Source organism: Dermacentor silvarum, chromosome 1 (genome assembly GCF_013339745.2).
Source record: "Dermacentor silvarum isolate Dsil-2018 chromosome 1, BIME_Dsil_1.4, whole genome shotgun sequence".
NCBI lineage: Eukaryota > Metazoa > Arthropoda > Arachnida > Ixodida > Ixodidae > Dermacentor > Dermacentor silvarum.
The window spans coordinates 123,367,223-123,506,374 of NC_051154.1; the positions used below are offsets into that span (position 1 = coordinate 123,367,223).

The following is a 139,152-nucleotide window of genomic DNA, read 5'->3' on the forward strand; positions in this document are numbered from 1 at the left end:
CACCATGGCGCAGAATTATAGCTTGAAGGACGAAGTCGGCAACCTCCGAAGCTGAGCCAGTGATCACTGATGTTGTCTCAGCGTAGCGCGTCAGGTGGTCGACGGCGGTCACTATCCACCGACTGCCAGCTGCAGTAACAGGAAAGGGCCCGTAAAGGTCGATCCCAACAACCTCAAATGGTGCGGTGGGACACGGAATAGGCAGTAATTCGCCGGCAGGAGCAGAGGTTGGGAGTTTGCGACGCTGACACGGAGAACAGGAACCGACGTATCTCCCCACACTAGTAGAAAGGCCAGGCCAATAGTAACGGCTTCGTATGCGATCGTAGGTCTTGTGGAAACCGAGATGGCCAGTAGTCATGTCATCGTGGAATGCTTCGAGGACATGGACTCGAAGAGAGCGCGGTAGAACGGGCACCCAGCGTTGACCGTCAAGGTGGTAAATGCGCCGATACAGCACGCCATTGTCCAGCTTGAATTGTGCGAGTTGGCGTCGAAGCCGCGCGTTAGGTGGGCGAGAAGCGTCAGAGAGGTGGTCTATCATACGCCGACAATATGGGTCAGCCCGTTGGCGAGATGCAAATGTTTCATCGTCGTCCTGAGAAAGGTGGTCTATTGAGGTAAGAGAGGAAACCGGCGTAGCAGTGACATCCGAAGAGCTGCTTTGCGACGCAGTTGCCGAGGTGTCGAGTGGGTGCGCAGGAAGTGGGCAACGAGAAAGAGCGTCAGCGTCTTTGTGTTTTTTGCCTGACTTATGAATAATGTAAAAGTCATATTCTTGCAGGAGGAGAATTAATCCAACGACCCAGGCGTCCAGTCAAGTTCTTGAGAGTGGAGAGCCAGCATAATGCGTGGTGGTCCGTAACAATTGTGAAATTACGCCCGTGCAAATAGGGACGAAACTTCTGTACGGACCAAACAACAGCCAGGCACTCCTGCTCAGTTATCGTATAGTTCTTCTCGGCATCGGTGAGTACGCGGCTGGCGTATGCAACGACTCTCTCACGCTAAGAGTTGTCGCGTTGCAGAAGAATTGCGCCGATGCCGTGGCCGCTAGCGTCTGTGTGCAAGAGAGTCGGGGCAGTCTCATCAAGATGGCAAAGCACAGGTTCAGACGTGAGAGCGCCCTTCAGCATGTCAAAGGCTGCTTCACATTCTTGAGACCAGAGAAGGGGTACGCTGGAAGCAAGTAGCTTGTAGCGATGGAGGCAAAGTTCCGTATAAAGCGACGGAAATAAGAAGCGAGGCCAAGGAAGCTTCGCAAGTCTTTAGGCCTTTCTGGGCGAGGGAAGCGAAGGACCGCAGCAATCTGTCAGGGTCAGGACGTATGCCCTCCTTGCTCACGACATGCGCCAGGACTGAGCGGGTAGAGGACTGAGGATCGAAGGAGCTGCCTCCACCACTTAAGACGTCTCTGTTGGCACGACGTTTATTCGGCCCGAGTACTCGGGAGCGAACCAGCAAAGGCACACACCCGATGATGATGATCACACATAACTGAAGATGAGGATCGAGCAACGTAAAATGATGATGATAATATACAGATGAAGAAGACGTGCGTAATAAACGCCCACACTATATATACATATATATATATATAAAGCTTACTCTCTTTCTCGCTCTCCTTGCCGGTCAGGATGCCCTCTTCTGCGTCTGGCCGTTTACCTTGCTGAACGCCTTGTATCGTCTTCAATTTTTCTTTTGAAGCGTGCTCACGACCTTCCTTTATATTTATTATTTATCTTAGGAGGACAATGATGAACCCTTTATTTATATTTTTATTTACTTCTATTATATTGTGTCTGCAAACGTCATCCGTCGAAGAGGGTAGCGCCATTATACTACCAAAACCAAGAATAAGAAGTACAAACAGCACAAATCTGTCTTCTTCTATTCCTGCTCTTTCCTGGAACGCTAACCTTACTTTTCTTACTTATGCATCTCGATTTACTTAATTTTTCGTTAGTCTCCAGTTTTTTTCCAGAGTAATCTCGTACGCATTTTGCGGTTGCCGCCCGCTTGGCGAATCCGTCGTAGTGTAGTGTGTGTGTGCGCCATGATTTTGAGGGAAACAAAAAAAAGACGACGACGGCAGTGTGAAAGCCACAGGGTCGAACTCTTGTATTGCTATTTTATGATTTTATCCGCGACGCAATAAATGCTACCATGATATATTTTATAAAGCAGTTCTTGCTTATTTATTTTGCAAAATTAGTATTCCTCGAATTTATTTTATTACGGTAACGTTCTTCTAATGTCCACTTTTGTTTCTCTATCTATAGAAAATATGCACACCCATACTTTAATATTCTAATTTTGTTTGGGATATTGTTCCCTTAAAACTAATTTGAAAACCACCTCGATCATCTTGGCCAATCCCCAGCAGTGGGTAAGCGCCATTGTTGGGGAACAATAACAAGATCTGCGGGTGAGTTGAGAGCCACACATCATCGGAACTCTTAAAAATTTCTAGTATATTATTGATTTTCCACTTCATTTTCTCAACATTCTTTATTTTCTTGAACCCTCGTACCGCCAGATTCCTGGCTCATCACCCAGCGTGTGTGAGGAACACCAACCAACCAACTTGACTCAGCCGCAAATAGCATGGAACCGGTGAAATACTTGGAATGCACGTATAACCGATGGCTGTTTGTTAGTACACGATAGGTCCAGCAATCAGCTGACGGCGGTAGCTGTCTTGCATCGTTCACTAGCAACTTGAACCGTGTATTTGTATTCACCTATGCTACAGTTGATTACGGTTTGGTAGCAGACCATACAAAGCGCCGCCAGGGAATGATAAGAAATCTTCAGCGAAGTGATTTATCTGTACGGGCTAACTATCCAAGCTCTCTGGAACGAGACCACAACTGGTGCTGGGAAGCGCACGCCAACAGGGCGCTCGACCGTATAAAGGTCGCGATGAAGATTGCAGATGCGTATAACGAATTTAGTATTTTTTTCAATGTCACGTGCTACATAAAGTCTGCGTCTCCAGTAGTACTTGAAGAGGCTGACATGTATATATAGTTGATCATCATTTTATCTCAGTTCTCTCTCTCTTTCTGTCTCTGTTTAATTCATCAGCTTAGATTCAAGTCTTGTTTTGTATTTCGTGTCATCTGCACTCCTGTTTTAACGTCTGGGTATACCGCAAAACAGAATGGCACTTTTATAACCGCAAAAGAAAGTTCCTTGTAGCCTCACGGAATGTATAGACGGTTTCAGTGTTTACAAACAAACCTCGCTTGCCGCTGATTGGTTGCCCCATCGGAACTTCCGGCAGGATCGAGAGCTAGAAGCACTTCCGGCTATGTTGTTTGAAGGCATGCGCGACGCGAGGCCGGCGTGTCGATGTTTGCACTGCTTGGTGGAATCTGTGATGAGCTGATTCTACATCGTGAATATTGTCGAGATGACGAGCGACTACTTTAAGACGCTTAGCACCGAAGCAAAAGATCGGTATCGCCAAAAGCTGATGTTTAGAGGCAGAGAGCTGCCCGATCCGCTGGACGATGATGTGCGATTTTCGTTTTCGCCGAGCTCCAAACACCTTCCCTCAGTTACAACCCCGGCGCAACAAGCGGAGCATCTTAGTGAGGACATGTAATGAACGCAGACTGTTGTCTTCAAGGCAGGTAATGGGACTGCCGAAAACTAGAAAAACTTTAATGGCACATTTTTTTCTTCTTTCCGGGGTTTTACGTGCCTAAACCAGTTCTGATTATGAGGCTCGCCGTAGTGGAGGGTTTCGGATTAATATTGACCACCTGGGGTTCTTTAACGTGCCCTACAACACAAGCACACGGGCGTTTTTGCATTTCGCAATGGCACTTTTATTGCTGCAAGATGGAGGATGAAGTGGTAAGCTGTGCATGTGTACATGCACATGTTTTCTGCGTCATATGCCTTGTTTCTGCTTTTCAATATGCATTCACAAATAACTGCACATTCTCAAAAGTCATTTAGTGCAAGAAGCCTAGGTCGACTGAAATGGGACTAACTTAAATGCTCACGAATTTACCACACTTCTAACAAAATGAAGCCTGTAGTGTTGGGCACGAGATTGCAATTCATAATTGGCCTCCGTTAATTCGTAAATGCTTTTAGAATGTGGCCGAAACTTCCTACATGCATGCGCGGAAATCGCTAACTTTACTGCGATTCTGCTCTGCGATACCGATACGAATGCCCACATGCCGCCGCGGTGGCTCAGCGGTTACGGTGCCCGGTTGCTGGCCCGAAAGACGCCGTTTGGACCCCGGCTGTCGCATTTCGATCGAGGCGAAATGCTAGAGGTCCGCGTACTGTGCGTTGTCAGTGCACGTTAAAGAACCACAGGTGGTCGAAATTATTCGGAGCCCTCCATTGCGGCGTCCGTCATAGCCTGAGTCGCTTTGGGACGTTAAACATGATAAACCAATGCGCACATGTACCTAGGTAGTAAAGCTGCAGAAGTGCACTTGTGCCCCAGATACGAAAAACATTAAAATAAAACGGTGGCAGCATGGCACCCGCTAAACAATAATTTTAACTCATGTTCGTAGCATGGCGATCCACGCCGAGGCAAAAACTGGACGAGTGGGCAAACTCGGGGCGAGAGTCGAGCTGCTCTCGCGTAAGTTACCCGACATACGGCCAGAACAATCGTGCAGTAGCAATTTTATTATTCAGCATTACAGCAGTCCGGCTACTCCACATAGTAACGTACCTTAGATGAAGTGAGCAGAGCAAATCTGGGAGCTCTTAGTAGGCTCCGAGATTTGAAAAAAACACCGCATATCCACGGGGTGAATGATGATGAGTGGGCGAAGCTCCGGAGGGAATCATCGGTAAACCGTGTAATTCGCCCAGTCTCGCCGCACTAAATCGAACGATTTACTTCCACCAATGACACGCGCCATATGTGACGTCATTCCTATTTTATAACAGCGCCCTTCATTATAATTGCACCATCTCCCGCTTAAGGGGACGCTAGCACAAACGCGTTAGAAACGTGCAGTACTCTCTAGTAAGGGGGAGAGGCCACAGCGTCTTACGCAGCCGTTTACACATGCCGGAACGTGCACCGCGTTTGCCGACGCCATCACATGACTGCTGAGAGAGTATAACCCCCGTATTCATAAACGCTCCTCGACTTGAACTTGACTTGCCACCGCCTTCAACGCGTTTCGAACGCGCTGCCCAAGGCGGTGGCAAGTCAAGTTCAAGTAGAGGAGCGTTTATGATTACGGGGGTAAGGCGGAGAGGCCACAGCGTCTTACACCAGCTTCTTACACGGGCCGTAACGCGCTAGCACAACTTTCGGATTTTTTTTTCATAAAAGTAGACGTGGCTACCTACTACGACGACGACGACTATTCTACTATTACTACTACTACTACATACTACAGAGAAGGGACAGACCCAAACCCTAAGGAGCTTCGCCTCTAAAACACCGTTGATGAGTAAACGTAATGAAAACAGTCGGTGCTCCAAGAGCTACTCGCCGTCACGCAACGCACTGAATGCCGCAAGTCGCACTTCTATCGATATACTCGAAAAATAACACCAAATATGCGCAAGACGAGCGCGCGAGCGAACAAATACCAGCAAAAACGAGCAAAAGCAACGGCTACCGGAAGTTTCCTGGGGGCGCCGGAAGCCGGCGCACAGCGTTGCCAGAGCGCGGTGGCGCTGGATGAAACCGTCTATATAGTCATTGCTACCGGGATATGTGGTGTTGGGTATAAGCAGAGAGGTGAAAACATTGCTAATGTGCTGACATACAATATTAACTTCATATCTAATTAATTATTAAGCATCTAGATAAAGCCACGCCATTATCGAAGTGGCATATGTAATGGTCGAAGTGAGGCCTCCGGAAACAGGACGGAGAGAGAATGAGAAATAAGGATGCGTGGGAAATTGGGGTACTGTCGCAGGACGCGAGCGCTGCACGTACACTTACTCCATTTTGAGGCCGCCATCACCACAATTACGAGAAAGACTGCGTCGGAAAGAGACGCGGTAACACACTCTGTTAAAATCAACCGGAAGTTGATAACGCTCGTACATTGTGTCAAGATGGCGGTACACAGGCTGCACCGAGTTGAGGGGGAACGCCACGGCTTAAGAGGACGGCTTAACCACTCGTAGTCCTTTTCGCTGACATCAAGTTTTGGTGAGAAAACATTCCGCGAGAGATACTTTTCATTCCTAAGTGGTTTTCTATGGCACGATAATAATCGTATCATGGACAGAACATCATGTGGTCGAAAATAAACGGTATAACCCCCCTCCCCCATAGCGATGTCTCCCGTAGGCAGCGCGTTGCTTTGATTCGTTATGTGTATCCCAAGTTTTAAGCTTACCGCTGTTTACTGTTTAAGTATTCTTGTGAAACAGGAACTCGCTCCAGATATAAGTACAACCAGTGATTAATTAAGAACTATTATTACTTTGATTTTCAGACTTTGGATTCGCTATCTGGGTTCTGGATTCTGGATTCGCTATCGATTTTTTCCCTCCGCAAGTTATGGAACTACCGCCAAAGCGGTAAGAAGTTGGACGTGTACAAAAATAATATTTTGCGATTTGAATGAAATAGCAGAGGTGAGTAGAATATACACGGATACTTCGTACCCACCACCTGATTATTATATTCTTTAGTTCAGACTGATTTTTTTAAATTAACGCCAGTCACCATATGCAGTCTAAATGCAATCGATGTCATCAAAGAATTTAAGTCAGAAAACCCCGGTGCTTTTCTGCAGCTTTTGAGCAACATAGCGAAGTGATTCGCGGCCCACTGAATATGTTTGTCTGGCCTTCTCTATAACAGTACAACAGTACATGTTGTTCAAGCCAGTCTTGATACGCAAAGCTGCAGCCCATGCTCGGCCTGTTCATTCTCCTCTAACTGATGCATAGCTCATTTACTGCACAGTATGCGAAGTTAGTAAACTCTGGTCCGAGACTAGGCTGGCGTACAAGCATTTTGTTTTTCGCGAGCACTCTGGCAAACGCACTACGGATATTGGAAGAGGCCCGTACAGCGAGGTGTACGGATGAGAAATTCTTGTCGGCACCACTTAAACCACCTATCTGACGAGGCGTCATTTACTCTATAAATTACAGTGCCTCCGTGTACCCTGCTCATCAAAACCATGCTTCTACCTTCCCGCATACCTCGACGGCATGAGCTTTCTGGCAGCTATATATATTAATGAGTCGGCTTTCTCCGCTGGAAATGGCGTGCCACTCCTCGTGTCACGCCTAAAGATAACGCGTCCCTGCAACTTGAACTTCTGCTTCCGTCCTTCTCCTCCTAGGTATACCACTCCTCCCCCGCCTCTTATCTCCGGGCAGCCGTGTCACCGGCTAAACTCCCTTCCGCAACAGACCTCTCCCATTCTCCAGTGGCACTATGACAACGCGTAATCTTTATTTGTGCAGGATGCCAGAAAACAAAAGACGGAGAGAGAGAATAAAAAAAGCATGGCGAGAGAAAATGATGACGGGCGGCGTTCCTGCCCGCAGCCAGGACGAGCAGTGGCGGGGAGCAGAGCGTGGCCTTGGGCGGCGCGCATTATTTACAAACAGCCTGCCCCAGAGCAGTCGCTGACGGATCGTCCCCCTGCGGCGGCCAAGGTGGCATCCAGCCAGCCTGGAGCCCGAGATCAACTGCCCGCGACAGTGTTACGGCGAGACCCGCACTACTTGCGCCATCTTAACACCGAGCTGGCCGGTGCCTGCGACCGCGCGGTGCGCCCTCGTGTGCGTAGAGTTGCTAGCGCATAGCTTTTTTTTTTTTTTTTTGTCTCGCCCTGCATCTTCCCTCCCATTTCAGCCGACTTCGGGTACCCAGCCGGGATCAATCCTAGTTCAATGCCTTCGCTTTGTGTATCCTTATGCCTATGCAGAGCGTTAAGGTTCACCGAGAGAGCCTCCGGTATTAGGGTTGCTCGCAGCTGCTGAAGAGCGTTCGCTATATCTGTAGTCTTCCAAACGTTCAGTCAAAACCTGACAACCAGCTTTTGATGTTTACCGAAGGAAAGAAAAAGAGTTATCTAAGCGGACCCCGCGCTGGAAATTTCACGCACATGTGGATGGCTGCGTACAACAGCGTGGAATAAACAAGCATAAAGACGACCGCTCTCTGGCATGCACTCCGAACGCTTAGAGTTCAGCCTTTTTGCCCAAGTGGTTCAGGCATTTGTAACTCAAATGAGATGTGTATAATTTTGCGTAAGTGTGCATCCCTGCGCACGCCTATGCATACACTATAGCCATGACCATTGCTTTTTCTTTGCCCCTAAGTGATAAAAAAATGAAAAATAAAATGGGGCAAGCCCGCACCACCAGAGAGGTATGGCAGGCGTAAAGCCATGACCACCATTTATCTAGCGCGGCGGCTGTCGTGGTGGCGTCAGCGCGGTTTCATGGCGAGCTCAAGCGGGGCCGGACCCGATGCAGTTGAACGCTTCATCTCATGTATGACACAATGCCCTTGCGCAACGTTCGTAAGGCCTTCAGGACCGAACCATGCTCCGTTGTTAGTGTTACTTGTTTGCATAGTTGGTGAAATAAAACTACATACAACAGGCGCAAGCAGGCACACATACAGAAATGAAGACAGACAAGGATAAGGTCCGCTCATTTTGTCTGTCCTTATTCCTGCATGAGTCTGTTCGTGTCTGCCGTTCACGTACCATGTTCAGTGCGTTCGCATGGCTCGCAAAAAAGAAAATCATCGAGAGCTAACAGCCGGCTTGAAGACATATTGAAGACAAGCCACGGAAGGCATGCACCCGTTCGTTCAGCATGTATAGAGTACTGGAAGGTTGACTTTTAATATCGTTATATTCTTTATGTTGTGCAGGCTTTATTGCGCTGTAGACAAATAGTTTTCACACCAGATTGTATGGAGAACAGCCATTTTGCTCCCAGATGTATCGGGGACTGCGGTGTACATAATATATGTTTAAGCTGCAATGAGAACATATTTCGGAATGTATATTACCGAAGCGGGGAAAAAACAGAGAAAGAAGCACTAGCCAGTTTTGCGGTAATCAGACCCGTATAACACATTGCTTTTTTTCTCTACGTTTAGAGCACGTCACGTACGTTCTTCGCGCGCATAATTTGCCTGCACGTTATCGATTTTATGTCGTCGAAGAGGGGGAGGAGGGCCGAATGGGACGATTATATGAACACGAAAGAAATGTGGGCGTGCAAGTAGTGTTCGTTCAAACCAAATCGAATTCAACTCGAATAGAGATTTCCACGGGCATTGCAAGTGGTTGGCGAGAGGGGTGCTTTCCCCCAACCTCACTTAAACGTCACTGGCACTGATGAGTAGCAGGAAGCTATTCAAGAAATGCTCGGACTTTTGGACATCAGCTATTTGTCTCGACGACCGAAACGAGTACATATATAGCAGGGGTGCCCGTGAATATTCTAAACTATCGTTACTCTAAGGTTTAGAATGTTCGCAATCCCCCGAATAGAGAAATTTCATAACCGTCGCATTCAATCTGCTTCAATTCGCCCAGTCAATTAAGGCAACCAAAGATGCAACGGATGTACGTGTAATCAACCGTTATCGCGAGGTGTAAAAATAATCTCTGTGCTATCCTGATTACTCCAATTATCCCTTCACATTAAGGCTGTGCGAATATTTGGAACTTTCGAATAACGAATCGAATAGTATCATATTCCATTCACTCTTCGAGTCGAATAGTCACTATTCGTAAATGCGAATACTTTTCGAATATTTCGAAATGTCAACTGTGCCCAAGTAAATATAAAATTGGAGCAAAAGAACGGCAAATTTTCACCCCCGCAGGCATCATCATCATCAGCATCAGCCTATTTTTTATGTCCACTGCAGGACGAAGGCCTCTCCCTGTGTTCTCCAATTACCCCTCTCTTGCGCTAGCCAATTCCAACTTGCGCCTGCAAATCTCTTAGCTTCATCACCCCACCTAGTTTTCTGCCGTCCTCGACTGCGCTTCCCTTCCCTTGGTACCCATTCTGTAACTCTAATGGTCCACCGGTTATCTACCCTACTCATTAGATGGCCTGCCTAGTTCCATTTCTTTCTCCTAATGTCAACTTGAATGTCAATTATGCCCGCGGGCCTAGTATAGACATAAAACATGAGAACTTCCGTAGTGGAGCAGGCTACCATACTTTCCAGGCTTTCCTGTGCATGCGAAAAAAACTATACTTGTTTGCTCCTAAGGCTCCCATTTGCGCTTTTAATAAACAACGCTTCATAACGTAATATGTAATCACAGAAACTCGCTAACTTTAAGAATACTGCGATGTAAGCATCGTTTTATATTTATTGTGATAACAGCTATTCATTATTCCAAAACGATTCGAAAACTATTCGATATGGCTTGTGGCACAATTCTATTCGTATTCGATTCGGTCTCAAAAATCACTATTCGCACACCCCTATTCGCACGCCTCGCATGTTGTGGAGAAACATGCGCACGCGCGTGCGTGCGTGCCGCGTTCCTGGCACCATTTTCATCTTGTTCTGTGTTGTAGAGTCACAAACTTCGTTTTATTGTAAATTTTCCCAGTAGCACTTACGTCATATCCCCCCCCCCCTTTTTTTTTTTTCGTCTACCCTGCAGTATACGTGCACTTCACACTCCTTTTCCAAACACCACGCACTAACTCGCGCTTTCGCCACTGGCAGAAGTGAAAACATGACGCAACGTCCGGGATGTTTTGCTGCATCTACTCTAGCAAACAGACCATATGTGCGAGCGCCCGTTTAAAGAACGGTGTGGGAGTTGAAAAATATAATGAGGACTTTTGAGGCGCCCTTGCTGACAGAACGCAATTTCCAAAAGGCATGTAGATAACGCACAATACCTGCGGTAATACTGACGTTATCAACGGTTCATTGTAGCTAAAAGCTTCAAACTTGAATACAGCAAGAAACAAAGCTACCGATTTACCATGACTATTTTTCATAGAAGCGAAAAAAAAAAAAAGACAATAAATAAAGTAAGGAGGAGAGGAGTTCGGGGTTGCGCGCCTCCATATCTCAAAACGTAGCACGGCCGAAGATATATAGCGGCGAATGTATATCGACCTAAAGGTGCGTCTCGATTATCCGGCACGAATAAATGAGCGTTACGATCGATCGGTCAACTATAGGCGAGGGTGGCGTAACGGGAAACCTCTCGATACTCGCTACCGACGCCGCCCTTGGGAAGTTCATTGTGCTTTCCCCTCGGAAGCATATTAACACCCTTTCCAACTTGAGCTCTATTTGTCAACATAAGCATTCATTCATGCCTCGGAGCTGATCGAAACACTCGTATACGCCGCGGTTTCACCATAGATAAAGGAATTCAACGGTCAAGTTAGGAGTTATTGCGCAGTACAGGCTGCGGCGCTCGCAGTAATCGCCGGCAGAGCGCTATTTCTCGAACCGGTGCACTCGCCGCAGGTTTATCTCTGCCGTCGCATGTGCAGCACGACAATTCAAAAGTCACCTGAAAGGAAATAAAGCCTGAAACCAGCGCGATAGGTACGAGCCCACTGCAGCCATGCACTGCGCGAGAGGAGTGCGCGTGCACGTCTTTGCACCTCCGTAACTGCATGACCCCAGCTTCGTCTTTTATGTACGTCGTGATCTCGAAGGCTACCAAGGCAACCATCGCTATTATATAGGGAAGGTCGCCTTCGTCAGCCACTTGCCGGATAACGCCGTTTTTTAACTTGTCACTGCTTTGCGCGGCGCCGACAAGCACAGAAAGTGAGCCTCTGTGACAGGCTTGGAATTATCCTCGCCGATAACAATGTCGGCACAAATTTCGCTCTCCAAGCATTATCAAGCCCACTCCAAACACGTACGTGAAGACCACCGGACGTGGCCTTTGTGCTCAAGCTCCGAGAGAAGACGCCAGTTCCAGTCGTCTCTTTCTGTCGACCCGATTGGGAGAGAAAGGAACCTTGAGGAGGGGGGGGGGGGGGGGGGGGCTTGCACGAATAATTTTACCCGTAGGTGAATTAACCAAGGGTTAAAATGGTTCGTGCAAGTGGCCCTTTGAGTAGTCGGTGTTATCCTCTTAACATTGTGGCTCTCACCAATAAGAGGATTGGCGAAGACTACGGTGGATAAGGTTTAATGAATATAGAAATTAAACTTCACTTGCAAATTTGCGAAAACGGATAAATTCAACGTGATAAACGCAAGAAAATGAATTAAGTAGCCTGAATTGAAATGTACTAAAAATAATAATGATAGCCTGCCGTACACAAGAACACTCCTCTTTATCAACTTTCCCTTGTCATCCGTTTATACACACACACACATTACTCAACAGAAAACAAAAGCGGCGCTAGCACTTCGAGTTCTGACGTAACAGACGAGAATCAGTTCCGAAGCTGTCAGCGCTTAGGTTTCAAGAATAAACTGCAAAGCACCTTTGGCACCGACCTTCGCCGTCGGAAGAAATGGAAATACATTTATGACGCAATGCCGTGGAGCTTTTGCTATGTCGTCACCACGGTACAGCGTTCGGCACTGAAACATGGACGGCAGGGGCGAGCGCCCGTTGAAACAAGAGTGCAGGTAAGGAAGTAGCGAAACAAAGACGATAAGAATGTTCATTGTCATGGCATGTTCGTTCAGTTATTCTCACGAGGTGTCTTGTTATCCTGTTTTTGCACCGAAAAGAAGAAAAATTTCTAGCCGATACAACAGTAAAACTGACTGAGCTGTACGTTAAACAGGGTGTTTCACTTCACTTGGGCCAAACTTTAAAAATATGCAAATGCTACGTGGCTGGGCAGCACCAATGTAATGTTGGAGATGCTCAGATAATTTTGTACATTCCGCCTAATTAGATAGTCTTAATCAACTTCTCAATTATTATAGTATAGATGAAAAGTATGAGAAAATTGTAGAGCAACATGAAAAACTCGCGATACATCTTTCGGTTGCTCAATACGTGCTACGTAAAGATGTTTTTCCGAGCGTGAAAGAAGGCCACGCAAAGTGCCTCGAGCGTCCAGTCGCGCGGCAATTTTGCGTGTATTCGCGGGCTTCTTTCACGATCAGAAACAATTTTTAAAGTTTGGGCCAAGTTAAGTGACACACCCTGCATAGTGATGTAGCGGGTTTGCTTCACGGATGACCGCATTAAGCGAATAACTAAAACATAGCTAACGTGTTTATTGGACTTATTTCTTTCACACTCTCATGGATAACGCTGATAAAGTGCGACCGCTTTCGGTAGATTTGAGCGTTGCGATATCGGTGAAACCGTAGCCCACAGCCTCTCGAACCAATATTAACAGACACGGCACGTTAAAATTGCCTCGACAGGACTGTCATTACGTGGACTCCTTTCAGCATTAGCGATTTAAGTGAGCACTTATTTAAATATTGAATAAAATGACCAGGCATCGCATACTTGACCACGCACACTGAAGTATCGTCACCGTGCGTCGCAAGTGGAAAGCGTCACCAACAGAGCTGTTAGTCGAGATACATATATATGTAACATATTTTTGAATAGAGCGTATACGCAACGATTTCTGCTCAAGGAAGGTTAACGTGGACTTAATGATGTGCCTTGTGCGTAGACACGCCTCCTTGATAACATCTATATATAGGTTGAATAAATATTAAAAACCACGTTCCACTGGGTGTACACATGGGTCACTCATCGACACTCGGCGAGACGTATACCCACGATATAGGCGTCCTGCAGCCAAAAACACGCAAGCACTCGCCTGCGTGGTTCTGGCCGCGACGCTCAGGTGCACTCACCTGCAATGCGCGAACGACTCGCACAGGTAACCGATTGAAGCGCTAAACATGCGAGGACAAACAACGGGAAGCACGCAAGCGCTTACATGTGCGTTCCTTGTCATCTGATTTTTAGCGCTTATTTTTTTATGTAGCTCTTATCAATAGCAAACGCAAACCTGCAAGCTTCACGAAACGTTTACGCCTTGCTTTCGTCCCATACACTGGAAAAATTGTGACGCGCGAGGCAAGGGAATGAAGATCGCGCACCATCACTTCTTTATATATATGTAGTAGTACTCTTCACGTGCGACTGTTCTGCTTTCCGGAAACATTTATTGTTTTTTTTTTTTTTTTCTTTGACGTTAACACCCACAACACACACACTGTTCAAAATTCGGTGGAATAATTTTTAAGGCAGTTGTCGACCCAAATTTTTGAAAAATATACCTTCCATGCTGAAAAATGCAGACGGGCTACTCTGAAAGACGACCACGACATCGTTGCTCCTCACTGGCGTGTGCGCTCCCCCCACACAGAATAAATAAATAAATAGGAAGGAGCGACCCGCGTGGCACCAGCGCGGACACATCGGCCACAGTCCTCGCACATCCAGTCGCGAGCCGCGTCGGCAAGCAGATCCTGCGCTCGTCTGACATGTCCATTTATTATTGCTAACCTATGGCGGCTTCGAGCTGGAGACGCACAGCGCGAACGGATTCCACCTCAGCCCCGGCCGCACACACTCGTTCCTGTACAGCTACGCGCGCGCACGAATAAATACTAGGGTCCTCCGGGGGGCCTCCGCTCGGGTCAGAGGTAGTTCATCAGGGGCGTCACCTCGGGCTCGTCTTTAGGGGAGTCCCGGAACTCGAAGCAGTAGTTGGCGCCCTCGTTGTTGTCCCAGTACTCCTGGTCTCCGACCACGTAGCGCACGCACATCTGGAGCTGCGCGTCGCCTTGGGGTGTGATGTAGACGTCGACACCGAAGCGGTCCGAGATACCGTCCGACGAGCCCGGCAGGTAGACAGCACGCAGGTCGCAGAAGGACCGCCAGTTGTCCTGCGAGTAACGCAGCACCACCAGCTTCTCGAAGGCCACGTTCAGCACCCGGATGACGGCGTGCAGGGCGCAGCCTGCCGACACGACTGACTCGAGGCAGACGCGTTGAGTGGTCAGCCGGGTCATGAAGTTTGGGCTGGCGCCGGGCTGCGAAAACAGTGGCTTCAGCTCCAGCGTGCACGGCGGTGGCGACCGCACCAGCGGCGCCAGCTGGAGGTGTGTGAAGGCAGAAGCCGGTACCAAGGGCAGCTCCTCGGACACGATGGTCCGCACGGCAGCCAGGTCGAGACCCAGCGCGTCGGCGAAGCGCACGATCTTCTTCTTGAACGGCGTACCCGGTGGACTCTTGCCGCTCTTGAGCGACGTGCTGCGTACCAGGACGGCGCGACCACCCTCGTCGTCGTCGCTGTCTGCGGAGTCTCGTTTGGGGGGAGTGGCCGGCGGCATCTTGGTGTCTACGACGGGTGACAACGTCTCGGACGAGGACGAGGATGACTCGTCGGGCGGATGCTCCGGCAGTTCGGGCGCCGTGTGCGTCACCTTACGCGAGGGAGCCTCGGTGAATCGGTGCTTCGCGAAACGCGACGACCGAGGCCGGCTTGGAGACGCCCCCTGTGTTGAACTGCCGCTCGCCGGCAAGGAGCCCGCGTCGGGTGAAGCGTCCGTTGACGACATGGCGGGAGGCGAGGAAACAGCAACTGGAGAAGCGACAGTGGCCGCGGCGTCAGTGGTCACAGCGGCGACGGTAGTTGCGGCGGCCGCTGTATCGTCAGCGGCCGTAGGGTTGGCCGGAGCAGCAATTTTGCCAGACGAATTCTGCGCCGCCAGTGCCTTTTCCTCGTTGCTGGTCTCCGAGGAACCGCTGCCGTCACGAAATTCCTCGGCGAGCCCGTCAGCGGCGTCGTGAAAGGCGTCGTCCGAGAGGTCGCACGAGGAGTCGCTCTCGTTGTGCACCAGCACGCCAGGCCGCACCAGCTCCTGCACGATGGGGAAGGGAAAGCCGTCGTCCGGGGCGCGATGTGCCAGCGCGGCGCGCACCACGTCTCGCTCGGCTGGGTAGCGGCGCGGCTCCTCTTCCGCACTGCCCTTGACATTCACGGCGCTCTTGACCTCCAGCTCGCGAGGGACCACCGCGTCGGTAGCTACGGCGGGAGGCAGGAGCTCAGGTGGAGCCACGCTTCGGGGTTCCTCTACGACAACGTCTCGCCCGTCGGCAGCTGGCGGAGCTGTTTGCTCAGACGCCTGTGCATCGGCACCTTCATCGACGGAAGACGACGGGTCGTCAGCGTTGGAGCCCTGCTCGCAGTATTGAACGACGCAGTCGGTGGCCTGATCTTGGAGCAGGGAATAAAGCCGGTCGTAGAGAGCGCGGCCGGTACGTACCAGGAAGTTGGACGCGTCTTGCGGCGCCGGGGTGCTCGGCCAGGAACCCGTCGAGCCGTTGACAGAAGTGGACGACTGCGACTGTTGACGGCACGGCGGACAGCGCACCACCGCGGCGGGCCGGTCATCCATGGAAGTGAAAGGTTTGCAGTAAAGCTGCCTTGCCAGATACTCGGCGCGGAGCCGGCAGCTAGCGAGCCCAATCGCGCACGAGGACTGCCATTCGCTCGGGGTCATAGTCTCCCACGCGAAGAGACTGACGACTAAATATAGCGCGCGGACGACGCCATCGCACCGACCTCTGGGCGACCTTCCCGGACGAGGCGCTGCCGTCGACGACGCCGCCGGGCGGGACCGAGCCCGCACCGGCGGCGGCACGGCTCCACGGTGACCGCCATGGACTGGAACGAGCTGCGCCTACCGTCCTCAGCTTCGTCGTCCTCGTCAGCGCCGCCGCCGGCTGCCAGCAGGCCCCGGGGGCAACGCCAGAGCAGCTCGCGCGCCGCCTCAGGCTGCCTCGCCGCAGCTGGCCACTACGCCGCCGCCCGGCCGCCTCCGCCGCCGACGGGGCCAGCTGCTCACTGAGGCGGCGCTGCACTCGCGCGGGTGCCTCGCGGCGGCCATCTTGAGCGGGAGTTTCCCCTTCCCCCAGTCGGTTGGAGTCTGTCGCGAAAGGAAGCACCGGGCGTCTGGCATTCCTAATCAAAGTTCCACCGTCGAACAGTTGCGAAGCGTTGATAAGAAACCTCATCTTGGGCAATAGTTCTTGCGCATGTGTCTGTGACAGCTGCCAGCGCCTCTTTCTGACAATTTTGTCGCACCAATCGGTAAATTTTGTCACCTCGAACGCCGATGATTTATGCATATTAAGTGTTCTTTTTTGTTTTTTTTTCTTCTTTCTTTAAATTCAGGCACCAGGGTATGCTGTTGTTGTGCCATTGTCGAAATGGCACTTACCTACAGGGAGATGGCCACTAGAATGACAAGGCTAAATATTCACGCTATGGTTACAAAAAAAAAAAAAAAAAGAAGAAGAAGAAATAGAAATATAACAGGCAATTAGTGCGGAAGCAGTAGGGCTAGAAAAAAAACCTGGAGGTAACCGTTGACGAAAAAAAAATACAGAAAAAAAAAAAATAGCTGCCAAAAGGCACCCATAATATTCGTACAGCATAGACGGAAATTCTAGCAGGGTTATCTACCAGAAGCTTCACTAGCCGGCGAAAACCGCTTTGTGGCTAATGCCGAACTGACAAGCGCCAAGAGATATCTCTCAACGAAAATGCTGAATATCGGTTGAAAAAATACAATGATTATCTGACAGAGGGAATTGAAACAGCGGCATCAAAGAAGAAGATGTTTTTGCGGAGACGCCTGCTTCCTTTTCCTTTTCATTTTAAGTTTCATGAGGAGGAGGAAGAAACTTTATTCGAAAAAAAGAAAGAAAACGACATGTCGTCTGCTGGCGCGCTCGTTTGGCGTCTTGCTTTATAGCTCTCGATCATTAAAGCTTCTTGAACTGCAGTGTAAGAATTCACTGCAGGTAAGTCGAAAAAGAAATCAACAAGGTGCAGGTACACCCAAGTAAGTATAACAAGCGCAGACTCAAAAATGCTCATCCCATAGCTGAAGAAAAGCGTAAAATATACGTTAAGACGTAATAAGCACAGTCTTACAGTTGTTGTTTAAGCAGACGAAAAAGCTTTTTTTTGTTTTTGTTTTTCATTTGCAATAATTCAAAGTTTGAAGTACAAATATTCGCACACATTGTATGGCTATATAGCCAGTGGCTAGTAGCCATTTGTACTTACAAAAAAAAAAAAAAAAAAAAAAAAAAACGAATGGTAGTAATCTAAGTTCATAAAGAAAAATTGCGTATATGCTCAAGTAGCAGCAAAAAGAGACACTCAAGGACATGCGCATACTTGAACTGCAATGCAAGATCTTGCAATGTAGCTTTTTTTTTTTAATAATTTAACTGCGGGTGGCACATCTTCATTGGAACGAAATGTGATAACACCGATGCTATTGAAATGGGCGATGACCGGTACGTGTGTACCGTAATCAAATCCGGAGTCTTTCATTGTGGCATATCTATCAAGGCTCATGCGTTGCCCGTTTATTACTCTATTTTGACGTAGAAGACGGGGTCATTTCGGGATTAAAAGTAAGCGGTACACCTATGCAAGTCTCACGTTGTATTTACAAACATCTACGTTAGCGGGGTCATCGAGAACTCGGTTCACTCGTGCTGTCGCTTGAAACTGAGTCCCATAGCCGCTAAATGCGCTACGTATTATACTGTCGGTGTCATTCATAGCGAAGTGCGTTCTGCTCCACCGAGCTAGACGGGCTAGAACACGCGGACGGCGATCAATATAAATGATGGGCTGACCGAATAGAGCAATTTTAAACAAAAGCTAATACGCCGAGTAGGGAGGAAAAAAGTAAGCGCAAGCTGAGCGATAATTAGACGGTGAAGCGGAAAGCCGATAACAGTAGACAGCTGCTAACTCGCCATCGCGCTACCTGACGCAACTTTAATCTGACCGCGTTTAACTGCCCCTGCAGCACCATGAGGTCTATTTCACACGCGTGGTAAACACTTGTTTCAATCCGATTGTGGGTTCATTCGAACCATTTCAGCATTCTCCGTCGAGGTCGAATTAACGGAAAACTACTGTATATAGACAGGCTTGCGGGGTCGCATCATTTTTTTTTTTTTTCGGGGGGGGGGGGGGGGGGGGGGGGGAGGTGGCGTCGACAAAAGGGACTCGCGTTGTCTCCGTTGGTCAGTGCAGCGGTGCCTGCTACCGCGTGCCTCCGTCGCCCCGGTGTAGATCGATCGACTCCGCGGCGCGGCACACGGCTCAGTGGCCTCGTTGTTGCAGCACCGAGAGGACGCTGTTGCACCGCTCCGCGACGCCTCTGCCGCGGCGCGCGGGGCCAGCGGAGCGGCGAACACTTGCGGCGCCGGCCGCGCTCCTAGCGGGCGGTCCAGCTGGCCTGTTTCCGCCGCCGGTAGTAGAAAAAGTGGAATTTATGTTTATTTTTCATGCAGGGACATACGAAGGATGATGGAGAAAAGGTTGCACCGAAGCAGCTTGACTAGCTTCCACCATCTGTTACAAGGGCAATAACAACAAAGTAATATATCGGCAATGGATCTAGACGAAGGAAAAGTACACACAGGAATACAGTAGCAGTAAGCGAAAAGAGTCGCAGTAACAGTAAACTTAAGCACTGCCGAATACATCACAATAATCACAAGGAATAAAAAAAAGCGTACTCATCAACTAAACTTTATTTCTTGAAAACACAGTTTCAATCATTAATAAATCATTTGATGGTGCATGGCGCACCCCGAATGCTTCAATGATTATCGATACGTGTGTGTAAGTGTATATACTTCCTGGTACTTTTCAAGAAATTAAAAAGAAATTGTTGGAAGCCAGCGCTTAAGTTCTTCTCGTCTCGTTTTCGCGCTGTCGATGCGCATCGCAGAACACCAGCTAGCCCATTTACTTCTCTATCGTAACACTGGCGCGATGAGATCGACCGACGCGCAGTGTTCGAGGACTCAGCAGTGCGGGTAGCGAAGCGGGGACCATTCCTAGTTTTTAAATATGCATAAATAAATAATTAACGACAAGGATACGCTGCCACCTCAATACCGGTCGAAACTTGCTTGCTTAGTGATTCGGCACTGAAAAAAGCGCATGTATATAACTGCAAAATGAAAATAGTAAAAAACAAAGTTCAGTGTAAGAGTGGATAAAGTGAAATCGAGGGATCAACGATGTAATTTGTAGAATGTTGTGCATTTAACGACATAAGAAGGGAAAAAAAAAAAAAAACCCTAGCGCTACTATATTAGAACATCACAAATTGGAAACTAAGAGCAAGCGCTGACACTAGGCAAAATGCATAGCAAGAAAACGCTTATCGCAGCGCTGATGAAATGTTCTAACTTTGAATAAGAGTGTTTACAACGTAAATCTCTGCGATGATGTAAACATTTAATTACAGGGTTTGAGCTCCCGAAGCAACTCATGGGCTTGGGAGACGCCGCAGTGGAGTTGGGCTCCCGATTAATTCTGGCCACGTGGGTTCTCTATCGCGCATACTGTAAGCACGGTGCACGGGCGCTTGTGCATTCGGTCGGAACATGTGGCCGAGAATCGAGCCCGCGACCTTCTGTTTTGTAGCAGCACTCCACAGCGACTGATCCACAGCGGCGGATTTTCCGCGAAGAAAGGCACAATGGTGATCTCGTCAGCTTCCAAGCGACGCATGCACGACAAAACCAGTGCAGACACCAGAAACCTAAAAACATCACCTTGCTGCAGCCTATCGGTGTATATATTACAGCATATAGCCACATTACGCAGGACCGCAAAGCGTGAAATACTTCGCAGCAGCTTTGTAGTCGTAAAGACAATTTTGAATGCGGTAATATTCTATAAATGTAGAAGAAGCACAATAGCTTGAGAAAGCGATGAGTGGAAATTTGGGAGGCTTGGATTTTTGAAGATATCGGGTGACAACGGCTCAGGTTGGTTGCACGCGATACATTTAAGCCTCGCAAATGTTGAAATGTTAGTTTATTTCGTGCATCATTTCCTCAGTGCTTTCGCTAAGAACTGTCACACAAAGTTTGGGATGCTAATCGGTGGGAAGAGCCGTCAAGTATAAAGCGTAACTGTTGCACAGCTAGCAGCATTAATTAAGACTGCGAATTTTCCATACACAGCAACAACTACAGGAGTTTCCAAGATGAGAAAAGCACCGTGCAATACTTCAACTGCACACTTAATTCTGCCGGTAAACCGCGCATTCGAGTGCGTGCAAACGAAAAGCACCGTTACAAAGTGCCAAGTTTATTGGGCCTGCCGGAGACATCGGCTAAAGTAGCGAGGCCATTAGCAGTCTAAAGTTTCAACTGACAGACACTGGCTGTACAATTAAGAACGAGGACTTATTACAGAAACAAGTAGTGCGAAATGCTCAGCACGAGGATAGAAGAAAATTTATGCGAAGAGCGCGTAACTATATATGACTGGTTTGCTCTTTCGTGACGGCCCGGCATACGTAAGCAATGGTAGTTTTAGTAAATCGCCAAACAAACGGAAAGAGAAAAGCACGGCGAAATGAAAAGCGAGCCCATGATTGGCGTCGATAACCGTTTCTACGAAAACCATACCATCTATATTTGTAGTCAGAAAACAAGTATTTTTTTTTTTTTTTTCGCAGGGAACAAAAGACCGATTGCTGACACCTGTGTGTTTCAGTCTTGCAGGACTTTCTGCTTCTACGCTTTCTAATCTGTCGCTCGAGTACAGTTCGCAAGCGTGGGAGAGCAATAACCAAACAAGAGATATAGGAGTGGAAGCGCTTGAAAGTGTGAAGCACACGTGTGTCAACATCCCGTCTTTTGTTCCTTGCGATAAGGAACATCTATTTATGAGTTCGATTAGAATCTTGCCAAGCGCATTCTCTTTGAAGTACACGAACGTGCTTCACGCCACCTTAACGCTCTGAGGGTGACGTTGAAAATACGTGATTCCCCACTTAGCGGAGAACACGCTGTCAAACGCCAAGTTCTAAAAAAAGATGTTTTCGCCTTACCCATATCTGCAGCTATATTTTGTAACGTGGGCCACCAAATTTTCACTTGTTAGAAGATGTTCTCCATATTTTTTTTTCGCCCGTGAAGTAAAGGGGAAAGTCGAAAGTGAAACACGAAAGAAGATCACAGATTCAAGTTTGTCATTTTCCGAAATTAAGGGGGGAAAAAACAATTTAAAGAACAAGTCGAACTCCAGTTCAGTTAACGCTGAAGTCCATTCTGGTTACCGAAAGCCGTAAGGCGAGGTCCATGAACTCTCTTGGTCAGCCGCATCTTGAACACGCCATCAAGTAAAATACCCGGTGAGATGGCACGGGGTTATATTCATATGTGCACAGGACAGGGGAGGTAGCATATCATCCGACGTTCATTTGTGCAGTCCTCGGCGGGGCTCGTTCGTGATGCAAGCGTCAGTGTTCGCACCGCGCGCGCTCCTCCACTGATAGCAATATGAGAGAGCTTAGAGCGCACTCTGCGGCCGCGCCTGTAATTCGTTCTGCCTTTTGTCTTTCCAAACGGGGTGAACGGACGGTCGCATATTCGCCTGATGCAATCCCGGGGCGGCCTAAGCCGCGGAATCAACGGTGGCCGTGGAAGGCCGCCCGTGGAGCTACAGCCGCGACACTGTATGAAGTTTATGGCCCATCAAACGAACGCTGACCGGTTCAGCACTCCTGGCTGCGCAACAAGACACGTCCAATTTTTTATCCCCTCGCCGCTTCGTTGGGCCTCGTTTGCGTCTGCTTGCTTTCTCTTCATGCACCCTGCGTTTGTGCGAGCTATACGGTCGACTAGTCGACACCCCCCATCCCTCTCCCACTTTCTTCGCCTTGGCTGTAATACACGGTCTGTTCAAGCAGCGACGTGCCCGGCCTGCCCCATACATTATATACGAACTACACACGCCTGTAGAGTCTGGTGTGGCCAACAAGGGAGCAAGACACGAGCAACAGCCGGCGAAGTGCGTCGGCGTTTGTGAGACGTTTTTCTTCTCTTGTGCATATTTAGTAACAGCGTGAGCTGTTGTGCGCTGAGTTAGCGAATCCATACCTGTGCGTCGATGACCAAAAGAAGCAAAGTAAACAGCATTGCGCTGCAGCTCAGACCGCAAGCCGCACCTCCCTGTTACGCGGCAAATGCTCAGTTGCACTGACCAGCAAGGGCACCAATAGCAGCAATGAGAGCTCAGAGGAAAGAGAGAGAGAGAGAGAGAATTAACTTTATTAAAGGTCCTGAAGGGGCCTGGGCACCCCTTACGGGGGCCGGCCCGGTGGCTCCGCCCATGTGGGGAATGGGAGTCGGAGCTCGCCAGCCACCTGTTGGGCCTTCTGGACGGCCTGGTGTTGAAGGGCCCTGTCGGGGCTCCTGAGGTGCTTGATCCAGTCGTCCTCGGTGGCAGGAGACCCGAAGCAAGCGTTTAGCGCGGGACACTGCCACAGCATGTGATCTAAGTCGCACTTTGGATTTTGGCATTTAGGGCAATCTGGCCTAATATCTGGGAGGTATTTGCTGCATATATAGGGGTTGGGGTTAGAGGAGTTGAGAACGCGTGCGTGCTAGTCGGCGATGGTGATGCTGTTAGCTTGCCGCGTTGCGCACCTATACCTCCTGCGTTTAGAGGAACCCAGAGGGTTCGCGAGCAACGCGCTCAAAAAAAAAAAAAAAAAAAAGACGAAGAATAAAGGAAGAAGTTGAAAAAAAAATGGTTCTGTACGCACAGTGGCTAATATGAACAAAAGCAAAAGTGAGAGAGAGAGAGTCCATCTGCTGTATTATCTTGCTAAACTGCAGCATAAGCACGGTGTGGCGATAATGCAGACGAAATACTACGCGTCTTTATTTAAGGATGTATGCATGATCAACGATATCAGAGCAACATGGGTTACGTGCGCTATGCGTTGCTCGAGTGCGAATAAAAGTTATCGTTTTATTTCGTCTGCAAGGAATAGCGGGGACAGGCAATTTTTTTATCCTGTTTTTCTTTTTTTTTCGATTTTTATGTATCCACATTTTTTAACCACTATGGCGTTATAGCTAAGTGTTGGTATGAGCTTAAGTTGGTTTCCTTCTTCACGCGAATAAAACAGACTAAAACGAAGCGCAGCCCTGACCTCCGGTTTAGGCCGTCAGGCCAACAACAAGCGTCCTCCCCCGCCCATTTCTCTCTGCGGTGGTGCAAGACAGACTGTTCAAAAGAGGGCACTGCCCAAACTTTCGTACTCTTTTTCCTTAGGTCGGCACGTGTGTCCCACGGGGAATTATCCGTGGCTTGGTGCCAGATCGCTTTTTTTTTTTCTGAAAGCTGTGTTTCTTTCTCGCATGTATACACAAAAAGAAACAGCACTGTTGCTTACCGCAGCTTCTGCTGCAATCGCTGGTGGTGATGACGATTATCTACACTATCCGGGGCTCTAGAGAGCGTGTTGACGATGTGCAAAATCAAAATAAAAGAAAGAATGAAGACGAAAGTGAAGACAAAGCGAAGTACATATGAATGAAAAGGACAGAAACACACACCAGAACAAAAAAATGACGAAGCAAGGCAAATTCACCCAGAAGGGCATGCAAGATGCATGCTAGAGGTCACGGCGCTAAAACCGTGTTACGTAATGCTTCCTCTTGCGCAAGGACGACGCTTGCTGCTGTACGGTAACTATCGATCCTGAGCGGCTCCTGCTGCCTGCACTTTTATGCCGTGCCAGCGTAGTTTTGGGACTTGAACCCCACCAATCTTTATCAACTTTTCTTTCACAACGCAAGGTTAGGCGTGCTTCTCTGCAGACGGTAGCGGCAAAATTAAGTGGCATATACGCGATTGTACGCGTTGTAAAAACGGTGGTCGCCACTGTCTGTCGTTCTCATTGCACAACATTTTTCCGATGCGGTGTCCTTTCTCACGGTCCAGTACAGGTCTGTAAATAGAGACACTCGCCCAATAAAGGTTCAGTTATAGCTGACCCTTTCTTTCTGTAGTAAGACATAGCAGGTGGTTACGATGCTGCACGGAGTAGTACGAAAGCGGAGTATATAGTGCGTCTTTGTACCCGTTAGTACGCCAGCGCAGCATCTTGGAATACTGTAAAACTATTAGGCGATGGTGTGACCACCTGTAAAATCCTGCTGTCAAATTGTTGAGGCGAGACCCTTTTAATGCACCAAGGCATTTAAGGTAAGGCTCAGTTCAATGGCTTGATCACGCCTTTATAGACTGAACGTTCTCTGAGTGAGTAGGTAAAGAAAACTTTGCTTTAAAGAAAAAAAAACACATAAACAAGATGCGAGGTCCCTGGCGCTAATCGTAGAACAGACAAGAAGCGGCAGACGACAACCTGTCTTCGACAACTATTCCATGAACCTCGGAGGCCTCACTCGCCTTCTTAGCCGATGACGCACAGAGGTTGTGGGTGATAATTTCCGAGATCAAAAGTTCAGGTCATCTATCCTGAGGTGGAGTGCAGAGCCCACTGACACCCAAGCCTTACTGCGATTCGCTGTCGTTGCACAGCGACCGAGGGCGGTGTCCAGTTCTGTCTTTTCCTTTTTCGTCTTTGTTTTGCAGCGTCCTTCTCCGTTTTGTCGCCTTCGCATCACATATTGTTGGTACGTTTACTCGTGCTATAAGCATGAGGTCACGGGATCGCGTCCCCGCCACGGTGGCTGTATTCATATGAGGCGGGATATGCAAAGATCGATTGATTGATTGATCGATTGATTGATTTCGGCAGAAATGATTCATTTAGACTTAGATGAATGATAAAGAACCACAGGTGGCCAGAATTAAAACGGAGGCCCAACTACGACTTCGCAGCGGCTAGCATTATGTCCTGTTTGTTTTTCGTTCTCGTCTTACGTCTTTAAGTGCCAGTTAAATATGTATCAGCCTATGCGTATATGCCTCGTTTGCGAACTTCTCAGATAAGCTTGCACTCTTGGGTGCCGTGACATACCAAGAGTAGCCTATTCTACTTCCCAGAACTTCGTCCCTTCTTGTTACCTACAAAGCCGGTCAAAGCTACAAAATGTGGTCGAAACGGGCGCGAGAGCCTTGTAAAAGAAAATAAACAAATGGAACAAGAAGAATGGAGGAAGAAAAACGTACAAGTGAGCAAGGCACCGTGGCATCAGGAAAGTTATTAGAGCTCGAAAAGAGATTGGGATAAACGGTTCCTGAAAACAACAAGTTTTCTTATTGGGACGTCTTTTTTTTTTTTTGTCTTTTTTTAGCTTTCAGTAGAAGCTCTCTATTTTTCTTTCCTTCCGACAGCCGACTTACTGTGGCATGTATCAGTGATTTCCCTATACACCCCCTTGTTTTTCTGCAGACACCCCCTTAATTCGTAACAATATTTTTTTTCCGCTCTACGGGGAATTTTGATTAATAGTGCCGGAAGAAGGGCATGTACGCGAAGGGATACATTGTCCATAGTTGGCCTGCGGGAGAAGGAACCACGAATTCCACGCGAAAGAAACTGCGGCGAATACGAGGACCGCTCGGGCTTCAAAGGGCGGGGGCGCAAGCATGGGAAGCGTGCAGCAAGACGGGAGGAATTTAGATGCGGAGCGGAACATCTTCCGACGACTGAGGGAGAATTGGGCATCCACAGCATTTCGATCTTCGCTCGTCGTTGTTCCCCAGGTCGCTGTATGTTTTCCAAGTTGCAAGATGTCGCCGGTCTTCTTTTGCTGCTATACCGATCACCACAGCCACAGTCGAGCGCTCCTGTTCGGCCCTTTACTGGGTTTTGTCGTCGGAGGGAAGCCGCCTTCTTCCTTACAAAGCGTGAATGAGCTGCTGAGCATAACCATTGAAGGTCCGGAGCTGCCAGACACCCGGAATGCCTTTGACAATGACCGACGTGTTTTTTGTCGATTTTTATCGAGAACGTGGTGGGAAACACAGGAGGATGTAACTGTTCGGAATGTGGTTGAGAATGCGCACATATATCTGTGGTGTTTTAGTTTTTCATTAGTAGTAAGTACATAGATGTCCTGGTTACTAGTTTGATTAGTTATTGAGTGAATGGTCGCGGGATGTGCAAATTGTCTGTGCTCGTACATATTCAACCAATTGTTGTGTGCAGCAGCCGTAAATTATCTATATGGCCAATGTCATGCAAATTGTCGTGGCTGATATCAAAACTCCGGTATACTGCTAAAATTACTACTACCCCCCCCCCCCTCCCTTGAAGATTTAGATACACCCCTGATTTGAATTTCTGGGGAAACACCCGTGTACTTAGATTTAGGTGCACGTTAAAGAACCCCAGGTGGTCAAAAATTTCCGGAGTCCCCCACTACGGCGTGCCTCATAATCAGAACTGGTTTTGGCACGTAAAACCCCATAATTTAATTTAATGGGGAAACACCGGGCCCAGTTTCGACTTCTTTCTGTCCCCATTTATATGCGCTCTTTGGCCAATTCCCCATTGTGAGCATTTTTCGTAAGCCGTAATGCCAACAACACTAGCAACAGTGTGCAGTTAGGGGAAGAAGAAGAAGAGGAGGAGGAAGAGCGCGAGGCGTGCAAGCCGCCGGAGCCGACCATGGAGGCCAGCCGTTGCGCCAGCGGCTCGGACCTGGCCTGCGCGTCGAGGTAAGATATACGCTGCACGGCCGGCGTTCGCGGCTCGAGAGCAGGCGCTCGATGTACGCCCACAACGCGGCTGATTCACTCGCCGGATCCTAGATGTGGCGTACTCGGGCGCGCTGCCTCCTACAGCATTTGTCAAAGTTCAGGGGCCGTTTCCAGAGTGATCACAAGATATGTCGTCAGGCGCCCCGTGGCAGGGTTTCTTAAGCAGGCATGGCGCTTTCAAGCTCATTAAGTTTAAGAGCACTGGTCCTCTCAATCACTGGGGCTTTGGAGCAATGAAAGTTTGACCGCCCCAAACATGCGGACTGACGACAGTCCTGACCTCACACGGAGTCGCATCGATGCTTTTGGCGCAGACTGTACGCGACTTCAACGACCGATACTCGCACATAGCGGCACACACACACACACACACACACACACACACACACACACACACACACACACACACACACACACACACACACACACACACACACACACACACACACACACACACACACACACACACACACACACACACACACACACACGCGCGCGCACACACACACACACACACACGCACGCACGCACGCGCGCACACACACACGCACATACACAGCCCACGCATCTGTATTGGCTGCAGAAGTTCGGGTGGCCTACACACCTGCGGATGTCAACATACATCCCGCAAGCCATTCACACTGTTCCAGTGAAGAAAGGGAAAAAAGGAAAAAGAGTTATATACGATATTAATGCATGAAAAGTTTTTGTCGTTGATAGTCTTAATGGTCTAGCGTTGTGAGGCGCATTAAGAGGTTAGGTAATAAGACATGGTCAACCTCGTCACAGGAATTTAAGACGCAATATCGTGCACGTACGTATATACACACAATTTTGTATCCGTATCCCTTCAATAAAAGAGGGGGGGGGGGGGGCGGAATCCTCTCTTCGAAGGAGCTTCGATGATCGCTTACGCAACGCACTGCACTTTGTTGCAACAGTCGCATAACGACGCGTAAAAGCGCGCGCCGTGTCTGAATTGGCGCTCGTTGAAAACATCTGAGCCGTGTCACGCGGTTCGCTCGGCAACGCCTATTTCATTCCGCGCTGCGCCAAATCCTTTCCATCCGCTAAAGGCGCGCGGAAACTCCCAAAAAGCGCGCGCTCAGAGGTGCTTCACCTCGGGAGACGCGCGGTTGCTCTTTTTTTCCCACCAACACATACCTTATATAGATTCTGCGTTTGGCACGCTCCCAGTCGCGTGGCCACTTCGCTGCACGGTGCCATTTGCGACCGCCAGCATGAGGAAAACAGCACGTGTCGCTTGTATTTGGGGGAGGAGTGGTGTTGCGGGTCGCGTTTAGGCCGTCTTACTTTTATTTCTGCTTGTGTGTGTGCGCGCGCGGTAAGCCGAGAAAAGTAACACCACTATACCTGATCGGACTGTGCCATTTAGTTTAGGACAATTTAGGAAGTTTTAGGACAATTAGAAATTCGTGCTCCATTAGCGATGTCGGCATCATACAATGCGAGCTGAAAACTAAATGGCGAGTTAAAGCACGTATATGATATGCTGCTACATTACCGACGTGATGCCGCGTCAAAAACGAAAAAAAGAATGCGGTCACGCGCGATGCCGAAGTTGATGCATAACGCGAAACAGTTATGATATAAAGCTTCTAATATGACTGGTTTCAATGGTATCACACTTCAAATCATTAACTCGTGTATTTCGTACGATTCAGGCAATTCAACGTGCATAGATGCAACAGTGTCCGTAGTCGTCCCCTTATATAAATGCAACTCTAGCCAAAGCAAGTTGCCGGCAGCACGCTGTCAAGCTTGTTCTGTCAAAATAGAAACGTTTACACAGTCACATACAAGTCGATACTAACAGTCCATGTTAAAAAAAATCCAAGGACACCAAAGCACTTCTTACGAGTTGTGAGTGCAGAACAGTAATGTCCAATTGAACGCCGCTGACTTGGAGTTTTGCGCTGCGAGTAATGTACCATAGTGCGACGCGCTGCCCGAGCGAGCAAGCGGCAGCAGCAGCCTGCGGTGCCAACGGCGCATGCCACCGACGTCCTGCGTGACGAGAGACCGAGGAAACAGCAGCGGCCACCAAGGCCGGCAGGCGAGAGCAGCAGCTAAGCCCAGCGGGGGTGATTGAGAGAGATACGGACAGCGCGCCGGCTTCCGAGAGCGAGACGGCGGCACCCGCGCGCGCGCGTCACGCGACTGCCTCGCCGACGACAACCCGACAACCAGATAGGGCGACGCGTCGCCGTATCTGGTTTGTGAAGGCGCGCTGGTGACGTGGCGATGCCCTCTCCCCTCACGCAACACCGTTTTGCCCGTTCTGCTCCGTCGAAGCGCGCTCCTGGCGTGGCGTCGCAGCCAACGGGAATTTAGGTGCCGTTTCGCTGCTACAGACGCCGGCTTGTTCGCTCAATGGGCCATTTTCGCATCAAAAATAGCAATATGAAAACTGAAGCGGCGCTACACACGCTGCCGAATGCGCAGTGAGAGCATAAGGCGGACGATAGTGATAGCGAGTCTGTTATACACGGTGTTTCTTGCGTTAGTTACCGCTGTTCTCATACCTCCGTATCGCAGTCTGTTACAGGGAGTAGCTTGCTAAAAGGCGCTGAATGGCTGCACTGTCTCCAGATTCCTTTCTCAATAAAGCTTCCCTCTTAAATAGCCGAAATGGAGGCGTAGTATTTATTCCGCATGAACCTCCGCAATTCTGTGCACAACTAACACGTTTGATAACAAACAGAAGCGGACATTATAACTTTGACAAAGTGTGCGATTCGGCCGAGGTTCGTATTGATAATGATTTGTCTTTTCTAACTCTTGCTTTCCGGAATTGTCTTAAATATAATCGGTACTTTTTTCCTCTTAGACAAATTATAGCGATGATCGACGGTGCATCGTCGCTGTAACTTGGCTTCACTTTCCCGCGGGTAAGGCGAAGGCGAGAGACGACATGTAGCCTAAGAAAGGTAGTGAAGGCAGGTCAAGACAGCGAGAGTGAACGCGGCGCACCGCCGTTACGATCTCATTGGCTCCGTACGCTTCCGTGACCTTTCAAACATGTCTTCTTTCTTTCTTTCTTTCTTTCTTTCTTTCTTTCTCTCTCTCTCTCTCTCTCTCTCTATTTCTTTTTAATTTGACACTGTTTCCTTCTGCATCGTAGCTGCCGTACTGAGTTACTATTAAGCGAGCGGCCTCGTAAGAGTGATTGAAAAGCTACTTTATTTGCAAACCGCTTCAGTCAACACTGCACACCTCAGCTCTGCTGACGAGGATAGAAGGCAGACGGAAAGTTGAAAAAATAAATACTGAGAAAGTAGGTTAAGCTAACAGAATGAGACAAGAAAAGTGTGCAAAGGTAGCATGAAGCGAAGAATAGGACATATGGTTCGCTCAATGGGTCAGCAGCCTGAATGACATAATGGTTCTCAGACTGCAATATATTTACGCGTTAATGGGAGTGCTTCCGACCAGTCACTATTAACCGATGTTTTATTACAACGCCCCTAATAGCTCCTCTGTTGCTTTGGGACGTTAAACCTCATGAATCAATCTAGTAGCTTATTACACGCAGATAAATAAACATTTCAGCGAAGAAATTGCATGTTCTCAGGCGTTGCTCTAGAAGTATAACTGAGTAGGGTACTAGTTTGGGGCGAGTTGGTAATCCAGGACTGTGGGTATTTGCACACAAACTGTGGGTCTAAAACACGTGAAACGACAGACACAAGCGCAAAAGCGCAACGCTTGTGTTTCTCTCTTCACGTGTTTTCGTCCCCTATAGTTTGTGCGCGAAAACCCGCCGTCATGTACTCTGGAAATACACTTATTTGTTGCATAATCGTATATATTAAAACTAATGACAATTCTCAATAACAACAACTGTGTGGCCTTCAACGACCCCTCGCAAACAAGCAGGGAAAGTAAGACAAAGCTGCAAAAGTCAATATAGCGTATGGAACTATTGGCTTCACTGTTAAGCACAGTTGCTCTGCGACAAAGCCAGAATTCGTATTGTGCGGAGAAGTACAGTGACGCTGGCTCATGTTAGCCGTTGATTCGCGAAAATATCTTGTTATTATTTGTCGCCTACATACAGGAAAGATAACCATTTGTCTTGTAGGCGAGATATCGGAGCTTTTTAACGCAAGTGACGGTAGATAAACGCGGAAACGCGGGATCGTTGCTTGTTCGAATGCGAGAGAAGACGCGAACGACAACGAAAAACAACACAGATACATACATACATACATACATACATACATACATACATACATACATACATACATACATATATATATATATATATATATATATATATATATATATATATATTCTGCCCAATTACATAATTAGTCTTATTTATTAACTAACTTCTTAAATATTATAATTAGATGAAAAGTGTCAATGATAAAATTGTAGAGCAACATGAAAAACTCCCGATACAGCTTTCTGTTGTTCAATACGTGTTACATAATAGTGTTTTTCCGAGCGTGAAAGAAGCCCGCGAATACACGCAAGGTGCGTCGAGCGGCCAGTCGCGCGACAATATTACGTGTATTCGCGGGCTTCTTTCACGCTCGGAAAAACACTATTATGTAACACGTATTGAACAACAGAAAGCTGTATCGGGAGTTTTTCATGTTGCTCTACAATTTTATCATTGACACTTTTCACCTAATTATAATATTTGAGTGTATTAATTAATTAAGACTAATTATGTAATTGGGCAGAATGAAAAAAATAATCTGAGCATGTCCAAGCGACGGCGAAGATTACCTTGGTTCTGTCCAACTATGTGGCATTCACATATATTTAAATTTTGGTGCATGATAGTTGGGACACCCTGTATATATATATATATATATATATATATATATATATATATATATATATATATATATATATATAGCACATAATTAGCAGCGGTGGAAGTCAGCGATTACGTATAACTTGCATGTTAGCAAATCTGTTAACTAAATTTGTAATTAATAGCATTAGGGAACATGCAAATACGGAAGAGAAGCCAGACAATGTTCAAGACATCGTGCCCATTTATTTCGAACTAACGCTAGTTTTGAGATGTACTTCCCAAAAATGTGTGGCGAAACACATGGGTGCTCCCCGCATATTATCTTTCCTAAAACTCCTCCTCACAAACAAGGGGTTAATACATACATGAAATACCATGTTATTTCACGTCACATTTCAGGCACGGATACATAGAATCTATTGCTAGTATTCCTCGTAAATGGACGCGTCCTGAGTACCTTTAACACCGTCTTGCTTCACATATGCAGCATGAGATCCAAAGCAACTAATCGAAACTTGTGATTGTTTCGTTATTCGGAAGGTGATCCACCGCCGTTAACAATCTGTTGCTGGAAAAGCTACATTCTTTAATCTCTAATTACTCGCTCAAAAATATTTGAGACGATGCTTGTCAACGGCAAAAAATATATATATATAATATTAATCTTTGCTGAAACAGTCGGTAAGTCGGGCCCGAGCAGTACGTCGTGCCAAAACACGCGTAAGGGAGGGTGAGTGTACAGACGCGTTTCTTTCTCTCTTTTTCGGTCTCTTCTGTTTGCTCCGCTTGGTGCTTGGTCCCATAGCATGGACAAGAGATTGCTTGAGAAGCGGTCCAACAATATGTAACACTATGGCGCATGCAAGGCTGCTCCCACCCAGGCTGTTATCTGAGAGAAATTATACCGCAGCACTCTGCGACAGTGAACCCCATCAATCAAGTCGGCGTCACCCATGTCTCTGATTCACGTGCAACCGTTTGAACGAAATGGAGTCACGCTTCAGACGAATTGTGACTGATGATCGTCGCAACAAAAGAGCGGCGATATTTCGGTAACTAAAACTGAAGTAATTTCTAAGGCCTGAGCGGTACGCGCCACTGAAAAGAGTTATATAGTTCAAGGTACAGCCGCCCTCAGAATATTTCGGAGCTCGGAAAATGAGAATAAGTTAAACTTTCTCGCGACTTCGCGACAGAGTGGGAAATGTATGTCAGGAATGTGATGATTGCACGGAGAAGTATCAACTCTACCTTTCGGTTGAAGGATCTGTGCCTGGACTGCGATGAAATTGATTTTACTTGGATCCCGCGTTCCGAAAACTTTTGAGGCAGGGGGTACATTTAAAAAAAGAAAGAAAAAAACGGAGAAGACTGCGGCGCCAGTGACGTGTGGGCGCCAAAACGAGCATCGGTTGCTCCAGTGCTGCATTTGCCACGACCGCAGTCAGTCCCTTCGTTCGCTTACGGAGGTTCCCTCACAGCAAACGACTGTTGCTGGCCCGTATATTGTGTAGTGGTGCGCATTGAATGGAGCCGGCTGGATCGGCGACATCTGATGAATGCCGCGCAGCCGCGCGCGCCGATGTGGCGTCACACATGCAAAGGTCGGCGAGCAATGGTGGAGACGGCTACACGAAAATAGCCGCGGCCGTTGGTTTTTCAGTCGTCCGCGTGCACGTGCGCGCAGGCGGTCCCCGCCGTGCGCTTTACGAGCGCGGGCGGCCGGCTCGGGTTTCCTGCCCGCGCGTGCCTACGTGACGACCGCACGGCTTTTGGCCGCCCCGAATATCGGCCGCCCCGGTTTGCGCAACTGCACCAGCCGCGCGGACATTTCGCCACCACCGCTATTACCGCGTCTGGAGCCCTCTCGCACGATGATCATGTGCAGTGCAACCCGAGATACGCGTGCGCGTCTGCGTGGATCCACCCCGTCGCTATATATACGGACGTCGAGCTTTTTCTCTCTCTGGGGTCGAGACTCACTGTCATTGCTCGGCCTCTTTACCATAAATTTGGACCATCAAAATATTTCGGTAGCCCTATATATATATCATATCATGAGAAGCCAACAAACACTGACACCAAGGACAACATAGGGAAATAACTTGTGCTTACTAATTCAATTAAAGAAAATTATAAATTAACAGAAATTAAAGTGGATGAAAAAACAACTGTCCGCAGGTGGGGAACGAACCCACGTCTTCGCATTACGCGTGCGATGCTCTCACCATTGAGCTACCGCGGAGCCGTTTTCCCATCCGCGGTTGTCCTTGGTGTCAGTGTTTGTTGGCTTCTCATGATATGATTAATAAATATCGGGTCCCTCGGTTCCCTTTCTTCTCGTTCAATATATATATATATATATATATATATATATATATATATATATATAGTGGCTATGGCGTCGCGCTGCTGAGCTCGAAGTCGCGGGATCGAATCCCGCGACTTCGACGAGCCGCATTTCGACGGCGGCGAAATGCAGAAACGCCCGTGCACTTATTAGATTTAGGTGCACGTTAGAAGAAACCCAAATGGTCAAAATTAACCCGGAGTCCCCCACTACGGCGTGGCTCATAATCAGATTGCGGTTTTGGCACGCGAAACGTACCCTTGAATAATTTTTTTTAACCAAAAGATGGCGAGAATGTAATCAACGCGAACGAAACTTGGACCAGCTCTCTCTGCTTGGTGTAATTACCGGAGCTACTCAAAATAGTTAAATTACACCATAAAATAATGCATGTGTCAAACAGGTAAAGCATTTTTGATGATATCGCATCTGCCATATGTGGCTATGCGATCCAGCACCCCGGATCGCCGCACCACCAGCCGTGTTATGCATAAAACGGCTAGTGGTGTAGCGATCCGGGGTGCTGGAATGACCGATGGTGGAAGAGACTACGCTTTGTACAAAGTGTCATCATTTATAAGGTTCACGGTCGGCAAACGACTGCGTGAAAATTGTTTTTTAAAAAGCCGACTTGCAAACGAGAGCCAGCTCTGCGTTCCCTGGTTTAGGCATCCTCTGTATGCACAGAATGACACTCACGTATATGTGCTGCAACCATTTCTAGTACACCGTTTTCACCTTGTATAGGCTACACTGTCAGTAGATAGCCTGCGTTCGATAACTGCGTTCGTTGCTTTTTATATAGGATTCCTCTCACTCGATTCTATTCCTTTCTTATCATCCACCGCTCCCGGCCGGTCGATACCGGTCATAACGTGGGTGGAGAGCGCGCCGCTCGGATCGCTGACGAAGAGCGAGAAGGAATAGCATTGGAATAGAATCGCTGCATGATATAACGCAGCACTCGTTTAGGATGAGCTGAAATATATATTTGTCGCTCCGAGAACTTCATGCAGAATATTCTTGTCTCGTAGCACCATATATTGAGCCATTAACCAAACCGCCTGTACTGTTGGTTTTTTTTTTTTTTTCTTTCTGTTTTTCCCCTTTTCCTTTTTCTTTTCATTTTTAAGCGAAATGTACAAATAAATTACATTTTCGATGGTTGGTTTCGAATCCGGTTCGCACAGCCCAGAAGCCCAACGATCTAACATGAAACTCTGACGAATTTCCCTCATGCAAGACAGCGCTTTGACACGCTTGGCGAGTTAGGGCCCATTCACACTTGCGACTAGACGAGGTCGCGCGACCAAAGCGACCAGTCGCAAGTAGTCGCAAATGGTCGCTTTTCTCGAAATGCGACCGTTTCGGGCCAGTCGCTCACTGCTCGATTGTTCAGTCGCGCGACCGCAGTCGCAGAACAGCTGAACCAATCAGATGCGAAGGAACAGGACGTCCATATACGCTGACGCTCATCTTACGCGGCTATGACATTGCAAGCAGACGTGAAGGGCATATCGCGAGATATTTCGGTTTAGCGACTCGTCGGTGGCATTTGTAAGTGTGAACATCGTTCGTCTTGAGTAGTTGTCTGGTCGCCAGTCGCAATCGGTCGCGCGACCTCGCCTAGTCGCAAGTGTGAATGGGCCCTTAGTCGCGTCGCATAGTAACGATACGAATATTTAAAAAAAGTCTGCGACGATTTAGCGGTAAGTGCGAGAGAAACGCGTTAGCATTACGTCGCACCTCTCTGAGGCCCCAGATCCATGATTTAAACCGCGTCCACCCAGTAGCGCACCCAGGATCTCTGCCAGGGGGGGGTTGACAGTTTGCCAATACCATCTAAACAGCACTAATTTCGATTTCTGCACGGGAAACTGTCAAAAAAATGCGCTTTTTGCGAGTGTGCAGACGATGCGCGTCTTACATCTTAGTTGAAGTACTCAAATGCGTAAGGATAGAAAAGGGGTTAAACAAATAGGGGGGTTTAGTCGGCCTCGGGGGGGGGGGTTCCAACCCCCGAATCCCCCCCGTCGGTGCGCCACTGCGTCCACCACATTACCGAGTGTTGTTCAGGAGCTCACTCGACACACGTCCCGCCTCTTCGATGACCGAAGTGCAACTGACGGTGGTATATACATATATTTATACATAATTCGTGCTATACACATACACACATACACGCTCTTCTAAGCTCTCCCATCCCTTCTCTACCAGTACCACATGACTGCCCCCCCCCCCCCCCCCCACACACACACACACACTTTTTTTTTCTACTAATGACACTCCTAACGCTAACGCATTAGAAGTGAGCGCACGCATCTTAGCTGACGATGAAGAGAGAAGTTAAGGGACGCGTTCGTCGCCGAAATGCGCTGCGAGTCTCTCATCGTACTGGGCCCTACAGTACTGCAATGTGTAAATAAGAGACCTGCAAATTGTTCATGTAAGTTTCGCTTACATGAACAGACATCATGAATGTGTTCTGCATAACTTCTTTTTTTTTTCTTTTTTTTTTTTTTGTACGAGAAGCCGGGCGTAAGTTCCCTGTCCTCAAAAAAAAAAAAAAAAAAAAAAGTGCTCGCTGAAACAAAGACAGCGCACGTGAACAGGACGATAATGGGAGTTCGTGAGCGCTCTTTCGTTCTAATGACTATATATTTCGTTCGTGCAGACATAATTCTCTTACATAGTTGTCCATTCGATGGTTCTGGCGTTTGACGGCGGTCAGGCCAAGGTCAGGCTTTCAACTGCCTTTTTGCTTTTTGCAGTCATTGTACATGGTTTCAATATCTATGACTGCGCGCGTTGAACTGCGACGTTCCATAAATGTAATACCAATATGACTGCACTCGTTGAACCACGACGTCACGCGTGCGTGATGTCGCGGTTCAACGCTTGCAGTCATAGATATTGAAATCATATATAATGACAGCAAATAGGCAGTCAAGGCGGGTCATGCGCACGCACGCTGCCCCTTCGGTTCTGTTACGTCGATGCGTTCGTCGATTCGCTCTATCCTCCCATTCATCGAAGCCGGCCAAACTGTGATTTGCATCTCCACTGACGTAAGGATGCATCCTATCGCAACAGAAGCGACAAAAGATCGCAAGCGATTGGAACACACGAAAAATGGCCGCCAGACGTGCTCTTGGGACTCCTTTAAACCATTCTTCACGATTCCTCAACGATGTCAAGTTGGCTTCAATTTTCACACTTCTATAAACGGCTTACGGAGAGGATTCGGAGGAGAGCAATTCCACGCACGTTCCAGCCTGAAATGCAGCATCGAACTTGTTATTGTCTCCTTAGAAAGGATGTGGCGGCGGTCGAGATGCGACGCACGCGATCGAAATGGGCGCTGTGAGTGACGTGCACGTCGCCGACTGTGTATCCATGACCGCGTTCGAGGGCGGAGACAAAAATAGAAGTCGCGTCGTTTACGCTGCGCATTGCCTGACTGACGGCAGCACAGAGAGAGAGAGAGAGAGAGAGAGGGAAAAAAACACAAAAACACACACACACACACACACACACACACACACACACACACACACACACACACACACACACACACACACACACACACACGGATGTGCTTCATCGCCTCCACTCTTCCGGCCAAGCCGCTCACGAAGACGCCCACGCGGCTACCTTGCACCGATTGCGTAATCACGGCTGCGCGAAGAGATTTATTTATAGTATAGCTGCCAGATCACAAATTCTTTGTTGCGCTAAAAGTATAGGCAAAAGAGTCTGCACTACATAAGCAATAACGTGCGAGACAGACCGGATCGATGGAACACGCAGCTTGTTCCGCGTAAAGCGAAACAAGGCAACGGACAGGTGCCCGCGACACTGTCCCCGTCCAACGGCAGTGACTCGCGAAGCATACTGTCTCGCGCAGTGCTTTCCCACGGCGACAGTGCGCTGTGAAGAAGAAAAATATATATCGGAAGGTCCGTTTCTTATCCCGCGCTTGCAGTGAATGCCGCGCCTTCGGCGGTATACCGTAAGGAACCTTTCCGCATAAACAGCTCGTTGCACGCGCTGGTGAGGTGCTGAAGAAACCAGTATCCCGTCAGCTATAGGGTCACGTGAATAGGTTATTGTGGTCATATAACTGCGCTGTTATCGAGTGGTGGGTGAGGTAGACTGCAGAGATGCGTACCGAGCATAGCGGCATATAGTGTACAGGCAGGACTTGTAGGCCCGTGTTTGAGACATACCTTAGGTTTAATCAATTAAGACGCTACGCAACGGTACGACCCCTTTTGACGGTGACGTCAACTCAACCTCGCACAGTCGCCGCATGGATGAGAGGCTGAAAGCAGAGGATTACACGAGAGCATATACGGCAGGAGAATTTCCGCTTCCATTACGTAATTTCGCCATGCAATCCTGAACAAAAACATGTCGCAGCACGTGCAGCCTCGTCGTTATTTATTAATTTCTTCCTATTAATTAATTTGCTTGCTTATTTTTTGTTTGTTCGTCCGTTTATACATATTGCAGCCCCTTTGGGTTGTTGCACCTGTCGGGTAAGACCGTATAAGTGCCAATTATAACCTCAATATAACAATCAAAATAAAGCAAATTTCATCATTAAAGCACTTATGTACATCCTATAGAATCCAATAACGTAGTGATAATGAACGAGCTGCACCAGGGGATGCGTCATTGTTATCAATGCAGCGAGGAAAAAAAAAAAAAAAAAAAACGATGAAAATGTCAGCGCGCGGATATAAAGGCAACATTGTTCAAGGCATATGGTAATTTCTAGTTGATATTTGGTAACCCAATAAAACATGCTTGGACCAGGACATATCTTATGCAATGCTAAAATCCAAAAATTTGCGTGGCCATCGTAAGTGAAACAATATTGCAACGGTAGCGTAGCTAATATGTAAAGGAGACTGCACATTAATAAAATATATTTTATCATACAATACTGTTGTCTACACACAGGCACATTTCGGATGATGCACAGTGCGTTATTTTGGAATCTTTGCTTCACATTGCTTACACATTGGAATCTTTGCTTCTAATTAATAAAAGCAGAAAATAACAGTGGGGCCAGCGCTGAACCCTGCAAGGCCCCCCGAGATGACGCTAACTACAGACGATTCCGCAAGGATAGACAGGCTATGAACGGGGAAAAGAAATCATGTGCGCAGGGCGGCCGGTCAGGGCTCGAAGCCTCCGTGCGCGGCATGCGGCCGTCCAGCGAGCCGACCACTGGGCCAGGACCTTTACTGCGCCGCATGCTACAGCGAGGTACTGCTGCTGTCGCCGGGCCTGGCACCCTCAAGGTAAGCCCTGCCTATGCACCGTACCGGGCGGTTGGTCACGTTTCATACTCGCGCGGAGAAAAGCAGGCCACACGAAATGCAGGCACGATCACGTGCATTAAAAAAAAAAATATGGGGTTTTACGCGCCAAAACCACGATATGATTGAGGCACGCCGTAGTGGGGGACTCCGTAATAATTTGGACCACCTGGGGTTCTTTACCGTGCACCTAAATCAAAGTACACGGGTGTTTTCGCATTTCGCCCACATCGAAATGCGGCCTCCGTGGCCGGGATTTGATCCCGCGACCTCGTGAGCAACACAATAGCCACTGAGCAACCACGGCGGGTCACGTGCATTTCCTTTAAATATACAGAAGGAATCGACGAAAACATGAAAACATAATCATTGCGTAACCTGTTATCATGACGAACTTCAACTGACAGCTATGTGTGCGCGTGCCGTGTGTTCTTCCATGTATATGTCCCGCACTTTGCGCACAACAGTCACCCCATTTGCGGCGCCCTCCGGGAGTGCCGTGCGCAGGTGCTCCCCGGCGCCCAGCACGTGCTCGTCGGGTTCCTGGAGCCTAGTCACGGCGTGCACGCCCAGCCAAGCTGGCCCCAGCCCGCGCAGCTCCAGCCTCGGATACGGCGGCGGAGAGGTCTGCGCACGCTGCCGCGACGTCGTCTACTTCGCCGAGAGGCAGGTGGGCAGTCTAGCAGCCAGCCACACGCGTTTAAGTGGCCGCGTTCACTCCCAACCGGTCATGAGCTGGCACAGTTACTCGAGTGACAAGCGTAAATAATTTCTCCAGGTAAAGTCAAGTAATGAACATATATCACCTAGGAGGGTGAAGGAACACCGGACTTGGCAGTTCTCTTTCCCTTATTTGTTTCCGACCTGTTACTTTTACAATACCCGCTTAAGCCAAACTCCGACCTTCGCCGCAGCCCCCAGTGACTTTCGACGATAACTTTACAGATACTGCACAGTGTTCTCTCTTCTGATATGTATGCTTGAACTTCGCTCATTTGGTACGAGAGCGACAGGAGATAAGCCGTTTTTGATGATGACGCAGACCTCAGTTCACCTTTTCTTTTCAAACTGAAGGAATCGGGGAGTGTTCGAATTGAAGATACCATGACCCTTGTCTTAGCCACGTTGTCTTCGCTCTTGTCTAAAAATGGCACGCAAGACTTTGCGTCATCGTCCACAGAGGTATCTGTAACACATTTGCATCTGGTTGACACATGCGTGTACCAATCCACTGCGAACGCTGGCTGCATGTTGAATCATGTCTTGCTTATCTTTTCTTTCGAGAGAACCACGATCCTCTTCCTTTTCACCGAAGCCAGCGTACCTGTTACCGAAAGCTCGTAACGCGCAAAGGAATCATCATAGACATGACAAACGTACGTGCTTGTCCTGTGTCATTCGATGTGGTATAAACGCCCTAGCCTTATACCACTATGCTCGCGAACCCGACAACTCTTTCGGCATGCCTCATTCTGTGTGCAGAACTGTCCGGGACAATATGCAATGTTTTTATCAAAAAAAAAAAAAAAAAAGTGTGTAGAGGTTATGCTCCTCGCCATGTCGTGCAGTAGGCCTCCCACATCGCTGACTCGAGGCACTCGAGAGCGCTCGAGACTGAGGAGGACTATGCTCAAACTTCGTGGCTTTAGGCCGCAAGTATTGCAGGAGCTTCAGTGCAAAGCCTTGCGACAGTTTCGGTCAATGCTGCATGGTGGCAGGCACACCTTTAGCAAGGGCCGCATGTTCACGGTGGCTCCAGAATAAATAAGTAAAATAGCTTTATACTAATTGGGATTCCTGTGCGTCTGGTCGCACGTCTCCACCGGATGACAGCGACGGCCCTTTACGTGCAGCCGTCAAGGATTGTATACCGCGACCCCGCGTAAATGCTGTTCGGTCACGTACCACGTCATGCATTCGATTCGAAGACCGGTACTTGCAACTTAATGGCACGGCCGCCGAGTTTCTCTACTGTTCCGCGGCCACACGTTCACCCGCAGTGTTTTCGAAAACACACTGCCTCCTACAACGTTCCCCGCCTCGGGAACGCGTGTAGGTGGGCACCGCCGGGCGCGTGTACCACGTGCGCTGCTTCCGGTGCCGGGCGTGCGAGCAGCGGCTGGCCTCAGGCTCCTACCGATCGGACGGCGGAGAGCTCTACTGCGAGCCCTGCCACCGACGGCACCTGGGACCCAGGGGCTACGGCTACGGGCTCGGCTCAGCGCTGCGATGCTTCCCGGGACGCCTCTGAAGGCGCCGTGCAGGTAGGCCTCGTGTGCATCCTGTATAGAGGTGCAGTCATTGAAAGCAGTAGCAAAGATGAAATGGCAGTCGAGGCAAGCGACTCAATCGAGGTGTGAAGTTTTTGGCCCTTTAGGCGAGAGATATCGATGCATTTTGCGTGCGCCGGCTCGTGCATCGTGGTACTGGTAATATCTCCTGCGTAACTGTCTTCCTTCTCTACTGTTTCCTCCCGTGGACCGATGTACGGAAGATGTGCCGCACAGCGCGCGCTTATGTTCACTGACGCGGAAAGCTAGGGCGACGAACATACATAAATATAGGCGTCTCGAAAGATGGGGCCGCATATACAGGGTGTTTCAGCGAACACTTTCAAAATTTACTTAAGGTTGCCTGTGGCAGCCCAATTCTAGTTAGAGTTGGTCTACTCGAAGAGGCGGACATTATTTGCACAAATAATTGAAATGCATAATCGACTAATTAACACAAATTTATTAATTATGTTTTAACTAATTGCCTGATGGCCCATATTGCAATTTACAAATTGTAGCCGTGGAGTTCGCAAGGCGGATCCACTTGGAATCAATTCTCAGGATGACACCAGTTTCGAGATATTAATTGCCGAACTTTGCGGAGAAATACATAGGTGTTCCAGTTACTTTTGCGCATCAATGCATAAAATTACGTTTTGTTAAGAAACTATCTGGAACTCCAATGCATTTCTCCACAAAGTTCGGGAATTAATATCTCGAAACTGGTGTCATCCCGAGAATTCGTTCCAAGTGGATCCGATCGCCTTGCGAACTCTACGGCTACAATTTGTAAATTGCAATATGGGCCATCAGGTAATTAGTTAAAAACTTAATTAGTGAATTTTTGTTAATTCTTCGATTATGAATTTCAATTTCTTGTGCAAGTAATGTCTGCCTCTTCGAGCAGACCAGCTCGTGAACTAGAATTGTGCTATCTGCCACAGGCAACCTTAAGTAAATTTTGAAAGTGTTCGCTGAAACACCCTGTATAAGACAGCGTTCGCGCCTGCTGGCAACGCGCTATAAGAATGGTGCTGCATGGCCAGTGCTGCGCGATGATTACAGTTTGCAATAGACACCATGAAACGCAGCACAATTTCAAAGTAGCTCCCAGTGTTACTAGCAATTCAGTGGCGTGATATAGTCTATGATAACCCCCCCCCCCCCCCCCCCCCTCTCCTCCTGGCATGTTGTGAAAACGGTCGCGATTTTTCATGTTTCAGTAAGGTTAATGGCGAGGTATGGAAAAAAAAAAAAGCGTACGGGGCTTTCTTCAGCTGGCTCACTTCGATATTTGCTAACAACGAAAGTAATGCACTGTTCAGATTAAGAGCACTCAGCAGAGTTTGAAATGCTTTAGATAGTTTTGGAGCCGAATTCACAAAGCCTTTCGTTTGCGATTGATATTTGCCATTGGATGACCAGTATCGCTAATAACATTTCCAGCATCACGATTGGCTGGCATTTCCTCACATGAACAATTCTAACGTAAGTGCTTTTCGTGAATGCGGGCCCTGGTTCTTTTCATAAGCGCATCTTGTAGCAGTGTTTTGGCATCGCAGGCGCACTAGCGTAGACGTATAGCTGAATACGTACAGACGTCGCTGAGAAGAGCAGCGGTGATGGCGAATTGTCACCGGGCTCGTATGTAACTTGAATGCTATAATCACTATCATGTAACCACTTTCGTGGTAACTTCTAACCACTTATGTGAGTCAGTATTATTACGCTTATGTCTTGGCGGTAACTAGTGTTCATTAAATAAATTACTTGCAAGTTACAACTATGATCATGACAAGAAAACCGTGTTTGCAGCCTGACTAGCGTACAGATCGTGCAGCTCACATTCCCGCCAGAACCTCACGTAAGACAACAAACACATTGACTGCAGAAGTGGCAAGCATCGTTCTTGACCGACAGCCAGCAGGTCTCAAAGCTAGAACTAAGAGCTGCTGCAGTGGTAGTGCAGCTCTCCATTGTGAACTAAATGCCACCGTCTGGGAGTTTTTTGTCAATACGACCAGTTAATGCACGTTCCATCAGCCAACCAAGGCACGCCGTGAAAGCCTGTTCGTGGAGCAGATGTGACCAAGCTCACAGTGAAGCGTACAATCTGGAGATGAAGCAGGAAAATTGGTTTCCTCGGAATTCGCCGAAAAGAGCGTCTTCACAATGCCGTAAAGAGAAGACTCCACTGGCACAGGGGTTACAGCGCGAAAGCAGGACATGATTACAACCGACAAGCGCTGTCCTACTGACAGCCGATGACTTCAGAAGACATCCTATTAGAAGAGCGGGTATGCTTCTGGTGGCATAAGCATTCAAACCACTACATTCGAACACGATCGAGGCGGCCGTGATGCTCATTTATAAACCTTGCCGTCATTCAGAATTCTTTTATTACATCCGAGCTGTTCGTAATAAACCTACTTCCCGAAATCAGTCCAAAATGTGACAAAAACAAAGGCAGACTTGTCCGACCTTGTATTCCAACGGCGATACCCACCATGGCAACTCTGCTCGGTTAAGCCGTCTCGGAACGTTTTCCGCCAAAGACGTCATTGCGGTTCCTGCGCTTCGAGTTCCGGATTCCTATATGTCCGCCTCTAACGGTAGTATAAGTGTCAGTCAATATTGAGAGGACAGTTTCGTTTAACCAGTTCCTGAACCGGAATGACATTGCGCGGACACCTTCCACAACACCTAGGCGTAGTAGCAGCCTCGCTGTAAGAGCTGTCACGTTGGATCAAAGCAGTAACACTAATTCGTTTAGCGGCGAAACTATTGCGCAGAACGTGGTTCCGGATCCGCCGAAACGGGGACTGTCCACTCAAAATGTCAGCGGAAATTCATTCAGATCGAGAACCACTAGAAGGCCACCTTACCATAGAAGCAGAAAGCCGGTTCCGAAAACCAGAATCCCCCCCAGTGACCGCAAGGACGTCTTTGTTGGGAAAATGCTCAGAGGAACCGAGCAGTGGTCTAGTGGCATGGGTATGCATGACCCGCGGGCATAGGCAGCCACGGGTCTTCCCGCGTGTTCCGTATATCGTTGAAGTTTGGATCGAGATTCTCTAGCGACGCACAAGTCTGCCTTTCTATGGTTACCCAACGAGAAAACTGTCCGAGCGTCCGTCCGTCCTCTGCGTAAGACGATCGCTTTCAAGACAGAGTCAGCTGTAGAAGAAGACGACGACGAACACACGAGCAGTGGCATGAGCGTGAGGGCCAGTTTGGGAACGCTGACATGATCTGTGGCATGGGAGCCAGCTATGGAAAAAGACGATGGCGAACGCGCGAGCAGTGGCACAAGCGCATCTCTGTGACCATGTGATGCGTGAAATTGGGCACACACTAGGCACACCTTTAGAAAGCCAGAACCGTGGAGCAGCCGTGGCTTCGGATCGGAACGTCATCAGCGCACCTGGCACCACCGCCTGCAGTAGTTTGCATAGGCGTATCTACCGGGGGGGTAAAGTATGCCATTTGCCTCCCCCCCCCCCCACACACACTTTCAAAAGCGGGCACTTTCGGCTACACACTGGAAAGTCCAACAAAACAACAGCTGAAGCTAAATTTTATTTCTTCATAGAGTCACCTCGTTAATAATGCTTTTCTTTACTACGTATGCCCGGTTTGGGCAGTGAGTATTGTGCTTCCTCGTGATGCGCTGTAGCGGACGACGCGCGAGATTCGCCATACACGCTTGCACTGCGCAGAAGTCCTGGCGCTGGACAGTTCCCACAGCTACAAATTATCGCCTAACCATACTTGAAAAAACAAAACAATCGGCTTGATATACTTAAACCTTGGGCGAGGGGAGAGGTCGGGATAAAGTATTTTAATCAGCCGGGCCCAACGATAGGTGTGCCTTACTGCATGAAATGATTGGATTATCAAATGCTGGAACTATTCCGTCCAGCGATAGTCTACGTAGCGTTGCAGTATAAACATATATCTTATCACCATCAAAAATCTAATCAAACCACTTACAGGTCTAACTGCCGAATTTCTTTGTGTACTCACGACTCAACGTATATTTATTTATTCATTTATTCATGATACCTCAAAGGTCCCTGAACGGGACATTACATGAGGGGTGGGCACGTAGAAAAATGGCGGGACTGGTTAGGTGGCGTGACTTGAAAGATGGTCTTCAATAGCAGTTTTGAAACGGGAAATGTCGGTGATGAGGGCGATGTCAGAAGGAAGGGTATTCCATTCTCGGGCTGTGTGCAGAAAAAAAGAACTCTGATACATGGTGGAATGGGCGCGTAGTAGATACACAGCATTGTGATGCGTATGGCGGGAGAAACAATGCGCTGGAATGATGATTTGGTTGCCTGTGGGCAGCGAATGAAAGAACCTAAAAAATAAGAAAAGATAGCACTTTTGCGGCGGGAGGTGAGCGAGGGAAGACACAACCGGGATTTTAAGGCTGAGACACTTGTATTATAGGAGTAGTCAGAAAGAATGAACCTGGCAGCATGGTTCTGAACCGATTCAAGAGAAGTAATCATATTAACCTGGTGGTTGTCATAGATAGCACTGGCATATTATAGTTTAGAACGGATTAGGGTTTTATATGCAAGTTCATTTATTCATGATACCTCAAAGGTCCCAGAACGGGACATTACATGAGGGTCTGCGAGGTGATATGTTCGTGAAAGTGACCTCGGTCGAACGTGCAGAGCCATTTCAGTGCCAATAGAACACTTAACTGAATTTTTTCTAAAGGCTTGTGTCACTTCTGCTTTTATCGATTTCATTTTCAGGCCGTTTCTGAATAAGGGCTACCCTACTACTTGTTTCCCGGCAGGAGCAAGAACAGCAGATGTTTTATATTTTGAAGAAATGAAGACCACCTTATTGCGATGTGTTCCGAAAATTTTGACTGTGGTGGTTGCTTATACTCGAAAAACCGCTACTGAATACTCACTTTCCCCCAGTTTTTGTGCTTTATACACGGCATTTAGTTGTTCATCCCGGTATCCTCAGTGAACTATGCGGGGCACGGTGTTAATATTTATTCGAAGTACGAAATAATATCTTGAGTGACGAGCGATAAATGTTTTTTTCTGCGTAGGTTCATTGCAAGCCTTTGTAGAAAGTTACATATTGAAGTGTTCCAGGGTGCCATACCGCCGCTTTCTCCGACTACTAAAACAATTGCATGAGATATGGACTTGAAATTCCATGAAAATAGGGATAATTTTAAGTGCAATGCGTTGCGAAAATCTCACTTTCCTGCTTTAAATGCAAGTGTTGCAGATAAACTCTTGTTTTCCCATTTGTTTCCGTGCACCATACGGGATGCGTATAGGTTGCTTCTCCGGTGTCTTCAGTGAGCTAAACAAGGCATCTTGTTTATATATGGGGATAATGAAATTTTGTGACGAAGTAAGATGTGTATTGATGAATTACTGTTTTTTTTTTAATTCCCAGCAAGAAGTGCTTCAATGCATTAAACGGGGACAAGGTTTAAAACGGAACACTAATATACGGGTAACTTTTCAAAGTATGCGATGTAATTACAGGAAACTGAAACATTTAATGCAACTGTTCTAAAAAAAAACCAGCTTCACTAAATATCGGATTGTAATTCACTAAGTTCGCACACCTCTTGCCGTCTTTTTCTTTTTAGTATTGAGAGTGATTTATGTTGATTGTACTTCGTTCTGTATAACCTCGACAGCACTATTACCTTAACTAGCGATACATTCATGCTGTAGACTTAAACACCAAGTAAAATTATTTGTTTAATCAGTAAAATTGACTGCAAAAAATGTGCCTTCTTTGTGTGTGTTAGCTGCACTGCTGCTACTGGGTTGGATCAGGGACCTCTGGGCACTCAATGCCATTTGTCCCTGCATCACATAGATTTTATAGCGACAAGAAATAAATGCAAATTCAAATAATTTTTTAGGCCTCGATGGTTCACCACATAGAGTTTCTCACTATATTACCTAGAGGGAAAACTGGCACTGCTGCGCTGTGGTATCCATGGGAATGCCGGTATATTGTGACTTCGGATTGGCATCGTTCTTGGAGAGCCAGAACGCCTTGAAGACGCGCCTGGCTAGCACCATTCCGTCTGTCACAATGATTCATTTCCTGCTAAAACAGCACGTAAAAAACTGCTTTAGGTTTATCATTACACAAAAACATGTTTTGTCTAATTTTGAGGACTTACTATTGGATGCACAATTATATGAAACGTAAAAAGTATCAGCTGGCCGCTAAAGTTGGAAGGCAGACAAGATTCTCGCTCGCTTTGGAACAACCTGTCGTCTGTTCTTGCTTTTCTTCGCTTGATTCTGCATTGTAGGTGAGTAAACTTTACTGAGAGATGTAATATGGGTGAATGAAAGCCTTTTATGTAGATCTTACTTTAAGAACGCATTATTTGTGTAGCCATATCCACGTTTTAGACGAAGCCTCGTTCAACACCAGCCAACACAAGCCTCGAAGACACATATCCCGTCATTCCCATGAGGGCACGGCGCCCTCTAAGAAACTCGCATAGACGGAGGCGCCAGTTTACTCTCTAGGTGTTATAGTGAGAAACTCTATGGTTCACCATGTGTTATTGAGAAAAAAAGTCTATTGTTACGCATAAAAATACCTGACAGATGCATTTCCAGGCTTTTTCACTTATTATAATAGTAATTATATATTTGTTGGTACGCCTCTACCGCCAGTATGCCAATAGTTGGTACGCCTCTGGTAGTTTGCTTGCCTCATCAGTTCATGTTGCTGCGCCGCCTTCCGCAGCAGTTCGTGTCGCCCCAGCACTGTCGCATTTACCGTAATGGCGCCAAGACGACCGCAACCGCTGAGCAGTTTTAGGGTTACCAGCACTGTTGAGTGTGAGCACTTAACACGAGCACTCAACACCACGTTGTTACTACGAAATGCTTATGCATCATTTAGACAACTTCTCGAGATTTTTTTTTCTTTTCTCGCGGCACTTTTCGTGTGCTTTTGTGGGCTTCAGTAAAACTACGAGTGGAGGTATTATCAAAACTAACCTCCAGTGCTCCTAGCACTTCGTCAATAAAAAGACGGCAATATTTGCGCATTGGTCGACTTGGCAACATGTTTAAATGACAGTAGCAGTGAAAACACAGAAACTTCTCTCGGGCTGTCAATTTCTCGATCCAGGTGAAAATCTGCCAATACTTTCTAAAAATAAACACTGCAATATCAGAAGCTTATGTTTAGTATAGGTGCAGGTTGTTCCAATTGAATAACAGTGAAGTTTAAGATGTAATAGAAAGCTCTGCATGAATGGAACTGCGTATTGCTAGCAATTGTGTATTCTAGGTATAAGGAGTTTTATTTTTCATTTGAAAAAGTGTCTGCAGAACCCACAGTGCATACAGTCTATGCACAAAGCATTTAGAACCAGCAATGTCTACCCTTATTACATCTCGCATTCAGCACACCATATAGCTACTGCAGATATTTGTAAAGTGAAACATGCTACTCCAAAGGCCTGCTAGCCATTAACACATTTTATTCTGTCTATAGACATGCCATCTCTAAAGAGTGCCCAATTATTTTTTATGCAGGGAAGCAGCAACCTCAAGGCCCTGTCCAGATCACACTGACACCCAGCGCTTGAAAAACTGAAACAAACAAAAGAAAAAGGCGGGGTTTGGGCGAGGTTACATAAATGGTATACAAATTCTTTTTCCTCCCCTAAAAATGTGTGCTGTTTCAGAGACCCCAAGGGTGTTGGATTTCCAGCAGCTACATCCTTTAGCCGCACAGCTTAATATTATAGATATAACTTGCAGTGCCCCGCATGGTACAATTCAATGTTAATGTGCTGGAATACATATAGCATGTTAACTCTACACTGGCAACATCTGTAGGCTCCTTGTGCTCATTGCCTGGCAATGCAGCCTATGCCACAGAGCCGACATATGGGCAGATTTACAAACTTCTATTGCGCAAGTGCACTCCCTTATTGGTTGGTGCTGGCAGTTACCCGGTTGCGCACCACTCCCGGAAGCAATAGCAGTAATAATCAGACTATCAATGTGGCAGTGGGCCCCAGTTGTGGGCTGCACTTACACAAGAGAAGTCTTGTGAATGCATGCCTTGGTTTTCAGTCAGCACTTCGTCTTTTCTATTTGTGCTGCTATTTGCCTATAATTCGCTGGGGATATTAAATTTTGTAAAATTAATGTAATGCTTTCAGCCTCAAAACATGCATTACAAAATATGGCTAGCTTTCCAGTTACTTCATTTCTCACAGAGGTGGCCAGACAGAGGCAAGGTGTTAAGTGGATAATAAGGTAATGGTGGCATGTGGCATTGCATCCTGATGTGCTGGAGCTGTCATCAGTTTATCAGTAAACTAGCTAAAGGAAAACACAAATGAGCTGGCTGGCATTTACAATTAATCAATCAACTAAATCGAAACCTCACTCTTTTGAATGGATAAATATCAGACTGAACCACACAATTGCATGTTCGTGTCTCGAAACACAAGCCCATTGCCAGAAGTTTAGATATTGAGCTAATCTTGACATGACAAGAGAACAACTCTGCTGATGTACCTTGCTTTAAGTGTATGAAGAAGCTGGTGTGGGATGAGAAGCAACCAGGAGAATCCAGGCAGGATGGAAGAATAGCAAGTATATTTTGGAGTCCTCTGCGATAAGAAGATACCAGCAAGTTGAAACAATTTTACAAAGCAGTGGTATGGCTAGTGATGTATAGAACTGAAACAATGCAATGATATCTAACATTCAGAAGACCCAAATGTTGCTGCAGTGCGGATGCCGAAACAAGCTTGGAATTACTACATCGAAGAAGAGGTCAAGGCCAGAAACGTAGCAGCCAAGGTTGAAGAGTGAAATGTTTTGGTCAAGTGATGAGAACAGATGAGAGCTGCATTGGCAATACTGAGCAAGACACCAATAACTGAAGGAGTGGGTGACTTAAAAATTAGCAGAGTAAACTCGTCAAAAATGCAAGTCGATACAGATGTAGATCCTAGGTGATGGAAGGTTATCACCTGCAATGATGCAATGTAAACATATGCCGAAGATTAGTAGCTATATGAATTATTTCAGTACTGAATCTACGATGCCTTGTTGCAAAGTTGGAACTGGCCTACATGAGGATGTCTTTCATTAACCCTTTGCGGTCCGTTGTCGGGCAGGGCCCGACAACGCAACACAGCCGTATCGGTCCGCTGTCGGGCACTGCCCGACAAGGGTGTTTGGGGGTTAAATTTCACGGTTTTTCTCACTGAGATTCGTGCACATTCTTTGTATACATGATGCGCCATCTCTTGAGGGATAAATAAACTTTGTCGAAGTTTACTTCTTTTTGCACTAGGGTGCAGCACAATGTTCAGCACGGCTTCTGGATACCACAGCGTTCTCGCTTGCGCGCGCAATAAACCCGATGCGCCATCTCTTGAGGGATAAATAAACTTTGTTTGCTGAAGTTTACTTCTCTTTGCACTAGGGTGCAGCACAATGTTCAGCATGGCTTCTGGATACCAGAGCGTTCTCATTTGCGCGCGGTTTGCTGAGAAGCATGACCACATTTTCACCGCGTGTGTTTTACGGTGGTGCATTTAGTGAAACCTTCTAGGGGTTTCCATTGTCAATAGCTTTATTTTGAGGCGCACACAGCTGCAGAATCATGGTGAGAGAGAACAGCGACACCTGCAGTACTGCCGCAACCTCATCTTACAGCTGGTGGGTGACGTGAGGGCTAGAGCCAAAAAGCGGGGCCCGTCTGCGCGGAAGGAGTGCGAGGAAAAGCTAGATGGGAGGAGCCATTTCATCTACACGCTCCCAGGCCGAGGCAACAAGGACTGTGCAGCTTGTAGCGATCGAAAAACAAACGGAGGCAGGAGGGAAACTGTTTTTCTGCAAAACCTGCAGTAACAACCCTGGCCTGCACCCAGGAGAACGCTTCAAGTGGTATCACGCGCTGCTCAAGTATCGGTAGAGGAGTTGCCTGCAGAATGCAAGAGAAAAAAATAAATATCCTGCGAGTTTTTCTTCCATAGTTGGTGGTTTTATTAGCGGCGCCACAAACTGGCAAAATAGTTTCGGACCAGAACAGCCCGAAAGTAGGTAAAAGTTTCGGACCGCAAAGGGACGCCCGTATCACATAAATTAAAGGGGAAAAGATAGCCTTGCATGACCCACCTGCAGTAGGTAAATGAGGGCTGAACAGTTGGCAAAATGCTTCCAGCACAAAATTCTCTACCCTCATAAATTCTAAGATGCCCTTCTGCGAAAAAATGCACGTGAGAGCGCTTAAGCAAGTGCCTCTCCTGTTCCAAGAACAGTGCTGTTCATCCACAAGCTGCAACACCACCTAGCTTGAGACTCTCTGAAGCCACTGCAGTAAATATTTGTCACGCAAAAAATAAAGAGAAAAGAAAAAAAAAAAATACAGACGCACACATATATATACAGGGTGTTTTTTTTAGCTGCACCAAATTTTTTAAATTAGAAAAATACATATCTTGTTCACGTTATCTTTACCATTCGAGTGCACCGATTGGCGGCCTCTAGATACAGAGCAATTTCCGCACTTACGTGCGTAATTAGCAAAGTTACGCTAATTAACTTTCTAATTATCAACAATAGGTGACTACAGCAAATGAGTACTTTGGGGCCCGTCCTCGACACTACCTATCCCAACGATCAAATTTTCAATAGCGGAGTTCATGTGAGAGCTAAGCGACCAATTAATTCTCCCTGGCAGGCTCCTTGAAACCGAAACTGGCCGCAAAAAGAGCGTCGTTGTCGTCATGTCGCCGCCCCCCTGCCTTTCGTCACGTCTCCGAGGTAGGCGCCGGTCCGGCCCGCGAGCAGCTTGCGTTATCGCCTTGCTATCTGCGGCGTTCGCCGTCGACGCTACAGACTGACATGACGTAATATGACGCCGTGCCTGTAGTATCTAAAAGCCCAAGGAGCGGGGTTCGCTACAGCGCAACGTGGCGCCCGACGGAATGACGAAGTAAATTTGGCGGCCCGCTTGCATTGAAACGCCGCAAACAGCAAGGAGATAACGCAAGCTACTCGTTGGGCCGGACCAGCGGTGACGTCGAAGACGTGACGAAAGGCTGAGGGGCGGCGACATCGAAGACACAGACGCTCTTCTTGCGGCCAGTTTCAAGCTGCCTGCCAAGGGGAACTAATTGTTTGCGTAGCTCCCACGTGAACTCCACTATTCAAAATTTGATCGTTGGGCTAGGTAGTGTCGAGGACGGGCCCCAAAGTACTAATTTGCTATAGCCACCTATTGTTCATAATTAGAAAGTTAATTAGCGTAACTTTGCTAATTACGCACGTATGTGCGGAAATTGCTCTGTATCTAGAGGCCGCCCATACGTACACTCGAATGGTAAACATAACGTGACCAAAATTTACATTTTTCTAATTTTACAAATTTGGTGCAGCTAAAAAAAAACACCCTGTATATATATATATATATACCAAACGTCTGGTGCATGGGCAGTTTTGCACTTGTGAAATTTATTCAGATTCATAATAAAATGTTTCCACTTTCCACAAAGCCCAGCAGTGCTGGTATTACTTCATGGCTTGCTTATGGCGTTTTTCACTGGTCGATTTTTTGCTCCACGGCTGTGAATCCAAATTTCACTGGTCGAGCTGGAGCGGGTTCGCGCTTTCCACTGGTCGTTTCGGATCAACTCGCTCCACGTCGGATTGCTCTCACTTGCTCCGCTGCCGAGGCGCGAATTCGGGCGGAAATAGAATGAGAAGCATACGTCACTTCCGCTCGCTGAGGGACGGCGATCTTGGTGGCCATGGAAACATGCAGAGCGGAAGTCGATTTTTGAGACGCCTGTGCGCAGACTTCCGGTACGATCCAGCTCGCATTTTCGCTCTCCGCTGGCAGATTAGGGTTGGTGAATTGCGAGCACTCGCTTCAGGATTTCGGCGGCAGCTCCAGATCGACCAGTGAAAAACGCCATTAGACAACTACAAACGAGTGTTACACACCATGGATGAGTAGAACATGTGAAGTGATAGATGATAACATGGCACAATTTTATTTGTATGCTACTCACGCCAGGATGGGTTGTGGTCAGGATGCAGGAACAGTACACAATTTACAAAAAGCTACAGCAAAGGGTGGCTTTACAGAGTCATCGCTGCTGTGCAAACTGCTTTTCAATGACCAAGTCAGAAGCCCTGTAGAGCTTGCCAATGACCACCTGCAGTAAGACAAACCAGTCAATTAGTTACCTGCCATTCAGTACCTTGCATATCTTGAGATGATGCAATATCTGTACATACCAAGGAATGCCCATTCAATAAACCGCGCCAAGCATCCTGTATGGCAATGCACTCTTAGAGCTAATACCCCTTGGAAAAATATGGCATTAAAGGGCCCCTTACCAGGTTTGGCCATTACAGACAAGCATAGGCATCATGTACATTACGCAGCAGCAATCGTGTCTGCTAAATATCAAACTGCTGCATGCTGCGAAAACAGTTGGAATTTCAAACGGAAGCCTGCGTGCCCTTCCCTTCGAGGGAGTCTTGCTTCGAGCAAGAGAGTCAAGAGTCACACATACAAATACGTACTGCTCGAAACGCCACCGACCTTGGCACTTGATCTTGGTTAATAACCGAATGCAGAACATGTAATGCCACCACTGGAAGAGTGCTGCGCAGCAAAAAAAGGAAGAGAAGAAAAAAAAAAAAAATGGAGGTGGGCTCGCTGTGTGACACGGTCCCTTGGCTCTGCTATGGGAGAAAGCCACTTGCAGGCTCTAGTAGTCAAGGAAAAAAGGGAGTGTGTCTGTATTGGCAGTTCCGCTTGTCTTCTGGTGGTATGGTAACAGGACAATTAAATCTTTATCTCCTCCAATAATGAATAGATTTGAAACGTGCGTAGACCGAGCGCCCGTAGATCAAAAACGCCGTAGCCTCGATACAAAGTAAAAGCATATTGCCGGTGTGCCCCAGCTGCGTTTAATAGCCAATGGGTGTGTCTCTTTGGCTGGTGACGTCGCACACTGCATAGGCACGTTATCTCAGTTGCATTCCGGCCACGTAATGGGTAGGCCGCGTATTGTGCTGACTGCGGAAGAACAACATGTCTATGAAGAACGACGGCATAAGCAGAAGCAGGAGTGGGCACGAAGGAGGCGGGAGGCGTTAGCAGCCTCCCACCGCCTTCGTGCCCATTCTCGCCCAAGCATCCCATTTTTATTCTTTATTAAATTTTCTTCTTATGATCAGGGTCCCCTGTGAGTAATTGACCTAGATAAATGCACTCCTGCACAGACTCTAGAGGCTGAGTGGCAATCATGAATTCTTGTTGCCTTGCCAGGCTATTGAACATTACCTTTGTCTTCTGCACATTAATCTCCAAACCTACTCTTACACTTTCCCAATTAAGGTCCTCAATCATTTGTTACAATTCAATTCCCCCCCAGTGTTGCTGAACAGGGCAATGTCATCTGCAAATTGAAGGTTGCCGCGATATTCGCCATTGACCCTTACTCCTAATCCTTCCCAGTCTAATAGCTCGAATACTTCTTCTAAGCATGCAGTGAATGGCATCGGAGAAATTATGTCTCCTTGCCTGACCTCTTTCTTGATAGGTACTTTTGCACTTTTCCAGCTATGGAATCTTTGCAGATATTTCCAACAATATTCATGTGCGCCTCCTGTACTCCTTGATTACACTTTACAAGTATGCTAGGCATTAAATAGTTGGTATTATAGTTCCTATAAAAGAGTTCTCGCATGGAGTCCAAATTCTGTAAACATGAGAAAACTCACAGAATTGAAAATTCCTAAGTTCTGCAGCTGTACAGTTTTCACAATTCTGAAGGTACAAGAAATGTGATAAAACTTAATTTTCAATGGACATAATTAATTGCCACCCAAAGAGGTTAAAGACCAGCAGCCTAGCTGTAATATTCAGTGTAGAGCTGTAATGTAGTCATCCTGTCTTAAGCTGCATCATGATTAATCCTTTCAATAAATAAAAGCCCCCCCCCCCCCCCCCGAATAAAAAAGTGTTAAAATTAAAACTTGCTTGGCAAAACCTCATTAGACATTTGCAAACCTACGTCATGCACTGATATGCCACTGTATAGCAGATGCACACTATGAAGGTCACTTGGTAAGAAGACAGAAGGACATTTAAAGATTAAAATGAAAGCATAATTCAGTTTCCACAATAGCAAATCGTAAGAAAATCAAACGTACCTGCCGCTTGATGATTTCCAAGTTTTTCAGTCCATCATCTAGAAGCTCATTGATTTCATCTATATCTTGAACAGCTTTATGCTCCTTGAAGGCATCTCTCACACGTCTCAATGCATAAGACCTGCGAAGCAAAATTTAAGCCGAATATTACGCCTAACTGATTACGTACTCGAAACTTCTGACAACGTGCGATTGAATAGCGTGAAGCGTCGCCAACCGGTGCCCAAGCACCTACTGAGAGGCTGCAAGCATTTCGTGTAACTGCAACACTACAGAAACCTGTGTTGACTTGAAAATTCATGTCACTATTTTAGCCTTGTGCACACGACGTCGTGCGTACAGCATTACTCATCCGAGAAATGTATATCACTGTAGCCCAATGCTTCAAATAAACGCTTTTAACTTATTTCCATGTAACTTTTTGTAAGCGTGTATTTCCTTCTCTGTAAGGTTACTAGCCGCATGGTCTAAAAGACTGCGCCGCTGCCATGTGCTGGACAGAACTCCACAGTCTTATTTTGCCATCAAAGGAGACGAAGGCAAGTGCGCTACAATGGAATATTCTATACTAAATTGGTTGACCTACAAGCTAGCGATCACAGCGAATTGATAGATGCTCGCAAGATGGTATGAAAGAGAAGCAAAAGAAAAACCAGCGCGACGGGTCTTATGTTCCAAGTGTCACGAAACCGATTCAAAAAGCCCGCTGTATTGAAGGATCTGCGTATGCTATTCATACAAAGAGTTCAGTAGGCGTGCATGCAAGCACGCCCATTCGGCGCTCAACTGTCAGCATTATAGCAAAAACTACTACAAGTAAAACAAACAGATGGTACAGAGAATTTCAAAACGAACTACCCATAATAAGCAGGGAAATATTACTATCAAGATATGACACAACATTACGGACGCCGCTGCGTCTTGTAGGAAGTCGTGGATCTATGCACCAAATTCGACAAACAAAACTGTCGGCTTGCGATTGCTATGCGTGACATTCTCAATGTAGCCAGCTCTTACCTATAAATGTAACTCTTGAACTGCCCAGACTCGCGCATCAACTCCTTGTAAAGCCTCAACACTTCACGACGGGAGGCTGCCATTTTTCCGTGAAGAGCACGCGCAAGCTACCACAGCTGCGCTACAGTACACTGTAGCTGCGCACATGTCACATGTCGAAACTACCGTTTGGCGTTGTTGGCAACTCAAGGGGTTGTTATTTTCGGCCCAAGGGGCCCAAGTAAAACAAATTAAATTAACACTCACAAAAAAAAAAAAAAAAACATTTGACGAACACTTGCGACAATTTGCGTAAACATTTCGGCAATAGCCAGAGACGTGCATTTCTCGAGAAATATTTGTGACAATATTACCAAAAGTAGAGCTTTACATCTATATTAAAATAATAACGTGTTTAATAGTTTTACTAATTCAGAAATTGCTTTGACTTTATAACTAAAAGCAACAAAGGCATTCTTAAAATTTGTAAGCAGGCGCCGTTATCTAAGTTCGTTATCCACGGTGATCACGCCTATATATATATATATATATATATATATATATATATATATATATATATATATATATATATATATATATATATAAAATAGGCGTGCAATCACTATCGCTATCAATGTTTTGGTTTCGGTAGAGTGTACTACCGGTACGCCACGCTCGCACGTTACGCACTTCCTCAGTGCCGGTTACGAAAACATGCGTGTTGCGAGTAAATCTTGCCTTCGAAGATTTCTCTCATTTACGTGCCTTCGCCATGACATTAATGCGTGGTGCTCTACTGCGAGCGCTGCACAGGGCCCTCGACATCTTTGTAAGGATCCGGTGATCATAGACGGCAAGCAGTACGAACCCAGCGACCAATGCAACCTCACGGCGCGCATCCTGGAGCAAACCACTCGAAAGTTGCACCTGAAGGAGTGTCATCCCTTGTATCTGGTTAAAAGGAGAATAACCGATTTTTTCGAGGAGAAGTACACAAATCGTCGGGGAAATCCGGCATTTTCTGTTTATGATCGACTCAGCCCCGTGGTGACGTTGGAGCAGAATTTCGACAGCCTGCTGGTGCCAGCCTCTCATCCATCGCGTTGCAAAAGTGACAGCTACTACATCAACAACGAGCTGATGCTACGGGCGCACACATCAGCTCACCAGCGTGATCTAGTGAAAGCAGGCCTTGACGCATTCCTAGTCGCTGGAGATGTGTATCGGAGAGACGAGATCGACAGACACCACTACCCGATCTTTCACCAGATCGAAGGCGTCCGGCTGTTTTCAGCAGACGAAGTGAGTGTTTTTAGACAGCAGTCATCGAGCTGTCTATAACTTTAGAGGTCGCTGGTTAGCAACAGCCCCATTAGCGCCGAAATGACGCTGCGCAAGTATCCGAATAGCCACCGCTGTAGCCGTGCTGCAATTTGTATTGTTTAGATTGCAAATTTTTACGACTCTTGTTTATGTAGGTGGTCGCAGTGTACGGCTTTAAATATGTAAACTGGATCACGCGCACTCAGTAGATATCTTGGCACGTTTGCGGCTAGTGTCTCGTTTTCAGTTGCATGAGGCGTTTCTCTTCGCAAGTGTTCGACTCACAGAGGATCAACACATAAGAAAATAAAATGATTTTAGAAAACTTTTATTAATTTTATTTATACATAATGCACTAGTTTTTATCAAGGACTGTAGCTGGAAATAGGACACTATGCAAGCATACAGGTTCACAAAAAATATGTATTATTCAAACTTGAAAACACGAAAAGTTGCTACATTACTATAAAATACAGTGAGAACTTCGAAACGTGCTATAATCAGATCCTCGTTTTGGCACATAAAACACCAGAATGTAATTAATTAACAGTCAAGCACTACACAGGTAACACACGATCATGGGTGGAGACAATCAAGTGCTATGCAACCAAGCACATACACGCAGCAAGAAAAAAATTGTTTTTTTTCATCCATTACACAAAAAGGTTAATGGCATATGTTACGAGGATAAGATAACACCGAAGAGCAAGTAATTATTTTAGTCATGTAATTCAGGAACAGTAAATGTAATCCAAAAGCTTACAGAGGAAATTTTGGGTGTACGAGCTATCCACAATGTTGTTGGGGAGCAAGTTCCATTCTCACTGCACTCAAAAAGAGTAAATACCTGAAGGTATCACAATGAAATCTGTATTTTAAGATATCTGGTGTGTTTAGCTTGAGTACTTCTTGCATTAGACAAGCATAAATAGTGACTACTGTTGATTTGTAATACATTATATAAGAGGAAGAACATGAATTTTAGGCACAGATATCTCACTCGCTCACTGACTGTAGGTTCACCAAATTTGTTCAAGAGTTCAATGGGAGAGTTCAAACATCTGTATTTGTTATGCATAAATTTGATGGCTTTCCTCTGTACACTTTCTAACTTGGCAGTATTACTGTTTGTTTAAGGAAATCAACATCTGATGCCATATTTAAGAAGAGAATGCACAAGGGATGTGTAGGCTAATAGTTCGGTTTGTTGAGAGGCGTACTTGAGGGAGCGTTTCTAAGAAAAAATGCTGATATTGCTTTAGATGTGGTGTTAGTTACATGAGCGTCCCATTTTAAATGAAAGGAAAGAATTACACCTAAATACTTGTACTCTTCTACTCTGCATAGCGAAGTGTCGTGAATTTTATAGTCAAAGGTAAGTGGTGCTTTCTTTCGAGTTATAGTCGTATATGCTGACTTATCTAGGTTAAATGCCATCTGCCAACTCTCACAACACATTGCTATGCTTGAGAAACCGTTTGATCTTGTACATTCTTGATTTCTTTGTATAGGATCTGCACGGTTGCACCTATATTTTGTGCTATCACTGTGCCTTGACACTACAACATAACTTGAGGATTGACCTTGATAACGTACAAATTGGTAGCAGTTATTCAAATAGTCTTTTAACAATTTTGTAATCATGCCTGATCCGAGAAAGCTGTGTAACCTATAGTGGGAGACAGAATCAAACACCTTAAAAAGATTCAGGAATATTTATCGATTTAACCACTTTGTATTATGTATTGTAGGACCACTTTGTACTATGTATTTTTTCTGGTCTCTGTGTTTTTTTTCTTAAGAAATGTAAATTTCATATGATGTTCTGACATACGTATTTTATTGCTTCCTTTATTTAGTGTATTGGTATTATGAAATGGTGAACAACATTTCATTACTTCATATTTACAATATTATGTATTATACTTCCTGCCGATTTTTTTTTTCTAGTCCCAACAGCTTTGTAAAGGGTCCATTGACCCAGTCAAGCTGTCCGTAATAGATTTTAGCCAATGAACCTCTCCAGAATCTGTTCTTTCTGGGAAATAAAGTTGATTTGATTTGATATCAATAGCAAGTGCAAAGTCATGAAGTAATTTACAGCACCCGTTACCCTGTTTATTTTAGGGGTGGGCGAATATTCGAAGTTTCAAACACAAATCGAATATTATGCTTTAACTATTCATATTTGTATTCGAAAAGGAAGTATTCAGTATTTTCAAATACTTAAAACTAGCCAAGTGTTTCACAAAAACCTACTGTTAAAGTCTTGCTGCCGTTCTCTGTCTGCTATGTTAAGTATTCAAAATTTTCAGAAGTGAAATAACGACAAAAGTTTACGAAGCAAAGAAGATACAAATTGGGTATTGCAACCTTTGTTTTCGGCATTGTGGTGGAAGCCTACATGACAACTGCGATTTTTGCTTGTAATCTGTCATTTATGGCAAATGAGTTGTGTGAAATACCGCAAGGTGGGTGAAGTATCATGAAAGAGAAAAATTGTCATCCACCAGAATGTAGCACGAAGCTACATTCTGGTGGATGACAATTTTTCCCTTTCAATCTGTCATTTAGTGTTTTGAGAAGTTTAGTCACGCACCACTTTTGTTTTTTACACTACAACCAGTGATGTTTTCATTGCAATGGCCTGTTTATACATGGTTACGGCACACAAGTCTTTCAGCAACTTTTTTTCTTTTTCAACAACTGCCTATCTTTTTTCAGCAACTTTTATTTACCATTTTCAGAAAGCCATATTCATACAGCAGCCATTTATTTTTGCAAAGCCTTCCTTGCAACCAGGCTCTAAATATCTTGAGAGGCTGTTCAGGCAGTCTTTTTAATGACAATTAGTTAACTTGTGCATAAAAGTGAACATTTCTCCATGATCATTCTTGCACTAGTCAGTACAGACATGTTACCTAACTATACAGAAATAAATATTGCTGCTGTAAATATGTGCATCTGTGTTTGGCTATTCAATATTCTATTTGGTACTTATTATTCGTATTCAAAAAAGTTGATATTCGCCCACGTCTGGTTTGTTTGATTATTTCAGTTGATAGAAATCGTGATTGTTCGAGGGCCTTATATTTTTGCTGGAGCTGGTAGAATGAGCTATGTGCATATCCTTTTTGAGCACTAGCACTGTATTTGGGTCATGGGCTATTTATTAATTACAAGGAATATTACCTTTCAGCTGTTTCCTGGGAGAAATCATGGTTTGTCCCTGTTTGAAAGTGGTAACCGTGAGTCCGACAAACAGGGTCTGCATACACGTGAAGCGGCCAAACTTCTAGAGCATAGTCTCAAGACATGCCTGCAGGGGCTTGCTCAGCAGCTGCTTGGCCCTGGTAAGAAAGGCTTATTCGCTTCAATGCTTGTATGTGAAATTTAAAACCAAAGTTTAATAAACACTGTCAGTGTTACCAGTCTACGGATGTGTGTGCAACAGTATTTGACCTTTTTTTTTTTTTTTTGTAGTGTCTACATGTACTAAAAGTAAACAACAAAATTTTCTGGCCTCTGCTTATTCTGTTTGGTGCGATATGACGTCAGATATACCACCTTCTTCAAATGAGAAGAGCCAAAATTTGTGTAAAGACAATGCAGTGCTGATAACATTATTTTTCATCAACACACTACTCCTGGTGGCAGATGTCAGTAAATGTGCTGTAATCACTGATTGCCTAATTAATAACTATGATTCAGTGATACCTTCTTGAGTAATTACTTTAGGGCACTTGTTACAGTTGCAGAATAAGCTATAGCTGGGCAGCAGTGCTCAAGGCATGTCCACTCTGTTAGAATCCTGAGGTGAGCACCAGTTTTGAGATGTTTGTCCTTGAACTGAATCACTTAGTCATTGGTCATCCACTTAGCTTTGTCCCACATTATGTGAGGGAGGACTTCAGGGAAAATATGAACAATATTAAGAAAATATTATCAATAGTGTGTGTGTGCGCACATGCGTTTGTGTGTGAGAAAGAGAGAGAGGGGGGTATTTTAGTGCAGGTTGAGAAGGGATATCACAAATCTGGTCTCTGTATTATAAGTCTCTGCCTTGAGCACTGGCTTGTTTCAGTTCTGGAATTGCAACGTATGTTCCAAGATAATTAATGACATGTTAATAAGTTTGATTAAATATTTACACACCCATGATTATCAATCATTTAGTTATGTCTGCAACCACTATTAGTATTTTATGACTGAAAAAAAATACACACACATACAATATTTTCTTATCTGTACTGTCTTAAAAATGTTGGCTATTCCTATTTAAAGCACATGGTATGTTAGAGAAATCTGCAAGATCAAACAGATGGTAGTGCCACACAACAGTCAGAGAGAGAAACTCCATGAGGAGGATCAGCAGACAACAATGTGGTATGGCCACGTTTTCTCGTGTGGCTAAACCAGGCTGTGCCAACACGTCTAATGCTGTGTGCTTTTGTTGACCTCTTTTGCGCATCCGATGGTCAAGACTGCAATAGTAGGCACATGTGCTGCATGTCCCAGTGCACAAACCAAGTTGGCCACAATGAAAAAAGTCTCCTTCTTTCTGGCGAAATCTACAGGGAAAAAAATCGGTGGTGAGGCTACAGATCGGTAAGCCTTTGAGGTGGACTATGTACCATTCTAGGAAGTGGCACAAGCATTTCTTTTAGCTTTTTAGGTAACATGAGTATGTTCTCAAATGCTCAATGCATTCTTACAGTATACAGAGTACTTATTTTGAAGCGATAAAATTGTGCAGCTTATGAGAAGCCTTTAGCTTTTTTATAACACCCTTGCAAAGCCTTGAAGCGAAAAATGTCTTCCAATACACTGCACTTTGTTATATTAATACTAGCCAGATCATGCGTGCATTGCAATACATTTGCCTGGAGTGGAACTGTGCATAAATATAGTACAGTACTTGAAGTATTGATTGTTCATACAATGAAAATTACTACAAACACTGGTGACTGAATTTTTCATCCTGTGTGATCTTCATGGTTCAAGAATTGATTCCTAATACATTTAAGTGTTTGTTAATGTGCATAAATGCTTAAAAAACACTGCAAATGATTCAAAAATAAAATGCTTTTACTCCTGAGTGACAAAGCACCGAGTCGGGCATGTAGGGGGACGTTTCTCCTTTCCCTCTGCTTCTAATCTACCCATTGCACCATTATGAACATCAGCAGTACAAGATATAGACCCTTCTTGCGGAGCAGTTTGCTGTAGAGGTACAAGATGGCACTTTTGGTGGAGCACTGCATGTTGCCTTAGCAAAAGCGCATTAATACGAAACCATTACCACTTCTGCCCTGCTACTGTGTGATCAGCTGTTGCCAGGTCTTCGCTAATCACGGCTTTCCTCGAGGATAAAAGAAATTCACTCATCCACCAGCATTGTATCGCTAACCTCCAAAGAAAGGACTTCCACCTCAGAATGTCGGCAAGTGTGAGTACCGCTCGTTACACAGTGACAAAGGGAGTAGCACCACTTCCTGGCATAGTACGGTTCTCACATCTTATCTGCACACATCCACCCCAACTCACTCGCAAACTTATGCCCACTCTATTGCCAACCTTTCAAGAATAAGTGAATGGGCACACACTTAAACAAATGCGAAGAAGCAAGGGTGACGGCAACTACACTGCGACAACACACGAATGTTCGAAGCTGAACGTTTCGTGAAGGTCCACAGAGTAAGCGAGTCACTAACGATAGTAAGTCTTTGCTACAAGCTATTACAAAGTACAGAACATCTACGTTTCAAGCCTTTTGCGCAGCAAGAAGAAGTCTGTCGCAACTGAGCACAACCGGGAGTGATTAGGCAGAAAATAAACAATCCCATAGTGACTGCACCGAGGAACATCACTGAGTCAGAAACATTACAAGCCGCTGCTTCCAAGTGTTTGCCAGATAAAGAACAAAAAGCAAAACACACTGATCCTGATTTAATTAATAAGCGGAAGGTTTGGACAGCTTGGAATAAATTTCTAGCCCTGCTTTTAGAACAGTTGAGCACCGTATGCGCTGCTTGCATAGTTTGGACACGCCGTAATGAGCTCCGAAAGCACTTACATGTCCTATGTAAGTGCCGAAGCTTTGTGTCATCCACCCAATTACCGTCTATGATATCTGCCGAAACAGAGGTTTGCAGAACCGCACCGGAGCGTTATGGACGTCCATTGTAAACACGGCGGCAACGGAGGCAAATAATGGACGCGTCACCCCATGATCAAAATGCGGTTTTCATGGATCGCCATGAAAAGGGTCTATAACGCCACAGCAAATGATGAAGCAGGTGTTTAATTAGTACTTATTTGGGGGTAGGGAGGCTTTAATTAGCTATATAATACTAGTTCCTTCCGTTGCAGTGTGGCTCATAATGCCACGTAATGAAAACAGCTTCGTGCATGCCAAGGGGCATAGTGTCGCACATCTGTCACAACGTACTATGACACACTTTGGGGTCCTCCCGATTGCGATCCTCCTTCAGATTGCCAACTTGGTTTACCTCGTGCGCAACCTATAAGGCGCGGACCTTGCAAATGGCACCATTTCCAAAATAGTATGAGCATCCACAAATCTTATCAGTGAGTTGCCGAGAAAACATGGTGCAGTGGAGCCTGGTTCACGAGCTGCATTTCAGTATCAGGAGAGCAAGCCTCACTTAATGGCCTTGTAGTGAGCTTAGGCACCGTGTGAGAGGCTATGAAAAGCCGAGAAAGAATACTGAAGAAAAACAAAAATTGAAAAATGGCCAACAGCAGAGCGTGCTTACAAAGGGCAAATGACAGAACATCAGAGAAAGAAAGAATAGAAAGACAATCATGTGACTTACCTAATCAGACATCTTCAGACAGTGATGTAGTGTCAGCTGTTGTTTCTTGCAGGCATCCATTATTATCTCTGCAGATACAGCATCATGGCAGACTGCTCTTTACTGGGACAATTTCATTTGTAAACAGTACTACTTATGTTGTGGAACGTTAAGCATATAAAGATATTATCCATTAAGTTTTAGGCTTGAGCAACACCGTAGCACTGGATGATTACATCAATGTGGCTTTAGAACTAGTGACTCTTGAGTGCATAAACTGCTGTGGATAATATCAAGTCAATGAAACTTGCACGCTGCAATGGTCCTGGCAAGGCGCATGGTTCTGCATAATATAAACTTGAAGCCATTGTCATTGTGTCAGGACTGCTCTAGCAGGTAACCATAACTGTTATTTTTATACATAAACATAGATGTTGTTTTGGCTGAAAAGCTGACTGCTTTCTGGACAGTCCAGTTATCACACACTTGGATTCAAAAAGCAGATGCTTCAAGGTGCTTAGGTTTGTAATATGTGGGCTTTATTGTTGCAGCAAGTGGAGCAGTCTTATCACCTATAAATATCAGTACCTCACTGCCATTTATGGGCACCCTCGTTAACCTTTATTTTTTTTCTTCTGTTATGGGCAGAAACAGAGATCCGTTGGGTGTCAACATATTTCCCGTTCACACACCCATCGTGGGAGCTCGAGGCAAAGTTTCAAGGGGACTGGTTGGAGCTGTTGGGCTGTGGCATCATGGAACAAGAAATTCTTTTTAATGGTGAATTTTCTTGTCTTGACTCTTTTTAATATGACTGCAATGAGTTGCTGTTTTTTGTCCAAAATTGTAGCCATTTAGGTAAACTGTATTTTGTTAGTAGGCCGTCTTATGTTAAGTGCAAGCTTTTCCAGGAGATTATCAGATTATTGAATAACTCCAAACGGATAAGCAGTCACAAAAATGAGTGTGTGCTGCCATGTGTCCACATTGTGACATTGTTTGAAGCTTCATTGTTCAAGGGCTTTACAAAGCTGCTGGAATTAACATTGCATGCACGAAAATTCTTTGTTAGCTTCTATGTTTCCAGAGTTAATATGACCATTTTCAATACATTTACAGAACTTTTTCTATTTTGTGTGGTCTGTTACAGTCAAACCTCGATATAATGAACATGGTTACCATGAATTATGGGATATAACAAAGTAAATAAACATTTTGGTTGGCTATGCTTTATTTCATTGAGTATTGTACTACTGCTATGATGAAACCTAAAATAAAAGATCAGAGAGAATATTTGTTACAACAAAGCAAATATTTGTTCACTTGGCAGCTCAAAATATGTACTCTGGTAGCCAAAATGTTGGACACTCAGGAAAAGCTACGGAATAGTCTGAATGCTTGTGTGGATTTGGTCAGTGGCTTGGCTGGCACACAGCCAGCAAACCAACGGGCCGATCCTGTGTGATCACATAGTTGGGTATTAATGATTGTTCCAAACTCATATTTGTCATTTAGCGATGTTCACATGCTACGTATTGACATGGCAATGTGTACACTTATGTGTACACTTATGTGTGTACACATAAGTGTACACATTGGATATAGAGGAGGTACATATGTTTGTGTTGGATGCAACTTCTTTATAACAAGGACTGTAGTTGTGTAGAAAATGCAAATTCACTTTCTATGGGTATGTATACATCTGGCTATAGACGTGATTTGCTGTGTGCAAAAAAAAAAGAAGAAAGAAAGAAAGCAAAGGGTAAACAACATATCCGAATGTATACATTATTTTCTGAACCCCGCCATTGACCCTCACCCCTGCTTAGGCCATTGAGCCATTCTTTTCATTAAAGTTCATTCTCTCTCTTTCTTTCCAATGCAGCTGGTGTGGAGCACAAAGTTGGCTGGGCTTTTGGTGTGGGCCTGGAGCGACTTGCCATGGCCCTGTACAGCATCCCTGACATCCGTGCTTTCTGGAGTACTGACCCAGCCTTCCTTGCTCAGTTTGAACACAATGACCCCTATCAGCCGGTTGTCTTCCGGGTGAGTCATATTGAGCTTCAAGAGGGTCAGTATTGCACATCTGTGCAGCATGTTACATATTGTTATTGTCATGTAATATGTTTGTCGTTATCACAGCCATGGCCACAAGTGCTTGTGTAGTCAGTAGCTCAATAATTTCTTAATCTTTGTAGTTTGTGTGCATGCTTCAGTCAAGATTTGAGACATATTGTCTCGTGTTGCTGTTGCTTTCATGAAGTTATTCTTGTGTTTTATACTGTGGCTAATGTGTTATTCTTTGGCTTGTTTAGAAGACTATATTAAAATGAGTTTTATTTTCTGTTTAAACAACAGGAACTAAGCTGTCACCCTCCATGCCTGGCAGACATGTCTTTCTGGGCACCTCCCGAGTTTTCGGCAAATGACTTCTTTGACATTGTTCGTTCTTGTGGTGGTGACCTTGTGGAACGTGTGGAACATAGAGATACCTTCATCCACCCGAAGACCCATAGGACCAGCCACTGCTACCGGATAGTGTACCGACACGTGGAACGGGTGCTTGTCCAAGCAGAAGCCAATGCCATTCACAAGCAGATTGGTGCAAAAGCAGAGGAGCTCCTTGGTGTTGAACTGCGCATCAAGTGAACTGCATTTGTGCTGTGTGAACCCAACCTGTGTGAACATTTCTACAGATGAGTACATAAAGTGGCAGGATATTTGTTAATGACATAGTGATGATCCCAGGCTGCCTAAATGATGCCAAGGCAGTCAACTGCAATTTGCTTTTTTTTTCTGTTTTTTTGTTTTTTAATGAATAAACATAGGCCAGTGTAGTGTTCTTTTTTTTCCGATTTGTTACTGGTGGTAATTATGAATTTTTTGTTGGCTGTGCTTGTCTGCGTGCAAAGGACTACTTCTGCTTGCTATTTTAAAAATGTAGCCCGACCTAATATTTTGTTTTAGTGTATCAGGATAATGAAAGCCTCTGTAATTCTTAATGGACTTATTGATGAGGGTAAAAAAAAAGCAAAGCACCATCTTTTCTTCTAATAACATATTGTGTCTCGTTCAGGCTTTTGTTTTCAATGCTCTGCCTTGGTTACATCATAATTCTTGATCAACCATTTTACTGCAACAAGGTTATGGCAATTATGTAAACCATAAATGTACGCACTCTGAAAGCCAAGTAGCCAATGAGTGTTATTCTTATCCATGTTAACTTTCCGCACAAAAATTATATGACGATGGAAAGGAGATCACATGAGACGAGCATGTGTGCTCTCCTTTTCGTTGTGTTCTAATTTTTGTGCTGAAGTTTCAACATGAATATGAACCTATTTGCTCACTTTACCCGTTTTCTAAGTTGCTTTTATGTTAGTAATAAAAGTTCTCACATGTAATATTTATTCTGCGCCTTCTCCAAATCTACCATTTTTTTGCTTGTTGTAAGGTGGGCTGCAGTAGAAATAAGTACATACTGTTATTTTTTTTTTTTTAAGTTTGTTAAATCGCATGGAACATATAGCGTAATTCAGCCTGTTCAGATGGATTACTTGAATAGGCAGACATTACTTACATGACATATTGTTATGTCTGGGTCACTCATTCACTTTTCAATTACGGTATTCACTTTAGGCCACATGTTGGAACTGTTAAATTGAAGCTGAGCAATAGTGAGGTCATGTTTGCTTGGCAGTACTCCTAATATTATCCCCTATTTTAAGATATCCATCTCTAAAGTCTGCTAAAAAATACATTGGTGTTCCAGTTAATGTCATTCAGAACTGCTAGAGGGATGCTTTTGGAAAACATTTAACACCAATATACTTTGAGCACATTTTTAGGAAAGCTACAGTGAAAGTAGTGCTAGTCTCGGGATTTCTGCTAAGCATATACATGTGCTCTGAAGTGAATAATTAAAAAAAAAACTTCTCATCTAGCTACCTGGACATTGCAATTTCTCATGCAGGTAATTTCTGCCTCTTCTGGAAATCCACCTAAAAGATGGAACAGCGCTATATGTCGCAGGTATTTTTTTTTTTTTAATTCGAATGAAAAACACAGGTGGTCTATGTGACCATCATGCTGTTAGAGCACTGGCCATTAGAATGTTCACTATGTTGTGTGCAGGGTTATCCATTAGTAGGATGTGGAGAGAAAATGGAAACCTCATGGAGGCATGCCCTCTTCCTTACAGTGCTACCACTGTTCTGTTCACCTTCATTGCTTAGCTGTAGCCAAAGCTCTCGGAGTCAGTATGCTATCTGTTTTAGCGATAAGCAAGAGGGCTATTTCTTTCTTGCTTTCTCCATCATGTATTAACATTAACGCTCAAAGTACACTAGGTGTGGCCTGCCATATGCATTGAAAACAGCATGATATGCCAAGTACCCCAGGCTGCAGCCACTCTAGCACCAGCAGTCAGAGGCAGTGGCTGGCATTTATCAGGCTGCGAGAGTGCGATCTTGCTGTTTCTTAGCACAGTGATAGTGCCTCTTTGCACTGTTGGTGAGCAGTAATAAGTTCCTGCCTAATAAAGCACCGAAACAATAAGCGTGTTTTTGGATATGGCAAGAGTTAGTTCATTACTTAAGGACATCATTGCCTCTAAAAGGATTCCTTCAGAAAAAAAAAAGGAAAAAGACAAAAACATTAACGGCTCTGCCAGCACTCCCATAATTTAGAGGGCACACCAATAGGCTTGTTGTGCTGGAATTCCAAAGAAATCTTAAAACACACGTGGTGCATTAGGTGGTGAGCAACAAAGTTGGCTGGCTAGTAAGACACAGCTTGGCACATTGAGTCGTGGTCAGAGGGAAGTAGAGCCCATTTGCTTGCTTTGTTTTCACTTTCAGGCTTCATTTCTGCCCTTGGGTATTCAGCGACTGGAAAAAGTATCAGCATTTGCTAGGTTAGGCTGTGTCCCAGCTCACTGAGGTGATATGTCTCAATCTTGGTCTAGCCATGTAGAAAGCAAGAGCAGAAAATGCTGTTAAGTCTCTGAAACAGCCGTTGGTGCTGTGTTTTATTTCACAGATGCTGCACCCAAGTTTTAGGTCTTGAAGTGAGTTTCCAATGACTGGTGAAGCAGCATGAGCGATAAAGCAAAAGCTCATGAGAGACTCGCACTGTCTGCAGAACAGGTTACCAAGGTGACAAGTGAAAACAAATTGCCTGATTACAACGTGCAGTGAGGAGAATGTAGACAAAACCTCGATTTAACGCCATCATGTTATATCCTGGGCTGGTGTTTTGTAGCAATTCCTTTCCGATGCTAATGCCTTTTCGCGCTTGGTCAGTGGTCAGAGCGACGGTCCGCTCACGTTTTTATCAACGGTATCAGGCGCCCGTGAGCAGTGGATGACATATGCATCGCTACAAAATACCGGCCCTGCTGTAAGCAGATTAATGACAAGAAAATTACCCGCCGCGGTGGCGTTGCGCTGCTGAGCACGAGATCGTGGGATCGAATCCCGGCCGCGGCGGCCGCATTTCGATGGAGGCGAAATGCAAAAACGCCAGTGTGCTTGTGTTGTAGTGCACCTTAAAGAACCCCAGGTGGTCAAAATCCGGAGCCCTCCACTACGGCGTGCCTCATAATCAGAATTGGTTTTGGCACGTAAAACCCCAGAAAGAAGAAGACAAGACAATTACACCTGACATTTGATCTCACTCTAAATAAACCGTGCGCGTAAATGCACAGGCTGCAGCACTCGAGTGCACACATTTGCTAGAAGCATGTTTGTGGCTGACCATCTGAAACAGCTATAAACCACCTTAAACATACACGTGGACCGGTCAAACTGTCTCAGTTGTAATGCTAGCAGCTGTTTCATCCATTTATTTAGCTTGATTAGCTGATTGCTTAATTGATCAGAAGCCACAATTGAAGTTTCTCCGCAGAAATTGAATGGTTACGTATCCATTGAAGCTTGACATCATGCGACTTCAGCAGTACCATAGCCTCCTATATATATATAGGAGGCTATGACAGTACTGACAGCACAGTGAAACTGCGTCTGCAACTTCTCATACCGCTTCCCGAATCCTATCATGACGTACAGTGCATGCGCCAGACAGAGACCTCCGTCGAACATGTTTACTTTTACAGCTTCCTATGCGCTAAATTGTCCGAAATTACCACCGAAACGCAACCAGATTATATTGCAACGCAACCACATGGTACCCGAAAGCGAAAAAAAAAAAAAACGACGCGGTGTTATGAGTTTATGCAGTTTATGATATTAAACAGTGGAACGCGCTTTCAGCGGCGTCAGCGATAAGTTACTTTGGGCGTTTGAATATATGTTGCTTTCCCGCCATGTCCCATGGGGTGCAGTTGGATGGTGGTGATATTTACAGTAGTTGTAAACAAAGCAGCGCGGGCGTACGAGGAGACGAACAGCTGACTGAAAGACTGAACTGCTGAATATCTTTCGATCGTGGTCATGTATCTGAAGACTGAGAGAAAAGCCGTGGTCGGCGAGCCTTCTTATTAAATATCTGAAAGTAAGTCAGAGTGTGTTCTGTTGCTGGGAGCACGGTGCTACGCAACTTGCCGTATATGACCTTTAAGGTTATGGAAGGCGGATGGAAGGCGGGAAGGCCGCTTGCAACCGTTAACTCACATTGAATGGACGTAGTCGATTCAGTGGACTTCAGTATCGCTACAAAGCATCTCAAATTTATACGAATCATCAGAGATGCAAGTAGTAACTGGCGCGAGCGTGGTTCTTCAGTGGCAAAGCAAGTGGTAGACTCGTTTTGTTTTATATACGAAAGCCCCGCTAAGAACTGTGCCGGTGGCTACAGGATTATTGCTAGCTGACGCTAGCTACTTTCTTTTTATCATGCAGACTCGTTTTAATCTTCATTTTGGCCTGAACTAGCTAGGCATTTCCTGTCGTGTTAGAATGTCAACGCGAGGCGGGACATCTATTTTTGAACGTTAGGGTGCATTGCGCTGAAAATTGGTTGTCCTGCAGGCTATTCAAAGTACTAACTGCCCTGTATTTAAGATATGTGTGAGAAAAAGCATAAAGTCGTATGGTTCTTCATGCATATCCGGTGTGGGTGATGTTAATAAAGGCTATCAAAGTTGTGGCGTTAGTGATACAAAGCGACCACAGGGGAAAAAGAAACAAGAATTAAACGAATAACGGACAGGCATAGCTTGTCCGCCCCCGTTATTCGTGTCTGTTTTTACGCTGTAGTAGCTTTCACTTTGGATTACCAACTAGCTCATAGAGATGTACCGAGTGTTCCATAAACAGGAGTGCCAGGTATACGTGATCCCTCTAGCCAAACCGCTGCTTGTTCGTGCTGAACGTTGTCACAGATACAGGACTTCGTGGCGGATTTAGTTTAGTACCACGTTCGTGGGCATTGCCTGCTTGTTTTGTCCGCAATAATCCGAAGTGCGCGTCGTCTGCGGTGACGTCGTTAAAAATAAAAATGCCAATTTCACTGCAACGGCACGGTGGCGCCATCTGTCACTGCTAAGGCGACCGTCGTGGCATTCACCGTAGCAATATGAGTACCATTTAACTGCTAAATTGTCTACAGTTTTTTGCTGTGTGTTGCTTGTGTGCGTAAGGTGAAGGTGCTTGTGCGCAATGTGGAGAAAGTTTTCTGAAAGGAAAACAAATGTCATCCTTGTGTGAGTAGTATGAAGCTACATGTCTCAGAAAGCTTCACAATTGAAGGAAATATCGTCTTAGTCTGGGTATTGTTGCCCAGGCCAATGTTTTTTCATGGTGGTCACTCTTCTAGCTGAGTTGACCAGGAAGCTAGCAGATATTTTCTCTTTCATGAAAGTTCCTCTACCTTGCGAACTCCTACAGAACTGATTTTCCATATTAACCCCTTCCAGGCCTTGGACGAGCTGGGTTCGTCCATGCATTTCTGATAAAGACTGCGAAGGATGAGCTGAGCTCATCGACGGTACTTACATTTTCTAACAGTGCCATAGACGAGCTTAGTTTTGTCGCAGTGCTTAGTCATGCTTTTGATAGATGGCAGCACATAATCAATGAGACATCACAAGAGAAGCAAGTTTATTCTTTCTGAGGAGGTAATAACTCAGCCAACTGAAGTATTTGAAAATAATTCGGGATTATATTACCTACGCTTCGAGTTGGTGATGAATTTGACCTAGCTTGGTTATCTGCTAGCTTCTTGTTCAGCTTAGATGGTAGAGTGACTACCTCAGAACGGCATTGGTCTCAGGTTTTATCCCCAGGCGAGGACAAATTTTTCTTCAGCTGCGACACTTTCTGAGAAACCCACACAAGTTTCCTTTGTAGCTTCATGCTACTCTGAGTTAAATGACAATTTTTCTCTTTCAGGGGTGATTCTGCTGACAACCTTTCCGTTTTCTTCTTACCTTGCTGACCTCTGCCTTAAACAATAACACTCCACCACATCACACCCTTTCCTTTCTTGCCAATAGGCTGTTGTATAGCAGAACTCCCAAACTCACTCTTTACTTCTTAAAAGATTATGATGACCTCAGCTCATCATGGGCGACTCACTATTTAGCTCATGACGAGCCCTTTGCACAACATTGATGGCAGTATACATTCTACCATTATCGATTTCATTGAATTAGATTTTCTACACTTTTTGCAGACATAGTTGCAGAAACTATGTTCTTGAAGCATATAATGTCAAAAATGAGCTGCTATGGTAGCTTAAAAAAAAAAAAAAAAAGAATCCTTAAGGGGCAAAGTACTATGATCTTGTTCACCTACCTCTACACTGCCTGCAATGTGGAAATCAACACACCTTCTTTCCATATGGTCTGTCAGTGCCAGGCCATTCCTGCCTTACCTCTGGTTCCCCAACTCCCCATTCTTTGGCAGAATGCCTGATTCCACAGCCACTAGCCATCAATAGCTAATGTATGTAATGATCGTAGTGGCTGCAGTGCGTGGAATCCTGGACTGCAGGCCCCACCACAGGGGAGGTCGCCAACCTGTTTGCTTTGACTAATAAATGTTTGTTCATTTATTCAAATCTGTTGCCTTTGAACTCCTTAAGATTGTTTCCTTAGTACCCTGGGACTCTGGACATAGGTACAAGGTGCTCAGGGAGGCCAAACTAAAGCCTATTATCCCAGAGGGCTATACCCATTGGATAACAGACAACAAATTTGCAATGTAATTGTTGCACTACCTGCATCATACAGAGTTTTAAGTGCTTATTTTATGTCCCTTTTTTTTTTTAGTTTTCACTAATGCCTCGTGGCAAATCTCTTGAGATTGAAAAAAATACAAGCTGTTACTACTAATTAAAGTTGATAACTTGTCCTGGAAGTAGCTAAATGACATTTATTTGACGCTTGTGTGTGGCTATGACTATAGTAAGAGAGGGCCTAGATAAGTTCAATGTTGCCACTCAATTACACATTCAGGGCGCACAAGTGACATGGGTATTAAAAACGGTGTGAACGGGAAGGTGACAGTTTATGCAAATAGAAACGAACTTGTGATGTGTGTTCTGCATTTCTGTATGTCTTCTCTCTTCTAGCAAGAATAAGAAAATTCTAAACAACCAGCATTGCACGGAGCTGAGCTTAATCAAATATATTCTAACCATTTATTGAGAACTTAATGCTTTTTATAATTGCAGCAATATTTGAGTACCATTGTGCTAACTAAAAACAAATGGTGACCTTAGTCACAGAGGCACATTTGCCATGGCATGCAAATGTTTATAAATTGTTTCTTGCATTAGATGTCGGAGCGACTTCTGCCAGCTGTTGCTAAAGTGGTCATTTGTGGTGCTGGTGTGATAGGCAACTCAATTGCCTACAACCTTGTGAAACGTGGATGGACAGACATTGTTGTTCTTGAAAAAGGCCGGTGAGTATTTTGTTTATATTTTGGTGCAGAACTGCACTCCCAAAAGGCCTTTTATACAAGATTATTGTCTCGTATATTGAGAATTGCTCTCGCATCACTTTTGCGGTGTATGTGCACTCAAAAATGCACGAGTGAACTGACTCCTGCTGTTGTGAAAGTTTGATGGAATAGTTATGTTGCTTTAATTCACCAATTGTGCTAAGGCATCTGCTCTTAGAAGAAACATTGTAGTGCATGGCATCCATGGTATTGGTAGTCAACCTCCATGGTATGCAAAGTGTAAGCATAGCAAAGTCTATGCAGAGATGCCCGGTTGGAGGGCATCTCTGCATAGTGCACTGCACATTTGCATTGCTCAAAAGGATACAAAAATAAATACGTTAAGCTATGGATTACACTTTCTGAATTGCAAATGTGTCATTCTTACTGTAAGCAGAGTCTAGGTGTGCCAGAAAAGATGAAAATATCGGACAGTGGCCATTCTTCCGTGCAATTTCTGCACTAGCACTGTGCGACATATATTTGGGCAGTGTAAGGCCAAGGTTAATTGATTGCTTATTGATCAAAAAAGGGCTACATTTTAAAATGAACAAAAGCTCAGCTCGCAACCTATTGTGGGCTTCCTTTCCATGAAATCAGAATCGTACTTGTTGCAGGAAAAAAGTAACTGATCACAATTACTTTGTTCAAAAATGTAATTCATTACAGTTACCAATTACTACTCCACATAAGTAATTGTTTACTTAAATGTTACCTTGGTTCCTATTGTTTTTAACATTGCACAAATACAGTAAATAGAATCAGCTGGCTGGGCTCTTTCACTGCGTCCTTTGCAGCTCTTCACACACTGTTTATCTTTACTAAGAATTACTTTTCAAAATTTTATTCAGTAATCTTTGCTTGTTTTCTTGTGAAGACATCTGGAGGGACACTGAAAACTCAATTGATGTGCGCGCTGGATAGATGGGGCTGTGTAGTAATGTATGAACACCTTGCTCACAAAGTTGCGGTACTCAATGCTGTGATACTCGCATGTGGGTTCTCTATGAAGCACAGCACTTCATTGTTGCTATGGCTAGGAGAAGGCACTCCCAATCGGGCCAGTGAAAAACTGAAAAATCGTATATAGGTGCATGAATCCCTTGCATCAATTGAGTGGCCATTGCCACTCGATTGATGTAAGGGAAGCGTAAGGATGTAAGGGATGCAAGGGAATCATGATGTAAGGGAAGCCCTTGCATCAATCATTGATGCAAGGGAAGCGCCGTTTCAATTTGTTGACGAAAATCTGGTGTACCTCCTCTTGGCGCCTTCACTCTTTAGCCATATAGACTTAAACTGCTTCTAATGGATGCCAGCAAATGCATTCACGTTCCTTGAAAAGGTGGTCAAATTTGTAATGTAATTTAATACAAAGCTGCATATTATTCAGCCCTTAAAATATTGTTTTGTGTGCTACAAAAAAAAAAAAAAAAAGGTGTATATGAGTCACGTAATATCAAACAGATAGAAACATAAGCGTTTAACAGCCAGAAACGTCTGTCTATATCAGAAAAGTCATAGTCTGCACTAAGTGAAGAAGAATGACCAACAGCTCTTACCACCTATAGAGACTGCCTAAAGCACGGAGGTCAGACTTCAAAGAGAGGGTGCAAATCTGCAAGCCTTCATGTTCAGGTGATCAAGGCGTAGCTGCAGGATGCTGATTGTGGGAAGGAGGTTACCCGTGTACATGTTTTCATCCCTTTGGATGCTGTAGTTCCTGCTAAATTTATGTGCTCAATACTGCATCGCCTCTCGGAGCTTGTTTTGTCAAAAATGTAACTGGTTACACGTAATTGGCTACTAAAAAAGTAACTAAATTACAGTGAGCGTTACTGGGGAAACAAAGTAATCGTTAAATTACAAAATTACCAAAAAACAATTGATTACAAGTAATTAATTACATGTAATTTGTTACATACAAGTCTTCATGAAATAGACTGAAATACATGAAAATGTCCTTAAAGGGACACTAAAGCAAAACAATAAATCAACTTTATCACTTTATAGTACAACTTTATAGTACTTTATCAACTGATAAAGTACTCTTCGAAATCTCTGCTGTCGTTAATTACACTGCAATAGGTCAATTATTAGAAGAGAAAATGAAGCTTAAGGTTAATTTTTTTTAATTGCACGCGGAAACCCCAACGTCAGTGCTTCAGTGTGATGTCACATCTTCTAAAGTAATTTTTCGTATTTGGGCCACGTTGGCTCAGTAATAGTTCACGAAACTTGCCATCTTCAGTCTTGGACTCCTTCAGAACACAATGTAGTCAATCTTTACCGCTTAAGAATTAACTGGGACCTAGAAGACGCTGTCAAAATCCATGACGTCACGGTGAGCTGGTGCGGGAACTTCAAGGTGACGTCACCACTCGCCTTCTGTGTTTTTCATTTCTTTCTGGCTTACCAAGAGTCTTTTCGCGGTAAGAGTGGTGTTTTCGGTATCGTGGAAGGGTAATCTACTTATACAGCAGAAATCATTTTTCTCTTTAGTGTCCCTTTAAATTGCATTGACGTTACCATGACACCACGGTCATGGCAGTTTAGGTGTGAAGTTCAAATGGAGAAGTTTGGCATTCATTTTCTTCACTTAAAAGACATTTTTCTTTGTATTGTAGAAATGTAGATATAATTTGATCGAGTAATCTACCAATCTGGAGTGATTTAGTGATGCTCTTATCCTTCAATCTACTAGCTTAGGGTATACATTCTTGTATACTGGGTGTTTTTTAAAATGTTAACCGAATTAAAAAAAAAATCTGTGGCATATAGCAGAAACTTACTCATTGAGCTTTGATTACTCGAAGAGGCGGGCATTACTTACACTGGAAATTTAAATGTGTAATTGGCTATGAACCAAATATCACTAATCAACTTTTTAACTAGTTACTTTGTGAAAATATTGGACTATACAAATTGAAGCTAGTCATTTCACAAGGCACATCCACTTGGAAGAAATTTTGAATCTAGCACCAGTTTTGAGATTAGCGTTATCAAACTTGCTGTAAAGATGCACTCTTGTGCCACTTACTTTTTCAAGAGAACGACCTTTTTTTTGTACATTGAAGCTCAAAAATGACTGGAGCACCAATACATTTCATCACAATCTTGGGGAACACATATCTCAAAACTGGTGTCATCTTCAGAATTTGTTTCAAATGGATATAAATTTCGATCACTAACTACAATTCGTAAATTGCAATATGTTTCATAAAATAATTAGTTCATACATTAATTAGCAGGTATTCATTAATTAGTCAAATATTCATTTTGATTTCGGATGCAAATAATTTCTGCCTCTGAGAGTACTCTAGCACATGACTATGACGTAGAATTGTGCTATATGCCACGGGTTGTTTCTTCAAATTCTGTTAATGATAAATAAATAAGTAAATGAATATATATATATATATATATATATATATATATATATATGTATATATAACATACCAACAGAAATATAGTCTCTTAGTGGGCATATTAATCTTGTAAACTGAATTTTTGTTTACTTGGCAGTATTGGGTGTGGTGCAACATGGCGTAGTAGCGGCTTGGTAGGCCAGCTCCACCCAACAATTGATGGAATCCTTGCACGCTCCAGTGCCAAGCTCTATCAGGAGTTGCACGATGCAGGACATGACATTGGTGAGGAATATAATCTGTGTTTTTGTAGCTTGATATTTTTAATTATTCTTGTAATTTATAATGGATTTTATGATTGTGAATATTTTACTAGGTTTTTCAGCCAGCCATAATAAAACAGTCTCTTTTTTTTTTCTCCCCATGAGGTTATGCTTTCTTTACTATGTCAAAGAGAGAGAGCGAGGGGGGGGGGGGGGGCAGATTGGCTTGTGAAAGAAAGTGCAAATAATAAAGATAAGACCTGAAGTGTCATTTTTCAAAACTCTAGTGACTTGTTGAGCCAATTTATCTTCTTTAACCTCAAAAGTTGAACTGTGACGTCCCTCTTACTTAATGCAGTGTGTTCATATGTTGCTGCTAGAAGGCAGTAGTAGTGCCATAAAATATTTCATTCAGAAATTCAGCAAGACTGAATAATATACACTGTGGCTTAATAAAACAAATTACATTTTATACATTCGCTTTATTGCTATGAAAGTGATGACTGGCTTTTATGTCAATTGCTTTGGCCAACCAAGAGATGTCTTTTGTGGAAGGCTGCGATGTGTCTGGGTCCTTGAGCGAAAATAAAAACTATAAGAAAGGAAAAGGTGCTGTGTTTATTAAGTCAGCCACTTTTCAAACTTGGCAGGGAAGTTCAGCTACTAACACATCACTAATCGAAAATGATCTTGGCATTATAAAGTTAATGAGCATTGGTAAGTTTTCCATGGAAACTGAGTATGTTTTTAATATTTAACAAATGAAAACACCAATATATTTGGCTTAGTGTGAGGACTGTAATATAAAATTGCTTTTTTTTTGCTCCATTTGACAGTTTATGTTCACTATGGTGCAGTTTGAAAAGTTTGCATAATCCATATCCTGCTCCATTTGAGCCATCCACGCAAGGGCAGCTGCACACCCCTGTTATCAGTAACCTACCTTTGCCTCTGATTGGCTTAGCTCTAATCTTAAACAGTAGTTGCACTGTATATAGTCTGCTTACCATACCTGTTAGGAGCATAACTAAGAAATGTTTTTATTGGTTTGGTTTTACAACAAAGCCATTTCCTAATGAGTGATTGATGAAAGCTTTTTATACATGGGTTCGATGCATTGAAAACACTGGATATACAGTCGAACCTCAATGTATATTATAATGAACACCAATATTATTGGATATGATGAAGTAAATATGAAATTTTGTTGGCCATAGTTCTGTGACTATTCTGCTGCTATAACTAGAGCAAGAACGCACGGTCCAAGACAAACTTGGCTACAGCAGAGCAAATATTTGTCTGCTTGCAGCTCAAAATATGTATTCTGTTACCAAAAATGTCAAATGCTCAGCAGGAGGAACTTGAAACTGCACATTCTGGATGCGCAAGCACACTTTTGTTAATGGCTTGGCTGGCCCACAGCTGGCAAGCCAATGTGCTGATCTCATGTGATTACACCAATTGTAGAGTTGCACATTGACGACAATGAAAAGTACCTTTGTAATTTAACATTGTTCACTTGCCATGTATGAACACAGAAAACTGATGACAGGCCATCAAAATCAACCAGATACCCGTTACTGGCCCAGTGGAGGCACCACGCTTTTATTTCGTTCACATAGAACTGATCGCAATTATTTAGATGCCAATATCATATTGTATGTTTGTACGATTACTCAATATAATGAAAGTATTTCTGTGTCAGATGTGGGTTAGATTGCACTTCCCTTGTGTAGTACTGCCACTATAGTATGTGCAACAATATGTCGTGATTAGCTTGACTCCTGCCATTGCACGTGTAAAGCTTTATACCCAATTTTTTTTTTTTTTTTGCACCAAATCGAATCTGGCAGTCTTTAATACTGGGCGAAATTTATCTGGATGTTGTCACGTCCCATGATGTATTAGGCATGTTCTTATTGCTGTCCTGTCATAGCATGTTAAATACAGTTACAGTTGAACCTGGCTATAAGTTTATGTGTTAAAAACAGTTTGATATGTGTATCTGGTGATTCGATATACCTAAGCTTATCTATAACAAACTTATACATTTGTGACGCATTCATTATATACGGATTTCTTACCTCCAGTAGAGAAAAGAAGCAAGGAAGGAATCCATTTATTGAGAACAAAACTATGTGCAGTATGCAGTAACTTTTTCCTGTGCCTTGCACTATTACTAAGCATCACTAAGAATTGCATTCTTGATGCATGAGATTGTGTAGACTTGCTCCAATCCAGCTCCATCAATTTTGGCACAGTATCGGCGCAGCACATTCATTGCAGAAAGTGCATCCTGAAGCGTTGGGCGAGGTGGCTTCTCACACTGAAGGACTTGATGGCACAGACTGCAGATGCACCAATCTTGATGTACCTTATGTCCAGCTCATTATTAGGGAGTTATTTTGTGTGAATATCGGTCAGTAAATTTCGCGTGCTTGATATAGAGAATAATTTGCTTTATTTGAGTTTGTTACATACGAGTTCGTCTGTAAAGCCAAAGATTAGGTACAAAATTTCAGATGTAAAGAGATGTTGGTCACAATACGTCTACAGGCTAATAAAGGCTGGTTTTGTTTTTTCTTATTATAAATAGTAATGATGGCTATTAGTCCTGGGTTATTCTAATATTGCCCACAGGTAGTGTATTTCACTGCAAGAATGAGAGGCGAGCTTTTGTATGAATTTGTGCAAGCAAGTCAACCTTTAGTAGAACATCAACATCCAGACAAGAATTGGTTCAGATAAATGATGGAGGTGGAAAAAAAAAGTGAACTTAACAAACTTTGTTAAGTAAGGTGCTGCACGATACAAACGTGGAAGAGAACAGCACAAGGATGGCCGACGGCCGCCCGTCCTTGTGCTCTTCTCGTCCGTGTTTGTATCGTGCAGCACCTTACTTAACGATGTACGACCAACTTGGCTAACAACATGCACTATTGACAAACTTTCTCCGCAAGGTAAGAGCGACAGAGGGTTGACTGTTGTTATTGCTGAGGATGCACTTTGCTAAATTGTGGGAAAAGCTAAACCTTGTCAGTTCATTTTGTACTGATTAAGTTTAGCATTTAGCATCATAAAAAGCCATAATGATCAATTGATCAACACGCTAAAGGTGTAATTAGCTAAGTCAACACTCGTTTAAAACTAAATGTTTTAAATAGGTTAATAGTGTTGTGTTCAGTGTATTAGACCAGCTTACATGATAAAATGAAAGAAATATTTCTGAAAGGAAAATCCTTCTTTTATTTGTATTCCATGGTGATTGCTGTGGATCTGGCTGTCTTGTTGCTATACACCAGCCATTGCCAGTTTGGAGCTGCTGCCATGGTCAGGAGCAGAACTGATAAACACATTCAAGTCTCGGCTGCACCTGTGTGCACACATAAATGCCTGTGAAACCAGAAGGGAGCCATTGCTAGCACTCCACTGCTAGCCACTTCTAATGGTGCAGCACTGCAATTAACATATGGTTGAGAATATGGGCCCCACTGGTTGTTGTTAATGTCCCGTGACATTTAAAGTACTGAGTATTCCTCCATAATTTCTTTGGCCACAGTGACTTTTCTCATCCGTGCTAGCTTTACTTAACATGCCCCTCATTTCTTCCAGTTAAAATTAAAAATTAAATTATGGGGTTTTACGTGCCAAAACCAGTTCTGATTATGAGGCACGCCGTAGTGGGGGACTCCGGAAATTTGGACCACCTGGGGTTCTTTAACGTGCACCTAAATCTAAGTACACGGGTGTTTTTGCATTTCGCCCCCATCGAAATGCGGCCGCCGTGGCCGGGATTTGAACCCGCGACCTCGTGCTCAGCAGCCCAACACCATAGCCACTGAGCAACCACGGCGGGTCATTTCTTCCAGTTATTCTCACATATAAGAAACACCAACGTTAGTGCTGACATTAAACTGGTTTGCGCATAGTTAGAGCGTAATTTTATATGCTTAGTCTTTACTGTATTACAGTATTTTCTTAGTGCAGCCTTAATTTTTTTCTGAGTGGCATGGTCTAAGTGCCATATTTTTTAGGCTGCAGTCTGCACCCGCTGTATATAATACACAGAGACAAATTTTGGCTGAAAGTCAGTTTTTTTGTAACTGTTTGAAACCACTATACAGTCACCGAGCAAGAATTTATTTACACACAGTAAGTCCCTGGGCTCTTTATTAGAATGCAATTTATTAAGCTTTAACATTTGATTTCAATATGGGATTTAGCACCATTAAATTTTCCACGCTCATGCCAAGCCTTGCTTTCATCAACTGGGCCTATTATCTTTAAAAAATCCATTATGTATAGTCCGCACCCATAGGTAATCTGCACCACATGAAATTGCAATATTTGAATGTGTATAGACGTGGACTGCACTCTGAAAAATATGGCAATGGGGCTGCATTGGCATGGTTTGTTAATCTGCAGCTTAGTTTGGTTGCTACATATGTTTTTAAGGATGGCGTAATTTGTCATAAATTGTCAATATAAATTTGCATTTCATCTTTGCTGGTGTCTTTAGGTTGGCGACGATGTGGCTCACTTAGTGTTGCAAGGACAGAAAAGCGGATGACATCACTCCTCAGACTTGCTGCTGAGGCACGGTAAAATAAATCTGACCTTTTTGTCTCTTATAATGTGTGCCATACGTTGGCCATTTTCTAACAACTGATTAGTCGTGACCATGTGGAATACCTTGTCCTGTATACAAGACTTGGTTTATAAAACTAGGTAATAAAGAACACTAGTTAATTTAGTGTGCAGTTATAACATAATTTTACTATCCTATTGATTTTTTTTTTTTTTTTTTTGCTAGCAAATTTTGATTCCCAGCCATGAAGTCAGTCAATAGGTTTTCCAAAGAAAATCCTATACTGTAATAGACATTGAGGGAAAAATGAACATGAGAAAGATGTGAAAAAAAAAAAAAAATAAGAGTTCAAAAGAAACCACAGAGAAAAGTTCCAGAGGCGCAATAGAAAAGTGTAAAAAATGTCAAGTGTCAATGTGTCAAAAGTGTCAACCGTCAAAAACTAAATTGTGGGTTTTCACATCCAAGAACTGCACATTGGGCTAAGAGGGGCACTGTTGTGGGAGACTTTGGAATGATTTTTACCACCTAGGATTCTTTAATGTGCACCGAAAGCAGGGTACACGGGCATTTTTGCATTTTGCCCTCATTGAAGTGTGGCCACAGTGGCTGGAAGTTGAACCCATGGTTTTGTATTCAACAGCAAGATGCAATTGTCACTGAGCCACTGTGGTGGGTAATAGAAAATTACATACATATCACAAATTGTAGACATGAAAAGGCAATGCTGGGTATACTTTTTGGCAACTCACATTGGGTGTTGCCCAGGCGCGGATCCAGGGGGGATGTCCGGATGTCCTGACCCCCCCCTCAGATTCCTGCATCGCCCCCTCGCTGACAGGGGGATGGCCTTGTCGCAAAAAAAAAGTATCGCCACCAGCATTCTTCAAAATTATTTTTCACGAGTACCAGTGGTATGAGCCATGTAGAAGTAAAGCTAGCTCGCTCACAAGCTTAGTTGTATTCCGTAGGGGTGTGGTGTCACGAACTTGCCGTAGTTATTTTTTCTCACGAACACCTTGGACCTCCTGGCGCCGGCCGTGCCTTACTCTTCCCATCGGTGGCGTCGAATGAACGAGGGGACGTGCCTTTTGCCAAGCACGCAGATGTCCGCGCGAGCGCCTTCGCAACTGATCAACTCAGTTCCCGATCGGGGTGTCATCGGTTGCCTCATTGGCTGTCATCGGTTCCGCGACCAACCTGCTTAATGAAAGAGATCTCTCGCTGAAGTGTTCATATATAAATAATAACAACTAACAGATAAACTAAGAACTTCGCATAGGCAACTTTTTTTAAAACTGTAGCACTCAGTGTGATCACTGGTTTTGGCACGTAAAACCCCAGAAAGAAGTGTGATCACAGTTACACGTTGACAATATCCAGTACGAGCACAGTACGGTTCGTACGCTACAAGTTTTTCATTGTAACTTCGCAGTTTTATTGTCGTACATTAAGCATAGGAGGCTCAAAGCCGTCGGATCCGTTTATCTGAGTGGCCGTTCTCGCGGAGTGGGATGAAGCCTCGAGCAGCGGCTGCGAAGTGGGGGAGCGTGACGTCACGGCCAACGCCAGCGCGCGGGCGTTGGCCGCTAACCACGCGTGGTTAGAGAAACAGGAGCAGATGCGCGCCTTGTGTAAAAGGATGATGTCGCGTGGGAAGCAAAACATGTAGACGCTGGCTCGCGCTCTCGGCTACTAGGCCACATCGTTCTTGTAGGTGGCGTCGTGAGTCTTCTTCATACGCGGTGATTCGCATATCGTAAACAACCAGCGTAGTGGTTGCCGCGTTGGAGCTCCAAAGCAAACGAAGGTGTCCCAGCCGAACACAAAGAATCTTCTTAAGGAAATCAAGGTGTCCCAACAGAACTCCAAAGATGGACCCGTGCTTACGCATTTATAACAAACCTGTGACAGATCATCCCAAATTTTATTTTAAGAAACGATTAATACAGGCTAGATATACCGGGTGTTCAAAATTAAGCTTTATGGTGTTCTTAAAATTAGGCACTGGGAGGCACGTAAAGACCACCTGGGCAAATAAGTTATGTGGCCAGGGGGACACAAAGTGAGATAATAATTATTGCTGTCAGCAGCCGAATATTACCTAAAATTGAATAATTAACTATTTATCGACTGCAGTAAGTGTGTATGTTTGTATTGAAAAGTTAGAGGCAGCCATGTTTCTACACAGTTTCACTTAATAGAATTCTTCTAGCATGTCTATTCTCCAAGATATCCAACTCCAAATTTTAATTGTCGTTCGCATGATTACGCATGCAAGAGAGTGAGGATTGGCGCAAAGCTCCTCCATGATGTGACGGCTGTTGGGTGCGGCGTTTAGTCTGACAACGTGGCGGAGGCATTGGCAAAGATAATAACTGTCCCCCTTCCCCTGACGGCTGGTGAAATAAAAGAAATCGAAGAACCTGTTACCGCTGTCATAACACGCGACCGCGCAGCCTGTAAAGCTGGCGGCAGCTGCCACGCCGAGATAACGGTGCGAGCGGAGAAGCTGGAGGGCAATGCGCCTGCGTAATGGTGACTAGACGACGGGACATGGTCATTTCCTGGGCTACGCAAATAAAGTGACTGCTGATTTCCAAGTATTGTAAGTTTTATTGAAATCAAAAGCAACAACTACACCATCAACAACAGAAACCTTTTTAGCTATGCTAACGAATATTTCATATATACTGCCGTTCTAAGTTTGATGTTGTCATGCACGAATTTCATGACAACACTTCACCCATCAGGATGTCAATGCCCTAAAAACGTTCAAAATGCCTCCCTTCCACAGCAACGCAAAGCATAAACCACTCCCGCGTCGATTCCATAACTCTTCGCAGTACGACAATAGAAATTTGGAGTCGGATATCTCGGAGCACCAACACGCTAGAATAATTCTTCCGACCGATACTGTGTAGAAACACTACTGTCTCTAAGTTTTCAATACAAACATACCCACTTACTGCAGTCGACAAAAAAAATAATTGTTCAACTTAAGTGAATTCGGCTGCTCACAGCGATAATTATCCTCTCACGTTGGCCCACCTGGCCACATAAATTATTTGCACAGGTGGTCTTAGCGTGCCTCCCAGTGCCTAATTTTAATAAAACCATAAAGCTTAGTTTTGAAGACCCTGTATTATCAGGCACAGCCGCCAAGCACATGGCTGTATTGGGTAACGTCCTTTTCCCTTATGCTCGGAGAAACCGATACCTGGCTTCGCTATAGGGCTTCTTCCTCTTTCTGGGGTTTTACGTGCCAAAACCAGTTCTGATTATGAGGCACGCCGTAGTGGAAGGCTCCGGATTAATTCTGCCAACCTGGTGTTCTTAAACGTGCACTACAACGCAAGCACACGGGCGTTTTTGCATTTCGCCTCCATCGAAATGCCGCCGCCGCGGCCGGGATTCGATCCCGCGATCTCGTGCTCAGCAGCGCAACACCTGAGCTGACTGGTCCACCACGGCGGGCTGCAGGTGTTGCTCTAGCCGTATAAAACGCGGGTTTATCGTGAGCAGAAACGGTGCATTTCGGTAAATGAGAAAGGCTACTACTATCATCATCATCATCATCATCATCATCATTGACAGAAGCTGACCCCCCCCCTCAGAAAAAACCTGGATCCGCCCCTGGTGTTGCCTAATCTGGCAGTGCCCAATACAGTGACCATGCAAAATGTAATCTTGATCAAGTTGATTCATAATGAAGAAGTAAAATTCATAGCACAAAAAGACAACGACACAGTATATGGAACAGTGCCCAGGACAGGACAGTGGTCCTATGCACTGTGTCTGTTTTTTTTTTTTTTTGTGATATTTATACTTCTTCACTATGACTATGCATCATTTCTCATTTTTCTTTTATGCTTATTTTCATGTTAGTTGTCAGTTAGCCATATGCATTTTCTTTGCTCTTTCACCTTTTGTGTGCTTTTAGTGTGACTCTGCATTTAGCATAGTGGTGTCCATGTTTTTTTTTTTTTTTTTTGTAATTACCTTGTTCTTTGGGGATTGCTGTCTACAAGTGGTGATCGCCAACCTGCCTTGTGGCTCAGTGGCCATGACAGTCTGCTTCTCAGCATGAAGTCACAGATATGATTCTTGGCAGTGGTGTTTTCCTCCTTTTGAGTTTTAGTTTCTTGCTTGAAAAGGGGAAAGGACCTATTTGGGGAAAATTTGATCCATGCACAACATCCAGTAGCTAGATAGTGGAAAGTAGAACTAGGAGCAGTATAGCCTGTGTGGTGCCACTGCGTGTAGCTGATGGCAAGCAACGCTTAATTAAGCAGTTCGCATGGGAGTGTTCTTGGCGGCACCGTGTGTAGCTGTGGTAACCAGTGTACAAACATTCACACAACGAATGTCGTTATATACGAAAGTCAGTAGAATGCATGGAGAGCCAAACACATGCAGAGCCAAAAAAGCACTTACATGCTTAAAAATGCCTGTGTATTGTGCTTCGTGGACACATTAAAAAAAACCACAGGTGGTTGAAATTACTATGGAGACCCTGCTATGGCAGCTCTTATGGCCCATGTGTTGCATTGGGATGTTAAACCCCACAATTTAATTTTTTGTGGTGATCACTGCAGCAGTTGCCTTTTTATCACACTCGCTGCTTTTTTGAGATTGGTCACAAACACTGGTGAAGGGGTATTCACACAGGGGACTTCTCCTTTGTATTCTGGGAGGGATTATCCATGATATTGTTACTGGCGAGCCTTCTTTCCATCCCCAGTGAGCCGTGAGGTTGCACACCATTGCCAAGTGGGTGCACCTGCGGAGGTTGGGTGTACATCCCTCCCCAGTGATAAGGAACTTCTTCTGACAACCTAATGACTATTATCTCGTCTTCGTGGGGAGCTCCATGTGGTTGAGGTGCCTGATGAAGGCATACATTTGCCATCATGTTGTGCACACTGCCCTGCAATGGGGCGGTGGATTTCTCCATTGTGTGTATTTCTCATTAATGACGAAACTCATCCACATAACAGCAGTTTTGTGAATGAATACAGGCCCTGGACATTGGCACAGGAAGTGCAATCTTAGTTTTTGTGAAAAGCTGTGTGAACTTGTTGGGATCCTGTCAGGTGGGGAGGAAGGGAAGGAATCTGGGGAGGGGGGGGCCCTTATATTACTCTATGATTTCATGCTAAAGTGTTTCTGCTTATGCGGCAGCTTCTCTTTCTTTCTTCCTGCATCCAAATGCCTCTCTGCTGCATTTCCTTATCAAGGCCAACAAAGGCTGTGAGTGCACCAGAAGAGGGCAGAGCTTCTTGTATTGGACATCTTGTCTAGTGTTGTAAATGCACTGCATCAAATTGAAGCTTCCTTGCTGACCTACATATGCCAATAAACATGTGGCGATCATTGAGGCACTGATGGAAAATGCCACTCCAGGCACCGTGCTAGTCACAGCAACTTTACTTTGAGCTGCAGCCAGCTCCTTTGGCAATGTTGATGCTGTTCCTGTTTGCTGCATTGATAACACGTGACTTCCACCAAATTTTTCACTATGCATCTGAAATTTTTTGGAGCTTTCCTCAGTTTTCTTTCCTCCATGCTTTTAAGTAATATAAGGTATCAGCTTCAACTTGTTGTAATGCTGCTTCACTGATGATGTTTAAGTAAGCATTTTACAAGTGAACAGGTGGCTGTGTAAGTGCTGATGCCACTGTGGACACAGCTCAACAGAAACTGGAGGAACGAAGCTGCATCAGTATAGCTGCTAATGAAGGAGTATCAGGTAGCAATCTGGATTGTCCAGATGATCCCGTGAACTGAAGAGCCACTAGGCACTCTTCTAACACAGGAGAAATGCATGATGCCACTCTTCACTCTCTGAGAACTAAATGCAAGGATGAGCGACACTTTCTTTTGTGGCAAAGAAAGCATTTTGTCCATTTGGCACATTCTTGTTTTTCAATTTTCCTGATTTTATGTAAATAAATCAGCAGTCTCTGCTGATTTAGTAAAGTTAGATTTCAACTGTACTCCTTGTATTGCTGGTCATTGTCTGGAAGATAGGAACATTGCTATTTGTTGATGCAGGAAATGTTGTGTACTGTTATTGATGCAGGTAAGCACATCTATTAAGTCATGCTGTAAATAGACGCAAAAGTATAGAAGCTGTGCTTGAGCAAGTTATTTTTTCCATAAATTTTTTCATTTAAGATGGATGCTTTGATGCACATTTCAATAGCGGACTAAAAGGGGCTTCCTTATTGATTACTTGTGCTATCTTTACTCAGGGCAAGAGGAATCGAATGCATAGTTCAGCAGCCATCCACGCTTTTGGAGCACCACCCATATCTTTTGACCAAAGACCTTGTGGTGAGCATTTAAGTTTTTAGGTGATGTTTGCTGATACTGAGTGCGTTTTACACTTTTATATTGAGAGAGCTGCACACTGTGTATGTCATACTTACAGTGTACTGCATGAAACGAGGGGTCAAAAGGTATTATGAAGACGCTGCAAAGCTCTTCCTTTTTTTGCTGTACTAATTTAAGTTCCTATTCTTGGTCCTGAGTTTTGTTGATCTTGCTTGAGCTATTTGTAGCATGTGCACCCATAGGTGCACATTGTGTGATGTCATTTTGTAGCATGCTGCGATTGCCTTATAAGATAAACCCCAGCATTCTCTGCTGTTAATAGAAATGCAGTCATTTTTCATATTTCCTTTATTAAATGTTTGGGATCTTCTGAGGTGCTGTTCTATATTACTATGCCTGCATTGTTTACTTTTTGTTGGTGGCCACTTTCACCAAATTACTGCTGCTATCATGTTATCGCTTGGTGCAAGACACCTTTGCTGTAACCTGAAATTTCATGAACATTGTTGCCAATTCGATAGCAACACAAGGATGTCCAATAATGCTTCTATTCAATATTAATCTGCACGCTACTTTGGGTAATAACTTTCTGATAGACTGCGTATTTTTAGAGTTCACTGAAGTGTTTGATAAAGCCAGCTTGGGACTTATTCTCTTAAAAGTTAAAACTTAACCACCTTAACACTGACCCATTAGTGGTTCAATGGGTCGCAGAATTTCTATCTAATGTTTTCAGTTCATATATGATGCTTCATGTAAGCCTTGAGGGTGAATCAATCAATCAATCAATCAATCAATCAATCAATCAATCAATCAATCAATCAATTCAATCATATTGCATACATGACACAACTACTGTTGTACAAAACCAGCGATTGCTCTCACTGACTGGTGACGCATGTGTAAATAGGGGACAGACTTGACCAGTGGCATTAGATTCAACAACCACTGACTTGCTCGCCACTATTGTGTTCACATAAGTTAAGTGCTGTTTTGATGTCTGGGCACAAGTTTGCCCAATAAAGAGTTAGCTTCTTTAATTCGATCTTGTTGATGTTATTTCTGTCTGAGCTTATAGTGTTTGCCTAATGCTAACTTTACCAGCAGGGCATGTTATCATCTAGTGATGTCACCCCTCCTAGTGTCCTACTGAAACAGCTGTGTCAGTTTAAGGGACAGGTTACATAATGAAAAAGTAACATTGCTGTTTTCTCACCCACAGGGTGGGGTCTTTGTTCCTGGAGATGGCATTGTTGATCCTGTGGCTTTATGCCAAACGATGGCTGACTTAGCCCAACAAAGAGGTTTGTCTTCTTGTTGTTAGAGGCAGGCATGCACTGTGCTTGATTTCTGGGTGCATCACTTTGTTTTGTTGTTAAATGACAAAGCTCTTAGTTTCCACCTTGAAGTGCAACATTTACTTTTATTTACTGTATGTTGCGAATCTTTGGCAGTAGACACCATGGACTCTCGTATTTGATTAACTCATGCAGAAGGAAACAAGCTTAGGAGAGGCCCTGATGTTACTTAAGCCTGATGTGAATACTCTGCCAGCTTGGTGGGCTGCCTTCTTCTTTTTTTTACTGCCCTTTCTGTCATGCCCTTACCCAGAGGCCTACTAGCTGGGCTCACCAGCTGGGCCCGCCGGCATTGCGCTGTCACGCTGTGCCCACAGAGGTCATGCTGGTGTTGCGTCAGGCCTCTTTCAGTGGTAGATGAGGCATTAAAGCTAAAGTTTTGCTAACATGGGCTGTGCAATGGCAGCTTTGCATGGAAGTCACACACTCAGATGGTCTTGGGTACAGTGCAAGCACAGATGTGCCAATGACTACACAAAGTTTGTCAGTGGAGCCTGCATACACTCACCATGCACAGCAAGGCAAGATGTCCAAGACATGGCTGCTATGATGACATCGATGTTGGGACCACCAATTCCAGTGCTTCTATCTGAAAAAGACACATGCTTTTTGCCACTTTTTTTTTTTAACACAGCCAGGCCTCTCCTAAGTTTTGCTTTCTTCGTAAAGTTGTCTGTGCACCACTATTAAAAAAATATATTTATTTTTGAGTTTCATTTTAACTGAAGTACATGTTTGAAATTCAGTCACAAGGCTACATTTTCCTCGGTCAGGTTCAGCTAAAGAATATTGCAATACTTTATCTCAGGTTCTTTAGTGGTCTAAACAAGCACTTTGTACTAACTCAACTGCTGCTTGTTCAAACCCTAGAGTTTCTCACTATAACACCTAGAGGGTAAACTGGCGCCACCGTCTATGCGAGTTTCTTAAAGGGCTGCCGTGCCCTCATGGGAATGACGGGATATGTGTCTGCGAGGCTTGTGTTGGCTTGTGTTGTACGAGGCTTCGTCTAAAACGTGGATATGGCTACACAAATAACGCGTGCTTAAAATAAAATCTACATAAAAGGCTTTCATTCACCCATATTACATCTCTCAATAAAGTTCACTCACCTACAATGCAGCATCAAGCGAAGAAAAGTAAAAACAGACGACAAGTTGTTCCAAAGTGAGCGAGAATCTTGTCGTCTGCCCTCCAACTTTAGCGGCCAGCTGATGCTTTTTACGTTTCATAGAATTGTGCATCCAATAGTATGTCCTCAAAATTAAACAAAACATGTTTTTGTGTAATAATAAAGATAAAGCAGTTTTTTATGTGCTGTTTTAGCAGGAAATTAATCCTTGTGACAGACGGAACGGTGCTAGCCAGGCGCGTCTTCAAGGCGTTCGGGCTCTCCAAGAACGACGCCAATCCGAATCCACAATATACCGGCATTCCCATGAATACCACAGCGCAGCAGCGCCGCATTTCCCTCTAGGTTTTATAGTGTGAAACTCTATGGTTCAAACATCTGCCACGATCACTCCGTAACTGTCATTCAGCTGCTGAGCACGAGGTCATGGGTTCGATTCCCAAACATGGCAGCTGCATTCCAATGGGGACAGGATGCAAAAGCGCTCATGTAGATTTAGGTGCACATTTAAGAACCCCAGGTGGTTGAAATTAATCTCTAGTCCCCCCACTATGGTGTCTCTCATAGCCTGTGTGTTGCTTTGGTACCATGGCCTGATTTTTATGTGATTTGTTTGGACAGGTCATTATATACATTATTTTTATTCTTGCATAGCAGTAAACATGCAGAAGAAAGCAGGAGCAGGAGATATATGCATTCATGGGGAGCAATCTCTCAACGCCAATTCTCCTGTGGTACACTTGTATACTGAGTTAACAAACACTATTATTCCAAATGTTTGCATGCAGTTCGGGGAAAAGAGCAGTGATGATCTTGCAAGTTTTAGTCCAACCTTTTTTTATATTAACCCCTTGATTGAGGAATTGTTAACTCAAGAACGACTGTGCCTTGGGGAGCTTTTTTTTTCTCAAAATTTTGGTTTAAACAAGAAAAATGTTTCTTACAAAACTTTGATATACAACAAATAATTAGTTATTTACATCCTGTTACACTCCTTTTCACTTCAGAAGCTCGTTTTCATGGGAAAGATCTTAAAGCACAGTGCAGCACGCAGGGCAACATCAAAGTCCATCCCAGGACTTCCTTGAAAAACAAACCGAGTTCTTGTGACTGCATGGTCATGCCATTCATTGGAATTCATAGGTGTTGTGATTGGCTCTTCCAAGTCGTTTTCATCCTCTGTGTCGTTACTTTCACTGTCAGAGTCACTGTCAAGCTCAAACACGTATTCATTGTCAGAGTCGTCTCTCTGCTCCTGCAATATCCAATTTCACTGTCAGTTAAAGATTTTCACCTTTTTAGCGGGATCTACGTTGGGAAGTTTGGCAGAATTCACGCCAAAATCAAGAGTTGGCACGGCCAGAAAGTTGCGCATCTCGGGACGTATTCTGTGACGATCACTGTGGCCAATGCCTGTGTTATTGTCGCATTTCAATGACAACAACATGTAAAAAAGCTTGTCTTGTCACATTTCAGAGGTAAGAGTGATGGAGAAATAAATGCACAAGTTGTAATTGTAATAGTATTGCACATCCATGTTTCTGAGGCCTGCTGCCATTATATTTTTAGGAAATTTCTTGTGAAATTACCTACACTTTATCAGACAACAGTTTGAAAGTTTCTTTTTTTGTCCAGGCCTATGTACCTAATGTTCTGTATTGTGGGGTCTCACACGTGCTCTTGGGACAAAGGAACTACAACACAGTAGTGTAAACAATCAAAAGGGCATTTATTGCACCTTTCATACACTAATACACACTAGCCGAATTACAACCAATAGAACATTCACACGGGCGCGCGACAAATCAAGGAAGTCCGACTCACCGCAACCCGATAGCGATCGAATACGTTTGCCCCATGCTATGACACCATCGCCTAGTCGTTCACATGTACAGTCACGCGAACGGTGGCGCGCTCGAACGATCCGTGTTCGTCTATACCGGTGTCCTGCTCTTGGCCTCGCGCGACGGTCCCTCGAAGCGGGCCGGCGCACGCGCGAAGCGTCCATGCGTGTTGGCCGCCGATCCCAAGCCAAAGAGAAAGCGCCCTCCACATTTCTCTCCCAAGTCACCCCGCCATTCGGTGGCATTAGCATCGCGACACTTGCGCCATCTCTCGCAACGCGCCGCAACCACTACGACCACCGCCAGCACTTAGCCACGTGGTGAAGCCGGACCACAGGAAACATGCGGGGAAAACAACATCAGGGGACGCGTGAGAGTCGCGCATCCCCACAGTTGAAAAGTTCAAACACGCTACAGCAACCGTCGCCTTGCTCAAGAAAGCATGCCGCCGACGCTATCGATCAAAATCCACGCTAGAAATACGCTTCGGTTCAAACAAAGGTTGTCTCGAACCGAGCAAAACTCAAAATTATCGTCCGATGTCCCAAGAGGTCCACGTTAGGCAGCCAGATGTGGGGTCTCACACGTGTTCTTGGGACAAAGGAACGACAACACAGTAGTGCAAACAAACAAAGGGGCATTTATTGCACCTTACATACACTAACACACACTAGCCGAATTACTATGCATAAAACATTCACATGGGCGCGCGACAAATCAAGGAAGTCTGACTCACCGCGACCAGATAGCGAGCGAATATGTTCGCCCCATGCTATGACACCATCGCCTATTCGTTCACGTGTACGGTCACGCGAACGATAGCGCGTTCGAACGGTCCGTGTTCGTCCATACCGGTGCCCCACTCCTAGCCACGCGAGTCGGTCTCGCAAAGCGTGGATCGGCGCACGCGCGGGACGTCCGCATCGCACACCGACCCCAACCCGAAGAGGAACCGCGTTCTACCTTTTGCGCCCGTCTAACCCCCCTGCTGTCAGGTGGCGTGAGCAGCGAAACACTAGTGCCATCTCTCGGAATACGCTGCAACTCCGCTGCCGTAAAGCTACGCGGCGAAGCCGGATTACAGGAGCCATGCGGGGAAAACAACATCAGGGGACGCGTGAGAGTATTTATTGGGCATTATGTTTTGTCCTGAAAATGTGACGCAGATACACATTCAAGACAAATGTTCAGTGGCAATGCATGTGCTGTTTGTGAATTCAGGAGCAACATACATTGAGGACTGCCATGTGAACCGTGTTGTCGGCGACCAGGGGATTGTGGTTCAAGCTGAAACAGAACTGGGAAGCATCAGCTGCGAGTATTTCATCCTTGCTGGTGGCATGGTGAGTGGTTTTTATTTCACGGGCTGCTTGCTGTTTTATAGACATTGGCTTCAATGGTGAGAGTTCTGAGAAAGATCGAAGTTTGAGAAAACTAGGCACTTTTGTTCCTCTACAACGAGACCTGAACGGTGCCACTTTTTTGTGTACCTAGAAATTCACTGAGGGGAATTTTTAGTTGGAACGAAGTGTATGTTTTTCAAATACTCATAGTTCCTTTTTTCATTGAAAAAAAGGGTGAAAAAGTTGTAGAGAATTTGTGTACACATATAACGCTTGTTTCTCGGAAGGCAGTGCATTTACTTTTTGTGAAAAGCCTTCTCCTCCACTGAATTACAGTTTATATTATATCGAACTGTGTTATATACAGTTTGAAGGCTTAGTATTTTGAAAGCACAACAAATAATGAACGACATCATGTTTTAATGTAATCAATTCAATACATGCACCAAGGGCAGTATAGCTTCAGTCTTGAAGCAGAGCTCCTAGTTACATCATGGAAATCACTGGATGGGGGTCATGTGGTCTCATGAACCACTCACACATTGGTCTGCAAACCCAGCGCACTAGTCGCTATCTAAACCTTGTCTGTGTTGACAAAAGCTAGGTGAACACCAGCGCATCGGCCATTCTTTCCTCGTTCACTCTGCCCGTCTCCACATTTGACATGGAATAACTCTGGCCCTCTGGTACTGCATCTCTGGGAATGTAGAGCGTCCTTCTCACCTTCTGTACCTTATTATCCTATGGACTGTCTGATATCTTGAACTTACAGCTACATGGTCATGGTGCAGCCCTTGACTGCTGCAATCAGTTTGTTATACCACCTGACAACCACTACCAATTTCTGTGATGTAATGTGTGGCACGCTTCATGCCCAAAGCTGGCTGCATTGCATTTGGCCCATGTTTCAAACTGGCCACTTTAAAGCTGATGTAAATAATGCTTTCTTGTGCCCTCAACGAATTTGAGCTACATAATCTAATTAACAATTAGACAGCTACCCAGGACTTGCATGCTCTGACATATACAGTTAAACCTGCTTATAACGAACCTCCATATAACGAATTCCTGGATATAACGAAGTTCTTCTATTCCCCGCCCTTACTTCATAGAAGCACATGTATTTGAGACCTCTACGTAACGAAGTGGCAGCGGGAGACCCCCTCAAAATAAAAAATTTTCCCCGCCGACAACCTAGAAATTTCGCCCCAAATTTTGTCATTTTTGTGCGAGCAGCAACCGGAAGCACCTTCTCCACCGCGACGGAATGCGAAGCGGCGGCGGCGCACTTGGTGCGCTCGAATTCACGGCGACTGTGAGGCGAGAGTGAGCGCACGTGTGCGTGCGTGAGAGCGTGCGCGAGGCGGGCCTGCAGTTGTATTTCTGTATGAAAGCGTGAGGTGCGCGGTACTGTAAAGGTTTTTTTCCCCTCTCTTTTGGTTATGGAAAACGGGTGCGCGTTACAATCGAGGGTGCGTTAGAATTGAGTAAATACGGTAAGCGTTTCTTTTTCGAATTTTCGTGCTGGGCCTGCATATAACGAAATCCTTTTTATAATGAAGTTTTTCGGGAATTTGTCAATTTCGTTATATCCAGGTTTAACTGTAGTATCTTTATTTATTGTACTTGGTATAATGCATAGTGCATGAAATTATTCTGAATGCTTCTTTTCAGTGGTCTAGAGAGCTTGGGCAAAGAAGTCACCCCAAATTTATGGTTCCAATTCATGCTGCCAAGCATTCATTTGCAATCACTAGAGCTTTGGACCAACCAAGTGATTTCCTTCCAAGTGAGATGGTTTTTTTTTATAGTAAATTTACTGTAGCGTATACAGATTTATTGCAAAAGTTAACTTATGTTCTATGAATTCAAAATGAATAAATGTTTCCTGATTGTTATTTGGATCAGTGTAGTGCAGTACCATTTCTGCAGCTTAGGATTTCTCAGTCTAAAATTCTAGTGAGCTTTTTAGTATAAGATGTTTTATGTCCTTTTATGTTCTTTCTGCCTACAGTTGTGTGGGACTATGATGGTCGTGTCTACTGTAGAACCTTTGGGGATGGCTTCTTGCTTGGTGGATTTGAGGAGACAGCCAAGCCCGTCTTCCATTACGATGTCCCTGATCGTTTCGAATTTGTGCGCCTACCACCAGACTATGTTCAATTTCGTAAGTTCTGGCTCTCCTCAGGTACACTGAAAACTGGGACATTGTTCATTTAGACAATATGTTGTTCATTTGAACAACATATTTACTGTGATATTTACACATGTTTACTGTGATTATCAAGTTTTAAAACTTCTTTGATACCTGAGATGCTGCATTATGGAAAAAACTGTGGCAGGACCCATCTCACAATGACTGTCGATGACAATGTGTTAGCATTGAATCAATATTGCAACACGACATATGGCCACTGTCGAAACAAGTTACGTATGAGGCGTCCACTGAAGCAGGACTCCTTTTTCGTGCTTCCCTAAGCACTCTCGGTGCCATCTAGCGCCGCCGCCACCAAGACTGTGTGTGGCCTCTGAGATGCATGGCACCGGTGCGTGTGAACGCTAAAATGCGTCCTGCAACAACCAGGTTCCTCTCTCTCGAGCTTCTTTTGGGACACGCTGCGCCATCTAGTGACGTTTTCTCTTTTCTTTCTGGGGTTTTATGTGCCAAAACCAGTTTTAATTATGAGGCACGCTGTAGTGGAGGGCTTCGGATTAATTTTGACCATCTGGAGTTCAATAATGTGTATTACAACGCAAGCACACGGGCGTTTTTGCGTTTAACCTCCATCGAAATGCGGCTGCCGCGGCCGGGATTCTATCCCGCGACCTCGTGCTCAGCAGCGCAATGCCTTAGCTAACTGAGCCACCGCGGCGGGTGATTACCAAGAAGTTTGCGTGTGGCTTTCGAGACGAGAAGTGCAGCTTGCCGGTGCCTGCAAACGCTGAGAATTGTTCCCTCGCTTGCTGCACACTCAGTGGCACATACTCAGTCACCCAAGTTAGCGAGAGGTTCATTGAAGAGCGTCACATACACAGTGCATTCATGGTGCAGCCATAACTAAAGCGTTGACGTGAAAGGCATTCATCGAAAAGAGACGCATACCCAGTGCATTTGCGGTGCAGCCTGCTAATGCGTTGGGTTGCTGTACTTGAGGAATCATTGTGACGTGGGTTCGATTCTGCTCAGCATCAAAGAAATTTAAGGGATGTTTCTGGTCATTTTAGAGTGGCATATTTCCAGTGGCTCATACCTAGTTACCCAACTTGGCGTCAAAGGTGTTCATTGAAGAGCGGCACACACCTACTGGCACATACCCAGTGACCCAAGATGGCATCAAAGAAGTTCATTGAAGACCAGCACAGACCGAGTGGCACATGACCAGTGTTCCAAGTTGGCATCAAAGAGTTTCTTGTAGCAGCAGTGCCTACCCAGCCCGAATCTACAGTGAGAAAAATACAAAGAAAACAACTACAAAGAAAAATTGTATGACTATTCTGCAGTGTTAGTGTTAAAAGTGCTTATCAGCACAATTAATATTTACTAACAGTTCATTCAGGCCATTTATTCCAAGTCATCGGGAATGCAAAATCTTGTGTGAGGATAACTTTTAAAGAATGCGCCATATTTGATTTAAGCGAAATATTTGGCCTGTTGAAAGTGTGCGCTGTCGTTTGTGTCACAATGGAACACAGTACAACAATATAGCCACATGTGTGCTGTAAAATATGACTTATGAGCAATATTGCAAATATTTTAAATTTTGATTACAAATTGAATAGTCTTTGTGATTTGATTTGTATTCGATTCAAGAATTCACTATTCAAGGTTGTTGAATATTTGTTTTCTTCTAAATACTATAAGGGAAAACAACAGTGGTTGTAGTTTACAAGGAGAAAGACCAATGCAAGGGGAGGCACTTCCCAATGATTATGCTGCAGGATAACTGCGGTTGTTGCACAGATGAACCAGTTACTAAGGGAACGCATGGAGGAGATAACATCTACGCAATAGTTTCCAGTCATGAGCATTCTTCGCCTTAGGCAACCTACAAATTTTTGTCTCGATTTATACAAAGCAATTTATTATTTGGCCAGTCTCACCATGTTCAAATTCCTTGAAAATGATGTGTGGTACCGTAGTGTTGCCCTTAGCTCCTTCAACAAGCACTGCACACTACTACCTGCATCTGGTGACATGCTGTTTCTATTTTGTTTTGCTTCATTGCTGTCAGTGTCATGGTGCATCAGGTACGATCACTTCTCTTTTTTTTTTCTCATTTACAAGCTTCTCAGTTGACCTGGCTTCCAGTCGTTAACAGCATTAAATGTGTCAAATAATGTAAGCAAGCCATCTTTTGCCAGACTCCACACGACCATTATATTTTGATTTGAGAAATTGTAAATATTGTATAGTCAGTTTGATAGCTAAAGTTTGGTTTTCTTGTATATTCGTATTTGAAAATTTTTCTATTAGTACTTAGCTACTAAAAAAATTGCAATTGAAGGCCAAACTTTTTGTTCACAGCTTTCATTGTGTAGAAACAAAGAATTTCTGGCATTACTCTTGCAATCTGCATTGCCTCCTGCCAGTTAGGCAGGAGGATATTGCCCCCACCTCACCCCAAACTGAAACGTTGCCAGGCAGTCGTCTGGCGACAACTGCAGACACACAACTTCCCCAGTCCGGTGCGATTGCAGCACATTTTCTCCACGCAATACCCGAGTGCTATTTGCAAGTTATGTCAGGCAACTAGAGTGACACTCTCACACATGTTGTGGGAGTGTCCTGTTATAGCAGCGAAAATGGCAGTAGCTCCGGAGGCTCTTGCGTCGAAGTGGGCCGCCGCTCTGCGCAGCTCCAACATCAAGACACAAGAGTGGGCAGTCCAGCGGGCCCGGGAGGCAGCGACGAGGCAAGGCCTCGAAGTCCCCTCATGGGAGACCTGAGCCCGGGTCATTAAACTTCGCCGGATTTGAATAAAGTTGTTTCCATCCATCCATTGTCACCGCTGCTATGGCCAGAGACCTGAAAAAAAGAATTGATGGTGGGAGGAAAGGGAGAGACAAACAGGATAAGATTGACAAAAGCTAGTGACCATACTTAGCTCTCAGCATACCAACCAGTGTTGCACTTGTTCATTGACTTGCTGTGGTGGCCTTGTCGCTGTGGCATTGAGCTGCTGGGCATGAGTTCACAGGTTTGAATCCCAGCCACAATGGCAGCATTTCGATGGAGGCGGAATGTTAAAACATTGGTGTACCATGCTTTTGGTACACGTTAAAAACCCCAGATGGTCAAAATTAATCCGGAGCTCCCACTAAGGCATTTATCATAGTCCACTGTGCAGCTTCACGACGTTAAACCCCAAACTTAACATTACACTTGGTCATTGGCGTCAGTAAGCTACAAAGAAATATGATAAAAACAATAGTACAAGGTACTAGTACCACCACTGCAGAGGCTGAAATATTAGTGGGCTTTCTATAGTGTGTGAGAAGAGGTACAAACAAACTGGCTGTACCTTGGCTGAAAGCTTCGCAGAAAATTTTATGGTGCAGTTGCTATTGTCCCACATATTTACATAATTGATCTCGCTTCCCGTGCCTTTGATGAGTTGCATATTTGTTATTCCAACCTGAGGAATCTACTTCAGTATGTATGCTTTTCTTATATCCTATTTTAATTACATTGTCTTGTTTATTTAACTTCACTCTCCTCTTCTCTATGTCTTTGCCCTCTATCTTTTTTCCACAGCCACTGGACAGTTCAAGTGTCCACTGAAAAGTGAAACAGTTACGATGCCTGCACCCCTTACTTTCCTCCCCACTCCCTTTTAATTTTTCTCTGTACAATATATTACTACTATATTACTACTACTACTTAGCCTAACCAAATTTAACCTGCCGCGGTGGCTCAGTTAGCTAAGGCATTGCGCTGCTGAGCACGAGGTCGCGGGATAGAATCCCGGCCGCGGCGGCCGCATTTCGATGGAGGCGAAATGCAAAAACGCCTGTGTGCTTGCGTTGTAGTGCACGTTAAAGAACCCCAGGTGGTCAAAATTAATCCGGAGCCCTCCACTACGGTGTGCCTCATAATCAGAACTGGTTTTGGCACGTAAAACCCCAGAAACAAGAAGAACCAAATTTATTTCCCTAATGTCCTTATGTATGTCAGTGACGATGCCAATGGCCATGGTTCTTTAAAAAAAATGTCTTGCTTAAGACAGTGTAGGAGTAGGTTTAATCCCAAAATTTATTGCGAGACAGAAATTGCAGCTGCAGCTTCACTGATTCCTTCCAGTTCCTTCCTTTGACCTGCTTTGTGTGTTCATATTAAAACACGTGGTTTCAACAATGTAAAGCTTCATAATTTATTACAGAATTAGAGTGGTATTTGGCATAAATCTGATTGTTTTGTCACTGACACATTCCATTCCATTAATGTTTCAGAGAGCATCTACAGCCAGTTCCAGCACCGCTTTCCAAGACTTCAGCACTTAGAGCTTGCTGAGTTGGTGACTGCACCAGAGACTTTTACACCTGATAATCAGTGTATATTAGGGGAAACCTCAGAGGTGAGAAAATGACATTATAATATAGCTATAATTATTTAAACAATGTTGTATTCTTTGATTTGTGTAAATGTACTTTCTTTGTCGAAATTTTTAACTTGCAGTATAGAATAATTTATTTTTCAATGAGCACTTCATATAATCAGCTTTCAAATGCTCCTTTAGTTGCATTCTGTCAAGTTTTTTAGGTTGCTTCAGTTTATCTTCAGCAGGTGAAGTAGGTCAAGATTGGTGAGTCATAAACTGCAGCGGTGGTGAAATGGTAGAATGTTCTTGTATGCGGGAAGTACTGTGTTCGAATTCTGTTGCTGCTGGAGACCCACCTGCTCTTTTGTAATTGATAAAGATGTACCCCTACCTGGTGCTTGGCTGTTTATATGGGTTCTCATCTCAAAAGGGGGCCCTATAGAGATTTGCGAGGGTCTCTGGGCATCCCTTGTCCCCACCACAGCTTTGATGAAACAGTCGAGCATCCGCTGCTGCTTTGGAGGCAGGCGAGTGCTGCCTCCGGGTACCTACCGCTAAAATAGGCACAAGCGCGCTTCCATCCTGGTGCTCGGCAACCACGGGAGTTCCAGAAACTTCAAAGGACACCCACTATGCGGAGTTGGCGGCATGGGACCACCAGTCTCCTTTTTTTTGGAAATTGTTAGGTGTTTTGTTTTCTTGGTTCTTGCACAGAAAGCATAGCAGTCTGTACGAGCAATGCACCCCTGGAGAGCTGGACGCCTTGGCCGCTGGGCTGCTTGTACCAGTCTTATAAACTGGTGGATGTGCGATATTGGGGATCGAATTGTGCACCTCCTGCAGCCGAGCCGGGCGTCCTGCCCACTGGGCCACTGGGCCATGCTAGGGCTGGCATTTAAGCAGGACCTGGCGTCATCAGTCTATTGTGACGTCATGACACAGAGCAAAATTTGCTGACATCATGTGGCAGTAAGGCTAGGTCTAGCGGCCAGCGTCATCTTCATCGGCCGCCTTTTATTTATGGCGCGCTCAGGTGCATGGGCATGGGCATGCGCGTGTGCTTCATTCCTCGTGCTGCGCGCTGCGAGGTTACAAAAAGAGAAGAATAAAATATAGTCTCTTCTGCTCCTGCCATCGGCCTGAACGGTTCCCTGTTCTTTCGCTCGCCGACTCATGCGTTGTTATAGTAGACCTAACCTCGGTTCCTATACTAGGTATGATGGTGCTGCTCGTAAAAGAATAAGCAAGACCACTATACATTTCTTTTGGCTGCATTTTCATTCTGGCAGCCTCAGCAGTCTCAGGAACTGGGTGAGCTAGTGTGTATCTTGACATCATTACACATCTATCTCCTGAGTACTAAATATGAAACTGGCGTGTAGAAACAAGTTGTATAGTAAATTATAGAGAGCATTCTGGCACTTCCCAGTATTTTATCTAGGGTTTAGAGAGCTTTGACATTCATTTAATGGAAAAAAATGACAAGTTAAAACTCTCGTGTTCTGTGTATCTGTGTAAAGCTCAATTTCAGCAGTGTTTCTAGTATGGCTTGTTGGTTGTTTATTGCTTATGAACAGCATAGGAATATGACGTAGACAAAGTAAGGCACAAAGACAAAGCGTGTCTTCTTCATCCCTCACTTTGTTTTAGTCAAATTTCTACGCTGTTCCCCTGTAAATGAAGCTTAATTTATTTGAGATAACTAGCATATCAGTTAGAACAGCGTCACCTATATTTGTTGTGCGCACAGGTGGAACGTCTCTTTCTGGCTGTTGGCACTAATGGTGCTCAGACACAGATGGCTGGTGGCATTGGCCGAGCATTAGCCCTTTGGCTGTGTGATGGTGCGCCTAGGGCATACCTATTGCCTTGCGACTGTCGTCGCTTCCTGGACCTGCACAACAATGCGAAGTTTCTACGTGAGCGTGTCCAAGAGGCAGTTGGAAGAACATATTTGGCTCCTCACCCACTTCAGGTAACTGGCCAACACAATTCACCAGGAGGGACTGCTGCTCTGTCACATGCTTTATTGCAAAAGCTTATAGAAGGAAGTGACTGAAAGAGCTAAAATTAATGTTTTCTTCTGTTCTTTAACGCAAGGGGAAAACTGAAATGCAAGGTGTGACTGAAAACTTCTCGACGTAACCACAATGCGACGTAACCACAACCTCGTCTTAGCCAAATGTTAGTATTGCAACTCATAGTAGATGTCCTTGCAAGGCCTCATATCAGATTTCTTGCTAATAGCTGATTCTTTGTGTCAGATATTGATGACTGAAATGCAGTAGGTGAACATTGTCTGAAAAGTGAATAAAATGAGCAAACATAGAGTTATCCAATAACTGCTGAAGAAGGGCATCAGAGGCCATGATAGTCACAAGGACATGATGGAAAGGACATTAGGGGAGGATTCCCCATCCTATTCCACTGTGAAATAGTGGGTGGCTGAGTTCAAGAGGGGGAACCCCTTTTATCCAAGATGCCTCTCGCAGTGGAAGGCCAGGCCACTAAGGAAGAAGAAATCGTAGCAATCCAGTTTATCATAATGATAGACAGGTGTGTGACCGTACGTTTTATTGCAGAGAGAGTGGGGATGTCCCAAGAATGAGTTGAACACATCCTTACAGTTCTACTGTACTATCGACCAAAACAGTTTACGGACCAAGGGACCTGACAAAAAGCTGAATACCTCCGCAGCCTCAAAACACAGCCTGGTATTCCCATTTCCAGCCTCTACTGGTATATGCGAACAACATTGTGATGTACGGTTTTACTGGCTATGTTTAAAGGCTGCTCGGATATTTAGCGTTTTCTGAGATCCCGTGGTCTGTAAACTTTTTGGGTCGATAGTACATGCACAAGGTGCCAAGTCAGTGGGTCCCGAAAATCCCGACTGCTGAAAACAAACACCTGAGACACGTCATGTCTGCCGAAAACTTGACCTTCATTGAGGCAGGTCATGTGACCTTTACCAAATGTTTTGTGACCATGCATGGATGAAGCATAGGTACATGACTATCAGCCAGAAGCCAAGGTGTAATCATAAAAGTGGAAACACCCCTCCACCCCTCCCACAATAAATTCAAGTCAGTCCCATGTAATTCCAACATGTTTTACCAGGTGTGACTGCTGCACAGACACATACTTTGTTGCAAACATTTATAGAAGGAAGTGACTTAAAGAGCTAAAGTAAGTGTTATTTCTTCTGTTCTTTAACAAAAATGGGAAAACTTAAATACAAGGGCTGACTGAAAACTTCTCGGCCTACACCACTTTCAGCCAGAATTCAAGGTGCAATCAAAAAAGTGGAAACACCCTCCTCCCTCACCCCCCAAAAATTCAAGTGTGGATGTGAGGGGTGTCATCCTGACTGAGTACCTCAAAAAGTGTGAACCAGCAAATGGAGCATATTGTACTGCAAAACTGAAGTGTTTGCGGGAGATTATCAAAGCGAAACGACTTGGAATTTTGAAGAATTATGTGCTTTTCCACCAAGACAATGCACAGGCGCAAAAGTCCACCATTGCAATGCCTGCCATTGTGTCCTGTGGCTTCAAACTGCTTCTACACCCTCCCCATTTGCCAGACTTTGCTCCCTCAGACTTTCATCTTTTCCCTTAGCTTAAGAAATACTTAGCGGGAGCCCACTTTCCATCAAAAGATGAAGTCATGGCTATGGTGGAGGACTTTTTTGACATGCAAGATGAAGCATTCTACAAGGAAGGGATAATGGGCCTGCAGCACCGGTGGAAAAAGTGTGGCGCTGAAAAGGGACTAGTGTTGAAAAATAGCCATGAATGATTGAGCTCCTGACTACATTTGATTGATAGGCCAAGAACATTTCAGTCACCCTACGAAACGTATCTTGTGTTGTTATAAGGTTAATTGGATGTAAAGCTATTGTACTTTTGAAAATCTGTTGTGGCGTTAGAGATGTATGTATCATTATGCTACCTTGTGCTGTGCGTATGACCTTTCCACTTGTTTTTCCAATGTGCTTGCTATTTCCACAAAACCTAGTTCAATTTGACTTTACCATGCCATGTTTGTGGCAGTAACCCCCCTCCCAGTAAATAAAAAAAGAAAAGAAAAAAAAAATTAAGAAAACGGTGATTAACCAAAAGTGTTTGTCAACAAAGCAGTGTGCTTATCTATTGGGCAGGCTTGAAGAAAGGCTGTAAAATAAAGTATGAGTTTTTTTTTTTTTTTTTCTATATTTGGAATTTGACAATCACTAATTTCAGGATCTCAGTGAAGCTAGGGTGCTTAGTCATGCAGTGACAGGTGTATCATTTATCCATCCAAGTGCTTTTTTTAAAACATTTTTACATTGTGCTTGTGAGTAAAGTTTCCATCATTTACGCATTAAATCTTGGTGATAGCAAACTTCACAATGAGCGATGAAACACAGAAAGGACACATAGACAAGCACAGTCCATATGCCATTCTTCTTGTGTCTTGTCTCTGGTTGTGCAGTTTTCATTGTGACGTCATACCAGTTTGCCCAGCTGGCCATCTTATAATAAAGACAAGGCTAACTGGTGATCACAGGGTGAGGTCCTTGCCCTGCAGTGGACATAAATAGGCTGCTGGTGATGATAGTGGTAACGACAACTTTTTCTAGATTTATTATTTATTTATTTATTTTATTTATTTATTGATACTGCAATCCCAGGAAGAGATTTTCGCAGGGTGGGCGTACAGATGCAAGCATGGATCAAAGATTCACAAAAATACCCGGAAAAGACAAAGGCTGCAAATTATTAGTAAACAAACAATATGCATGAGCATTAGAGACAAAAAAAAATAAAAATTGAGTGATGGAAGTGCAACATAGAAGTAGACATAGCAGTACAGTAATGTTTATGGCAAATCTTAATTAATCAAGAACACATCAAATTTTGAGTGAATAAATTAATACAAAATGTAAGGTGCATCAAGTTGATAACAATAAGAAATTCGTAGCTATATGGGCAGCTGGGAATGAACACAAGAAAAAATGAGATATTAATGGACACTGAGGCTTCTGGTGAATGATGTCAGAGATTGCTGTAGTACTTCATTGTTAGTAAGCTGATTCCATTCCGTTACTGTTCTTGGAAAAAAAAATGAATATTTAAAGCAGTTATTACATTGACGAAAAGGGGTGATTGTGAGTTTATGATGTCTTGTAGTAACCTGAAGAGAAATATATTAGTTCGTCAGTGTTAATCTTAAAATTACCTTTGATTAATTGGTTTAAGAACATTAATTAAGTTGGGAAACGCAATTTCTTTCGGATATAGATGTCAAACCAGCCCCATTTAACAGATCACTTACTGATGTGCATCCATAGCTATTATAAACAAAACGAACTGCTTTCTTTAAGGCTGATGTTTGGCAGGGCAAACTGTTTTTTGACATTGTTCAACCTGCTATATTACATATGATTTTCTTGTATCCTAATAATGGGCTTTGAAATGCCTTGCAGGCTGAATTTCGAACAGGACGTCGCCTTCGTTGTTCACCATTGCTGCCACTTCAGGAACAGCAGGGTGCTGTGCTTGGTGAAAGAATGGGTTTTGAACGAGCATTGTTTTTTGATCCTCAGAACATTCTCGGTAGGCTTCTGATTTTTGAGCTGCTTCTCTTTCAGTGGAGACATTTTAGATGCACTTTGCACCTTTTCTCTCTAAGAACACCTCAGCAAATTCATAATTTGTGCTTAGTTAACTTTTCTTAGTTTGCCAGCTTGCTTTATACTTGTGTTATGCTCATTTAAAGCATGTGAATGTGTAGTGTTTCTTGCAAGCTGTGCTTGTGTTACAGGAAAAGAATACCCAATTCTCTTATGACTGTAACACACCCCATTTCTGTTATGTGTATGCAATGGTGCTGCGCTACTGTCTCACATTATTTTAATTAGCGTGCTATATAAGATGGGTTGGTTTCTAGATGGCTTTTTATTGTACATGATTGTTGGGACTGCCTGAATCAACTTCATATTAGGTGGTCTAGAAACACAGGAACTTATTGCTTTGCAGTGCTTTCAACAGACGACACCACTTGCAGCAAATTGTTATGATATGCCCTGATTTATAGCCAGAAGAAATATTGAATGAGCAGATAGCAAGAGAAAAAAAAATAAAATAAAGGAGTTTAAGGTAAGGTATGCAAAGCAGGGCAAGAGTACTGAGATTACAATGCATTTGGATATGTTTACAACAGGCAATTTAATTTTCATGTATGATTGTAGCAATGTGGACTGTTGGGCAGTTTGGTTGACAATAATTTTGCTGTAGCACAAACTGGAAATAAGCACACAAGATATAAGTGCACTGGACAGGTACCCAGTAACGACTAGCATTGTTATTACAGTGCATAGTCCCTTTTGATTGCAGAACTGCTTGGGGTGTACCCACATAGTTTTACTCACAGTAAGGTGTCCACGCAGTTTTGCCCACTGTGTGGACACCTCGCATCGCGTGATGCGATAATTCAAACTCCGACTGTACAACTGTGTGCTAAAAGGGTCACTGAATGAAGCAAAATAGTGATATTTTCGATTTGAGACGTCGCCTGCATAGTTGTTGGCGTTGTCGTCTGCACTCCGCAAAACCGAAACTAGTGAAGCCTAGTCCATCTAGTAGTCACCAATGAAAATTTGGTGCATGCATTGACTGGCCTTTTTTCGTCTATCTGTTGCGACAACATGACAACAGTTGAGGCCGCGATCTTGTAGCGATGCTTTCCGCTCGATTCTGTGCTGCTCTTATCCACTGACCATGGTCGGCTCATCCCGTTAATAATGCGTTCGGAGCGTTGCTCTGACCACTGACGAAGCGGGAAAAGCATAAAAGGAATAGCATAAAAAGCATTGCTAGAAAATCGCGGCCACGGAATGTCTAGGCCAAGGGCAAGCATGCAGAAACTTACGCTGACAAACTTGGGCCATATTCTTGGATGATCATTTTCGAAAGATACTTTCATTTCGTGATATATTTTGTGTGACTAGCACCAGACGCATTGACGGGCATCGTTTCCGCATTGTGACACATCGTTTCTGCAGTGTGATAGGATAGCGTACTTGGCACTTCGCCTAGGGTACACATACGGCACACACAATTTCTTGCTGCCTGGTGGTGAATCTGCAATCTGTGGTCGATGTGGTGAGATGCTGACCATCCTTCATGTTTTGCTGGAGTGTCAGAAAGCAGAAGTTGAGAGAAGGAAACACTTTCCTTTAGCATACTGGCAGCATATGCCTCTCCATCTGGTTTATTAATGCAGAACTGTTTTTTGACACCAAAGCAGTTTTAGGTTTATTAAGTGATGTTGTCTCACATGTTATCGACCCAAGAAATTCATAACACATCCTCTCAGCAGAGGATGCTGCTGTGATAGTATTGTTTTGGATAGCACGTGCCTCCAGAACCTTGCGTTCAAGGACTCTGTTAAGGCAGTAGTGCTTCTTGTAAACTTTTATCACTGACACATTTGAGTATATAATATTATCACTTCGCCATCTATCTTTCATGTTCCTAGTACACCTCATTAGTCATTGGCATAATTTTATTACATATACATTTTTTGCATTTACTGCAACTGTTTTTAGGCCCATTTACAACATCACATCTACTTCATGTAATTCATTGCTCCATTGCCAATTCATTAACACTGGCCTGTTTCTCTTTGGCCATACCTGGCCCTTGCACCACAAAACGCCAAATTCATCATCATCATTGGCACATTGCCAAGAATGATGTCGCTTGTAGATGCCGACACGTCATGCGCTAGTCATGCGCGACAAGGTGCTTGGACCTGTGCCAAGAATGCCATCGCTCCTAGATGCTGATGCGTCTTTCGCTATAGTCACGTGAAATTGAAGGTATCTCAGAAAGTGATGATATGAGAATTTGGCACAACTTTTTTGGCCACTTGTGGATTGAAGTCACTTATTTTTGGGCAAAACAGGTATTTTGGACTCCCGATAAATCGGATATTTTGGAGGTTCTCATTGAGTTCGAATTATCGGTCAGCAATTGGAGTCAGTTGTTGTGAAAAATAATGAATAAGTCTCAACTCCAGTTAGTGCTCAGTGATGAGAATATGTGACTGACAGACTGTCCTACACTTTGCCTGCTCTTTTAGCCGTACTGTAGCTAGAGGTTAAATTTTGGCATATAAATACCTAGGGGTAACAATTACTAATAATATGTGTTAGAACAAACTCATTAATAACATATTTGCTCGAGTGCACTCAAAACTTTATTGGGCATTCGCCTAAGCTCCCAGGCACCCTCATATACGCAGAGCTTAGAGCTTACACTACTTTGATCAGGATATGCTTTATGCCTGTGTGAAGCACACACTAAACAGAATAGTATAGTGAAGGTAAAATGGGTAGAGTGAATTTAAGCCATGTTTATCTGCAAGCGTTACAGGCATACTGATAGTGTGTTGGAAATTGTGAGCTTCCTTAATCTCAGATCACTTCGACTGATACATGCATTTAAAACAGGGTCTAAGGCTTTATTACCTGATATATATCATCAAAATCAAAATCAACACGTCTCTTTATTGTACTGTGTATCGCATGTGAATATTTGTCATAACAATTGGAAACTCTTCCAAGAACTTCGTACAGTAACACACCTCGCCTATTACCCTCCCAGACATAAATCCTGGGTGTGCTAATGACTGTGTACTTTTAAGAGTATTTACAAATATTAGTTTTTTCTTAGAACTATACAAGAATGGAATTCATAACCGGCAAATGTTATTGAAAGTGATGATGTCCACATACTTTTGAAAGTGTTTGATACTTTTGCAACATATCGTTATCGATGCGAAAGCATCAAATGGCCCATTGAGCAAAAAAGCCGGCGTCTGTCGCCTGGAGCAGTGAAACGGCACCTAAATTCCAATTGGCTGCAAGGCCATGCCACGTGCGTGCCTTGATGGAGCAGAGCGGGTGAGAGGGTACATCTGCTGCCGCACCAGGTGTTGCCTGAGGTGAGAGGGCATCGCCGCAACGTCACGTCACCTTCGCTCTCGGAAGCCTGTGTTATATGCGCGGGCCTTGTCCGCGCAAGCTCTCGCGTGCGTTCTAACTTCGCCTCAGTTATCACTATAAAGAAAATAATGTATAAAAAAACATTGTAAATTCAAAAGGAAAAATGTTGGCGGGTAGTGAGTTTCGAACCTACGATCCCACAATCAGAAGCCAAGTGTCTTACCTACTGGGCTAAACGCCTACTATCTCCTAGATAGTAGGCCTGTGCACTCTGCTTTATGACATCATGCTACTTGAACCGAAAATTTCCATTGCTAAGCCAGCGTGATGAAAGCGGTGACGTCAAAATCACCGCGGCTTACTCGGGAACGTCCCCATTAGATTCTATCAGGTGCGGATCCAGGGGGGATGTCCGGATGTCCTGACCTCCCCCCTCAGATTTCTGCATCGCGCCTCGCTGAGAGGGTGATGGCCCTGTTGCAAAAATGTGGCTACCAGCACTCTTCAAAAGTATTTTTCACAAGTACCAGTGGTAGCAGCCGTGTAGAAGTAAAGCTAGCTCGCTCACAAGCTTAGCTGTTTTCCGTAGGGGTGTGGTGTCGCGAAGTTGCCGTAGTGATTTTTTCTCATGAGCACCTTGGACCTCCTGGTGCCGGCTGTGCCTTACTCGTCCCGGCGGCGGCGGCGGCGAGCAAACAAGGGGACGTCCCTTTTGTCAAGCACGCCCATGTCCGTGCGAGCGCTTTCATGCCTGATTAACTTAGATCCCCCTCGGGGTGTCATCGGTTGCCTCTTACCGTTACCTGGAAAAGACAGGGGTGTGGCGTAGAGCGCTCATGCTGAAGAAAGAAAACTAACAAAGCGGAGAGGCGTCGACAGCAGCAACGTGAATACAGACAACTTGAACACAGACAGCAAAACAGGGACCGTGCAAAAGCAGAGAACTTGTGTGTCGCAGGACCATGAGTCCGAGGAAGAACATCACCGTCAGCAGTCGCTCACGCCAGAGAAACTTCAGGTGGTGATGATGATGATTTAATGGCATCCCCTGTGAAACGGGGCGGTGACAAATAGTCACCTAGCCTGCTTGATTTAATCAGGTATGCTCTACATGTTTTACAGCGAAGCTGTATATGCCTAGGCAAAACCTTCATCCATGCCCAGGAGTGCCCTCCGCAGGAACCAGTGGGCATGCACGAAAAAAAAAAAAGCGGAGTTGGAAAGGAGTTAGGAGCAAGAGGAGAGGAAATGTCTGGGTCTTTCACCTCATAGTAACTTGTGTTAGTGGCGTACATACATACATCCTTGCAGCGTCGGCGGGAAGTGCACAAGCTCCAAGTGTGAGGGAGCAAGAGGAAAGGGAACGTCGGGTTCTTTCGCAGTGTGGGTGTGACGTCGCGCAGCTTGCGGGGAGTGCGCACGCGCCAATTGTGAGGCAGCAAGGGGTGAAGGAACGTCTGGCGCGCAATTGGCTGTGCGGTTGGTGACGTCGTTGCTCTCTCGCAGCGGTGTAAGCGCGGGTCATTCTCTCTCTGACATTGCAATGGTAAAGCCACGTGTCGTGCGGTTTCCCGAGCAGCAGCTCGTGTACAAAGAACCGCGCCGTGAACAGCACCGGGAGTCCGCCCACCGCCGCTGTGCTGCCAACGCCAAACATGTCCGTGTCTTCATTGCTAGGCATAAAGGGGCGCGTAAAGTGACACATAATTGCGTAACACAGTTCAGAAACACTTTAATATACCTGCGTGATAAACCTTAAGATAAACACTGCAGCCGCCCCTTTTCAGCTTCACTGGTCAACCATCTCCATGGGATGTAAGGGCCGAACATATTTTTTTAGCGAAGCTTTATAGGCTTACAAGTGTCTGTGGTGGTGGTGGTGTTTGAGTTTGAGTTTATTCAACCACATGGTACATGAGAAATGTGCATTTGTGGTTGGGTTTGACGGGAAAAAAGCTGCATAGAAGCAGCTTGACGAGCCCCATCACCCCTAAAACAAAACAAAAACAACAAGCACAGGCAGCAGAAAACAACGATATATAAAAATACATATACATATGTGGTCTTTCACAGGAAATTGCGTATAAAACATTTACATAACACGAAAACCATATGCTCTACAATTGTTGAAATAAACACAATTTATATAACTCTGTTTTTGATAAAGTACTCAAGTTCTCAATTGTTAGTTTCCACCTATTTAGTACATTTGGAAGACAGAAGCGAAGAGTTTGAACCCCATAGTTAGTTCGAGTACGTGGTACATACCAAATCTCCGTATGTCGAGTTGTACGACAGGCTGTATTAGGTTGCAAGGCAGCTAAATTACGTATGTACGTACTGTCTCTGCGTATTTCAGATTTAAAAGCCGACAAGAGCTGGTATTCATAGCAATGATCAACTCTCAAGATTCCGAATTTCTTAAACAGTTCAGGGGTGTGCGCATTATAAGAGACACCTTCAATAGACCGTAATGCATTTTTTTGCAGGGTGACTAAAGCATTTAAAGATTTTTTAGAGCCTGTTGACCAAACTAGATAGCAATAATGTAGATGAGAAGAAAAAAGGGCATTGTACACTAAAAGCTTTTGAAACGCTGTCACGCTGAAAAGTGGGCAGAATGAATCCAAGCACAATGGCACATACCCTGGTGGGCTCGGGGACCTTTAACGCGCTCTTGAACTACCCTTGTCACACAAGGGACCCAAAGAGACAAAATCACCTGTCGAGAAAATGGGGGTAAGCGAAGCTGGTCGTCCGATTCTAGTGTGAGGGCTTCTGAAGCTCAGGCGAAACGTCAGCGAAGAGCCGCGGACCTCGAGTTGCAGGAGCGCAATGTTGAGGCCAAACGTCAGCGAAGAGCTGCCAACCCTGAGTTTAGGGCAAATGAAGCGTAACGCCTGTGACAGCGTCATCTTGCCACAAGCTTCGCTTACCCCCATTTTCTCGACAGGGGCAGGGCTGGTGATTTCTTTATCTAGCATTTTTGTATACATATCCTTAATCTTTTTTCTTTCCCTTCAAAATCTACCTTGTACAGCTACGTATAACTGCAAGAGATTCGGTCGCATCAATTTCTTGTCTGCTTTTTTTCCACTAGTACTCTAAATGTCTCTTGCTTATCTCGACTGCTGACCGGTGGACGGTTCCGTCCACTTAAAACTCAAGTGCTTCTGGAAGGTGTACGTTATCTATGATTCTCACTGGGTGAATCCCTTCGCATTCCATTAGGATGTGCTGAGTGGTCTCCGGATTTTGGCTGCAGCATCCACATGCCTGATCTAGTTCCGAATATTTGCTCCGGTATGTTTTTGTCCTTAGGCAACTGGCTCGAGCCTCAACTAGCAAGGCACTGCCCTTTGTGTTATCGTACAGATTTTCCCTTTTAATTTCTGTCTTCTCCAATTACCATCCAATTAACTGTCTCTGTTTCTCTCACTTTCTTTCTGATGACTCCTGGTTGTCTATTTACAGTTTCAATTACCCTGTACTTGGTTGCCAACTTTCTTGACCTCTTTCTCCATTCTGTGTCTGTGCTTTTAAAGTACAGATACTTGTACACTTTAGCCGCCCATTTATTTTCATTAGTGTTGACTCAGGAACATGAACGAACTAAACTTAAAGACAGATAAATTATCATGCACAGCCGCCAAGCACATGGCTGTGTTGGGCGACATCCTTTTCCTGTAAGTTTGGAAAAACCGATACCTGGCTTCACTACAGGTGTCGCACTAGCCGTATAAGAGGCAGGTTTATCGTGAGCAGAAACGGTGAATTTCGGTAAATAAGAAAGGCTACTGTCATCATCATCATCATCATCATCATTGACAGAGGCTGACCCCCCTCAGAAAAAATCTGGATCCGCCCCTGGATTCTATGGCAGTCGGCCAAGGTAGCATGATGTCATGGATCGAAGTGCACCAGCCTTGTGCTATCTAGGAGGCACTGGCCAAGCACCTCAACACAATCGCTTGCCAGCAAGGAGTTCATAACTCGAAGGACCGCTCAGTGGTGTTCAATTGGACATTAATGGTTTTGCATTCAGAACTCATAAGAAGTGCTTAGGTGTCCTCGGATTTTTATTTACTTGCATATTTTTGTATTCGCGCCTGGTTTTGTTTACTACAATGGGCTTGTTCATTACAATTGTACCTTTCAAGCTGTTGTTACGTCATCACAGCCATTCATTTGAGCAACACCCTGTCTGCCCAATGTTAACCTTTTCACGAGAAAGGGGTATAGATACATAACACATGTAGCATAAGTGACAAGAGGATTTCTGTGCTTTACATTACAATGGCCCTTGCCCTGTTATTGGCTAGCCTTTCTTTCAGTCGCTGCACACACTCTTCCACCTTTTTCATCCACAGAAAAAAACGTTCACATGAAAGCCCTTTGCAATAATTTTTGAAGGGGGCATCACAGCTAGGGCATCACATAGGGCATTACAGCTACCCTTTTGTATTGCCAACAATACACTGTGCATTCAATGACAAAGACCACTTGCACTTCTTGACCAAGCATTTCGAAGTTCAAGACGAGACAAAACATGAAAAACCCGTCGTTCTTTAAGGAGTGATCTGTTCATGAAAACTGCTCTATTTGGTGCATGCAAATACTTTTTCAGGGCCAAATCAAATCAAGTTGTTTTGATGTCAGTGTTGTTTTTTCAATGACTGAAAAAGTTGAGAGAGTGTGGGATCAAAAGAAAGGCTTGCCAACAACAGGGTAAGGTTCATTGTGGTGTAAAGTACAGAAATCTTTTTGTTTCCTGTGTTACATGCGTTGTGTATCATAAACTCTTTTTATTGCGATAGCAAATATATGGACACTTCAACCGGATTTCTGCCGTCGCCGTCGCCGTGAGGTTCCGTATAGATAAAATCTTCGCCGCGCGTCGTATGCCCGAGCGGAAGCGTGCGGGGATGCGCGCTATCACGGAGAGCGAACGCACTCATCTCCCACGCGCAAGCAAGGAAGCAGGAAGCCAGCGCCGGAGGGAGCGTGGAGGGAGGGGGGGGGGGGGGGGCGCACTACTACTCTGCCAACAACCGCGCGTGTCGCTCGTCCGCACCGTCTCTTATCTCCACACGGATCTGACCTTTATGCGCCGTGCATTCGCCGCTCAATTTCCGTTGAAGCGATAGACCGCACATACCTTCGCCCGCTGCGGTGTATGCTTGCTGCCAGTGTTTTGACAGTCGTTGTCTGCAGTCATTCAGTGTGATCTATTCGTGTTTGTTTGTGCGCGCTCACACCACGCTTGTTCATTCAGTTAGTACTAGTCGGGCGACATTTTCCAACGCACGCTACACATGCAATGCTGCCCGGATCGGCAGTGCAGCGCTACAGGTGTGTCCCTTCGCACGCGCTGCCCACGGGAAGCGCTTCTCATCAACACCACCGTTTCACACGCGTCTTCTCGTGGTCATCGAGCCTCTCTTCATGTCGGTCTACTTACGCCGCAGCACACCTGCTTACTTAATCAGCTCATGTTTACTACAATTCATATTGCTACCAAAGCCGCTCACCTTACTTCGTATGACATTGCTGTGTTGCTATCGCATTCATTGCTTCGCCCTTAGGGCGAAACTGTGACATTTTTTTCATGAAAAGGTTTAGATTAGGCAGACAGGGTGTTGTTTGCATGAACAGCTGCAATGGTTTAATGACAACTTGAACGGTATGTCCTGCTTGCGCCTGTCCGCACATTGTAAGTGTTGGGACTGGAGACCTTTATTTGAGCACACGTGTGATACCAAGATGTAAAATCAGAGGGCGTGTAAGATTGTGAAAGCATTTCACGTCAGGAAAAACTTGGATAATTGTGTATCACTACCTTCTTCTTCCCTTTTTGAGTGTGAAATAGATTTGCTGGAAAATGCTTTGGATTGAGTGTTTACGTATGCAGGTTGGTCGTTTGTCTTTATTTTCTGTCCTTAATAAAATGTGAGTTAATAATAATAATAGTCAGTGCCTGTCCTGTGCTTCTATCTCATATGCTTACATCCCATTTGTGCTGCAAGCAACGTGCATGTGAGAGTTTGCTACCACTGTGATGGCCGTTGTGTAGGGCAGTGTGTTTCCAGTGATCACTGTTACGAGGTATCTGTATGTGTGAACAAAGCTTTTTATGTAATGGTGGTGGTTCATATATATCAGCAGGGAGGTGTTGTTTCTGAGAGAAATTTTTTTTTTTTTTTTGTCCTTCAGTAGCCCTGTTGGCTTTCACATGATAACATTTATTGTGTTTTTAAGGCATTTTATTGTATGTCTAATTTGCTAGTTGTTTGTTATTTTTGTTTCACTGCATTGGAAGGAATGTCCTATTGGTTATTTGCAACATTTATTGCCACAGCTCTTGTTATGACTTGGCAGTTTGTTTTCCTGTTCTTTCCCCCTGTTCTTTTGTGGTGTTGCCTAATTGCAAAACTTGTGGTGTTAGTATAAGCACTATATAAACCAATTTTCGCTGCACAGACATTTTGAGTTCGCTCATTATCCAGCATATTTTCAGGCACAAGTTGTGAAGTGCACAAGTCAAACAAATTTCATATGGATAAGAAAGGCGTTTCTGTGCACCGGACCAAACTAGAAAAACAAATATCAATGACCAGTCTTGATGGGTCACTTGGACGTGGATTAACAAACAGTTTAACCCACACTGTCGCTGCTTAAATGAGACTTATTATAAGTTCTAATATGTTATGTTTGTTCCCCAGAAAAATATTGCATAATTACATGCCTAGGTGGTGGTTGTTTCCTTGTTTCATTGAAACAGCATTGGGTAAAGGCAAGCTGTTTAAATGAAAAGACGGGAAATGCCTTTTAAAGTCATCTTACTGCTGGCAGTGTGCATTGGGTATTGGCTTTGAGTGAGCTGCATGAGCAGTGGTGAATGACATGGAGTGATCGACATGTTACTTGGCTCATACCTGGTGCACCATTTATTTTTTCTTGAAAATGACTGTAATTTCACTGCTTCCCATGTGCAATTGGTGGCTTAAAATATAACTTAAAAGTAAGTAAAAAACAAACAAAACAATATAATGACTGCATAAACTTGTTATCTGATGCAGTAACATGGAGCCTAAGGAATTTTGGTGCTGAGCATGACATTGCAGCTACAGTTTCACAATGGCCAACTTTTTATAAGGACAAATGTGATCAAAATGCAACAGTACAGCTCTCCTTATGGCCTAATTTGCAGGTTTTTGATGCAGATACAGCAACTCGTTTATTGGTTTCTGCTGGGAGCGGCATTGTGGCTGTGTATTGGTATAGTGTCCAAAACATGCCGTCTATGACCTGTTTCCAGCTCCTGCAATTGCTTTCAATGCATGCAGCCAATAAAAACATAGCCTTTGAGGTCTGTTTCTGTTACCCAGAGAGAGCTGTCACTGGGGCGTTGATTCGGACACTTCCTATATGTTCGGTGCATGTGTGACACTTTTTCTTTTACATGAATGTGAAAATGTTTACTTTCTGTTGATTCACCTTGTTGTGTATAATGTGAGGGGGAACAAAAGATGCAGCAGATAATTTGTTCACTTGAAGGAGAGAACCACACCAGTCCAGAGCCCACGTATGGGAAGCCTGCATGGTTGGAGCATGTGCATCGGGAGTATGTGGCCTGCCGAGAGAGAGTGGGCCTAAGTGACATGTCATCATTTACCAAATTTTACCTTGAGGTGAGCGCTGATCTTTCCGTTTTACAGGTTGGTGCTGAGATACCATCTTGTCCTTGTTATAGAGGAAGCTAGGAAGGGTCTCTCCCTCTCCTTTTCTCTTTTACCTTTCTCTACATATCTGTATCTCTCATTATGCAGGAGGCTGTGTTGCATGGGCAGTGTACGCATTGTATCAGTATGAGAGGGAACATTTCATTTTTGTTTAGCCAGCTGTTCCTGTAAACATGTGTCGAAACCTCACCACTAGTATTTTTTTTTCTGCATAGCTCTCATGTTGAAGAATCCCCCTCATGAAACTTTTATTTTTATTTCAGCACAGGAACAAAGAAAAATGCCAGCTTTAAATAAAAATCTGGTGTTCCCTTTAATACTGATGTGTCGTGCACCTATAGTTATGCTAGTTTTATGCAGTGTAGTTTCTATGCCAGGTAGTTATTTGAGAGTGGATCTTTGCAGTCCGGTGGATCGGAGGTCGTGGACTTCCTGCAGCTGCTCTGCTCAAATGATGTTGATGTTCCAGTTGGGCACATTGTGCAGACAGGCATGCAGAATGATCATGGTGGCTATGAAAATGATTGCATCCTGGTGCGCATGGATGTAAATCGGTATGTTTCTTGTATTGCATCCATGGTGTGATGTAATGGCACTTGTGTTGAGTCCTCTGAGTAACCATTAGTGTAAATCTAGGTACAATTGACATTACATGATGACTGACATTACATGATTACATTACATGATTATTATGGGGACATCAAACTGCCTTAAATGTTCCTTTCATCTGTCTGCTAGACGCCATTTTCTTGATTCCCACTACGCTTTTTCCTCCTATTCCTCTACTTCTTTTTGGCACACATCTCCTTCCTAGAGCAGTTCTCCTGTTCAAGCCTAACAATATTCACCTCCATAAACAATATCCCGCCTTCACAAAAATGTGAAGTTTTTCGAAATTTTGGAAGTTATTTCACACTGCATTTACTATAAACAAATTTTCTGTAAATTATAAATGTGCGTTGGGAGCCTCGTGAGTAAGGAAAGGGAAACTATGACTAGTGGCATATTCAAATGGTCGTTTCAGGGCGCTCTGGCCGTGCTACAAAAGTGGTGAAAAACAACTTTAAAGCTGTATTACGACAATAACCGGGTATGGAAGTGATGATCTTGCTGCGTTATCATCAGAGGAACCTGTTTATGCAAACGGTAATGCTTAGTAACTGTTTTACATGACCTTTGTAACGCTACCAGAGCGCTCTAACACGACCACTCGAATATGCCATAAGACAAGCTTAATTATTTACCTATGTAAGTTTGAGGACAGAAGTTAGTGGGAAACAAAATTGTTGGATCAAATAGTTGATTGTGCGATCGATAAACCAAGCATGTTGCTGAGGGCAGAACGAGCGCCTGTTGTGTAAAAAGTTGTCAGCAACACGTGAGTGCATAAGGGAGTACAGCTGTTAGCTTCTGTGAGCTGGCAATAGCAGCAAGGTCTAACTGTATTTGATAAACGTTCATGCAGACATAGCAATGTTGTTCTAATAGCAGCGTAGCAGTTTGGTGTGCATTTTCCAACCCTCTGACAACAGCTGTCAGCATGAGGCAACTACGATTACTGTATAATTTATCTGCACATTGAGTCTTAAACTGTGTGTGTGTTCACACCATGGCTGTGCTCCAACTTCATTTTGCCGACTTCACTGTGTGTTCTGATGCTTTATGGGGTAGTATTAGCATAATGACTGTACCAGTGGGTGCAACCGGATACCTCAATTATGACCAAAAGTTAAGCCAAAATGTTATAGGCACTTATTTCTAAAGTACAAGTGGACAGAAATATCTTTAATTTGAATAATTTTTTGGCTCATTCGAGGCACTTTGAAGGTAGATAGATAGGTTCCTTTCTCACATTGTTTTGGGCCTCTTCAATCATAATAATAATAAAAAAATCATGTGTCTGATGCTGGGTCTCCTTGGTCTCCCAAGCACAAAAGCCTGATTCTCCAACCATTAGGCCACAATTGCATGCATACTTTCCTTGTGTCAATGCCAACTAGCTCTTCGAGATGACAGGAACATGCGTCACCTCTCATAGCACGAGCGAGAGCATGTGCACGTGTTACACTTTCCATTCGGCTACAGACATACCACTGTCTTTTGCGTGTGGTCGCATATGATCATTAAGTTGCTTGTAAAAGCAAGAGCATGTTAGTTTCTCCCATTCTTCCCTTGTAGCAGCTGGTACTTGGAGATGCTGTTAGACGGCACTACTTTCAGGGTTTGGCCTACATTCCTTAGTCCTTTCTGCATAGCAGCTAATGCTACATAGATGCTGTGCAACATTTTACTGCCTTCAGGATTGGTCCAGGTCATAACGAAACAGGTTGGAATGCTTCTTTGCCAGAGTAAAAAAAAATATCAGTCATGTCGTTGCGGTCATCTTCCCGTCACACACACACACACACGCACGCACACACTTGCATCATACATACAAGTGCTTGCTTTACACAAACACATTGGTCCATTTGGTGATGCTTTGAAGAACCCCATACAATGCTTGATAGCCAGCTACCTTCAAGGTGCTTCGCGTAACATCTACAGTGCGAGGGATCTGCATAATAATAATAATAATAATAATAATAATAATAATAATAATAATAATAATAATAATAATAATAATAATAATAATAATAATAATAAAAGCATTATCTGTACTCTCAAAACAAAGCAAATTCAATTTTATTCTGTGTTAAATTTAGGAAAGCTTCCTTTCAAGGAAGGTACACCTTTTTGTTATAGTGAGACCCAGGCAAGCTACTTTAGATAAAGTACTGCCAGATTGGTGGTTTGTTACTTTTGTGCTGAAGGTGTCTTGATGTAGCTGGAAGGATCTGAAAGTTATTTTGCTCATAATTTTTTTCTCCACAGTTATTTCATGGTTTCACCAACAGCACAGCAAACCCGCATTGCCAAATGGGTTCGGCGGCATCTGCCGCGGGATGGTTCAGTGTCACTGAGAGATGTTACGTCTCTTTACACAGTGTTATACATTCTGGGGCCCAAATCCAGGGCCCTTTTAGAAGAAGTGACTGACCAAGAAATTCAAGTAGAGCCATTTACATGCCAAGTAGGTCGAATTTCCAATAAGCTGCTTATAGTGATCATCCACCTATATTTGTGTGTACTATTCATTCATTTATTTTAGTTTAGTGCTTGAAAATTTTATTGCGATACCAGTTGTATGGACACTCCAGGTGAATGTACGCCGGTGTCGTCGCCGTTGGTGTCGCCGTGATGTTTCATACAAAGTCCACATGCAATAACATTGCGGCGTATGCTGTAGGTGTGAGCGAAAGCTTGCCAGGGTGAACTGAGAAGATTGGTAGCTTGATGTGGCAGTGTCTTCTTGCGCTCGCTAGGGAGTAAGGCGGTGAAGGTGCGCGCCATCTTCTCATGCATGCAAGGATGGGGAGCAGGGAGACGTGCGCATGCTATGAGGGGCAGGGGAGAAAGGGGCTGCAGGTTAGTGCGCATCTCCTCTTCTACTCCAGCTGCGGTGGCTGAGTGCTGCTGTACACATTCTATCTTGGTGGGAATCTGCGCTGGGTTCAAAGGCTAGCCGAGTGGAGATAGCTGATGGCTTCGTGTGCGCTGCATTCTCGCGCGCCTAGTTCGTGTTGAAGTGAGAGGCAGCATGAAAGGGTATTCGCTTGCCGCTGCTGCTGCTCTTCATCACGCCAGTGTTCTGACAGCGAGTGTCTGCGGTCATCGAGTGAGATGTGTTCGTTTTTTCCTGTGTGCATATGACAATATGCTTCTTAGTTTAGTTTGTAAGCGAATGTTTACAACAGCTTATGCAGCAGATAAAACGACTAACCTTACTCCGTAAAGCTGTGTAATAATTTGCTATTGCAATGAATGCTTCGCCTGTTGGGTGAAACTGTGACATTTTTGTTTGTTAAAATTTTCACAAATCTGCTATGGAAGCTGTTCCTTGCTTAGCTGAGCTATCACAGTATTTTTATTGTTGTGGGTTATGAACAGGATAATGGAATTTGTCATGGTTAGCTTGGCTTCCTTCTTTTTTTCCTTTTATTACCTTGAGATATTTTTGTGGTCACCATACCTGTCAAAAAGATTTGCATAGTAGTGTTAGTAGTGTGTTGCTTAGAGGCCTGTAACTTTGCATGATAGCTTGTACTAGTGTTACAGCTGTGCCATATGGACCATATGGCACTTGGAACATTTGGGCCTATAACCTTAGTAGAATTTGCATATTTAGTATCTCTACTCTGATTTGTAACAGAAAGTAAATACGAATGAACCTAATTCTTACTCAAACAAGTGCATGTGTTCTGGTGAACTAATCATAAAAAAAAAGTTAGTCACTTCTGTGAAGAACATTCTTTGTGCCCAGAGAAATTATGAAGATTCTCATTCTCGTGTATTGAATACTTAAGCTGGTACTCATGCAGTTTTTGGTTGTGCACTGTGTTCTTACACGTGTAGGTCCAGAGCTCTCTCTGGACTTTTCTGAACCTCTTTGGTGGTGGAATTGTATTGTACCATGTTAAATTATTATTGTACCTTATTTTAAAGTACTGTATGTAAACACATCATCCAGCAGGAATATAGCTATGTTGCTCTGCATTTTTTTCAGGAAATGGATTTTGCATATTCGACCAATGTGCTGCTCTTGGGTTATAACAACACCTTAGAACCTGGCTACTCAATGTACATTCCCTCAGAGGTACTACTGTTGCACATGTGTTCCAGTTTTAAAGCATGTTAATAATAGGTTTTACTTCTGAATAGAAAGTGAAGTGAATAGTAATAGCACCAAATAATGTCCTTCAAGCACAGTTTTAAAGCTATGCTTTCTTTGTCGACCTCCCCAAGATTTGTTATGTCATCGTCTGGCTGTCTTCCTAGATAGGCTCAGGGAGGTTTAACACAGGCTAAAAAATTGTATCTGACGATGGGATTTGAACCGTGGTCGCCAGGCACAATAGCTTGGTTCTCTACCCACTAGGCCACAGACGCATTCATGACATGGGTGAATAACAATCTTACAACTGTCCTTTGCTCATGGAAGATAGTGCTTTGAGACACCCTACACATTTGTCACATCGCATAGCAGCAATTTGATTATAAATGCAAGAGGGCACCAGTTTCCCGCATCCTTCAGAAACAAAGATACAATACACTACTCTCGGATACAAAGAATATGGGTTGAATTCTGTCAAATAAAATGAGCTGCTGTAAACCTTGTTTTCCAAGGTTATATTTAATATGTGTAGAATATATGCTAATGGTTGGATTGTATCACATTGTTGTTCAGTATTGAATTGTGAGTAACTGAGGTATGCTCCTAACTTACACATATAAATTATGTTGAGTGTTTCATTGAGTGTTTACTGTTGGAAGGAAACATGGTTGTCCTGACAGTACTGTTTTTGTGTGTGTGTTGTTTTTGCTACAGTATGCTCAGAACGTCTACAGCAGGTTAAAAAAGGCTGGTCGTGACTATGGAATATTGGATGTTGGTTATTATGCACTGAGGATGTTGAGGATTGAAAAGTTTATTCCATTTTGGGCTGAAGAACTCGATAGCAGTGTCACACCCTTGGAGGCTAATCGGAGTGCCCGTGTTAAACTTCAGGTAAGTGCAAGTCTTGCTTTCCTGCTACAAAAGTTGCTCCTGCTTTGACCAGATGTTTGTGCATTTTCTTGCCTGAAAGACATTCAAGAGCCTTGAAAAATTAACCATTTTGTTTATGTGCTGTTCCAAGAACAGGTGTCACAGAATTTATCATTATTGGATCAGCTTGTTTTAATGAAATATTTCCAACATCCAGCAGTTACTTACCTTGTATTTGTTGTTTCTAGTTCTTCAGTCCTGCAATAGCTTGTAAGTATAATCTCGTTAGTTTGGTGATAACTGATGCAGAAGTGGGCTCACGGAAAATAACAATTTGACCAGAGAGTTCGCTGTGTGCTGCTCACACACCAACAGTGAGCTGCACTTTTGTTACCAGTATACTAAATGTAAAAGCACTAGATATTTGAAAGAGTAATATTGAGTGTATTTATGTTCTTGAAGGACACAAAAGATGTGGGCATAAGAGAATTAAGGTATTATATAATGCTTTATACACAATTGAATGCATGCTCTAAAAAACTATGATATAGTGCAGATCATATTACATATGCTATTGAGAGCAGGTTACAAGAAGTAGCAGGTTACTGAAAACACTATGACATTTTTATAAATATAGCAGACTTCTGATCACTGGTGGATCAACAGGGGGCTCCCTCGAGACATGCCAACTGACAGTATTTAGGCACCACAGATTATTCAAGTTGTATATCTGCTCACAAAAGCTTTTGGATTATGGAAACTGCAAAAAAAAGCTTGTGTGGAAGGATAATCATGTCGCCTGGAGGCTATTTACTACAGTGCAGAATGCACCGCATAACTTCACTCAGCATGCTATGTAAAATGTGCATTTGAATTTTTCAGTTTCAGCATTCTGAAAACGTTTGTGGGCAAGTGTACAATTCTATATTTGTATCATAATTACAACCACATGAAGCCAAGAGACAATGAAGTGTGATGCTCTACTATTCAGCTATCATGGCAGCCATCCTCCTGTACGCTTTATTGAATATTTGTGTATGTGTACTAGATCTAGCTCTGGGAGATTTAGTGGGAGAATGCTTCCGTATGCTCCATTGATGCTTCATTTCTTTGAAATTGTCCAGTTTCTGACAATTTTTGTGAAACATATTGAAGGCCTAAATAAAAATTTTGTTTCTGATAATTGGTTGAATTGAATTGTTCTTTTAAATGCAATGAACTTCATTCAAATTGGTTGAGTGGTGACCAAATGAGAGTATTTCACATGTATTTAAATAGGAAGGCTCAGAGGTAAACGTACCTCTTAGTTCTTTTCTTATAGTGTGATGTAGACTTCGCTAATGTGTGCTCGCAATATTATTTTTCTATGACCTTGTTTTGCAACTCAAAAGCTTTCTGTGCATAGTGTGATGTCACTCTACAAAGTGTTGTCATAAAGTTCGTCAGAGTGGCAGTTTGGGCATGTTGGTATTCCAAAAGGACGACTAAAGAAGCGTGAACTGAACACACACACACACACGCACGCAGGTGATTTTGTAAATGTGATTGTGTCTTTTTATGTCTGTGTCCAGTTTCCACTTCTTTATTTGTCCTTGTCATAAAGTGAGAATATGCAGTGGGTGCATTCAAGAAGTTGTTTTGTAATAAAAAATATTGGTATATTTAATGCAGAAAGAGCCACCATTTATTGGCCAAGAGGCATTACAGCAGCAGGCGGTGGAGGGCCTGCGTCGGCAACTGGCCTTCTTCCAGCTGACTGGCCATGACTCTGAACGAGACCCTTGGGCTTGGGGCCAGGAGCCCATTTTTCGAGATGGCCGCTTCATGGGGCTCACCACATCTGGCAGCTATGCTTTCGCTCTGGGGCGCAATGTCTGCCAGGGCTTTGTTCATTGGTTCAACCCGAGCAGCAAGCAGCTTGAACTATTGCCAGACAACCTTTTCTCCGAAGGAAGTTTTGAGGCAAGTGGCTACTTCTGAATTCAGATCCTGCATTATGTCAATGTGCAGGCGCACAATAGCATAGTTTTATTATCCTTGGGAGCCATGTTTGCAATACGGGAGTGGCTCTTGCTTTGACATGTGCTGCACATGCACTATCCAATAAGATTTTATGATAAATACCCACAATTAATATCAGTTTTTCTTTCCACTTTGCATGTGCAACTATGTCCGACTTTTATTAAACCCAATATGAAAGCTGTTGCTTCCACAGAATGCATGTGAAAATTATGCAGACTCCTGTTCAGTGCATAGTATTCATTTTGTATTATTTAAACATATGGGCAGCCAGCACATCATGTTCATATTACATTGTTTTCCTGCATTTTTACATTGATATACAAGGCACGACAATAATGGTTGTGAACTACATATCCTATTACTGATAATCACTGTGTCCGTCTTCAATGCTGTCGCTTCGAGAACGTACAGGTTGTCCACTCCTGAGGAAAACCGCTCATTTTGATACGTACATGATCAAGTGCTCATGGTAGTCTAAATTTGAAACAATTAAAGGCCTACAGATTAGTCTTTCATTGATATATATATATATCTGCATTAGGTATCATAAAGACACTTTGTTCTCATAAATTTGGAGAGATGTTGAGGTTATATAAGATTGACTAATAATAAGATATCTTCCCTAAGAGTGGATGTCCTTGTACATGTTAATTTCAGTGCCTCGTCTGCGCCTGGAAGCAGTTTTGGAGCTTCTTTTTTGGAATTGCCTTCAATGTTGCTCTTATGATCTGCATGTCTTCAGTGGTCACCAGAGTTTGCTGTGTTCTATTCCCTTAAGCTTACAAGAACTGAAAGTTAGGCGAGTTGGTACAAATACGTGATTGGCCTAACATTGCAGACAGGACAGCGCTTGTCCTATCATGTACTCTTCTGTCTTCGTCTTCCTTGCACTGTTAGGCCAATCAATTATTCCCTTAACATCCAAGAACAAAAAGCCACACGAGGCCATATTTGGTGGGGAGGTTCGGCGATCGTGATATACCACCTGTTGCCCTGGTATAAAGTTGCCAATGGTGCATTCTTATTGTGACGCATGCCCGCTCAATCTGCTTATTATGGAAGATGAGAAATCTGGGAGTGTTGCATCACAACCTTGAAGCCAGCCATGAAAACTAAAGAGGGTCTAATGGGGTAAAATTCCTACCATAGAACATGTGATAAATAAGCTTTAATTACTTTCTTTTTTTATGGCAGTCAGCAAGAAGGAGCTGTGTTTTCATTTTTTAGCTCCCTTTAGCAGCACGAGAAGTATTTTTCTTCCTTTTGTTACTATTGGTGCCATCAAGAAGGTGTTATTCTTCATTTTTTTGCCACCACTAGTTACCACGGTACACATTGTGACCTGCATATAACCCCTGAAGTGTGCAAGAGCACTACATGCTGCTGCAGCATTGTAAACAAACCAATGGTGGAGATTCAAAATTGGCTGCTTGAGGTGAATTGTGCAGCACTATTTGCCGGTGGGTTCAAGCACTAAATGGGCCCATATTGCAGCTTTGCTCTCTTCTGCGTGCATTGTGTGCTGTCACAGGTTACACTCATGAGTCATGGTGTACAAAATGACAGCTTTTTGCAAGGTTTTAACCAGCAGGAGTGTTAGAGGAAGGAACCTGTGGAGTGAAACAAAAAGCTTGGCCTTACGAATTTCTTGATTTTGGGAAGTTTTTAGCAATAGGTTCGACTGTACAGGGTGTCCGGAAAGTCAGTGCCTATATTAAAATTCTTTAACATTGACGATTCTGCATCTATATTGGTGAAATTGTTTATTCTGAAGTAGCTAGGATTTGTTTTTGCTGTGGTTACCATGGCAGACAACAGCATACTGTGATGCCAGTTCAGGCAGATGACAGACTCTTTGGATGTTGCAGCCACTTGCCATTTGTGAATGTGCTCAACAGGCATGTCTAACAAAATGTGGCATTCCTTAGTATGCATGCAACAACAATGGCATGGCTTCCATGAGTAAGATGCGTGTGTCAGTGCAAGAACTGTCAGAAATTGCCACTCTCAGTTCATTAACACAGGATCCAAAGCTGATGCTGGCAGAAGTGGCCAGCCAGCTGCTTCTTCGTAGGATGAGATTGTGGGAGCTGTGCTCAAAATTTAATCCAAAACTCCCAACAAATTTGCTTATAAAGCTGCCCATGAGACTGCCCTAACATGACAGGTGGTTCATTCCTTTCTCAAACAACGGAAATTTTACTTTTTGAAGCTACATTACTGTCAAGAACTGCTGGCAGAGAACTACAATCACCATGTGGAGTACACTGAGATAATTCTTGTGTGGTACAGCGAATAGGCACAATTGTTCAGGACAGGCCCATAGCCAGGAATTCTTTTGGGCGGGGGGGGGGCCCACTTGCTGAAGGCCTAGACTATTTGAGGAAAGTACCTGTTTTTCAGGAGTTATTTTCGGTAATCGCAGTATGTAAATTATGCAATTTTTTTAAATGCTATTTTATTAATAGTTTTATATTTTTAGTTTTGAGATGAATCTTCCTGATAGTATAATATTTTTATACGGACGGTTCGTCTCAATAGATTTCATTAATAAAAAAATAAAACCGTATTACTCGGAGCCAAAAATAAAAAGACGAAGAGTAGAAATTTTCGTTTTATTGAGGCACACTGTCGGGTGCGGTGTCCTCTGCTCTTTTGTGATGCTCCGGGTTGTTTGCGTGACAGCCCGTTTGGCCAATGTACTCAGCGCCGTAGGACATGGGCATGGAAAGATCAAAATTTCGGGGAGGGGGGGGGGGGGCAGGCCCCTAGCCCCCCCCCCCCCTCCCTGGCTACGGGCCTGGTTCAGGAACATTTCCTGCACTGACAGAGCTGTCTTTTGTGTGAGTGGCAGGGACAGGTTTGTGAATTGTCACAACTACCAGTACTTCAGAAAAGACAATTCGAGAGTCATATTGGAATCTGTGCAACTTTGTGTGGCATTACTTTGTGTGGCATGACGTCAACCAATGTTGTCTAGTTTCTTCTCCATTATTCAATAAATGCAGAAAAGTACTGGTCAGTGCTGCAGAATGGGGTTTGGCCTTCTTTGTCCACATATAAGAACATCTATGACCCAATTTTTATGCAAGATGGCACATTTCCCAATTAGTGCAGCCTGTCTGCAAATGTCTTGGTAGCCACATTCCTGGACATTTGTATAGCTGCATTTGTTCACATGACTGGCTGCCACACAGCCCCAATCTGACACTATACAATTTTTTCTTGTTGGGATAGGTGAAGCAATAAGTGTTACCTCCTAGCACTGTACTCTGGACGAACTCGATGGATGAATTCAAGATGTCCTCATCAGTGTCCTGCCACAGTTTCTGCACAAAACAGTAAATGATTGCGTAAACTTGTGAACAATGCAGGCAACCATAGGGAATTTTAGAACAATAAAATATTCCTAGTGTCTGCCTTACAAAATAACCTTTGTTTCAATAAAATTGGCTTGTAACTTCGTATATTATTAGAAATTTACAATAGACACCAACTTTCCAGACACCTTGTATGCATGCTTAGTGGCTGTCACATGGCAAACTTGCAATTTTTGAAATTTCAGTGTTGTTTTGGCACGTAAAACCCCAGAAAGAAGAAGAAATTTCAGTGTTGGCAGAGCACTAACCTGCTTTAACTTGTGCAGGTGGAGCTTGCTGGTCGCAGGTTTCCAGTTCAAGCATCTGTCACACCACCTGAGCTCTCTGTTGCACCAATGGGTGGCATACGTGACCATTACAAACCTCAAGCCAGAACTCTGCCTTGACCTGTTAAAATGAGCGGCTTACAAAAGCAAGGGCCTGCATGCTTAGAATTTTGTTTGTGGTTTTGCAATATCATAGAAGCATGTCTTCTGCTTTACAGCAGCAAGAATGTTGTAGTGCTCTGTGCTGTCGTGTTCACTGTGCATATTAGGAGTCTTGCCTGAAATCAGCATGATGTCATTCTATTTCTAAAGCGCACCCATTGCTGTGTTGACTTTGCCCTGTCGATTTTTTTCCTTGCCTTTAATATAAGAAGAACATGTGCATCATTGGAAGTGACAGTGTTGTTCTTATTACCAATACTCTTAGGTTATCAAAACTTTTATGGCAAGGAGATAAATATTGCCAATAATAGACATAAACAAGGTTTTATGTTAGTTCTTATAAATGCTTGACGATGAACTTTCCTTCATAAGTGAGCTCCCATTGTTTACTCCTTTATTGCATAAGTAAAGCTCCAGCACTTGTCCCTACAGGTGTTCAAATGACGAAAATCTTAAATTTGACAAGTCAAATATAACTATCTAAGTAAAATTACTATCGAATGTAAAATCAAATATTGAACATTACCCATTTCTATATATATATATATATATATCATGTCATAAGAAGCCAACAAACAATGACACCAAGGACAACATAGGGGAAATTACTTGTACTTACTAATTGAATTAAAAAAATGATAAATTAATGGAAATGAAAATGGATGAAATAACAACTGTCCGCAGGTGGGGAACGAACCCACGTCTTCGCATTACGCGTGCGATACTCTCACCATTGAGCTAACACGGAGCCGTTCTCCCATCCACTTTCTGGGGTATTTATATTTTTACAACTCGAACTAACCCTAGAGTGTTAGCCAGCGCCACCCATTCACAAACCTAGGGGCGGATGTGGAACATCCTTTCTGCCGCAGGCGTCACGAGCACGTGATCTTTTTGGGTGATGGCAACTGTTCATTAAACCCACATATGCTACCTGAAGGCATCATTGTTGCCGGATTCGAGCCCTCGTTATGTAATGAACGAGAAGAAAGAGAACCGAGGGGCCCGATATTTATTAATCATATCATAAGAAGCCAACAAACAATGACACCACGGACAACATAGGGGAAATTACTTGTACTTACTATTTGAATTAAAGAAACGATAAATTAATGAAAATGAAAATGGATGAAAAAAACAACTGGCCGCAGGTGGGGAACGAACCCACGTCTTCGCAATACCCGTGCGATGCTCTCACCATTGAGCTACCGCGGTGCCGTTCTCCCATCCACTTTCTGGGGTATTTATGTCTTACAACTAGAACTAACCCTGGGAGTGTTAGCCAGCGCCACACTCACAAACCTAAGCGGCGAATGTGGAACATCCTTTCTGCCCCATATATATATATATATATATATATATATATATATATATATATATATATATATATATATATACAATATGAAATGTTAGATGAAAAGTTCCATGGAACCTGTTTGGCAACAAAAGGCTTGTTTTTGTTATTTGAAGCTTGTAATACCATTAACTTAATGTCAGGTCAACTGACAGGCTTATAAATGAGAAAAAAAAATATGATCAGATCTCGTGCTCCAAGATCATAACAGTAATGAAAAAAAGGAACCACACATGCCAGATGCATGTCGTATAATGTAGTACTTGTTGAAGGAGCTCGTATTGCACATACTACAGCACTGCATATCATTTTGATGGAATCCAAACATGGTGAGATTGACCAAATAATTAATTGCTTTGTCTTAATTAAAGCAGTGAATTTGTAGGCTGCCTAAGGCGAGCATGCTTACGCAACGGCTGGTAACTATTGTGCATAGCGACCTGCTCCATGTTTTCGATGAGGAACTGGATTGTCTGTGCAACAGCCATGGATCTGCGGCACCAGAATCATTCAGAAGAGTCTCCACTTGCATCAGTCTTTCTCCCTGTAGACAGCAAGTTGTTCCTTATAGTATTTGGATGAATTGAATATTGAACAACTTTAAATAGTGCATTCTTGAATTGAATACAAATTGAATAGCAGAATATTTGATTTGTATTCAAAATTTAGAACATTTTCACACCCCTAACTTGTCCTATTATTTCCTGTTTTTCTTCAATTGTACAATGGGCTGGCAAATGTCAGAATACATCATTACATATTTAGGTTGTTTGCCTGAGCTCATATAACATTTTTTTTATGTAGTGGCCTTCCTTGCAGAAAAGATAGTCACAAAAGTTTACTGTATACCATTGATATGTTACCAGTTGACACGATTTTCTGGTTTATGTATTCATGATAGAGCCTATTGGTATTACCATATTTACTTGAGAATAGGTCAAACACGAATGTAGGTTGACCTTTATATATTGAACTAGCCAAGAAAGAAAAAAAAAATTAATTCGGTTATAGGTCGACCCATACCTTTTTAGACTAATGAAAAACTTTGAACATGACACACCTTTATTTACCATAAGCTCGGCTACTACATTTTGCTAGTTGAAGCCACAAACGGCATCCTTGTTGAAACTGCCAGAGAAGTCATCCTCGTTGGATGCCACGCAGGTGTTCTCGGCACCCTGAACGATGTCGTCCTTGGTGCCGTTGAGCGTGTTGGATATACAGGATTTCTTAAAGTCAGTCTGGATAATCTCCAGACTGGCTTTACGATGCATGCAACGGACAAACTCTGTTAGCTCGGTACTTTTACTAGCTTTGTTTACGAATATAGGTCGCTAGCCTAATTTGGGTAACATTTTCGAAAAGGAAAGGTCTACTACCTATATTCGAGTAACTATGGTACCTCTGTTAAGTGATGCCTACATTTTATTGGTCCACATAACCAATGAACGATGTGTGATCAACAAAAGACGGGTGTTCCAACATGGCATGACTTTCCAACTAGTATGTTCAACTTTTTGTCAAATACTGAACAAATGATGCATTTTATGACTGGCAGGAGACACCAACATATGTATGAGTGTGCTGAGCATCTGTGCTCGCACATAAGGGGCATGTTCAGAGCAGGCCTTCGGCCCTTGTGGATGCTTTTCCACAGTACTTCTCATGCCCGAGTCAGGTGATAGCACTGGTGTGCACTCTTCCATGGCTGAGGCAGCAGCCAGAGCAGCCAAAGCATTGCAAATGTATAACAGTAACCAAAATTTCATGTGCCATGCAATGTCATGCTTGATCTTTCATACGCGTTTCATCTGTGCCATGTCACAAATATGTGCCAATGCACCATGACACCGTCACTGGCTGTATGCTAGACAGCCAAAAGCAATTGAACTACGAGAAAGTGCACACAAGCTCGTCTAATGGCAGCTTGTCAGAAGAGGTGTGCTAGTTTGTTTCCCACAGGCCAGCAACCAATAGTGAGAGCTAAATCTGCAAGTTATACCATGCACTTGCTTTAAGTGGAATAAAAAATTATCAAGTTACCATAACGCTATCAACCGAATTGGTTACGTGTGACTGCCAGCAATGCATTAGGCCATGTGTGACTTCTGAAATGTACACATTGAAGAACTTCCAAGTAGCTATCACACTGAAGGTCAGGAAGGAACAGAAGTGCCAGTATGCACTTTCTGGCTGCAGGTGGTGCAAGATGCAGTAATAGCTTACTTTGCAACAATTCTTTGCATCGGAGCATCCAGATCTGGAGACACTTTTGGCCTAAGTCAAAGGTAGAGTGACAAGTGATTGTAAGGTTTTTGAGCAGTTAGAACTCCAGGAACAGATGGTAGTCCATGACATCCCCAAGTGCTCAGCCATGTCTCCACCAGTGTACATACGCACAAAGAATGGAACCACCGATGATGCATTTGCAGAGTTTCTCGTGATAAATATAATGGCCCATCTTGTGGGCTGGAAAGCATGGCAGATGTCATGGCAGAAATATGAGACGAAACCTACAAAAGCAACAATCATGGCTAAAAGTGAGAATCGTTTCTGGCAGCTGTTTTTACACAATTTCGGATCACATAGTTTCTATAGATATGTTTTTGTTGCTTTTTTAAGGCAACATACCAGTAATGAATATTTTGTTGTAATAATTCATTATTGAAAGGTAACTGGTCGAGGCCAAATTGGTGAATCTTTCTCATCTACTTTATTTTGCTTGGATGAGTACATCACGTATAAATGAAATGAACTCATTTGTCTGGAAATGTCCCAAAGTTGCGTACTCTTTCTGGGACACTGACATAAAACGAGCATAGCTTGTTCAAAATCCAAGCTTCATGAAAGCTCATTTCATTGGGATACGAAAAGCTTGGGACAGATGAGCTGTGGTTTTCATAGCAGTATGCCTGTGCTCAAATTGAAATCAATTGTATAACTTTATGGGAGCCCTGCAACACTTTTTAGAAATGATGTTGCATGTGTCTCACGAAAAAGGGCATCACTTCATGAACATTTTCCAACAAAAAGCTTTTTAATACACCTATTATGAGCAGAATTATTGGCAATAAAATTTTGTCCCCCGCATGCTTTTGGGTGGCTTTCGTCTCCTTTGGCACTCCAACTATGCTGGAGGCTGTGCTGCTCTGATATGAAGTGACTGAAAGCTCCGCTTATCGTGAAGCAGTGCTTTACTATCCACATGGCCTCCGAGGTTTCGGCAGCATGCTGGAGGGTTCATGCTGTGCTGCTGGATTGTGGAGGCCATGGTCAGGCAATGCAGTGGTACTGTTTCCTATGGCTGCCTTACCAGTGATGAGATTTCCTTGTTTATTTTGGCAGACTTTGCGGCAGATGTCAGAATGTTATGGCTTGTTTTTAATTAAAGCAAACAGTTACGCTTGCTTATCGTGATGGTCAACAGAACAATGACCTATTTATGCCTCTTTTTTTTTTTTTTTGTCGCTCCATGAACAAAAACAGGGGCCAGTGAAGTGCTGCAACATTGGAAATGACATCTCTATGCAGAGATGATTCCATAGTGCTTGCACAAAATTCACAGGTACACTCAAAATGATGATGATGATGTGTGGTGTTTTATGGCGCAAGGGCCAGTTATGGCCAAAGAGCGCCATGCCAGTGTTTGTGAATGTGCCGTCGAGCAATGAATTCTGAGAAGTAGATGAAACATGGCTGTAAAGGGGCCTAAAATTATCGCTGTAAAGTGCGTAAAATATATATGTACTAAAATCATGGCAATGACTAATGATGTGTACTATGAAATGAGGAATGCATTGAGAAAGAAGAATAATATATTTAAAATATTTAAGATACAGTAATTGGCAAGAAGCACTACTACCTAAACAGAGCCCTTGAACCACAAGGGCCTGGAGGCATGTGCTATCAAAAATTATCACAGCGACATCCTCTGGAGAGAGGATGTGCTACGAACTTATTGGGCTAATAACATGTAGCACAACATCATTCAAAAAATCGAGGACTGCTTTGGCATTAAAAAGCGGTTGTTCACCAATAAATAGCATGGGATGTAGAGGGATATTGTAGCGGTATGCTACCGGAAAATGTTTCCTTCTCTCGGCTTCGGCTTCCCGACACTCCACGAGGACATGGAGGACGGTCAGCCTCTCACAACATCTACCACAGGTTGGTGGTTCATCACCAATAAGCAAAAAATTGTGGGTGCCATATGTATGTCCTATTCTTAGACGACAGAACAGGACATCAGTTCGTCGTGTTTTAGTAATGGGGGGCCAGTAACCTAGCTGTGGCTTAATCAAATGAAGCTTATTACTTGTTTGTGTGTCCCACAAGCGTTGCCAGTGGCTTCGCAGTTTCTTTCGCAAGAAAGGTTTCAAATCTGTTGCAGAAACAGCAGCTGTAGAGTTAATAGCGGTTGATGTCACTGATGTGGCCATTTGGTCTGCAAGAACATTGCCCTCGATGCCTCTATGCCCAGGCACCCAGCATATAGTGACATGCTGGTTAGTTGCGTAAGCTCTACAAAGAACAGAATAGAGCTCAATGAGTACAGGATTTCTTAGTTTGCAGAATGACATCAAGGCTTTCACGACACTTTGAGAGTCTGTATATATGATAGTCTTTTGAAGTTTTGATTTCTTTATATGCTTTACAGCTGATAAAAGTGCATAGGACTCAGCCGTAAAGATACTTGTTTCCGGGTGGAGTACACCGGATTCCGAGAAGGATGGGCCGACGGCTGCATAAGAAACCCCGGCGTGTGACTTAGAAGCGTCTGTGTAATACTCTGTGCACGAGTACTTGGACTGAAGTTCTAGGAAATGCATTTTAATGTGTGCCTCTGATGCGTGTTTCGTGACTTCTATAAATGATGTGTCACAATCTATGAGCTGCCACTGCCACGGAGGTAACAGTTTCACTGGGGCCATAGGACGATGATCAAGCAGCGGAACACCCATTTCCTCACTAAGATTCCTCACACGCAAAGAGAACGGCTTTCTCGCTGCAGGTCGATTGTGGAATAGTGTGGCAGCGGTCACATCGTTTATTGTTGAGTAAGACGGATGTTCAATATTTCCTTGCACTTTCAGAAAATATGTAAAACTGCTGTATGACCGCTGCAGATGAAGTGACCACTGATTCGACTCTACGTAGAGGCTCTGGATTGGACTTGTCCTGAAAGCACCAGTCGCGAGGCGGATACCTAAGTGGTGAACAGGGTCTAGTATTTTTAATGCACTTGGCGTTGCAGAATTATAAATTATAGACCCGTAATCAAGGCGTGAGAGGACAAGACTTTTATACAGGTTAAGCAGACACTTTCGGTCACTACCCCAAGTCGTACGTGACAGAAGCTTTAAAAGGTTCATTGTCTTCAGGCATTTGGCCTTAAGATACTTAATATGAGGAATAAATGTAAGCTTGGAATCCAAAATAATGCCTAGAAACTTATGCTCGCTGCTGACAGAGAGTGCATCTCCTTTGATTTGTATACTGGGGACAGGCATTATGCCTCTCTTGTTTGTAAAGAGTACGCAAGTGCTCTTCTGAGCGTTTACTTTAAAACCGTTCTCATCTGCCCATTTGGACAATTTGTTTATTACAAGCTGCACTTGTCGTTCGCAGATGGCAATATTGCATGACTGGAAGGCAATTTGCACATCGTCGACATAAACGGAGTAAAACATTGACCGTGGAATGACTGTGTGCAGGGAATTCATTTTTACAATAAATAGTGTGCAACTAAGCACGCCTCCCTGTGGCACACCGGTCTCTTGGGTGAATGACTTAGACAAAGCGTTGCCCACTCTTACGCGGAATGTGCGGTTAGACAGGTAACTTTCGATTGTGTTTAGCATGTTGCCACGGACACCCATCGCAGAGAGATCTCGGAGAATGCCGTAGCGCCATGTCGTGTCGTAAGCTTTTTCTAGGTCGAGGAACACTGAAAGACAGAACTGCTTATGTATAAAAGCGTCTCTAATATAAGACTCAATGCGAACAAGGTGGTCTGTTGTGGACACACCTTCCCTGAAACCACATTGGAAGGGGTCTAGTAATTTGTTATTTTCAAGGAAACAGATTAAGCGCCTGTTGATCATTTTTTCAAATAGTTTGCACAGACAGCTTGTTAGCGCTATTGGCCTGTAGCTGCTGGCTAGGGACGGGTCTTTGCCTTGTTTAAGCACGGGAATGACTATAGCTTCCTTCCACGAGGACGGGATATATCCATGCGCCCACATGACATTGAAAAGATACAGGAGTGTTTTCAGCGCTTCAGGATTCAGGTGCTTAATCATTTCATATATGACACTATCACCGCCTGGCGCAGAGTTATTGCAGCAAGCGAGGGATGCTTTCAGTTCAGCTAAAGTAAATGAATAATTGTAGACCTCACTCGATGAACCTTTACGTTTTAGGGGCTGTCGCTCTTCGCGTTCTTTGACTCTCAAAAATGCTTGTGTGTAGTGGGACGCACTGGAGATATATTCAAAGTGTTCGCCCAGACAACCAGCCTGATCTTCCAGGCTCTCTCCTTGAGTATTTACTAAGGGGAGTGGGTGTACCTCCCGGCCTTTTAATTTATTTACTCGATTCCACACTTTCGTCTCATCCGTGTAAGAATTTATACTGGAGATGTACTTCTCCCAACTCTTCCTTTTAGCACGTCGACGTGTTCTTCTAGCCTGGGACTTTATTTGTTTGAAATTAATCAAGTTTTCGGCGGTTGGAGAGTCGCGAAGTCGTCCCCAAGCTTTGTTTTGATTTTTCCGTGCTTCCTTGCATTCTTCGTTCCACCACGGGATACGACGTTTATTAGCCAGTCCGTTAGTTTGACGGATGCATGTTGTGGCAGTCTCAATTATAAAGCCCGTTATATATGCTACAGCATCATCTATATTTAAAAAGGCAATATCATCCCTGCTTAAATAAGTTTGTTCGTGGAAACGTTCCCAGTTAGCCGAGTCAACCTTCCATCGGGGAATGTGTGGGGAACATAGATCTTGTTTTGTCAGTTTTAACATGATTGGGAAGTGGTCGCTCCCAAAAGGGTTCTTCAGAACGGACCACTCCAGGTACGGAATCAGTGTACTCGACACGATACTTAAATCTATGGAGGAGTATGTGTTGTGCGCCATGCTGTAGTAAGTTGGCTCTTTCTTATTAAGTAAACATGCTCCTGAAGAAAAGAGAAAGTTTTCAATTAGGCGTCCTCTCGCATCGCAACGAGAGTCTCCCCACAATGTGTTATGTGCATTTAAATCTCCGACAACTATGTATGGTGCCGGAAGTTCATCTATGTAGTTCTGAAATTCAGTTTTATTAAGTTGATAATTGGGAGGGATGTATATAGAGC

The 139,152-nt window shown here is 44.2% G+C and overlaps 5 protein-coding genes and 1 non-coding gene across 7 annotated transcripts; 3 read left to right on the forward strand and 3 right to left on the reverse strand.

Annotated features, from left to right (window-relative positions):
- Positions 1-14,087: 14,087 nt before the first annotated feature.
- Positions 14,088-16,793, reverse strand: LOC119435969 (glycogen-binding subunit 76A). The gene has a single exon (XM_037702686.2). The coding sequence runs from the start codon at positions 16,451-16,453 to the stop codon at positions 14,585-14,587; it is 1,869 nt and encodes a 622-aa protein (XP_037558614.1). The 5' UTR covers positions 16,454-16,793; the 3' UTR covers positions 14,088-14,584.
- On the forward strand, positions 16,613-42,259 carry LOC119456133 (filamin-binding LIM protein 1). The gene is made up of 6 exons (XM_049667518.1): positions 16,613-16,785; positions 20,970-21,040; positions 27,279-27,438; positions 39,803-39,937; positions 40,463-40,625; positions 42,012-42,259. Exons 1-6 carry the CDS (start codon positions 16,613-16,615, stop codon positions 42,204-42,206), a joined length of 897 nt encoding a protein of 298 aa, XP_049523475.1. The 3' UTR covers positions 42,207-42,259.
- A 7,465-nt stretch (positions 42,260-49,724) lies between these two features.
- LOC119435971 (LYR motif-containing protein 4-like) lies at positions 49,725-57,637 on the reverse strand. Of its 2 annotated transcripts, none has more exons than XM_049673231.1 (4): positions 57,486-57,637; positions 56,469-56,589; positions 54,311-54,457; positions 49,725-49,859 (listed from the first exon to the last, which is right to left on the reverse strand). In XM_049673231.1, exons 1-3 carry the CDS (start codon positions 57,566-57,568, stop codon positions 54,389-54,391), a joined length of 273 nt encoding a protein of 90 aa, XP_049529188.1. In that variant the 5' UTR covers positions 57,569-57,637; the 3' UTR covers positions 49,725-49,859; positions 54,311-54,388. The 2 variants fall into 2 exon arrangements, with proteins under 2 accessions (XP_049529188.1, XP_049529191.1); XM_049673234.1 differs by lacking the exon at positions 49,725-49,859 and adding an exon at positions 50,799-50,893.
- A 493-nt stretch (positions 57,638-58,130) lies between these two features.
- LOC119435970 (phenylalanine--tRNA ligase, mitochondrial) lies at positions 58,131-69,653 on the forward strand. Its single transcript, XM_037702687.2, has 5 exons — positions 58,131-58,766; positions 61,987-62,140; positions 66,254-66,385; positions 67,491-67,651; positions 67,964-69,653. The coding sequence occupies exons 1-5, from the start codon at positions 58,179-58,181 to the stop codon at positions 68,252-68,254; spliced, it is 1,326 nt and encodes a 441-aa protein (XP_037558615.1). The 5' UTR covers positions 58,131-58,178; the 3' UTR covers positions 68,255-69,653.
- Positions 69,654-71,959: 2,306 nt separating this feature from the next.
- On the forward strand, positions 71,960-131,752 carry LOC119435972 (pyruvate dehydrogenase phosphatase regulatory subunit, mitochondrial-like). Its single transcript, XM_037702692.2, has 19 exons — positions 71,960-72,118; positions 75,347-75,474; positions 79,039-79,166; positions 83,664-83,745; positions 89,990-90,071; positions 91,294-91,375; positions 95,627-95,748; positions 97,423-97,537; positions 97,763-97,915; positions 102,199-102,323; positions 104,038-104,262; positions 107,758-107,887; positions 118,840-118,973; positions 119,430-119,578; positions 121,896-122,094; positions 123,628-123,717; positions 124,450-124,629; positions 126,280-126,570; positions 130,277-131,752. Exons 2-19 carry the CDS (start codon positions 75,347-75,349, stop codon positions 130,394-130,396), a joined length of 2,535 nt encoding a protein of 844 aa, XP_037558620.1. The 5' UTR covers positions 71,960-72,118; the 3' UTR covers positions 130,397-131,752.
- On the reverse strand, positions 131,582-131,653 carry Trnat-ggu (transfer RNA threonine (anticodon GGU)). Its single transcript has one exon. It is a non-coding gene; the product is annotated as a tRNA-Thr (tRNA).
- Positions 131,753-139,152: the final 7,400 nt, after the last annotated feature.

Coding starts and splice junctions, on each gene's coding strand:
- LOC119435969 (XM_037702686.2), bottom strand. CDS start 16,453: ATGACCCCGAGCGAATGGCAGTCCTCGTGCGCGATTGGGCTCGCTAGC.
- LOC119456133 (XM_049667518.1), top strand. CDS start 16,613: ATGGACTGGAACGAGCTGCGCCTACCGTCCTCAGCTTCGTCGTCCTCG. Junction 16,786..20,969: donor CCGCCTCCGCCGCCGACGGG/GCCAGCTGCTCA, acceptor TTCCATACACAG/CAACAACTACAGGAGTTTCC. Junction 40,626..42,011: donor TCTACTTCGCCGAGAGGCAG/GTGGGCAGTCTA, acceptor GAACGCGTGTAG/GTGGGCACCGCCGGGCGCGT.
- LOC119435971 (XM_049673231.1), bottom strand. CDS start 57,568: ATGGCAGCCTCCCGTCGTGAAGTGTTGAGGCTTTACAAGGAGTTGATG. Junction 56,590..57,485: donor TTCAAGAGTTACATTTATAG/GTAAGAGCTGGC, acceptor TTTGCTTCGCAG/GTCTTATGCATTGAGACGTG. Junction 54,458..56,468: donor TGGAAATCATCAAGCGGCAG/GTACGTTTGATT, acceptor GTCTTACTGCAG/GTGGTCATTGGCAAGCTCTA.
- LOC119435970 (XM_037702687.2), top strand. CDS start 58,179: ATGCGTGTTGCGAGTAAATCTTGCCTTCGAAGATTTCTCTCATTTACG. Junction 66,386..67,490: donor ACAAGAAATTCTTTTTAATG/GTGAATTTTCTT, acceptor TTTCCAATGCAG/CTGGTGTGGAGCACAAAGTT. Junction 67,652..67,963: donor ATCAGCCGGTTGTCTTCCGG/GTGAGTCATATT, acceptor TTTAAACAACAG/GAACTAAGCTGTCACCCTCC.
- LOC119435972 (XM_037702692.2), top strand. CDS start 75,347: ATGTCGGAGCGACTTCTGCCAGCTGTTGCTAAAGTGGTCATTTGTGGT. Junction 79,167..83,663: donor CGATGCAGGACATGACATTG/GTGAGGAATATA, acceptor TGGTGTCTTTAG/GTTGGCGACGATGTGGCTCA. Junction 122,095..123,627: donor TAGAGCCATTTACATGCCAA/GTAGGTCGAATT, acceptor CATTTTTTTCAG/GAAATGGATTTTGCATATTC.